The 103,614-nt window shown below is 33.8% G+C and overlaps 9 protein-coding genes, 1 long non-coding RNA gene and 1 pseudogene across 27 annotated transcripts; 7 read left to right on the top strand and 4 right to left on the bottom strand.

Moving 5' to 3' along the window:
• Nucleotides 1–8,560: 8,560 nt before the first annotated feature.
• Nucleotides 8,561–16,370, top strand: LOC140830568 (choline/ethanolaminephosphotransferase 1). The gene is made up of 20 exons (XM_073193948.1): nt 8,561–8,692; nt 8,882–9,082; nt 10,371–10,380; nt 10,486–10,536; nt 11,123–11,200; nt 11,689–11,764; nt 11,874–11,896; nt 11,979–12,079; nt 12,450–12,544; nt 12,667–12,735; nt 12,969–13,038; nt 13,451–13,514; nt 13,593–13,633; nt 13,708–13,792; nt 14,235–14,297; nt 15,176–15,234; nt 15,366–15,418; nt 15,590–15,662; nt 15,975–16,043; nt 16,183–16,370. The coding sequence occupies exons 2-19, from the start codon at nt 8,946–8,948 to the stop codon at nt 15,994–15,996; spliced, it is 1,170 nt and encodes a 389-aa protein (XP_073050049.1). The 5' UTR covers nt 8,561–8,692; nt 8,882–8,945; the 3' UTR covers nt 15,997–16,043; nt 16,183–16,370.
• A 2,834-nt stretch (nt 16,371–19,204) lies between these two features.
• On the top strand, nt 19,205–20,923 carry LOC140830567 (uncharacterized). The gene is made up of 2 exons (XM_073193947.1): nt 19,205–19,655; nt 19,724–20,923. The coding sequence occupies exons 1-2, from the start codon at nt 19,339–19,341 to the stop codon at nt 20,568–20,570; spliced, it is 1,164 nt and encodes a 387-aa protein (XP_073050048.1). The 5' UTR covers nt 19,205–19,338; the 3' UTR covers nt 20,571–20,923.
• A 4,834-nt stretch (nt 20,924–25,757) lies between these two features.
• Nucleotides 25,758–29,405, top strand: LOC140830565 (proline-rich receptor-like protein kinase PERK8). Its single transcript, XM_073193945.1, has 8 exons — nt 25,758–27,361; nt 27,465–27,875; nt 27,954–28,040; nt 28,128–28,198; nt 28,267–28,343; nt 28,453–28,600; nt 28,714–28,875; nt 28,966–29,405. The coding sequence occupies exons 1-8, from the start codon at nt 26,329–26,331 to the stop codon at nt 29,197–29,199; spliced, it is 2,223 nt and encodes a 740-aa protein (XP_073050046.1). The 5' UTR covers nt 25,758–26,328; the 3' UTR covers nt 29,200–29,405.
• A 1,564-nt stretch (nt 29,406–30,969) lies between these two features.
• Nucleotides 30,970–31,674, top strand: LOC140830566 (probable calcium-binding protein CML15). The gene has a single exon (XM_073193946.1). It carries the CDS (start codon nt 31,081–31,083, stop codon nt 31,564–31,566), a length of 486 nt encoding a protein of 161 aa, XP_073050047.1. The 5' UTR covers nt 30,970–31,080; the 3' UTR covers nt 31,567–31,674.
• A 178-nt stretch (nt 31,675–31,852) lies between these two features.
• LOC140830564 (putative phospholipid-transporting ATPase 9) lies at nt 31,853–38,173 on the bottom strand (annotated as a pseudogene).
• A 7,789-nt stretch (nt 38,174–45,962) lies between these two features.
• LOC140830562 (uncharacterized) lies at nt 45,963–52,064 on the top strand. Of its 13 annotated transcripts, XM_073193935.1 has the most exons (11): nt 45,976–46,045; nt 46,262–46,326; nt 47,014–47,148; nt 48,032–48,158; nt 48,664–48,770; nt 49,070–49,137; nt 49,952–50,024; nt 50,397–50,515; nt 50,596–50,694; nt 51,432–51,531; nt 51,772–52,064. In XM_073193935.1, the coding sequence occupies exons 5-11, from the start codon at nt 48,687–48,689 to the stop codon at nt 51,946–51,948; spliced, it is 720 nt and encodes a 239-aa protein (XP_073050036.1). In that variant the 5' UTR covers nt 45,976–46,045; nt 46,262–46,326; nt 47,014–47,148; nt 48,032–48,158; nt 48,664–48,686; the 3' UTR covers nt 51,949–52,064. The 13 variants fall into 13 exon arrangements, with proteins under 13 accessions (XP_073050039.1, XP_073050035.1, XP_073050034.1 ...); XM_073193938.1 differs by lacking the exon at nt 47,014–47,148 and having other exon boundaries at nt 45,963–46,045; nt 48,032–48,114; nt 48,678–48,770; XM_073193934.1 differs by lacking the exon at nt 47,014–47,148 and having other exon boundaries at nt 45,963–46,045; nt 48,678–48,770.
• A 12,183-nt stretch (nt 52,065–64,247) lies between these two features.
• On the top strand, nt 64,248–69,329 carry LOC140830560 (uncharacterized). Its single transcript, XM_073193929.1, has 6 exons — nt 64,248–64,333; nt 64,471–64,729; nt 65,328–65,399; nt 65,611–65,678; nt 67,010–67,097; nt 68,931–69,329. Exons 2-6 carry the CDS (start codon nt 64,482–64,484, stop codon nt 68,986–68,988), a joined length of 534 nt encoding a protein of 177 aa, XP_073050030.1. The 5' UTR covers nt 64,248–64,333; nt 64,471–64,481; the 3' UTR covers nt 68,989–69,329.
• On the bottom strand, nt 67,721–68,911 carry LOC140830561 (uncharacterized). 2 transcript variants are annotated; one of them, XR_012117648.1, is made up of 3 exons: nt 68,645–68,659; nt 68,015–68,582; nt 67,721–67,849 (listed from the first exon to the last, which is right to left on the bottom strand). It is a non-coding gene; the product is annotated as an uncharacterized lncRNA (long non-coding RNA). The 2 variants fall into 2 exon arrangements; XR_012117647.1 differs by having other exon boundaries at nt 68,015–68,911.
• Nucleotides 69,330–70,098: 769 nt separating the features above from the next.
• LOC140829679 (nudix hydrolase 1) lies at nt 70,099–70,897 on the bottom strand. Its single transcript, XM_073192984.1, has 2 exons — nt 70,577–70,897; nt 70,099–70,482 (listed from the first exon to the last, which is right to left on the bottom strand). Exons 1-2 carry the CDS (start codon nt 70,716–70,718, stop codon nt 70,169–70,171), a joined length of 456 nt encoding a protein of 151 aa, XP_073049085.1. The 5' UTR covers nt 70,719–70,897; the 3' UTR covers nt 70,099–70,168.
• Nucleotides 70,898–87,637: 16,740 nt separating this feature from the next.
• Nucleotides 87,638–90,598, top strand: LOC140830559 (transcription factor bHLH30-like). Of its 5 annotated transcripts, none has more exons than XM_073193925.1 (4): nt 87,638–87,762; nt 88,189–88,304; nt 88,419–88,649; nt 89,917–90,596. In XM_073193925.1, the coding sequence occupies exons 2-4, from the start codon at nt 88,191–88,193 to the stop codon at nt 90,400–90,402; spliced, it is 831 nt and encodes a 276-aa protein (XP_073050026.1). In that variant the 5' UTR covers nt 87,638–87,762; nt 88,189–88,190; the 3' UTR covers nt 90,403–90,596. The 5 variants fall into 5 exon arrangements, with proteins under 5 accessions (XP_073050026.1, XP_073050025.1, XP_073050028.1 ...); XM_073193926.1 differs by lacking the exon at nt 87,638–87,762 and adding an exon at nt 87,815–87,834 and having other exon boundaries at nt 89,917–90,598; XM_073193924.1 differs by having other exon boundaries at nt 87,639–87,762; nt 88,197–88,649; nt 89,917–90,589.
• Nucleotides 90,599–95,582: 4,984 nt separating this feature from the next.
• LOC140830557 (transcriptional repressor ILP1-like) lies at nt 95,583–100,976 on the bottom strand. Its single transcript, XM_073193922.1, has 6 exons — nt 99,622–100,976; nt 99,285–99,452; nt 97,289–97,962; nt 96,533–96,827; nt 96,144–96,433; nt 95,583–96,002 (listed from the first exon to the last, which is right to left on the bottom strand). The coding sequence occupies exons 1-6, from the start codon at nt 100,861–100,863 to the stop codon at nt 95,810–95,812; spliced, it is 2,862 nt and encodes a 953-aa protein (XP_073050023.1). The 5' UTR covers nt 100,864–100,976; the 3' UTR covers nt 95,583–95,809.
• Nucleotides 100,977–103,614: the final 2,638 nt, after the last annotated feature.

The raw sequence follows: 103,614 nt of genomic DNA, 5'->3' as shown, positions 1-103,614 counted from the left end.
ATTCTAATGGATGACACCATCAAGTACCAAAAATTCCATCCCCTGTGTAACGCCACTATCATTTTAAGATAGATATTTGTAACGAGTTATAAAATATTATAATGGCCTGCTATAAGATATTATGTTGATTTTTTTATAAAATGAAGAAGATATACAAAATATTTGTTACAGAAATTCGTTGTGCAGTTGTGTTTATTCGACCTGAGTTTTGGGTCCAAGGCATGACACGATAAGTTTATGTCTCGATTTATCCTTAATTATATAAACGGATTAAAGTCCTGCAAAATAATAACTCGGGAGGACAGAAATGAAGCTCTGATTAATCTTCATGCTATACTTAAAAATCTGAACATTTTCGGAGAAAATTTTCAAGAATTTAAGAAAATTATCATGAAATTTGATGTTCTTCACTTGGGAGAAAGGCAGCTGTTGGAATTGTTGATTGAATTTTCTCGCATTAAAACTGGTTCGGATTCCTATTATTGTAGGCCCGTCACTTTAGCAGAAGAACCGAACCATACAGAAGAAGGTGCTTTCATTTCTGTCAATTCCTTATTGCCTTTTGCTTCCACCAAAAACCCTTTCATTCCCCCCATTAGGTTAACTAGGGAAGTTAGTTTAATGGAGTTAAAGATTGTAGATTATTTATTAATTGTTTAATAAATTTAGAAATTGTGGGTGATATTCTTACGGATTTGAATCATCTGTTGTGGCTGAAAACACAGCATACGGTACTGTGCACTTTTTACACGAGATGATCAGCTGATCATCTCGTTTCGTCTGATATTTTTTCAAATTTATCTGATCAATCAGATGATCAACTGATCATCTCATGTAAAAGGTGTACAGCATCAAGTGCATTGTTTTCAGCCTACACTAGAGGATCCAAATCCTATTCTTACCCTGTTTCACTTTTTTTACAAATAATAGGGAAGAAAATATAAATTTACTCGATGTTATGATACATATATGCAAACACGAACATGAAACTCTCGATTTTGATCCCCATGATTTGGGTGAATACATATTTCCTTCTCTTTTCATGGTTATGATCTGGTGAAACTTGTTGTAACATATTGATTGAATGAAAACTGATGATTCCTTCCGGACACAAAGAGAGTCCTTCTATAAGCGCTGTGTTAATCCAAAAATCCTAGATCTGTCCCTAACCACGACTATTCTTATTTCTTTACTGCTTGAATTGAAAAAGAATTACAAATTTCTCTCCAGCATTGGGATCCCAAGGTTTGTTTAACGACTAGATATGAAAGTATATATTTTTTAATTACTTTAATAACTAAAATTAAATTCTTAATATCAATCAATCAAGAAAGTTTCCAGGTGTTGGAGCCAACAAAAGGTAGTCAAAAAAATGGAGGTGGGACAATGCAAGCTAATCCCAATGAAGATTTGTTGTTGGTGAGTGGTGCCCAAATGAGTAGGAAATAATTGTTTCTTTATGCTACATGGTTTGAATTTGAATGAAAAGAAAGTGTACCTACAAATATTAAGCATACTATAATTTATATTTGGATTTAAGTTTTGTCCATAAGAAAAAAAACACATTGAAGGGCAACTATAATCCAATGAATTTGAGAATCCTTTAACCACTATGTATTATAACTAGTCCACAGCTACTGATCAATAAGTTGCCCTTGATATTTTCTCTTAGTTTTAAATAACTAGCTGCCCAATGTAATTGCATAAAATGTTACAATTTTTTTCATGCATGTCTCTTTTGAGTTGGGGAGTCTTGGACCGATACCTCGTTCCAAAATTTAGAATTTTGATGTCAGATTGATTATAAGTTGTTATAGTTAAATGTAGAGTAATTTATTTTTAATTAGTAACTTGTAAAAAAATATATATGTATAAAGATATCCTTGAGTAAATTTCTATCAAATTGGAACCAAATATTCCATATGGTCCTTGTCAAAGTTAATTAGTCATAAATTTTATATAATCGTAATTTTCACAACTTAATTTTTAGTCCCAATATATCATTGTTGGTACTAAAAAATGTTATGATTAGACGTTTATTACTGGATCAAAAGCTATATATGTTAGCCAAAGCGTAACTTTTATTTTCATATATTTGTGACAGCGTAGAGTTCACCTACTTAGGTGCTAATGGATCGGGCTGTAAAAGCATGAGTTCAGGGAGGTACATATCAATATGCTAGTGATATATCATATCTTTTTGAAATCAGTCTTACTTTTTCCTTACCGCAAACACTGTCACCAGTAGAGACAATGTTACCCGTTAAGATTTGACGTCACTATTTTATTGTCCACCTAGATAACCAGATCAAAGGGCGTAATACCAACAGTTTGATTCACGAGAACTTCCTAGGAGATCACTTATCTCAGTACTACTTTCACTCACACACATGCTTAACCCAACATTTCTCCTCCCCAAAAAGTATAGAAATATGCTTCTTGGGAGATTTGAACTCATGACCTGACTCTGATACCAGATGTTAGGATCAAGCACTTACAGCTAGGCCAAAAATTATAGATGTTAGCCAAGACGCAATTTTATTTTATTATACTTGTGACATCGCAGAATGCACCTACTTGACTGGTAATGGATCGGATTATTAGGCTCGTGAGTTCTGAGAGGTGTGTGTCTGTCTGTTAGTACTGTCTCATATCTCTAATAGATCAGTATTAAAATTTCTCTAAAGTCGGTGATGTCTCCAGCAGAGACAATATTATGCGTTATGATTTGGCGTCACTCTTTTACGGCTCACCTATCCTACCAGATCAAGTGGCACAACTTTAGCAACTTGACGCACGATAATTTTCTAGGAAGTCATCTATCTCAATACTACTTTCATTCGTGTATGTTTAACCCCCCAAAAAAAAAAAAAAAACTTGAATTATAAACAATTTTAAATTGTTCACGAATTTTTAGTTATTTTAATAAATAAAGATGCATTGCAGTCGGCATCATTCTGGATGCATGTATTACCATGAGTTTGCGTGGAGAATGAAAAAATTGTAAATTTTAATTTTTACATCTGAAATGAGACATAAAGAATTTATTCCCAATTTTTCTTTTGAAGAATTACCCTTTAAAGCTTTGGATTCCTTCATTTCCTACCCTTCTTTTCGAGCCTTTTTGTGGTGCATAAGTAATATTCCATCCCAAAGAATTCCTAATGCCACAAACAACGTATGTTAGATACTTTTTTATATTTGACAATTCATCATCTATATTATTAATTCAATATAATATATACTAATCATATTAAGTCGTGTTATAAAATTCTACCTACTATGAACATCATACCAGTATGTTAAATCATATATTTTAATAGATGTAACACTATAAACATAAATGAATCGAGTCAGCTCGTGATTTTTTTGAGTTAACAGTTAACACCTAGTATTATTGAAGATTTATACAACAAAGAAAGTGATAAATCGAATAACCTTGCAAATTTCACGATAAGATAAATCAATATTCACTGTGTATGCCGAGCTTGAAAATATGAGAAATATATATAGTTATATTTACATATATAGTTATATAGTTATAGTTACAATCATTGTTCTAAAAATCATTGTTACAACTACCCTTTTTAGAACACTGCTTATGATATTAAACAAAATTAAACATGATATGAGATTTAATCAGATGAATTTTTTTACTACTGTAAAATATTATGAAATTAAATATATATAGATTTAAATATATGAAATGAAAATTTTGAAAATAAGAAAAAAGTTACACCAAAAGTGATTACTATTTAATCTTCTTGTTTTTATCAATAAATATAGACGGGTGCGTTAATTTGGATTAAGCGATTTGGAATCATGATTTAAAATCCATGACTTGATATAAATTATAGTTGCTTGGCTACATCTAATCAATGAATGTTTCAAATCAATCTTCTATCAATTCGAACGTAACTATAATTATGATTTGTCTTATCTCGTTTCACGGATAAAAATTCTTGAGAATATATCACAAAAGACATATTCATAATAAAATCAAATACCGTATCTTCTTCTTTATGGAAAAATGGACCATTAACTCTTAATTTTTTGTGCATTTTTTAATTATTAGATTAGAAGTGAAAAAAGGAATAGAAAACTTATTATAAGATACAAAAATGACGCATTATTGAAGAATAAGGCCATGCTTAGCATGGTTGAATGAAATAATATAGGAATGAAATGGATTTTCAAATATAATGAAAATAAAAATGAAATGTTATTCAATTCATATAATTAACATAAGAAAGAATGGAACGAAATACAATTATTTTTAATAATTAAATCATATTATATATATATAATATTTAAATAATAATTATTTTCATATTACTATCATCATCATTTATTTTTCGCTACTTTTATTTTAATATTACTAATAATAAAAAAATAAAATGATTTTAACTTAATAATAATAATTAAAATAAAAATAATATAGTTATAAACAACGTTAATTTTAAAATAATAGATCATCAATAATTATTATTTTAAAATTAATAATAATATGTTTTGAGCAAGTTATTTTTTAATTAAAAAATATTCGATTATTAAAAGTAATTTCATGTCATTCATTTTCCATTTCTTTTGATATCAATAATTGGAATGAAATATAACTATTGTTTCATTCCAATTTTCATTCCATTCTAGGATTACTAAGATATTTTACCAAAAATTGGATGGGTTTTTAGAATTGGGTTGGGAAATTAGGTATAGAAGGCCCAACTAAGCTGTAAAGCCCAAATGTTTTGAACATGAAATGTAAACAAGGCCCGTCTCAAATTATCCAGTTCTCCTACTAGATTACTCGAGTAAATTAATTAATTAGTAATTTTAAAAAATCTCGGTTATATCAGTTATTTGATTTCTATTATTTTTTATTATTCTCTATTTTAATTTTTTTAAATACTTAGACATGTGAGTAATGAATCACCGGAAGGAAAAAAAATCGACTACTATTGTTAACCAATAAATTAATACAATTTTTAAAAATAAACCATATTTCGGTTCTAATTTATTTACGAGAGAACATTATTTCATATAATGAATAATTTTTCTGAACTAAGTTATATAGTTGGTAGTCATAAATAAATAATAAAATAGTGAACTAAGTAACTAAACCTTACACATAATTTACTAAATAGTCAATAGATTAATTGATACCCTTCATTAATTTTCAAATGATTGAGGGTAAAAACTTTTGTGAAACAGATATCTTATTTGGGTCATCCATGAAAAAAAAAATTATGCTAATAGTATTACTTTTTATTATGAATATCGGTAGAGTTGGTCTGTCTCACAGATAAATATTCGTGAAACCGTCTCAAAAAAGATCTACTCATAATTGAGATGGGTTATTTCAAAATATTTCGAAGTTTTATGAGCAATTTTATTTTCTAGCTCGAATATGGCTTAAAATCCTAGTGTGGTCCATGTATACAAGCAAGAATAATGGAGAATATATATATATATATATATATATATATATATATATATATATATATATATATATATATATATTGTGGTATGACACTTCATTATATATATATATATATTGTGGTATGACACTTCATTAATTTTTATAATTTTATATATATATATATATATATATATATATATATATATATATATATATATTGTGGTATGACACTTCATTAATTTTTATAATTTTATTATAATTTAAAATTACAATATAATATTTTGTTAATTTGTTTAATTATGATATGATATCTATTTATAATTTAAAATTACAATATAATTTTTTGTTAATTTGTTTAATTATGATATGATATCTATTTGAATGTAAATTAAATTAAAAAGTATACAGGTATGCAATAGATTAGTATGCCAATGCGCGTCGCCTATATATATATTTAATAATGATGCGGTTTTAATAAGAAGATATTGCCCATTAATTATTTGATTATTATATTATCACATACAAGTGGCCATATGGGGCACCAAACACGAGAGTCGATTCTGGCGATGGGCAAGAATGAAATATCAGAGGAGATAGAGAAAAAATATTCGTATAATTAACCTAATTGTTGAACCTAAAAATTCATGTGAGACAGTATTACAAATTAATTTTTGGACGAATATTTTATTTGAGTCACTCGTAAAAAAATGTTATTTTTTATGTCAAAAATATTGATACGTCTCACGAATAAAGATACGTTATATCGTTTCACACAAACTTACTTTTAGTTTAAACTTGTGGACTTGTCATAAATAACAAGAAATTCTGATTTTGTGTCCTAATTTAACCCAAATTCTAGTTTGCATGAAGATAATTTTCTTGGCATTATGCCAGCTTTAATTATGGATCGAAATTGTTGGCTGACATGTCAATACTATTGAATTAAATTTAGGGTACAAAAAAGAGGTTTGAAAAGAAAATTTCGACAAATTTTAATGCTAACTTCGAAAAATATCGTTCTTTCTTATAAGTTAGAATCGGTTTTTTCTGATGTGATTAATTTTTAATATTTGGTTCTAAGGCGCATGATTTACACAATCTAATAATACCGAGACATAAAAAAAAACTCAAGATAGAGCACAAATAGACTATCTCATAACAATTTATATATTTGTGTGTTAGTTGTCTCAAATCGGTTGGATAAAATCTCTAAGAGTTGCATATATGGACTTGGACAATCCTCATCTTTTGATATAGCTTTTGGGGTTGAGTTAAGTCAAAATCTCAGTCGTAACATGACATCAGAGTTCTTTTTCTACCGTTGTGTGTTTGACTGCCTATAGTTGTTATATTTGTAAACTTCACGCTCCAGATGTTTATTCATGTGCGTTATAGGTGTATTAGTTGTCTAACATTGGTTGAATAAAATCCATGAGAGTTTCATATATATACTTGAACAATCTTCTCTCTTGAACAGTCTTTTGAAATTAAACTATGTCAAATCTCAATCTTAACGGTAAACAATACCAAATAATTTAATTATCATTTGATTGTGAAATTAAAAAATCAACCCATCAAAAAGCTGTGTGTGAAGCATAAATCCAAACTATCGACCACAAGTCAAAGTATTAAATAATATCTGGTTAATTGACCATTTTCATAAATGATATGTATATTTAAAAAAAAAAATTAAACCTGTCCCACAAACAAAAAAGCTTGCAACTATATTATTGTCGACATACAATATAGAATGTTATTTTATGAAATATAATCTTTACGCCAAACTTTATTTTTATCTGACAAAGTGATAATATTTTTTCTTTAATCTTTTAATTGAATACAACGTGTCTAATTTTCTTTCAACCCTTAAAACTTGTAATTGTTAAGATTAGAAAATAATTCAATAAATTTTAAAATGATACATGTTTTATTTTTATTAAATAGAGAAAACTCAAGCACAAAACTTATTGTAATAAGAAGTTTATTTACTATATATTTTAGCATAGATCGTGGGTTTTTGTTATGAAATTTACATCATTGAACATAACTAGCTGACACAAATTATGATAAAAATCGATTTCAATTTCAATTATATGTTTTGGCGGTAGATATTTTGTGAGATAGTATCACGAATCTTTATCTGTGAGATGGCTCAACACTACCGATATTCACAATAAAAATTAATATTCTTAGTATAAAAATTAATATTTTTTCATGTATAGCCTAAATAAGAGATTTGACCTACGAAATTGATCAATGAGACAGTCTCATATGAATTTTTTTTTTGACAATTCATAACTAAAATATGCACCATCTCTGGTTTCTAACATATATCAATTTTTTTAAATATACTTTTTCATGATATCCCCATTTCTAATTGTTAAATGATAAAACTCACATTTCAAGCAAAAAAAGAAGGGTGACGAGCAAGAAAATTTACACTCGATACATAAAATATTTTTGTAAAAAATTCGATATGCAAAATATTATATGAATATGTGTTTTGTGAGACAGTTTCACATATCTTCATTCATGAAACGAGTTAATCATGGTCATATTTATAATAACAAGTAATATTTTTAACATACAAATTATTGTTTTTTTATGAATAACCCAAATAAAATATATATCTCATAAAATTGATTCATTAGAATTTTTGTGAAACTATATTGGACATGTCAAAAATCACTAATAATGATAACGAACAAAATAAAATCTATATATATTGACTTTTAAAAAATCATCATGGACATTCCAATCATTTTGTTTAATAAATAAATATGAAAATAATTAGAAGTTTATTTTAACACAAAAATATATATGAAACTGTGTCAATTTTTCGATATATATATATATATATATATATATATATATATATATATATATATATATATATATATATATATTTAGAGTGAATCTCGTGTGAGACCGTCTCACGTATCCTAATCTGTGAAACGGGTCAATCACACCCATATTCACAATAAAAAATAATATTCTTAATATAAAAAATAATACTTTTTTATGGATGATCCAAATAAAAGATCCGTCTCACAAATACGACTCGTGAAATCGTCTTATACAATTTTTGTCATTTTTGTATGGGTTGATATGAACATATTTTCTTAAAAAATATAAGAAACTAAACGTGGCGCAATTAAGAAAGTCCTTTGTGTTTAAATGGAAAATTTACGATAGTATTATTTTATTTGCTTTAAAAGCATTTCCTTTTCATTTACCAAAGCTCTCTCGATCTCTCTGCGCGATACATCACTGGTAAGATTCCGTTCTCCTCCCACTTTTGGATCGATCTCTACGTACACGGATGTGAAATTCCTTTTTACGAATCTGTGTGTATTTTCCGAGATTCATCGTTCGATCTGTGACTATCTTCGAATTTCCTACTCGTCTGCTTGAAATTCAATTTTCGATTTGCGTGTTTCGAAGTTATATTTTTTGGTGCAGGTAACATTGGCTGGAGATTCGTGTGATTATTATTTGTTGAAGGCGTGGTTTTGGAGTGATTAGGATGGGATACATAGGAGCACACGGAGTTGCAGCTCTGCATAGATACAAATACAGTGGGGTGGATCACTCGTACTTGGCCAAATATGTTTTGCAGCCCTTCTGGACTCGATGTGTTACTTTCTTTCCTCTTTGGATGCCGTATGTTTCTTTGTTCTTTCTTTTTTTTCTCACTTGGGTTTGTTTTTTCAAATTTGCTGTTGTTTTTTGTGTTCCTGAAGTCCTATTGATGTTTTTGCTCGCATGTTTTGTTTGACGCGTGTTTATGCAATATGTCTTGAGTTGGTTGTGCTGCTAAGCTATACTTTCGAGAGAGAAAAAAATTACGAACTTGTCATGATGCTTAAAGGGTGAAAAGTTACTTGATTTTGCTTGGAAAGTTCTCAAATTATGAAGGGAAGGGCATGTAAAATCGTAAGATCAAATATGATATCTTTTATCTTTTGTCTGGTGAGGTATCTCTCTAAGATTTCTAACTGTTATAAAATTGACGATGTTAGCAATCGATAAATTTCAGTGTGTGGAAAAATTCTGTATAATCAAGTGTTTAGTAGATCCCCTGTTTTATCTCTGTCAAGATAGTTATCTTCTTTGAATCTGGTGGAACTTCCACTCAAGTGAGTGGTAGCACCTACAAAGTAATTTTTGGAATATGATATTTATTTGAAAAATAAACTTGTTAATTTCTTTAGAAGAATTTTTTTTTGTATTTTGTTGTGAATCGGAAAAGAAGTCATTAAGTATTCAAAGTGGTGTCTTAGTGTAACCAACCCTTGGCCCTTGGGGTACCGCGAAGGCTAACTTCATCATTTGCACATTCGTTGAAAAGGCCGACAAAAGAAAGAGGTTTAATTGGTTTAATTTCTAAGCATGATGTAACTTTTATATTAGATTATTAGGACGTTAATTGTTTGGAAATTTTCAGAAACTCGATGGATTGTTCAGTCTTTCTTGTTTGAGGGCTTTATTTGGTGGTCTCGGTCTGTGAAATGATGCAATTTGGAAAGAAATCTTCTGTGCAGGGAATTTATGTATTTGTTAACCAAACACACCAAAAGTTTGCTAGTGTTGCATCTGAGTATCAATTTCTGAAATATTTCCTTCACTGTTGCATCACGATATTTTCTGCAGATCTTTTTTAATCTTGCTACCTCAGTTGATTCTTTTGAGTTTTGAGTGCTAAGCTATATACTGTTCTAGTTATTTAGCTATATACAGTTCCTCAGAGTTGGATATAAGATATTTAGGAGGCTATTATTGACCATTATCCAATATTTAATGATGCATACTGTTTCTTAGAGCAGCGCTTGCGGAGTAGTGTATCCATTAGTCTTATGAATTCATATGTATTCTGATAATAATGATTTTTTTAATGCCTTATACGGTGACTAATAATTTTTTATTTTCTGCCTGGGCTGGACACTTTCAGACCTAATATGGTAAATGTTCTGTAAACTCAATCTTCTCTTTGCATAAATTAATTGTGGTTATGACCTCTTTTCTCATTTGTGATTGGATTAAAATTAATATTTTTTTTTCATCAGATCACACTTACTGGATTCATATTTTTGATGACATCTGCATTTCTTGGATATGTGAGTGAGATTCTCTTTCCATCTCTCTCTCCCTCTCTCCTCCCTTCAATCAGTAAGTGATTTTCCATAGAAAAAACTTACCTTTAGTTTGTATAAGTTTTTGGTTTTCTTTTAACTTAACGAATATGAAATTTATTACACGTGCAGAACATCTTGAGCAGGGTTAAATTTCTTATAAATAGATAATGTTTGACAGTTTTTCCTATCTGTACATACTCTATGCGTAGGTGTAGTTGCAATGGAAAAGAACAAGAATGTGATGCTTTTTAGAAGTTGGTTTGATGAGGATGGCTGGTTGTATGGATTTGTATTTGCAGTATTAACACTATGTTAGTGCATAGCAGTGGCTATAAACTTTGTGTTTAGTTAGATTATAGAGCTTTGAAAGGGCACACGTTCTGCCCGTCATTCTCATCAGTGCCTCCTTTGGATATTTCCTGTAATTCTTCAATCAAGTAGTTCCTAATATTTTGTTCCTTCGGGTGTTTGTCCACCATTAATACATAACTTTGTTTTTTCATTTGTTAATAATTTTCTTGGAGTGTTACTTCATCCTATGTCCTCATTCTAAAAGTCTCTGCTGCAGTTATATTCACCTCAACTGGATTCACCTCCGCCAAGATGGGTTCATTTTGCCCACGGTTTGCTGCTCTTCTTATATCAAGTATGCTTGTGTTTCAACTAGCAGTGTTCAGAATATGTTTGGAGTCATGGTGTCTTCTATTTTTGAAATATCTTGGAGTCTGAACCAATCTGAACTTAATAATGTACACAACATGGGGGTTTGTTTCATTTTTGCGTGCAGTTATTAACTTGTATGATGTTGTTTTTCTTCTTTGTTTTGTATTTTTGTTTTTTTTAGGGTGTGGGTGTCTGGGGGAATCTGGTTTTCCTTACATACACTATTCACTTAGTTGGATTTATGTGTTGGTCCAAATAATGAAAGGGGTTGACTTTAACATGTCATAACACTTGAAATGATGAGGTGGTGATTTGTTAAAATTTTCAAGTTTGTGATACTGATACCTATTACTACAATTTCAGTTTTGCCAAGTCTTCTTTTCATCTCCCAAATTTTGTAGTTGTTTTCAGTTATCTCTTCATTCCAAATTTCTTCTCATATTATTCTTTAATTTTTGAAAAATATGCTAGACTTTTGATGCTGTTGATGGGAAGCAAGCAAGAAGAACAAATTCTTCTAGTCCATTGGGGGAACTTTTTGATCATGGTGACTCTTTCATTCTGTTCATTGTTGAACTCTTGTTGTCTCCATGGCATTTCTAAGTTTTTATTCACTTATTGGGTGCTATAATATTTTTAACTAATTTCTATCCCAGGATGTGATGCTCTTGCGTGTGCGGTATGTCTTTGAATTTTGAGTTGCTCTTTTCTCTAGATGTTGCTGTAGTGATTCTTGAAATTTAAATATAAACTTTTTCCAGTTTGAATCCTTGGCATTTGCAAGCACTGCTATGTGTGGACGGAATGCTTTCTGGTTCTGGTTTATATCAGCTGTCCCTTTTTACTTTGCTACATGGGAACAGTAAGTAAATTGGCTTATTCATGTTTCTGGTTCTTTACAGGAGTTGAAAGCATTATTATAACTGTCTGTTGTGTATGTGTTTGAGTTATGCCCTTCTATGGACCCAAGTTTTGCATATTTACTGCACAAATTTGATTTAAATAATCTCCCTCCCTCTCTCTCTCCCTCTCCCTCTCCCTCATTTCCTCTTGAAAAGGTTGTTGCAGTCCAAATGGGAAAATATCTTTTTTCCCGAACTCTATTTTTTAGGAGTTAATTTTAGCTTTGTAGATATTCGGTGTATACATTTGTATTTATCTTACTGTTTACAATTCCCATATTGCAATTACTTGCTCTTTTACTAACTTATTAGTTTTACTTTTTTTGTCAGTTTTTTCACAAACACACTCATTCTTCCGGTTGTAAATGGACCTACTGAAGGTCTTATGTTGATATATATGGTCCATTTCTTCACAGCTATAGTAGGTATTGCTTCTAGCACTTTACTTCTCTATCACGAGCCTTTATTTTTGTTTTTTTGTATATGTTTGCATACATAAATCTGCAGTGAGACAATGAGGTTTGAATTTCACTTGTTATCTTTTCAGGTGCTGAGTGGTGGGCTCAAGAGCTAGGAAAATCTATGCCCTTTTTGAGTTGGGTTCCATTTATTAATGGTGAGTCTTGTAAAATCGAGGACAACGGAACAATTTTAGTGTTGATTTTGTTAACACAACTACTGAGATTGAAGTGATTTCCATGTTATTGTAGCATCACATCAGGTTCTATATTTTTGTTTTATCCTACTGCGATACTAGTCCTTTTCAGGCTTTGTGCCCCTTCTATTTATTATTTCTTTATTATGTTCTTGATTGGATTTTTATGATTTATTTTCTTTTTTCTCTTTCAGAAATCACAATGTACAAAGTTGTTCTGTTCTTCATGATAATGTTTGCTGTTATACCAACAATTGCATTCAAGTGAGTACAATTAATTTGGAGTTTCCTTTGGAAGAAGCTATTTACCAATTCTTGGTATTATCACAAGTTCACCATAAACAATTTTTAGTTTTCTGCTTCACCACATGGAACTGTTAGTCGGTCTAAACCTTAGTTTGCTGTACAATTTATCATCATGCAATCTATCAGGAACTCGAGAAGTGAAAATATAATTGATTAAATTTACTATATGTTTCTTAGAGGTCATATGTTTGTGTCCAGAGTAAGGTCCAGCTTTAAAATGAATTTTGGTAGTTTACTCGTTACTGATTTCATATCGTATTCACATCAAATTTAATTTGAAGTTTGTTGATTCTCTAGCAGCTGCACCCTTGTTGATACTTAAACTCATTGAGCTTCAATATGCTTTTAATTTTAAAGTTGTTCTGTGCAGTGTGTACAATGTTCATCAGGTTGTCCAGGGAAGAAAAGGAAATATGTTGCTAGCTTTGGCAATGGTGTGTATGTTTGACATGTATAATATCTGACTTTTAATTTTATTCTTTTTTTGAATCTGTTTTCTCGTATTTTCCCAGCTTTATCCTTTTGGTCTGCTGTTAGGTGGAGTTCTTGTGTGGTATGTGTTGATCTTTATCATTCACTGTGTTTTTAGTTTGTTGTTATGTTCTATTATTGACTATGACCCCGCAGGGACTATATATCTCCTATTGATTTAATGAGAAACTATCCACATCTAGTTGTCGTGGGTACTGGGCTTGCGTTCGGGTTTCTTGTGGTAAGATCTTATCGTTGTTGATGCATTTTTAGAAACCACATGATTTTATTACTTGTGTTTTGGCTTTGGAAAATATGTCATAAAACGGGTTGAAATGAGTTTTTTTTAGTTTGCTTTGGGATCGAGTAATGGGTTTAAAATTTATTCCAATAAATGGGTATTTGAAATATCTTGTTTGGCTCGAAAAATTTTGAAGTCCATGGATTTGAGAGTTACCTAAACTATAAAATGAATTTGTATTGAGGGTTTGAAATCCAAATCCACCGAATCTTTCCACCCAAATGCAGTCGAAGTGACTCCATTGTTATGTGTGCTTGATCAGATCGCATGTTATCGATTTCCTGTCTAAGTCATTATACTGGCTCGTGAAATTCTCAAATAATGCTTGCAGCCTTGTGCTTTAAGAAGCTTCTGCTGCTGATTACTGAACATTGTTTTGCAGGGAAGGATGATACTTGCTCACCTATGCGACGAACCCAAGGGTTTGAAAACACACATGTGCATGGTACAAACTCATTTTAGTTACGTTGATGTTTTGCACCGAGTTTTAATCATGAGATGAAGCATTAGCTAAGTGTTATGAAACTCAATCTCACTCTTGTGACCCTTGAGCCCGCACAAGAGGGACTTTAAACTATTGACCTGGTAACAAAATACTTTACCTCCATCCTTGTTTTATGAAATTTATTAAAAGTTGCTAGAAGAATTAATTGTAATAGTCTAGTAAAACTATTCACACCCCATCGCACCAACATATGATTGGGTGATGCAACTGCAATCTGCACATCTGATACCATTCTGTTCAGCCTAGTGACATTCTGCACAATGTTTTCCGCTAGCATCTATTTCTTATTCATGTTAACCCACATTGCTAGAGTAGTATGTTGCATTTTTAAAAAACTGCTCGCACCTTTCCCATATTTTTATGGGAAATGGGTTATGATCTATTTCTTATCCTTTCTTGAGTAGTACATTGCAGTTTTAGGAAAGGGCTCCCTCCTTTTCCACATTTTACGGGAATGGAGTATTACATCAATCATCGGTCTTTATTAATTGGACCTTTACCAAAAGTTGTAGCTGGCGGTAAAGCTGTAACTCAAATATTTTAAACCACACAGCAGCTCGAGCGCCCGTTTCAATTGCTGGTTAATTAGGCTGATTGAATTTTTATGGCGATGTTTGCACAAGTTACATATTATTGCAATTTTCTTACCTGCACCAGTTCTTCATATGTTGTTATTTCTGTCACGAACGTTTTTTTATTAATAACAACCATTCATTCGACGTTACAATCATTCATCTTTTTTCAAGTAAACGGTCGCCAGTCTGTTTTGTCAGAGTCATATTTCTCTGTGAGCCTCACTTAATTGTTTATTTCTGCAGTCTTTGTTTTATCTGCCACTGGCCATTGCAAATGCTCTCACTGCGAGGCTAAATGATGGGTGCGTGGTGATTTTGTTCAGCCAACGACATGTTATTTTTATTTTATTTTTCAGCTGTTGTGTCTCTTTTTCTGAAATTGAATATATGCTTTAATAACATTTGCACTGATGAAATCTTTATATCATAGCAGAGTTCCTTTGGTCGACGAATTGTGGGTTCTTCTTGGCTATTGCACATACACAGGTTTAAGATTTTTTGCATATATGAGTTTTCATGCTGTTCACATCTTCTAATATAATTCAAGATGATTCAATCTAATATACTGAATCAATTGTTGACACCATTACCTTTAACTTTCATATGGGGTCCGCACCCATCATGCACAAGCCCTTAAGTTTTCTTTGCTTTGTGCAGGGGCTCTCTATCTGCACTTTGCCACTTCAGTCATTAATGAAATAACAACAGCCTTGGGAATTTATTGTTTCAGGTAAAGTGTACCATTTTTGTCCAGGAGTTCTTCAACCTGGACGAGTGAGAGTTTTGTTAATTCTTTCTATGTCTGAACGTAGCTGATAACTACATGTTTCTTGTAACTAACAAGCTACCAATACTTAATTTCTTGTTCTGTTTGTGAACTCCTTACGCTTGACTTAGATGAGATCTGTAGTAGATATTTTACTTCTCGAGATTAATTCTCATAAGTTCCTCTAATGTTGAAGATTTCAACATATTATTTTGCATCATCACGTCATATTTGCCAAAAGAACTCAATGCCCTTATGTATATTCACACATTCCAGGATAACAAGGAAAGAAGCTTGAGCTTTGACATCAACTGCCTCTCCCAGCATGCACTTCTGTACCTCCAGGTAATCAAGATTTGGTTCCCTCTTTGAAATTCTTGGGTCTAACCCTGAATTATTTGTGTTGTTTCTGGCAAACACCTTCATGCTGCTTTCGCGCGATACTCTTAAACTTTATTTTTTACGTGGCCTCTCTTTTTTACAGATATAGCAAATTCATCTTCTCACGGTTTCTAGCTCACCAGCTCCAATTTTTGGCTATGATTAGGTTTATATATTCTTATTTAAAGTTTGTACGGTCCATTCCTCCAAATTTGATACATGGGAGATGTCTTATTTATTAAGCAATGTACTGCATTGATGTATTGTAATTTGGTTTACAAGTTGACTGATGATTACAGTGTGTTTTTTATTAGCATTTCAGCTATTTGTTCTTAAACATGCGATACTACGTACTAGCGTAAAACATATGTAAAATATTCTATCTGTTTTACAACAATCCTGGAAACGTTTTGCATAATTTTTAATTTTATGACGTAATCGTCATTCTCATACAATTTTTCAGGCATATAGTGCCTGAGGTAAGCGAGTAAATTTGTGCGACGTAAAAATGGTACCAAATGGTAAATTTTTTATTCCTAATTTTAAATCTTGAAAAAAAGTTCAATAAACAAAATCGATCCCTGGGTGTTTATGGTAATTTGTCCGTATATTTTTAAATTTTTGCCTCATACTATAATAAGACATTTGTCTTTTCCTTTATTTAATTAACTTTTTTAATTATAAATTTCATAATATTTATTTTTTATTTCTTTATCCCATAATTATATTTAATTTGAATTTTTTATTATTGCAGAAAATAATTGAAAATCATTTTACCCTCTTGAATAAGAAAAACTTCAAATGTATTCATCTAAAACAAACACAAAACCAATGTTTTTATGATCAAACGCTTGATCGAACTAATATATCTTATAAAAATAATTCAAACGATCGGACTCTTCAACAAGACGCTCTGATCAAACAAATTTTATATAAAATAATAATATAAAATAGTCGTCGTCGTCGTCACTCGTCATCATATAGTATTTGTGGATTCAAATTATGTATTATTTTTGATAATTAAATATCACAATTTTACTTCACGAATGTCATCATCAATGTCACTCAATATTAACTTCAAACTATATTTTGACATCCCCAAATAATTAGATATGAGTATTTAGATAGTAAAATCAAATATTTGTAGACTCAAATTACTATTTGTATCAATTTAGGTATAACATTTTAACTTCACAAATGACACTATCAAAAGTCATTCAATATTACTTGAAACTATATTTTTTGACTTCCCAAAATAATCAAAATTGAGCTTTAAAAGGATAAAATCAAGTATATGTGATACTGAATTAGGTACTGATTGTACCAATTTAGGTATCATATTTTTAATTCACAAATCTCATCATCAAAGGTCATTATTAACTTCAAACTATATATTTTGACATCACAAATAATCGAATTTGAGCATTTAAAGGGTAAAATCAAGTATTTGTAGACTCAAATAATATCTTATTTAAATTAATTTATGTATCACATTTTTTCTTCATGAATGTCATCATTAGTGCCGCGCAATATTAATTTCAAACTATATTTTGATATTCCCAAATAATTGGATATGAATATTTATGGAGTATAATCAAGTATTTATATTCCGAAATAGATTCTCTTTATACAAATTTAAGTATTATATTTTAACTTCATTAATGATACTATGAAAAGTCACTTAATATTACTTGACACTCAAGTATTTTATTACAAATTTGAATTATTCAAATAGCCAAATCAAATATCTAAAACCCCAAAATAAGTATGTTTATCGGTCAAAATAAATAATTTTTTTTATTCCTTGATGAGTGAGAAACTATGTTTTTTTTTCCTTTCAAAAATCAGATGACATAAATAAGTCATCTTAAGACATTTTCAATTAAAAGACCAACTATGACTGGATTTATGGTGATCGCTCAAAATCCAGTATTTTCTTGCAATTTTGGAGTATTCATAGAGTCAAATCAAACATCTGGAACTACAAAATAGTTACTTTATAGATCAAAATAAGTATTTAATCTTATTTCATGATGAGTGAGAAACTATTTTTTTTAAAAAAAATAAAATGTCACGAATAAGTCATCATAATTCATTTTTCATGAAAAAACCAACAATAACTGAATTTTAATGATTGCTCGAAAATATAGTTTTTTTTTTTATACATTTGAAGTATTCAAAAAGCGAAATCAAGTATCTGAAATCTCGTAATAGATATTAATTTGGTAGATGGAGAAGAGACACTAATTTTGGCAGAGAAAATTATATATTTATTTAAATAATAAAAAAACAAAAATGTAAATTCAGGTTCAGGGAGTTAAGTTAAAACTAAAATTATAGCATTTTCAGGTCATATTTTTAAAAAACCGTGATTAGATACCGAATGTTAATTCAAAAATTGATTGATGAATTTTTCACAAATTTTTGTATTAAAAAATAAATAAACTTTAAACTCATGCATCCTGATTTTTTTGGTCCAGACCACTTGGATTCCTCAATCAATACTTGCATTAAACTATTATGATTCATTTGAAATTGGAACCAAATTTACATGCATTAAACTATTATGATTCATTTGAAATTGGAACCAAATTTGAGCAAAATAATCATTTCTTGAAGCTCCAAACGGTAAAAAAAGAATTTCAACTTGGAACTCGAATCTAAAAACTAATTAGTATCATGCTCGATTCCTAGTTTGTGCACAAATAATATCATTTATTTTAAAACCAGTTTTTTTTATTTGAAGTTTTTAGACAAACTTTATCAAAGAAAGTTTTAAGTCATAATCATTTCGAGCTGCCACTTGTACGTTCTTGTCAAATCGCCATCTAATATTATATTTTGATTAATGGACAAACTTCTTAAATTCCAACGACTTTACGTACCACCTACTCAACTTAAACGCCCCATTCTTCACCACATCGTGTAAATGAGTGAGTCTAATGTGAGATTATTTCACGGATCTTAAGTTGTGAGATTCGTGAGACGGGTCAATCTTACGGATATTCACAATAAAAAGTAATACTTTTACGATAAAAAATAATATTTTTTCATGGATGACTCAAATAAGAGATCCGTCTCACAAATACGACCCGTGAAACTATCTCACACAAGTTTTTACCCATGTAAATTCTCTTTCGGACTCGGTCATAATTGCCAAAACTCCAATCGAAATCAAACACTCTCACTGATTATATTCCAAATCTGTTCGAGCCAATCATAAATACCCATTAACGTTCCGCATCAAAGACTAGCAAAAATGTATGTCACGCGGCCTCTTTCTCAATTGCGAAGATATCCAGAATTGGTGTCGGAACGTCCGGATGGTCCGAATTCTGGGTACCTAGTAGTACAAGATGAAGAAGCTGAAACCTATTGTTGTTTCGGATTGTGCAAGACTCATACACTGAAAGAACTTCCATTCCCTCAGAACAAGGAGTTGACTGTTCGTTATACAACTGGCGCGGGCGAAAACCAGAGTACTTCTTTGGATCCAGTTTTCTTGATTCCGATTCTGAACCAGCCTTTGTATCTTAACCGGTATCACGCCATCGTTCCGCACGGGAAGCGTAAAGGGTATGTCTTGTTTTGCATAGTTTTGATTTTGCATTTCTTCATGTGACTTGTTTTAGTTGAACATCTAGGGAAGTATTCACTTGTTCAACGGAGGAAGACAAGGTCAACTGTTGTTTTTGTCGCTGCGTCAAGGATGTGAAACCAAGACCATTTGACCCACAAAACATTTATCAACAAATTGAGATAGTTCCGTATGAATCACTTTGCAGCACAAAGGGCCAATTCAGGGCCAATTCAACTGCATCAGATGGTTTCCCTCCTTCATTCTTCCGACGGAAGGGATGGACAATGAGAGCTACCACTCCTAAACATTTCGAATTAGGCGAAGCGCAAGGCCTTGACGGCACGCTTCGTGCTCGCCTCCCACAACTTAGTTTATCTAGATCTGAACCTGTTGTTGTTGGGAAATGGTATTGCCCCTTCATATTTGTCAAGGAAGGGAGCCTAAGGAATCAGGTGGAAACATCGATGTACTATGAAATGGCACTGGAGCAACGGTGGGAGCGGATCTTCAGCCATCAAAACGACGGTGGAAACTCAGTGATAATCGACGTTTCACTTGAGAAAGCAGAGGTTTTTGTTAATGGGAACAAAGGTGTTATGGATGAGGGACATGCAGTTGATGGGGTTGTCTGGTTTACAAGTTCTGGTAATTTAGGAGGCGAAATGAGTTTCGGGCTGAGAGTTGAGATCTTGCAAAGAATGAAATGGGAACAAGAGAGGGGCGGATGGATAGGTGGGGATGAAAAGGAGGCAAAGATCAAGAAAACAGAGGAATTTAAGGGAGGTGAGGAATGGAAGGAGTTTGGGTGCTATGTTTTGGTTGAGAGGTTTAGATTGAAGAGAATGGATGGGAGTTTGGCTATGGAATATGATTTCAAGCACTTTCATCAGATTAAGACTTTGTGGGAATAGGTTCGTGCTTTTTTCCACTGGTGTTGTTTGGTATATCTTTTGTGATTTCGAACTAGTTTTCATGTTGTCACTATTAGAATCCAGTTCGATAGATCTTCTTATCAATCCAAAGATAATTTGGATTCTATTGAACTAAATGATAAAGAATAAAAGGGGACTTGGATCTCAAGTGAGGGAGCATGGCTAGCTTTCCTAGACAAATGGAGCTTCTTGGGTTCGCCTTCAGTTTGAAGTTCGCGGTATGTTTGATGAGAAATATCCTTTGTTGTTTGTATAAAAATACATTTATTATGGTTTGGTGTTTCTGTATAAACGAATAAATTTACTAAAGATTGATTCTTTTTATTTTGTTTTATTTTATTGTATATATCTTCTTTTATCATAAAATTAAATAACATGAGTCACACGGGTCACTTTTAAATGTAATTAACTTCTTTTCTTTTGCAAGTGTTTTGCCACCTCAGTTGAGATTACAAGAACAAAATGAGTACGTAATCCGTTCTTGGTTGAAGTTGAAACAGTTAAACGTATGCTGGATAGATATTTGAAGCATGGTCAACAATCATTTCGTTTAACTAATCACAAGAACTGAGAACTTGGTTCTAATTATATCTATCTAATCATGACAGGAGCGTTTATTAACATCTTCTCATGATTTCTAAGGTATCATTGATAATGCTTGTAAGAATTAATTGGTTATGTCTCTTCAACTCATATATTTCGATCAAATCTATAATCATTGGTATATCGTGAGTTGTATATGATTTCAATAATTATGTGATATATCTTTGAGTAATTATAATAGCATCGTGTGTCCAACTAGGAAAACATTTTTTTTTCCTAAAGCATGACTAATACTATGATAAGAGATTGCTTGCACTATTAACTCATCATATGACTAGGATATTCACACTCGTGAGTGAGAGGTGAATACCCGACAACAAAGTATAAGCTCCTATGCATGTCGAAAGTAAACTGAATCCCTCCACCTAATGAGCCTCACAGAGTTGGTAAACGAGTCAAAATGCAACACTAGTATGTAGAGCCTCTTTGTCGTCCTGGGTCAAAGGAATAATGATGTACAACTATGATTGCAAACTAATCCACTCGATAAGTGATAATTACTTGGAAAGTTCAAAGGATGGTTGTTCATTGACTCATCATTTGATCACCCATCTATATGATTAAACATGTTCATGTCCTTACTAATGAAACATGAAATTAAACATCACGGATGCTAGTCTCGAACTCGAGTGACATCGATCCTTATTTTAGGCGGTTTAATCGGCTAGAACGAGTTTAGCATATACAATAACTTTTTAAAATGTGTTTCATGATTGACGTGATATGTATGACCTCATTGTACCATAACGTATTCAATGACTTTATCTATGCATCTTGCATGGACATACAAATAAATTTAATGCCATAATTTGTTAAAACATAAAATATTATTTAAATAAAAATTATTTATTACATAAGAGTCAAACTCAAGTCACAATTCGGCTTGTTGGACACCTAATTTAATAATATATCACTTGCCTTATAGCCAAATACTCATAAATCTTGAACTCGTGCTTCACGATGCTTTTCAAAATATGGCCCTGCCAGTGGCTTCACAAGCAGATCAACAATATTATCTGCAGAAGCGACTCTCTCTACCAATATGTCTAATCTCTCCACAATCTCTCGGATGATACTGAAATTTCTCAGTATATCTTTGGATCGCTGATGAGACATTGTCTCTTTTGCTTACGCAACGATATCAGTGTTTCGTAGTACACAGGGATTGACCTCATCCATTAGGAATAACGCCCAAATTTTGTAAAAAAAAAAAAATCATCATCCAAACAACCTCTTTTGTTTCAGCTGATGCGACTATATATTCGGGTTCTGTGGTTAAATCTGTTGTGGTTATTGACTTCAAATTTCAAATACCTCATATTCTACAATATGAGGTATATGTGTTCTCTGCGTTGTCGTTGGTATAAATAAATAAAATTGTGTCTTGATTTTAGCATAGAGGTAAGAGCTTGATCCTAACAATGTCGATTTGAGATATAAGAAAAAAAAAAATTAATGAGATAACTGGGGAAGTTCAAATCCTTTATTTTAATTTTTAAGTTTAATGGATACAATAAATTTGAGATTTATCCTTTCAATGTTACATTTGGATCGATTGATTTTAAATTATATTTTTATAATTTTAGAGAAACAATATCATAAAATTCAAATTTATTGACTTCAAATTCATCTATTTCAAATAAATTTTGTAATTTTAGATAAACAATATCGTAACTTCACTTTTTTTTTACATATTTATATAACATTTCATGTTAATATTAATGAATTTTGAGTTCATCTAACAATGAAAACATTTAAAATATATTAATATAACTAATATGTATCTATTGTTAAAACTATAATCCAAATTTATGTAAAATTCATTCATGAAATTGAACTTTTCACATTTCACTCTATTGGTTAATTGATTTTGATCATTTTAATGAATAAACAAAACTATTCTTTCTTCAGTAAATAAAAATTATTATAAGAACATATTTTAATAAATTTGAAAAATAACTGAATAATTTGTTAATCATAATCAATAACGTAAATATTTAAAAATAATTATTAATTTAAAAATCTATCCACTCGAATTATCGTGTACGTGAATTGCTAATTATTACAAAGGTCGAGACCCAGATATCAACAACCATTTTTGGTTTCCAACGTCGCACCAAATTTTCTTTCCAAAAATATTTCTCCGGGATAACACTATTTGTATTAGACAAAAACTTATGTGAGATGATCTCACGGAATTTTATGAGACAGATCTCTTATTTTGGTCATCAATAAAAAAGTATTACTTTTTATATTAAAAGTATTATTTTTTATTGTGAAAATCAGTTGGGTTGACCCGTGTCACAGATAAAGATTCGTGAGATCGCCTTACAAGAGACATACTCATTTTATTAAATAAAAACATAAAAATAATAAAATATAAAATCAAGAATATTGAATAGAAAAACTAGTCTAACATAACTATATAACAAAAGCAAAAAAAAAAATCATACATAAAAATATTAAATTCAAAACCTATATTTTATTGAAGACTTTATGCTTATTTATTAGTAAACCACGACTCCGAGCGATGGTGATTTGCGGACTGAGTCGTGGATTTTCGAGATTTACTGGCTTTTTTTTAGTCAATAAATTGTTATTTTCAAAATGGAATAAAATAACAGCCATGCATGATAATTATAGTATTTCTTTAAAAATAATTTATTGAACATATATAAATTTTAAGAAAGCGACGTCCTTTTAATTTCTTCATATTTAAAATCTTCAGAGAGAATTTATGATTTGTAATAATTTGCATACATGCACATGATTAATTCATTTACATGTCTCGATACCATTAAATCACACGAATCTCTCGTATTTTAATAAAACTTATAAATAATTATCCGACAGTCAAAATCTCGTCAAATCATGACGGAGAAACACTCCGGTGATATAATTTGATTTATTGAAGAAATCTGAAAAACTTGATTGAGAATATAATGTAGATGGAAAGATATTTTATTTTTTGACGGAAAGACGAATTTGGTATGAAGAGTTGTATTTCTAGTAAATGTACTTATTATTAATTTTTTAAAGAGCGCAAATTAAAGAGCCGAAATTATGTTTTTTTAGTAAATATATTTTTAGATTTTATAAACTTGTAAAGATTTTAAAAAGGAATTTTCCTTTCATACCAAATAATTTCATTATCATCCATTGGTAAATTAGGAAACGTAATTCTAGGACAGCTCATTTTCATTTAATTTTCCAAGGAATGAGACAGCGGCTTATTCAATTACATTTACACGTCATGGGCGGACTCAAATACATGGGTAGAAAATTTTATGATTTTACATATTTGATGGCCAGTTCTTAATTCAAAATAATTTTAATTTTGGATCAATTTGGAATTCCTTGTGGAGAAAATTTAAAAAATTAAGTTAATTTTATCGAATATATAAGATTTCAAAATTAATTAAAAGTTTTTTTCCGACACGTTTCGATTAAATCTGCTTTAGTTTTCACAACAATTTAGAGAATACAAATTGATCAAATTCAAATAGTTCGATTGAAAAGTCAAATAATGAAAAATCAGGACATGACAAGTAGATGGCAACAATAAGACAAACTAAAACGTAGGTAAACCAAAGATTCAATAAAAGAAAAAAGAAACAATTTTTTTATATCTATTTTAGACTGAGTCTCATGTGAGATCGTCTCACGGATCTTAATATGTGAGACGGATAAACCCTATCTATATTCACAAGAAAAAGTAATACTCTTAGCATAAAAAATAATACTTTTTCATAGATGACCGAGATAATAGATCCGTCTCACAAATACGACCCGTGAGACTGTCTCACATAAATTTTTGCATCTATTTTATAATGCAAACTCTAGCTTAATTAATTATTTTTTCCTAAAAAATGAATATGAAGAAAGATCCGATCTTAATATTTATCATCACTCTTAAATAATTTTAAATATTCACAGCAGCTGAATTACGTTTTTTTAAATTCAGTTATGTTCAATATACATGAAATTGTATAATAATCTCTTTAAGATAATTTTGGGTTGAGTTACGTATAAATCTCGATGTTATTAATTATGAGTATGTCTCTTGTGAAACAGTCTCACGAAAATTTATCTGTGAGACGGGTCAACTCTACCGATATTCACAATAAAAAAGTAATATTCTGAGCATAAAAAGTAATATTTTTTCATGGATTACTCAAATAAAAAGTCTGTCTCACAAAATAGACTCATGAGACTGTCTCACATAAATTTTTTCGTTAATTATTATACAGCTAAGAGTTTATTTACTTCAACCCTGGAACTTTTCCTAAAAATATTGCCAAAAAACACCAGAAGAAATGGTAAATGGATCCAAAAAAAGAGCATATATAATATAATATATAAACCAGAAAAAAGTCAAAATAATGGTTAAATACGAAGGCGCTGACCCTCTATGCAACACCTGCAGCGTTGCGTAACTTTGGTTCCCACTGGGACATGATAACTTCTTGATTTCGACGTTTAACGTAAGCAAGCAAGCATGATAATCTCCACGAGGCATACAATCATATTTTTATTAATAATATGAATTACGATGATAACGACAAATTCACACTCAAACAGCTGGAAAATTAAATTCCTTCTACTTGTTTTGTATTGAATGCTGCTGATTTTGTATCATTTATTTTCTGTTTTGACACACGGTTTAACGTTCAAAGAATTAGAGGAAGCTTCCTAATTTATGTGAAATAATCAAAAGTGGCTGCATCAGACATCAGAAATCTCTAATTTTGCTGATGAGAGCTGTGTTAAAAGTTTGACAGTGGGGGAAATTTAAAATCTTGTTTTTACATGAGAAAGAAGAATCTTCTGCACGTGAAATTATTATATATAGTTTCGTTTGGATTGTAGAGATTTGATGATCTGGGTTTTGCGTGTTTGTGTGTTTAAAAGCTGGAATTCGAGTTACTGATTGAAGGTTTTGTGCTTTTGGATTTGAAATTTTGATCAAGATTTGGCTTGTGGCGTGAAAGATTGATTCTTTTGTATTTGAATTTGTAGTTTGAAGTGATTTTGATTGGGTAAGAAGGGACTGTGTTTCTCAATAATTTGATCGCCTGGAATGTGAATTTGAGATAATGCAATTGAAATGGTGAGAATTGGTTGATTGGGGGCGATGTCATCTTCATCTCCGTCACCAAATTCTACGATTCCCGGTGCTCCGCCGGACGCACCGCCACCGCAGAATGATTCACCTGCACCACCTGCAGTTACTGATCCGCCGCCGCCGGGATCCCCTCCTTCGGTGAGTCCACCTCCGCCAGATATTTCTAGTGCACCGCCGCCTCAGTTGAACTCATCTCCGCCACCTACCACCATTTCACCACCGAGTCCCCCTCCGCCGACATTGATATCGCCTCCCACGGCTTCTCCACCACCCGCAGCATCTCCGCCGCCTCCAACTTTGAGTCCTCCACCTACTCTACCTCCTCCAACAGCATCTCCACTGCCCAGCTCGCCACCACCTCCTACACCCTCTGATCCTCCCATTTCACCACCTCCTCCGGTTAAAAACCCACCTCCAGTCCATGAAAGCCCACCGCCTGAGCCACCTAAAAATGCTCCACCCCCGCCAACTTCAACCCCACCAGAAAGTTCACCTCCCCCACCATCAACCACACCACCCCAAAATTCACCTCCACCGCCAGCACCTATAACTCCTGGAAATTCACCTCCACCGCCAGCACCTAGACCTCCTGATAGTTCACCTCCACCACCTGCACGCCGACCTCCTGAAAGTTCACCCCCTCCACCACCACCTATCTCTGAGCCACCTCCCAGTCCGCCAGCATCTACACCATCTCCAAATCCTCCTCTAGTTTTATCTCCGCCACCTGTATTGTCAGCATCACCACCACCTCCATCCACCGTTCCCCCACCGTCCTTTTCTCCTCCTCCATTTCCCCTTGAGCCACCAGCTAACCCAAACACGAACAATTCAACCGGTAACACGCCGAACAACTTACAATCCCCAAGTAGTGGAGGAATCGGTACCGGAGGCACTGTGGCAATTGCTCTGGTTCTCATTATCCTCTTTCTTGGTGTTTTTGGAACTGCAGCATGCTGTGTGTGGAAGCGCAAGAAAAAGGCGACCGGGCAAAATGGTGGTCATATTTTGCCTACCACCATTGATACTTCTCCAGAATCGGGTTAGTTTGTTTTGCATTTATGTACAAGAATCACTCGGAAAAGTTGACCTTTTAATTGTCGAAACTTGAGAATGATTAAAGAAATATTCTGATTTATGACCAGGTTCCAGCGTGTTGAAGGTGCAGACATCAGCATCCAGCAACGGAACTGGCTTGGGTATCGGCATTGTCCATTCACCCAATGAGTCAGGTGGGTTTGGAAATTCAAGATCCTGGTTCACCTATGAGGAACTAGTCGAGGCCACGAATGGATTTTCAGCCCAAAATCTTTTGGGGGAAGGTGGATTTGGTTCTGTTTACAAAGGACGACTAGCAGATGGCCGAGAGGTAGCTGTCAAGCAGTTAAAGATCGGTGGACGACAGGGAGAGCGAGAATTCAAATCAGAAGTAGAGATTATAGGTCGTATACACCATCGCCATTTGGTTTCGCTAGTTGGTTATTGCATTTCTGAAGACAGAAGGCTTCTTGTGTACGAATACGTCCCCAATAATACTCTCCATTTCCAACTCCGCGGTAAAATTTAGTTCTTGGTATTGGGGCTGGATCATTAATGAAATGGTTATTGATTTTTTGCCACATATTCATTTGCAGGTCGAGGTAGGCCTGTTATGAATTGGGCTACTCGTGTGAAGATCGCCGTTGGTGCAGCTCGCGGAATTGCTTACCTTCATGAAGATTGTAAGCCTGTTCATGCATATTGTCTCGCTTTTTATCAGTCATAAAGGAAAAAGTATATAGTTTTCTTAGTGTCTTACTAATGATCAGGTCACCCTCGTATAATCCATAGAGATATCAAATCATCAAATATCCTTCTCGACGACAATTTCGATGCTCGGGTATGCACAATTTCCATATAACTCTGATCTTCTTCTTTCAGAACATCTGTATAACATCTATATTCCAGGTTTCCGATTTTGGACTTGCTAAATTAGCCATGGACGCTAATACACACATCACCACACGCGTAATGGGGACATTTGGGTAAGTGGTAATCCAGAAGTCTTCATTCTAAATGGAAGCTAAACGGTTGCAATAGATTGCATGTGTTACCTTGTTCTTGTCCCAACACTCGGTGGTTGCTTTGTTTCAGATATATGGCTCCTGAGTACGCATCGAGTGGGAAGTTGACTGAAAAATCCGATGTGTATTCCTTTGGTGTCGTGCTTTTGGAGTTGATTTCTGGGCGCAAGCCGGTAGATACGTCTCAGCCTCTAGGAGAGGAGAGCCTAGTCGAGTGGGTAAGTCCACAAAAGTTATAATCGTATATGGAAATGGTTATGATATTAGGAACTAAATATAATGTCGGATCAAATGTGCATTCCTTTGTAATAACCATTTATTCCTGTTTTAGGCACGACCTCTGCTTAGTCACGCACTGGAGACGCAAGAATTTGATGGGCTGGTGGATCCCAGGCTCGAAGAAAACTACGTTGACAGCGAAATGTTCCGTATGATTGAAGCTGCAGCGGCTTGTGTGCGCCATTCAGCTGCCAAAAGACCCAAGATGGGACAGGTATGAAACAATCGCATTTACATCAAACATGTCAATTTAACCCAAATGTAGACTCTTAACAAACTTTCTCGAAACGTTAATCGTTTTCAGATCGTGAGAGCTTTCGACAGCGTGGACTTGTCTAATGGCATGAAGGTTGGAGATAGGGAAGTTTTTAACTCAGCACGAGAGTCCGAAGAAATCAGATTGTTCCAGAGAATGGCATTTGGCAGTCGAGATTATAGCACAGATTTCTTCAGTCAAAATAGCTGGAGCAGCGAAGCGAACAAAGTAAATAGCTCGTACGAATCGACGTTCCAAAGTTTTTCCAACCAAGAAAGCTGAATATTTCTTGCCTCAAATGTAACTGGTGGTATTCTCGGATTATCTGATATTCATATATATATGAATTAAGTTTTTCAAGTAGGTAGGTTTAGTCATATATATCATTTGTTCATTTTTTTCCCTGTAAATAAGAGCACATTTTTGTCTTGAGCAGTATCCATACCATTTATTTCTAATAAAGTCGATCCAGTTTTCCTCTCCAGTTTCATTGATTTGTATAATTTTGCATTGTGTACTAATATATTGAGTGTAAACAGGTTATGCATTATTAAAACATATAATTTGCTTGCCTTCTATGATTTTTCTTAAGTTCTGTAAAGTTCTTCTAGTTTCTCACTTGCCAAAATAATTCTTGAACGAACTTAAAATCTTATTGCATGTAACATTGGAAGGGGATTCAAGTCATGTCTGAATACATTCTAAGTATCTACATGAAAATTTGACTGCAAGTTATCATGCTGGGAGCAGCTGCTCCTTTCCTTGCAAAACAATGCTTCACAACCTAGCACACATCCTCATCTTCTTACTGCTCAAACTCCCTCAAAAACTTCCGAGGAAAGCTAAACAATACGCCAAGAAACTGCGAATCCGAAAGAGAGGAACCAAGATTACGCAGATCGGAGTAATGGGATATGATGAAGATAGCTTGAGAAGCCAAGGGTACTGTTCCTTCAGGATTGAAGTGGAAGAATTCTTTACATATGGAACATTACGGTTAGGTGCTTGTTGTATGGACGAGGTCGATCGGGTTTTGGTTGATCTTTCGAACAAGGGTGAATTTTGTTTTGGGGTGGGGAGCAGGGCTTGAGGAGATTGATCACGGTGATTTTAGGTCTCATTTGATTGAAGTTTTCGGCTCTTCAACTTCCCTTGGCATCAATACACTGTAATAATTATATTGATTCTTTGTCATGAAAAACCTGCAGTTCCTCCTATCAAACATATCATTTGGATTTCATTGTTCATATGAATCTAGATTAGTGACATATTTTATATTCACTGGAAATATATATAAGATGCCTATCGGGTAACGTAAAAAAACAAATTCATGAGAGTTTACGTCTAAATTGGACAATATCATATCATCGTGAAGTATGTAACTTCTATTATATAATAATTAATAACTCGTGAGATTAAGAATATCTATATATATAATATAGTTAAAAAAAAGAATATATATATAATAAAATTCTAAATAGATAAATTGAATGGTACTTAAAATATAAAGAAATAAAATAGATAAAAAAAAAGAAAAGAAAAGAAAGTCTACATATAATAACGATATGGATCGAGAATAATGGGATTAGCCTGCCATAACCGACCAAGCTACATTTATCCTAGCGGCGGCTGGAGGAGCTAAATAGACAAAACTAAGTCTTTTGTGATACGGACTTACGAATCTTTATCTGTTAGATGGGTCAATCTTACCGATATTCACAATAAAAATTAATACTCTTAGCATAAAAGAGTAATATTTTTTCATGGATGACCCAAATAAGATATCTGTCTCACAAAATACGACCCGTGAGACCGTCTCACACAAGTTTTTGTCAATAAACAATGAAAGATTTGCAGTGTGTCATAGGAGATTAGAATAAATCTTACAACTAAAAATTATAACATGATCGATGTAAGTGTTTTAAGAAGATTGTGACATACGGTCCGAATAAATTATTCAAAATTATATAGTTTGTAGAAGAGGAATATGATTTTGGGAAGAAAAAAAAAACTATGTAAGAATTTAGTATTAAAAGTTCTTTTTGAACCATTCGTCCACCCGATGTTGAAATAAAGCACAACCCCACAAACATTGATCTCCGAAAACCAACCGAAGCCAACAAAACAAAAACATCCTCCTCATCCCACAACACCAACGCCAAAATGATGGCCAAAATCCAATCCGAGCAACTCAAACAACTCAAAGACATCTTTGACCGGTTCGACATGGACCGGGACGGTAGCCTCACGCAGCTCGAGCTAGCGGCGCTCCTCAGGTCCCTTGGCCTCAAACCAACCGGCGACCAACTCCATGCCATGTTAGCCAACATGGATGCCAATGGCAATGGCTCCATCGAATTCGACGAATTGGTGGGTGCCATTTTACCTGACTTAAACGAACAAGTCTTGATCAATCAGGATCAACTCTTGGAGGTGTTTAGGTCGTTTGATCGTGACGGAAATGGTTACATAACAGCAGCAGAGCTGGCGGGGCAGATGGCCAAAATGGGACAGCCCTTGACTTATCGCGAGCTAAGCGACATGATGCAAGAGGCCGATACAAACGGTGATGGTGTCATAAGCTTCAATGAGTTTGCTATCATTTTGGGACGATCCGGGGTTGAGTACCTCGGACTCACGGTCTCCTAGCTTACCGAATTTGTTATTATTTGGTATGTATGATAACTTCTTTTGTTTCTTTGGTTTTTGGCTTTCATGAGTCTCATCTGGAGAAATGAAATGGCTGGTGATGATGGATATGACATGGTGAATTGGTCTAATTGAATGTTGTTTATAAATGGGTTTTTTCTTTTGTATAGTTAGGCTTTTGGTGCTCATGATTAAGGATAAACTGCAAATTATGTTAAAGCTACTGCCAATAGTGTTCCAAAAAGTGTGCATTTAGTAATACCTAAATATATAGTACAAAAGTTGCTTATTTTCTCTAACTAAATGTATGACAAAACCATCCATTTTTTACTTGGAAAAGTTGAATGGATTCTAGTGTCCAAATTTACAAAGTAATGGAGCCAGTATGTAGCTGATTGGTACAACATATGATACATTGAAACCATACAATTCTATACATGATCATATTTTCACAAGTAATCGCTATCTACGGCGGCATATCTCGCAAAGGGCTCGTTCTTGCCACTGAACGAGCAGTCAAACCGATAGATGTAGGTCTTGTTGATATTTGTCTCACCATATCACTATACTCAGCGTCACCTAAACGACGCTTGTAACTGATCCACTGTATCGTATCATGGTACATGGGGAAGAATCTCATTTGTATTGCTCTATACACATAGTATGGTAAGAGGGCCGAGATGACCACAAAGAGCGTTAAAATATAAAAATAAGGAGTTGAAGCAAGAGACTCAACAAAAACCTTGTAGGCTGTTGTTGAAAAACTGGGAGGCATAGCTCCATATGCCAGTAAAAAGATGTACCATATGGCGATTTCGCCCCATATTAAGATATGTTGTATTAGTGTGAAGTAATTTATGGAGATCGCCATTTGGCAATTTACGACCCAGACGACACAATTGTACATGGTCGCTCCAAGAATTTGGTATTCGGCTATTTTACCGTTCTTTTTGAACGACTGGAGACTTAGGGCCTCTTTGCAGAAGAAGAAGATGATAATGGCACTGCAAACTCCATTGAACATCCACCCGATTATACGGCACCAGCTGAAGAGGACGTTCTGCACGCCTTCTTGGTATAGCGAAGGAAACTGCCACATGATTCAAGCAATGAAAGAAAACCGTTTCACATTGATTCAGAATCTAGATTATTTTCTTAGTTTCTTGTTCCTAAAAAACTGTCTGATACTGTAATGAAATGTTGAACGTGTGTCAAAAGTTCTATAGCGTGTAGTACTATTTCAAATCATATAGCAACCCAGTTATTTGTGGTTCTCTGGCTTGAGGGTGATTGTTGATATTTTTAATTAGACAAGATATTCCACATAAACTCTAAAATATCTTACCTTCAGACAAAATCTAGCAGATACATCCTGATCAAAGACTCCTAGTGCAATAACGGGCAACGACGTGAAGAATACGTTGTAAAGGGACATAAACCAGTCGTTGTATGCCGGTTGTGCAGAGAATGATGCATAAGCCTCGTATAAGAAGACAGTGAAACCAAACGTAACATTCTTATAGAAAAAGTAGCATATCTGCACCCACAGAAGAAAATGGAAGGCGCAAGAATGATGATATCTTTAAACTGATGCTGAAGTTTGATAAACTTTACCATCGAAGAAATCCTTCGGTAACACCAATGTCCATGCACCAAAAGTAAGCGTTCGAGAAATCTGAACTGAGCAATTGCAATATCACTTGCCATGACCGCCTATTGATGTATGGAAGAAATATACAAGAGAAAAAGGTGAAACTAATCAATTTATCGAGCAATCAGGATAGTGAACACAATATAGTAACGTTCTCCACCTGCATTCCTTCAAATCCACTGATTCCAATTCCGATATCTGCTTCTTGAAGCATTCCCACATCGTTCGCTCCATCACCGATGGCCAAAGTCGTCTTCTTTGTTCCTTCTTTGACTAACCTCGTTACCTTTAAAGCTCAAATAAAGAAAAACTACTTCAAAGTTCCAAATATTTTATCAAGGAGGGGTGAAATTTGTTCAGGAAACAACTCACCAGTGCTTTCTGTTTCGGAGATGATCTGCAGCATATTACAGAAGCACAACTAATGGCAAGTTCAAGAAATGGTTTTTTGATATCATCTTCTAATGCATATGTCAGAGATTTCCCATCAATGATTAACGCAAACACCCCAGAGCTTGATGCATCAATCTGAGCCATCCCTTCAGTAATCTGCCGGCGCACGTTTTGCTTCAAAGCCTAATAAAAAGATGAAATGCAGTCCATTACGTCAGAGTAGATGCCCTGCAAGTCAATAGTTGGCTAGAAAATTTATTGACTCAATCTTTATTTTAATATAATTTAACTTTTTTGTGTTTTCATTTTGTTTTATTTGTATACTCATGCAATCAGAATACATAAAGTCCTAGATCATACTTTAATACGAATGAATCGTAATTCGATCATGCAGCTCATGATTTGTAAACACTGTGTATTCTAAATTCGCTCCTAGTCGATTCAGCCGCCTATAAATAATGTTTATTCTATTTAAATCATATGAGTTTCCAAATATTTTGATTGTCGAAATAAAATTTTAAAACTTCCGCTGCGATTTGGACACGAGAAAAACGATAACCCAACAAATTAATCATATTAACTTTTTGTTTCCAAGTCGTTTCTCCATTTCACAGTTAAATGACGGCAATCTTAAAAATATTTTAAACTTGATTTTACCTCAGCAATTGCATCCTTCTCACCGATTTTCTCCAGAGCAGTGATCTCTGGAGTCTCCAAGGTGATAGTGATTTGTTTCATTCCTTGTCTGAGCAAGCTACAAGAATAGCTGCAAAGTTGATTTTTACAATGAGACATGCACCTAAAAGTACTGTTGCCTAGATATAATTTACAAGAACCCTGATGAGAATATACCCTATATTAATGGCAGTTTCCATCTTGTCCCCTGTCAAAACCCATATTTTTATTCCACCTTGTGCAAGCTTGTCGATACATTCAGGAACCTGCAATGGCAAAAAAAATCTTGGAAAAATCTCATGACAAGATTTAACTTATGAGAATTCGGCATGAATGTCTCGAAACCGACCCCATGTTGAAGTTTGTCCTCAACGGCTGTCGCACCAAGAAGTATCAAATCTTTTTCTATCCTCGCAGTCACCTCATCGATCATTGCCTCACGCTCTGTACTGACCGAGTTCTTGGCCTCCGAAAACTTCTCTTCAAATGTTTTATATTCTTCTTCACTAAGCTCCCGATGAGCAAGTATCAACGTCCTTAAACCTGCTTCAGCATACTCATTCACATGTTTTCTGGTTTCCTCTTCAAACTCCCTTCCATTTTCACCGAGTCTCTCGAACATGACGCTGCAATGGTTCCGAACAGAACAGAGAGCTCAGACACGAAAAAGGTTAACTATGACAAAAAAGTAATAGCATATAATAACTTCAGCGTCGAAAAAGAGCACCAAGTCAAAAGATTAACCAACCTGTCAGCCCCTTTGGAGAGTAACGATATCTTCCCCTCCTCATCCCTTACTATAACAGACATTCTCTTCCTGGAACTGTTAAATTCTAAAACGTTTAACAGCTTGTACGATCTGCATCATCATAATTTTCTTTACGAATATACACCATTGTAGCTCAATCAGACAGAATCACAGAGTACAATACTACAAGGCATGCTAAATAAACGGACCTTTCAACTATAATTCCAGAAACTGAATTCAATTCATTTACAGATACACTTGTTTGTGTTCTTTTGCAAAATTCAAAGCCCAATTCTCTAGCTGCAACAACAAAAGCTGCTTCGTCTGGTGATTCAGCTTCATATGTGACATTTCCTGTCTTGTCATCAACATCAGGTATGGTCATTTGACAGATTGCCAGCACCCGGAAAAATTTCTGAATAATATCAAAGTTTGGCTCGTTTACCCAATTCCCATTCATGATTCTCTCGTCATCGAAATTAAAACCTTTGAGAACCGATTTTTTAGGACTATCAACCAGAATCTCGGAGTCATCTTCTCCATTTACTGTTCTTTTAGGACTATCAATCGGAATGCCGGTGTAATCTTCTCCATTTATTGTCAATGCAGACACTTTCCTTTTCGCCAATGCTTTTCAACTTCCGTCACACCACGTCCATATGCAGTACCAGCAACAGAACATTTAACAAACTCCATCAAATTACAAGTCAATGTGCCGGTTTTGTCCGAAAGTACTGTATGAACTTGGCCTAATTCCTCGTTTAAATTAGAGGTGCGGGCATGAGCAGGTTTGTGAGCTTCATCGTAATACATATGAAGATCTTGATTGATAAAAATGCTTTGAAGGACCTTAACAATTTCTATTGACACATATAAAGAAATCGGAATCAAGTAACTGTACAGCAACAAGGCAGTCAAGAAGTGATATATAGCAGCTTTTGGAGCTCTCTTTGGATCGAAGAAAACATTAGAATTATCGGGTCTAAGATACCACCTTTTGTGTCCCTTTTTCAAGTCTTCTTTAGTTATTACACCAAAGCAAACCGATCCTATAAAAGCCATCGAGAACAAAACACTAAATAAAAAGTAGACAATATGGTCCATTTTCTTCTCAATTCGGCTTCTCTTAGAAGGAGGGCCAGTTGAGTTCTGAATAACCTTTGTGTCGTGTCCGGTGAAAATAACAGCTCCATATACATGACCGGTGTTCCGTAATTTTGAGCCTCTGAGAAGTAATTGTTGAGGAGAAAGAGCAAAATGTAGGTTCTCGAATTCCATACTTCCAACAAAACTGTACAAGTTAGCATTCGGATCCTCACATTTAACGACTGCCCGGAAATCGCTGAATTCATGATCCTCGTTTAAAGAGGAGGTAACTTCTAATGCTTGTTTGAGTTTTAAATTTGTCTCCCCATCAAGATTCATAGTCTCAACATAGCAGACAGCATCTTCGTAACTTGATGAGAGCAACGATAAATCTGCCGGAAAAAATTCATCTTTCTCCACCTTAACTACATTTCCAACTTTCAGTTTTTTCCATTCGGTGGGCTTAAAAACTCCATCACCTTGATGTACCTTCACATTTCTATTGTTCACCTCAATATCCTAGTTATTCAGATCAACAATTTTTTTCAATCTGAGCATACAATTAATATACCTTAAAATCTAACTACCTTAAATCATTTCAATAAACATAAGCATATAATCTCCATTTGCTTCCAAAAAGTATAATAATTACACTAAATAACAATAACACCATCAAACTTTATAAAGCTAAAAAAAGGACAAAATGTGAAGGAACAAAACACACAAGATTCAAAATACCTGTTGCTTTCTCCTCCAATCTTCAATTCCTTCCTTGACCATGGTTACTCCAATAACTATGATTAAAGGAATAATAGCACTGACTGCAGAATAAGGTGCTAGAGAAGTGAAGGACAAAGAACCAGTTACAAGAAAGTAAAAATTAGCCACTCTCCTGAACTGTTCAAAAAGAGACTTAGGCAAGAACGTTGCAGTTGTATACTTGGTCGTCCTAACATAATTTGTCGCATAGTTTCTGAGATTGGCTTCTAAACTATCTGATTCATTGCAGTACACAACTCTGGAAAAACCTGGCCCACCAATCTTTGAATGGTCATCTTTAGGTGATCCCTTCTCACGTTTGAACGAGTAGATATCGCGGAAATGTAGCCTCTTTTTTCTACCTTTTCTCGTCATACTGTACTAACATCAAATTTTTGAACTTCCACTGCTAAATATCAGATTTTCTGAACTAGAAATAGAGTTTTATAGGGCAGGCCTTTCACGGGAAGGTGATTTTATTAAGTTCCCAGGATTTTAGTAGTAGTCAAAAGTAAGAACTTCTCCCCCAACAACCAAAATCTTAGGAAAAAAATTCCAGGAAATACAAAACAGCCCCAAAAGGATGTTTCAAGTCCAATACCTCAAAAACCCAGTTGTCAGAAAGGCCAAAAAATATATTATAATATGAGAAAAAGGGCAATAAAGTTTGATCCGAGCTTCCGATGTATAAGTTAAACTATAGCTAAAAGAAAGAAGGGACTCAAAAGTAAGCAAGAGTACTATGAGATTACACGAAAGAGATTCAAAGAAAACCAAACGACATGCAAAACCCACAAATTTCAGTTGTTACGCTCCGCTTTCAAATCTCACAAAGCTGCAATCTTTGCACTAAACAAAGTGTCTCAGTGACTAAAAATCAGAAATTTCACAACAAAATTGGAAGATGGACCATAATATTTTATATTATATGTTATACTATATTACATATATACTTAAAATATGGGAGGAAGAATTGACTATTTCTGGGGCAAAATAGCTTTGAGCAATTGACTTGTATCTCTCTCGTTTCCTCCATTCTCTCTCACTTTCTTATAACTTGACACTTTCACAGTTGTTGGATTTCAGTCTTCGGAGACGAGCAATGGTTTCAAAGAAACTTCCACACTCAAACAATATTCTCCGTTAAATAAATATAAGAAAAATCAGAGTACTTCTCGAGAATTTTGCAGTAAAAACTGAATCGAAAAAAGAGTGTTGGGTTGTTTTATTTTACAGTTAAAAGCTGTAATTTTCGCGGGAAATCAAATGGTTTTTCCCAAGAATATGCGTGCGTGATTTTTCATGGTTAATCTGGAGTTGCTCTAGTATATCCGTGTGTTAAAAGAGTGTGATTTGTTAGAAGGGTGTAAAAAATTATCATATTAGATTGTCCAGAAGAATAACCCGATTCAGTAAAGCTTTATTACTGTCTAACTGAAATTCTTAGTTTAACTTATTTAAACAACACTGAACAGAACACTAACTGTCAGTTTGCAAATATTACGAAATGAAAATATTAAGCAAAAATTGATTTTATGATGTGTGCTAAGAAATCTTGAAAGCAGTTGGACTATTGAAAGTTTGAATACTTGAACTTATGTGATGATTCCAGATATCTTAACTAATTTACAAGTTTCTCTACTTATAAACTTGTATTCGACTATCAGTAAAATCAAATATTATATGGCAAAAACTTGTGTGAGACGGTCTCACGGGTCGTATTTTGTGAGACGGATCTTTATTTGGATAATCCATGGAAAAGTATTACTTTTTATACTAAGAGTATTACTTTTTATTGTGAATATGGGTAGGGTTGACCCGTCTCACAGATTGTGATCCGTGAGACGGTCTCACATGAGACCTGCTCATATTATATATATTTCAAATATAATAGTCGTTAATCCTTTTTTTTCACGTCACTAACCTTTCTAATCATTCGTACATCATAGGTAGTGCTCGCAGATGGCTAACAATTCAAAGACTATTGGTACGCAAGACTTTATCCAATAATTCAACTTTGTAAATTTGAGTAGTTTAACTGATTCTTCAGATAATGTTTCTTCATTTACTCCAGACCTTTATATAAGTTGAGTTTCAAACATATTTTGTCTTATGAAACTTTTGGTTTAGATCATGTTCAGTTCAGTTTGATTCAATTTATTTTTTTTTTTTTTTGAAATCATTCAATTTGTTAAATTATCAAAAAAACTTAATTGATTCAACACTGTATTTGAAACTGCTTCATATGATAAAAGCCTACAAATATATAAAAATATCAAAAAATAGCTGTCTTTTCACCTTATTGTTTAATTGATCTCTTTTTGAAAATTGCTTGAAATGGATTAATTTTAGGGAATTTGAATTCTTTTGGTTTATACAAATTCAGAAAAAAAAAAATAATGTTGCAAACATTTGATCCAAAGATAAAATATATGTTATTTTGAATATCGACAGAGGAGACTATTTGTCACTTCGAATGAAATTTATCATCCAAAACCAAATTATTTTACTTGATCGTTACTATATTAAATGTTATCGTTACTTTATCTAATACAAGTATTAAATGCATCATTAATACTGAACAAAATCATTTAATACGTCTTACCAATTTTGGTATGAAACAAGACTGATTGTTTTGAAGATTTTTGCAGGAATCTTTTTCGGTATTAAAGCTGACTCTATCATAAATCAAAAAAGCTGTTTTGTTTATAGAAGTTGGAATCAAGACCTCTATAAATACATAGGATCAAAGACGTTTATATGTTACCCAACAACGATTACATTCTCTATCATACGAATGTCAATTTGAGCACTCAGAACTACTTATCATCTTCAAGCTCAATATACAGAAAAGCAGCACACACTTCATAATAGTTATCTGATATTTTGGGATCATATTGTGCTGACTGTTTCTTACTCTCTCTACAAGATATTCACGTTACTATATATTTGAGAAGAGTTTGTAAACGGGAAAAGAGTCTTTTCCAGAATGTAAACTGGAAAATAGTCTTATCCAAAACTTTGCTGTATTTATTTTATCGTGTTGAGAAACTAAGAGTTTCAGTAGTCAAAGAATAAGTCCTGCCGAAATGGGTGTGTACAAGTGTTGTACTGTAAATTCCAAAGTCTTTTAGTGATACTTTCTGGAAACAGAAGAAGGGGAGACGTAGAAGATTTCATCTTCGAGCTTCCATAAACAACCAATGTTTTATTGTCTACTATTTTATTGTGTTTTACCGTACTCCATCGGATCGTTTTCATACTTATTATTGTGATCTGCTGGATTTACTATTGAACAAGATAAGCTATAATCTCTAACAGAATTCTATCATCATTTGCAAAAACCACGGACTAAAGAACAAGTTTATACACCTCTCTAAACTCTATATCGATGTCCAACAGATAAATTTAAAATATGAAGTTGTAAGTAAATGATATTGTTTGAAGTATAATTTTTTTTTATCGACACATATATGTCAGTTACTCTAAATAATTTTACTTTAATCAGTAGTAAACAATTATAAATATTAATATATGTTATAAAAACATCAACTTCTGTTAATCCTCTGGATAAAATTTCGATTAACTAAAGAAAATTATAATTGTCTAAATATTTTATAGTATAATTTCACCTCTAGGTCTCCTCTTTTCACTTTTAGCTGTAAATATTTCAATTTCAAAAGCAAAAAAGTCCTAAACCTAGTTAGGAATTTCGTGAAATTGCTGCATAAGTTATGCAATATTATATAATATTAGATATTATAGGTGTGATTATCAAATTAACTAAAAGTTGACTTTTAATAAAATTTTGTATTGTTCATTTAAATCAGTAACAATGACTTGTATCAGTGCTAAGTGGTTGAGTACAATTAATTCAACAGTGAAAATGAAAGCTTTTTTCCCTTCGATTTTTTTCTTTTTTTTATTACAATGGTTAATAGGGATTGTCCCTTACTTTAGAATTTTGAAAATGGAATTAGAAGATTTTGGAGTTTGGAGGCCATTGCAATGCCCACTTGCAATGGAAGTAGTTGGCTTCCATATAGAATTTTAATACTACATAAAATTTTAGAAGCTAGAGGATTAATTTTTGGGCAAAAATACATCATTAGGCCATTTATTATTCCCAACCATATTTATTGACTTCTTGTTGGAACCGATTGGTTTTTCATTTTTTTTTCTGGTAAATTTAGGCTTCACATTAATTTGTTTCAAACTATTTATTATTTCCATACGATATGTTATAAATATGGAAAAGATAGTATTACATTATTTATTTGATCTTGATGTTTGTGGAATAATATAAGTATTCGACCCTCTTTTTATCTTGAGAATTACCTTAAAGGATTAAACAGATAATTGATAATTCCAAGGGTAAAAAAATTAAATTACCAAAAATTAATAAATACAAGACAACAAAAATTACCTCATGAGTTAGGGAGAAGTTGTTTTCCATTTCAATTTTTCCCAGAAAATTGTAAAGACAAAAACTTGTGTGAGACAGTCTCAAGGGTCATATTTGTGAGATGGATCTCTTATTTGAGTCATCCATGAAAAAATATTACTTTTTATGCTAAGAGTATTATTTTTTATTGTGAATATCAATAGGATCGACCCGTCTTACAGATTAAAATCCGTGAAACGATCTCACATGATACTCACTTAATTGTGAAAAGGTTGTCCTAATTCTCGTACTTGCTCCACTGGTATTCCCCCATGACCTCCGAAGATCAACCTTTATGACATACCGGTGGTACCACGTAACCTGTCAGATAGGAGGAAATGCACTTTTTATGGCTAAATCAAGAAACAAATGACATAACCAAAACCTTCGATCAAATCCACAATTACGTCGTGGGCTTAATTTCTTTTTAAAAGCTAATTATGTGATTAACACTTGTTTTTGGGGCTTAATTAAAAGGAAAACGACACCCCAAAGCGTCTAAAATCTTAGTAGACAAAACCCAAAAGGCAGTTGCACTTTTTTCCTACGGGAAATGACAAAATGGTTTATTCAATTATTCGGTCACTTTCATTTCCTTAATCCTGGTATGAATATTTTAATTGATTCCTTTAATTTGATTAATTCAAAATTTTGGGTTAGTTGATTTGGTGTATATCAGATAAGAAAGGGGACATTGTCCAATAAAAGAGTGCACTCGAACTTTAACAAAATTTATCGACTCTTAAGCTATATTACTTTTTTTTTAAATGTATTGCACAAATCTACACACACCAACGTTTGATACAAAATGCACGAATCAAACGGTCGATGAATTCATTTCACACAATGCATGTCTTTGAATTTAAAGACCTAACTGAACTATATGGCTCCGTTTGGTACGTTTGATAGGATAAGTAAATGATTAATAATTAGAGTGATTAAAAAATGAGATATATGGATTAATAGTATGGTGGGATAAATAACATGGTCTTTAGTATGATTTTAAAATGATTGATTGATTTTGTAAATTTTATTGTAATTACCAAAATGTCCCAAATACTAATTAAATATATATTCTTAAAATAATTACATAGACAATTAAATATTTATAATTATAATTTACATTTATTAAAATTAATTTAAATCATTAAAAAATTAGAATTGAAAAAATATTTATTTTCATAAAAAAATTAATTAACAAGATTACATTTATAAAATTTTAATTTAAGATAGATTTGCATTACAATTTATTTTCTCTAAAATGATTGAAAATAAATAAAATATATGAAATTAATTTATAAAAAATATAATAAAAACTTAAATATTATATTAATTATTAAATTTTCACTAATTTTAATTTTCATATTATATTGAAGAAAAGAATTCAAGGATATTATGGTCAATATAAAATCTTATCATGATCATTATTCAAAAATTATTAATTATCACACCCTTTGAGGAGGGATATTTAATCACACAAATAACATGAATAGTGTGAGCTTTCAATCATAATCAAGGGCCTATAGATTAATAAAAAACGAACCAAACGTGAGATAAGGGAATGATAATCATTCCCTTATCATGACTACCAAACATAATCTATATATGACATTTTTAAAATACGTGATGCTCCGGAAAGAGCCCAAGTCACCCTTGGACTCAAACTGAGTATGAAAGATTGGGAAACCAAGGGAGGCCATATATGGCGAGAATCAGCCCGGATGAAGAAAGTTCTCTTGTATAAATCATCCATTAGTATACAATAACTAAGGAGATGATTATGTGAGCACATACTCAATCAAACCCAGGTTCTTAGCTTAGCTCGGGCGGTAAAAGAAGAGTATGATAAATGATCAGAGATCCTTTCTGTGTCTTCGTATTATGATCACTGTCCGAACATCTCGAGACATATATCAATTCTGGGCCAACAAATATTGAACAACATGCTTCGAAATCATTAATATGTCAATCAGTGCACGTAAGGATGATATAACAATACTGAAGATATTATGAGTTGTCACTTGTCAGTAGTGATAGTGTCAGGTGAGCAAGACATGTGCAGTCGTTTGATCACTCACTATTTCTTTTGAATAAATGATCGATTGACTTGAGCGTCGGAATGACTACGTCATAAATATTTTTGACACCCCACTAAATTTTTATTTATTTTCGAGTGTGCAGACCACTCAGTCCGATATCCTTTGCATGTTTACTAATATTCTAAAAAAAAAACGATGATCTGACTCAATAAATTGTTCACTCAATTATTTCAATTTACCCGAAAGCATCAATACGCAACACAACACTAGTAATCCATAGATGTCTCAGGTCCCGCTTAGCATTATCGAGGTTGCGTATTTGAAATTTTTAGAGTACACTGTTTAAGAATAGACACAAATAAGTCACGTCATTACTTCTATCATTTGACCTCAACTGTGGAGTGTAATGATGAATTTAACGCAATTTTATGAATAATGATATAGTCAGGGTACGTAGTCAGAAAATATTTTAATCCTGAATTGTGGAAGAATATTTTTTGGAAGAGTATTGAGATGAGAACAAACCTGACCTCTGAGCCAACGAAAGTTGTGGGGGGAACAACAGGTTTCACGTGAAATTTCCAATTAGTAGGAAACTAGCAGCTCTCATCCTCTTGTTTTTATTTTGGGAGGACGCCTGTGAAAAAAAAACCATCTGGAAATGGGCTAAAAATTGAAAATGCAAGGCTAATTTTATTTTAAAAAAACTCAATCCATATTCCTCACTAGGCCCAAAAAATGTAGATTGGGCTGGAGCCCACCCCAGCGTTGGGGTGGCTCCGTCCCTGGATGTAGCTAAAAATTGTGATTATCCGATTTACTGTTGGTTTGTAAATGGGTTCAAGTAGCTGGTGGAGAGAAATCTTTGTGGATTATCACTTGCGTCACAAACAAACATCAGAGACATCGGGATTTGCCCGGCGTAGACACTCCGACGCTCAAGTCAGAAAATAAATTAAAAGATGTTAATTGAGAGCTAAAAGGTTTAAGCATAAAATCATCCTCTCTTGAATAATGAGAATCCTCTCCTATTTATAAAATTTTTTTAGAGTATATAGTGGACTTAAACTTTTATAATTAATTTGGACCTCAATAATAAATTGAATAATTAAATTAAATCATTACCCATCAAATAAAGTTAGTTTATTTCATGTCTAATCATGTTGAAATTAAATAATGATGAAATGATGTGTCGTTTACAATTAATTATTTGGCTGAAAAATAATCTACAACATGTAGAGCATGCAAGAATTCAATCAAACCGAATTGAATTGGTAATTCCGTTTTGAAGTAACAAAAAATCTGTTAATTTGATTCGATTTCCCTTTTCGTTAATTCGGTTCAGTTAATTCGATTTTAATGAAAAATCGGTTCTCTTAACCAGTTAACCTCCAACAAATTCGGTTAAATCGATTTTCGCTTCATTTGATTCGGTTTCTGACCCTCCCTACCAACATCGTGTCACAATCTATTGGCCTTGTAATAACAAGAGTTTAATTAAAATTTTGAAAATGATTCTATCTTTCGAACCAACTACATGTTATAATAACAAAATTAGCCCGAAATCTGTCCAAGGTTAAAGTCAAACCTAACTAGTGCCATATACTAGCTAGTTACTAAAATTACTTTTTATAATAAATTAATGAGATTAAATACAACATTTTTTTAGTTGGATGAGATGTTTTATTATAATTAGATATCTAATTCGATATATCGTCACAAACTTGAAAATATTGGTGTCGAATAAACCACTTATAAATCATCGACAATAAGTCATTTCGTAACTTTCATAAAATAGGTAATAATATCATTATTATGTTCTTGATCACACGAAAAGTATTCAGCTCGAACTTCTCCTAATTTATCTGTAATTATTGATGTGTTTGGTCTCTTTTAGGATATGAAATTATTTTCTCCATTTGTTGATCATATGCTAAGACGTAATAAATACACCCATTTTGTTCATATACTAATATTTCAACACATAGAAAAAATTGGATAAAAACCCAAACTAATTGTATTATACATTTTTTAAATAAAAATTAGGAAAAAATTGGTACCACCTACTTGTGTTTAATGACTGGTACATAACATTCAACAGATATTCGATAAATTCACACACTATTACAACGTAGACAAATGTCGGGTAGATTTTAATTTAGAACTATATATAATTAAATGACAATTATTTTCATGTAGAAAAATAAAGCAAATAATTATTGCTTGATAGTTGATTTATTGAAGAAAAAAAACTGACTTAGCGACGGTATTTGGCAATTAGCGACGGTTTGTTAACAACTGTCGCTATTTAAATATATGCGACGGTTTTAGGTACAGTCGCTACTTTGGCGACGGTTAAACATCGTCGCACATAAGCGACAGTTATACAATCCGATGCTAATTAGCGACCGTTACTTTTACTGTCGCTGATTAGCTAGTGACAGTTTTATTAATCCGTCGCTAATTAGCGACCGTTTTATAAATCCGTTTCTACTGAGCGACAGTTGTACTAATCTGTCGCAAAAAGCAGATCGGCGACGGTTGTTAAACTGTTGCAAAAAGCGACTGCTTTGTTAAATACCGTCGCTAATTGTTATAAATTCACCACTTCTGGCTATTTATTTCGCGAACTCTCTCCACTTCTGTCGTAGTTTTTTCTCGGGAGATTTTAGTCTCGACTTGAGGTAAGTTTTTTAGATTTATTTTTTTAGTTATGATAATGAATTTTGTTGCAACTCCCTACGGTATTTGCATTTTTTGGTGATAATTCTGTGAAAAACGATCTGAAACCTCAAGGGTGGGATGCCAGTAGTTGCTTGGATTGAGTATGATTCGAGGACGTATCAATGTAGCTCTTTCGCCATAGGTACAAACCTAAGCTTCCTCTTTTTTCTTCTCAGTTGGATCTGTCTCCAGTTCTTGAAGAATAAATGTATGTCCGGAGACACGGCGCTTCGCGCTAAAGGTGACATTTTTTTATGAGTTTGCAGAAAGTTTTTGTTGTGATGTATATTATTTTTGTTGACAAATTGTGGTAATTTTCACGCGCCTTTGCTAGAACTCGTTGGATTATAGTTAATGTGGATGCAACTGTGTAAATGAAGATATGGATGGTTGTGATTGGAGAAGTTGATGGGAAATTTCAGTTATATTTTTTATGAAAATGTGGGGTTTTAGTTTTCTGATTGCGATATCCAAGTTCTGCAGGGAGCCTATTTATGGAGTGCAATTAAGCATAATGTAGCAGTTGGATGTTTTTTGAAAGTTTCTTTTTTTTTTTTATATTCCATTTTCGGATAGCAATTATTTAGGTTTTCTTTAATAGCTTTTAGTATAAAGAAGGAACAATGGGATACTATGTCCGAGTTGACTAGATTGAAACCAGTAGAAAAGTTGAGGCTGTGTGCAAAAAGTAAGAGAAAGTTGTTTGGTCTACTAGGCTGACAAAGACCAAGCATACGGGAAGAATTTTATGAATTTCAGTGGTGCAATTCTTGGTTTAGGGTCACCGAGTAAAAAAGATGGATCTATTTGCTTTTACCATTCTCTTATTTGTTTGTTTTCACTGTAGTTTTCTTTTAAGCATTTCAAAACTTTTAGAAGACCCGAAATAATTCAAACATGATAACAAGTATTTTGGGGATTGTAGCAGAAAGCTAAGCTCTAAAGAGGGAACGACTTTATAGCAAGTGTGATTTGTGAACCGTTAAGCATTTCAAATTCCAGGTCTCGCCTCCACCTCTTCCCTTCCAAAATCACTTCATCTGCCCACGACTGCCACCCTACGGTGATTTCCATTTTTTTCCTCTTTAAATACTTTAATTTTGATAGAATTAACTGGTCTTGTCGGCCTTAAACCTGAAATTATTGAAGATATATGGGTAAATGTTGGATTTATGTTTCCAAACTAAGCTTAAACCTGAAAAATATTGTCGTACTCTGTAGCTGTAGGAACATAGCATATTGGGTCTTTTTTCATGTTACTGCAACTTATGGGTAAATGTTTGATTTGATGCCAATTTTTAACATGATTTGGTTGAAATTTGAAAGAGATATTCTCATATTATTGAAACTTTTTCTACATGAGAATCAGGCTTGCGGTAGTGCAAAGTGCTTACTGTATTTTAAATTCTAGGCATTGTGCTCTAGAAAATTGCAAATATGATTCCAATGAAATTTGTAGAGAATTGTCTTATCTTCGAAATCGAAATGACACCGAAATCACGTAATTTGGTTTAGTGATGAATGAGATACACCCAATTACCCAGAGAATATGCATGCTCAAAGAAATATGGCATACGAGAGTCAAAGCGTGACACAAATTTAGGCCAGTTATATGATTATATTTGACATAACTCTGTGATGATGAACTGTTGGACTTTGAGATGGCCTTGCACTTCCAATTGGAATAACTCGATTTTGATCAAGCATGAAAATGTTATCAACCTGCAGATGAAGATTGTTATTCAATTAATTTCACTAAGCATTGAACAACTGAAATGTGTTAGGAAGAATGAAAATTTGGTGAGTTTTGGTCAACTTATGGGAAGAATTCAGAAGCCATATAAACTGAAATTTTATGAGTTCTTATAGACTAAGCAATTGGGCAAAAGTTTGATATTGTTTAGGTATTTGAATGAATTTATGATATTATTGTGAATGTATCTCAGATATAAAAGCTTGATGTGAGGATCGTCGAGACGGGCTGGTGTATGACTCCATTTTGTGGATCTCTGGATACAATTTTCCTTAGGTCATCACTAAAGCTCAACAAATTGATTTATTTATTCATATCAGGTTTGCATATTGCCGGGCAATCTCATTATTAAATTCTCCTTTATGTACTAATGATTTACTTTTATCTTCCTTTGTCAATCCATAATAAATTACACAGTAACACATAAATTCTTTTGGATTTTTTTATGTAATTTTTGTTCATTCATAGGTGAAGCTGAAAGAGATCAACTTCAGATTTTATTATGAGTTCTTTCATTATAAAATAATATCATAAAATCCTCATTATTTAAGTTGATCCCTATGGAATAGTGACCATAATGTCATATGATATTTTTTAAAATGATATATAAAAACTACTATTACATCTTTTATATCTTTTACTATTTATTAAAGTTGGACACAACACTGCAAAAAGGGGTTTTTTTCCCACTCTTCTCATTTATTTGTGTAACCAAAACACTATAATTGAATAGCCCTTGTTGACAGATTGACTGATCTTATTGTTCTCTGATTGGTGCGTTTGTTTAATTTTTTTTTTCTCTATTCATGTTGATTGTTATTTTAGTTTGTGGTTTTTAGAATTCTTTGATGGGTCTGTGCAAAACCGAAGTGAATTTAAGAAGGTTACTTGCAGCCACTCCACAACAACAAAATCAAGCAAAGCTGTTGCATGTAAGGTCTCATTCCTCTCAATCCATTACTATATAGGTCATCATAGCCCGATAGTTTGCACTTCTATCAATTGAGTTTCAAATATTTATGCTTAAATCATTTAATATTAGCATTGATTCCTCTTGAAAATTTAGTTGTTATAACATTATAATCTGCCTTAATCTACTGAGCGATGTGTGGTGTTTGAGTTTCTAACCACCTTTGATATACTGTCCTAGTGCTCAAATTTCAGTTTTGTTTTCGTTTTCATTCTAACATGGAAGCAATTAAAGTTTTTAAGCACCATTTTCTTTCTGTAGTATGTAGCCACTCTAAGAGAGCAATTGGAACAATTGGGAGAAGAAAGGGGTCCTGAAGGATTGCCAAGGTTGTTTGTTTTTTCTCTTGGGATATATCTTATTACGCATCACATTTTCTTGATGTCATTGTGTATGCAAAGGATTTGTCTAATTATGTGAGTTAGATTGTACTCTTATATTGGACTTATTTCATGTGTTGATCAGATTTTTTTACTCCTTTGTATAACTGGTTCATAATTCTTGATTATGTATAACTTATCTTCATGGATATGTCAATTTACGTCCGAAATAACAGTTTGAGAGGTGGTGAATTTTAAAACAAATTATTTTAAGGGGTACCTGGAAGAATTGATCTGTCGTGGCTATTGAAATGAATTACTACCAACGTCCGCATGTCTAAGAATTACTGTAGGATGATGGGATACATCATACATAGTTGGAATCCGGCATGAGTTATATAAGAACTGCCATTATGTCATTGTTTGTGCTGTGGCTCATGTTCACATTACATGCTAAAGTGAAATATATGCGCCAAATACTAAGAGGTGAGTGAAACACCCTCCATGCTGGGCTTCCTTAGGTGCTTGCTTCCGAAGAGGTGGGCAAAGTCGTGATCCCACATCTGCTCCCCAAGCAATTCGAAGAGACTAATAAACTTTAGGTGCTCTTTCACCAGTTTATGTTCTTAGATTTATGGCCTAACAGTTTAATTGGTGTAGACTTTGTCAACAAAAATCATTCATGCTCTTCATTCAGAAAAATTAGATTCTGTTGACATGCTCCATTGCTTCTTCCTTGATGTTAAACTTAAATTTGAATGCTTGCATTCCTTTGATTTTATTGTGACTTCAATTCTAACTCTTCTTCCACACTATTTTACAGAGTTTCAAAAGGTCAATTAAGAGAATATTCAGAGAAAGTTGAAGCTATAGCAGCAAAGTTAGCTGAACCTGAGGTATATTTAGTGTGAGTCGGTTCCTTGTATTTATTCCCCTTCAATAGCTCTATGAAACATTGTGTAGGTATTTGAAATCTCGGATGAAGCTTGAAAATGCATGTTCTCAAATATGATGATATCTTAAGATTTGTTAAAATTTTAAATCCACAGCTGTTAGTTACACAATCAATATACTGATAAATATTGACTATGATTCTTTAATTTTGATGCATATTCCGACTAATAAACATAGTTTTATAATATGATTACTCTCTTTTTACAATATTGACATATAAAGTCACTGCACACTGAAACCAATTGTGTTTTATAAAGTTTGAACTCTTCCTGTTTATGTTAATAATTTCTAACTACTCTTCTTTACTTGGCAAGTCTGAGTCCAGTGTAGAGGTTCCTCAACTGCCTTCTCTGAAGACTGATACTCGTGAATCCCCTTCTAAATCAGAGGAAGAGAGTGTTTACACTCCCAGAGGACTGAGGAAGAGATTTGTGTGAGTGAAATGGGACATCTATGATTCTATGGTCATTGTTATATGTTTAATATTTCTGAAGTCGATGTTAACTGATGCAGGCCCCTGTCAGAGCATAGGTCTCATGATACTGTTGAAGATAATAATTCAAGGTCGGTCAAATTGGATGCTGCAGCACAGAGTCATATTGAGAAACACAGGTATCTTTTCATTTTAGTATTTTTTGGTGATAAAGTGCCGCATATTTATGCAATTTACTTAACTAATATCTGAACTGTTAACATTTGTTTGAGAACTTGTATCAAATATCAACGATTTAGCTACTACACATCACCAATCATTGCAGAGTTATGCTGAGTATGTTTTCAGATATTGTCCCACCCAACATTAAAAATTCACAATTACTCTAGGTTTTTTTTATATCCAGTAATTTGATTATGATAATTTTTTAAAATAAACCTTGACTGACTATTCCAGTATTTGTTTGTGTGAACACTTTCTATTTTGTTGTGACTATTGTTCGGTTTGTAAATATGCCTAGGCACTTAGGAATTCGAAGGTCATTCTTGTGTTCAGAATGCAAACAAATTTTACAAGCACAACAATATCTAGAAAACATATTGTTGATCAAAATGACAAAATCAATTGAGAGGAACACTAGGCCGGATTTATATTTTTGACTGGGTATTCTGGATGTGGTGGAAAATTATGCAATGGTGAGAAATGTTTTATTTAGGTAATCTGAGTCACAAATTTCAGTCTTCTCTGATCTTGATTAATGGTTTGCCAGTGTCCGGCCTCCATCCATGTTGTACCTTTTTCTTGGCCTACTTTATCTGCTAGTTTTTAAAGTTCTAATAATTGTATCCATTTGACAGCATTGTCCTTGATGCAGATGTTTACCTGTAACTTATCATCTTATTGTTTTTCCATACAGAATACTTCAAGAAAATTTGACCGATGAAATGGTTCTTTTGGCAAGGCAACTTAAAGAGAGTGGTCTTGTGATGAGTCAATCCATCCAAAACACGGAGAAGGTGAGTTTGAAAAGTTACTTGCTTGTCGTTCTTTTCACCATTGGGCCATTGGCCTTTGCAGAAAGCAATCTATTCTCTTTCACCCATGTACCGAAATTGTTATTAAGAGCTGTTGCATTTGATCCCCCCATGGATTTGTTTATAGCCGCCCCTGGACAGACCACAGTCGGCCTGTGATTCACCATTTGTAAAATTCACATCCACTTGGATCGACGGATTCATTTATATATTTGTCTGTAGATACTAGACTCAACAGAGAAAGCTGTTGAACACAGCCTAGCAAGCACTGGACATGCAAATATTCGGGCTATGGAGGTATACTCTCAGAGTTTGAAAACATCATGCTTCACGTGGCTACTGATTTTCGCAATGACATGTATTTTCGTTATGGTTGTGTTACTTATTCGTATTACTTGAATCCTGTTCAACTTTATTTTGGTGAGTTTTCATAATCGTTTACGTTTTTAGATTTGATATATTGTCTTGTTGTTTTACATTTATTTGTGGAAAATTAAATATCCAAAATAATATCATTCTTGGTTGAGGACACAATGGACCGAGAAAAAAGTTGTATCTTGGAATACTTCATGCACACCAGGAGGGAAATGGAATAATATTCCTTCAATTTCCATCCTATATATCATAGTTTTTGTATAAATATGAAAGACATAAAAAATTATATATATTAATGCAATTGTATTATTATGTTGATTGATCATGAATGCAATTGATTCTTAAAACAGAAATACTTATATATATATTTTATAATTTTCAACAATATAGTTATGAAATGTTTACTTCAAATATGGAATGAAAAAAAAAATAGCACACTTGCGGAGACATTTGTTGTTGATTTGCAACGTTATTCTGTATAGAAAATGTGTTATTGACATTGTTGTATGGTCTATTTTATCTCGAACTCGTGGCTTCCATTTTTCAATATTTAGATATCTACAAGAGAAATATATTATCATTCCATCAAACTCAACCTAAAACATAACCTAACATACTGAAATAAAGATGTGAAAGACATGCAATGCAGAATCATGAAAAATGGTCCAAATTTCGGGTCCAAATGTTAGAAGATGGTATCGAGTTTTGGTTCACATTTGAATGCACCGAGAAACAGAAAAAGGTAGATAGTTAAAATGCATTATAAATTGATTAGAAATTGAACTTTTTGTTCATCGAAGCTTGGTGAAAATGTTATATTTTGAAGTTGCTAATTGATTTTTATGGAAGATAGAAAGAGATGATGTATGTCAAGGAAGTGGAAAAAATATTTTGCAAGCATGACCAAAGTTTCTTGTTAAAAATATACTTTAATTAAAGAATTGATAGTTATGTTGTGAAAAAGTAAAAATTTATGGTAAAAAGTAAAAATCTCAAACACTCAAAATTTACCAAACTACACACTTTATAATATTTTTCTCTCTACTCAATTGTGATTTTCTTCACAAATGAGAGATCTATTTATAGGAAATCTTTACACATAATCCAAAAATAAAATACATCATTACCTACATCATCACACACTAATTTTCAATATTCAACACCTATTTTTCAACATTCAACATTCACATTTTCAACACAAATATTTTTCACATTTTAAATAATATTTCAACACTCCCCTTGTGATGATGATCATGATACGATGATGTCTTCATTACGTGTTTTGTACTGCCTCGTTAAAAACCTTACTTGGAAAAACCCATTGGGATAAAAACCATAGTAAGGGAAAAAGAGTGCAGTCACGTAAATTCCCCCTGATGTTGACATGAACAATTCTTCACAAATTTCGTAGATTGCGCATCCCAATATTATATATGTGCTTTCTGAATATTGACGTAGGAAGTGCCTTTGTGAAGAAATCTGATGAGTTTTCACTTGATTGAATGTGACGAACATCAATACATTTATTCTTCTCAAGCTCCTTGGTGAATGCGAAGAACTTAGGAGGAATATGTTTAGTTCTGTCGCTTTTTATGTATCCTTCTTTCATTTGAGCAACACATGCAGCATTATCTTCATATAGTATCACAGGTTTCTCATCGAATGATAATCCGCATGAGATTTGGATATGTTGGGTCATTGATTTTAACCACACACATTCACGACTTGCTTCATGTAGTGCAATAATCTCAGCATGATTTGATGAAGTAGTTACGAGCGTTTGTTTCTGTGAACGCCAAGAAATTGCAGTGCCTCCACGAGTAAATACATATCCAGTTTGGGAACGTGCCTTGTGTGGATCAGATAAGTATCCAGCATCAGCATAACCAATCATACTTGAATTATCATCTTTTGAATACAAAAGTCCCAAGTCTGTCGTTCCTCGTAGATAACGGAATATATGTTTAATTCCGTTCCAGTGTCTCTTTGTTGGATATGTGCTAAATCTTGCCAACAGATTCACGGCAAAAGATATATCAGGCCTTGTACAATTTGTAAGGTACATAAGGGCACCGATAGCACTTAGATATGGTACTTCTGGACCAAGAATATCTTCATCATCTTCACATGGACGGAATGGATCCTTTTCTATGTTTAATGATCTAACAACCATTGGAGTACTTAAAGGATTTGCTTTATCCATATTAAAACGTTTAAGGATCTTTTCTGTATAATTTGTCTGGTGAACAAACATTCCACATTCTTTTTGTTCAATTTGTAAACCCAGACAATACTTGGTTTTTCCAATATCCTTCATTTCAAATTCTTCCTTCAAGTATGACACAACTTCTTGAATTTCCTTATTCGTTCCAATGATGTTTAAATCATCAACATATACAGCAATAATTACGCATCCGGATGTTGTTTTCTTAATGAAAACACAAGGGCTTATTGAATTATTTACATATCCCTTTTTCATCAAGTGATCACTTAGTCGATTATACCACATTCGACCTGATTGCTTTAACCCATATAATGATCTTTGTAATTTCACAGAATAACATTCCCTGGATTTTGAACTTTGTGTTTCAGGCATCTTAAATCCTTCAGGGATTTTCATATATATATTACTATCAAGTGATCCATATAAGTAAGCTGTAACAACATCCATAAGACGCATTTCTAAATTTTCAGATACCGCCAAGCTAATCAAATACCGAAACGTAATTGCATCCATCACGGGAGAATACGTTTCTTCATAATCAATTCCAGGCCTTTGAGAAAAACCTTGTGCAACAAGTCGAGCTTTATATCTTACTATTTCATTTTTCTCATTTCGCTTTCGAATAAAAACCCATTTGTATCCAACAGGTTTTACACCTTCAGGTGTAAGGACTATAGGTCCAAAAACATTACGTTTATTTAGCGAATCCAATTCAACCTGGATATCATCTTTCCATTTTACCCAATCCTGTCGATTTTTACATTCACCAAAAGATTTTGGTTCATGATCTTCATTATCATTTATGATGTCGATTGCCACATTATAAGAAAATATATCATCAATTTCTTCTATATCTTTTCGGTTCCATATTTTTCCAGTATTAATGTAATTGATAGATATTTCACGATTCTCGTCAGTTTGTGGTTCTGACAGAACATTTTCATCATCATGTGTTTCTTCAAGAACATCATTATCTATTTTGTGATCATCATGTGTTTCTTCAGGAACATCATTCTCTATTTTGTGATCATCGTGTTTCTCTATGAATTTTCTTTTTCGAGGATTTTTATCCTTGGAACCGACTGGCCTTCCACGCTTCAGGCGTTTAATGACATCATGAGTATTTTCAATTTGTTTCTTTGGAATTTCAATTCGAGCAGGGGCATTTGCAGCATGTATATATGATTTAGTTACCCCTTTTGTGTCTGCAAATGCATCTGGTATTTGATTTGCTATTCTTTGCAAGTGTACAATTTGTTGTACATCATTTTCACATTGTTTTGTTCTTGGATCCATATGTAACAATGATGATACATACCACGTAATTTCCTTTTCGGTATGTTTCTGTTCTCCCCCTAACATTGGGAAGATTTCCTCATTAAAATGACAATCAGCAAAACGTTCTGTGAACACGTCGCCTGTCTGAGGTTCAAGATATCGAATGATTGATGGACTATCATAACCGATATAAATTCCAACCTTTCTCTGAGGTCCCATTTTCTTTCGTTGTGGTGGTGCAATAGGCACATACACCATACATCCAAAAATTCTCAGATGAGAAATGTCTGGTTCTTTACCAAATGCAAGCTGCAATGGGGAGTATTTATGATATGCACATGGTCCGATACGAATTAATGCAGCAGCATGTAAAATTGCATGTCCCCATATAGAAATAGGGAGCTTTGTTTTCATAATCATTGGTCTAGCAATCATTTGCAGACGTTTAATCAATGATTCAGCCAATCCATTCTGTGTATGTACATGAGCAACAGGATGCTCAACAATGATTCCCATAGACATACAATAATCATTGAAAGTCTGGGAAGTAAATTCACCAGCATTATCAAGTCTAATTTTCTTGATTGTATAATCGGGAAATTGATTCCTCAATTTTATTATTTGAGCAAGTAATCTTGCAAATGCAACATTTCGAGTTGACAATAAACATACATGTGACCATCTGCTGGAGGCATCAATCAATACCATAAAGTATCTGAATGGTCCACATGGTGGATGGATTGGTCCACAAATATCACCCTGAATACGTTCAAGAAACATTGGTGATTCAGTTTGGATTTTGGTTGGTGATGGTCTTATAATAAGTTTTCCGAGAGAACATGCTTTACATTGAAACTTATTATTCTGAAAGATCTTCTGGTCTTTCAATGGATGACCATGTGTATTTTCTATAATTCTTCGCATCATTGTTGAACCAGGATGTCCTAATCGATCATGCAAATTGATCAGTATTGAAGAATTATCAACTACCATGTTTGATTCAATTGGACTTATATATATATAATGCAATCCAGTAGGTAGCATCGGTAGTTTTTCAACTACATATTTCTTTCCTGATTTATATGTGGTAAGACACATATATTTCTCATTCCCTTCATTCATTGTTTGAGTATCATACACATGGGAATATATATCATTAAAACTCAACAAATTTCTTTTCGATTGTGGTGAATATAAAGCATCATTGATCAAAAATTTTGTACCATTAGGTAACAAAAATTGTGCTTTACCACAACTTTAATCAAGTCTACAGGACTTGATATTGTATTCACCATTGTTTTTGTTGGTTTTAGTTCCAAGAAATATCTTTTATCTCGGAGGATAGTGTGCGTTGTACCACTATCAGGTATGCAAACTTCATCTTTGTTCATAGTATTTTCCATATTTGAACTTCAAAAAAATATGCAATGAAATAAAATTACTGACAATACATTTATAAAAATACAATACAATACATATGCCAAAATATAACACACGATAAAATATTATCATACAATTACATGAAAAATAAAATGTTTTACATATTTATTCCACCCGCAAATTGATCATTGTCTGAGAAATCAATCAGAAAATCTCCAGCATCAAAATGAGTTGAATTACTCAAAGGTTCACTGTTTTCAGCGAAGTTGGTCTCCTTTTCTTTCCCCTTTATTGATTCTTTATAAAGTTTGCAAAGGTGCTCAGGGGCTCGACAAATACGGGACCAATGTCCTGGAGTACCACATCTGAAACAAGAACTTTCAAATCTTTTTGAGTGATTTTCATTTACACTCATGTTCTCTTGATGCCTTTTCGGTGGATGATTTGGGACGTTCCTTTGAGATGAGTTATTGAAGTAACTATCTCGATTATTTTCAAAACCACGGCCGCGTCCACGACCACGACTATTTCCACGTCCCCGACCACGTCCACGACCACGACCTCGATTTCGTCCTCGACCAAAATCTTGTCTATAACTTTGATTTTGGTTGCCAGATTTAAATTCATTTTTGCTTACGACATTTGCTTCAGGAAATGCCGTTGAACCAGTAGGTCGTGCCTGATGATTTCTCATTAATAGCTCGTTATTCTTTTCCGCCACAAGGAGACAGGCGATAAGTTCAGAATATCTCAAAAATCCACGCACTCTATATTGTTGTTGTAGAGTTACATTCGATGCGTGAAAAGTGGAAAATGTTTTCTCAAGATTTTCCAATTCTGTAATCTCGTGCCCACAAAATTTCAACTGCGAGATTATTCTATACATCGCCGAGTTGTAATCGCTGACTTTTTTAAAGTCTTGGAATCTTAACGTATTCCATTCATCCCTAGCGATCGGAAGTATAACTTCCCTTATATGTTCGAATCTTTCTTTTAATCCCTTCCATAAAGCCATGGGATCTTTTTCAGTCATATATTCACATTTTAATCCATCGTCGAGATGTCGACGCAAAAATATCATGGCTCTTGCCTTTTCTTGTGATGTGCATATGCCATTTTCTTTTATGGTCTCATTTAGACCTAATGACTCAAGATGCATTTCTACATCGAGAGTCCATGGCATATAATTTTTCCCAGTAATGTCAAGAGCGATGAATTCGAGCTTTGTCAAGTTTGCCATGGTGGTACTAAAAATCACGATGCATTTTATTAGTTAATGAATATTGCAATACAAAGTAATGGATAAACAACAAGTACAAGTATTCGTAAAAATAAAGAAAACACACGAGGAGGATATTCTCCGATAAATACAAGACTCGTGAGTATGATAACTAAAATAATTAAAAATAACCTTGCGAAAGCCATCTTCTTTTTTCTCCGAAAATTTGATGAAGAATAATTTTTAGAGAAGAAGAGAAAGTTGGGGTGATTGAATGAGTTTGAGAGATCATATTTATAGGGCAAAAACTAGCCGTTTTGTTACCGTTTATGACCGTTGGTGAATAAAAGAATAAATGTATGTATTTGTATAATTTTATGGTAATAATATGGTATATATAATATTAGACATGTTTAAATAATTATATATATCATATCATAATATTATAACGACTGTCATAATTTATTTTGTTTAAAAACCTTATAGGCTTTTATACTTGTCGTATCTCTTGCCGGGAGTGTGAGATGTCGTCTTAACATCCTCCCAGGATTTATAACAAGTTTATGAAAAATTTATTTTTATTATTTCTAATAATAACATTATATTGTATATTAAATAAATACACAATAAACAAATAACAGTAAAATATATATAATTACTTTTGTTACCTTTTTCTTCTGTTTGGAGCTTGGAAAAATATGTAGGACTTTTAGAGCTTCGTGCTGATAACGTGTTGTGAAAAAGTAAAAATTTATGGTAAAAAGTAAAAATCTCAAACACTCAAAATTTACCAAACTACACACTTTATAATATTTTTCTCTCTACTCAATTGTGATTTTCTTCACAAATGAGAGATCTATTTATAGGAAATCTTTACACATAATCCAAAAATAAAATACATCATTACCTACATCATCACACACTAATTTTCAATATTCAACACCTATTTTTCAACATTCAACATTCACATTTTCAACACAAATATTTTTCACATTTTAAATAATATTTCAACAAGTTAGATATAGTTAAACAATAAATAAAGAAAATTGAAGTAATGCTAAACATTTTCCACTTATTTTTTTTTTATCATCAAAGGTGTGTTTTGACAATTGATAGTTAGATCCACTTATTTTTTTTAATCATCAAAGGTGTGTTTTGACAATTGATAGTCAGATATAGTTAAACAAATAAAAAAATGGAAAACAATCATAATGGGAAAAAATCATAACAAAACAGATAAAAAGATACATAAACATGTACGTTGTTAATAATAATATTAACGGCGTGCTTTTAGTGTGCACTGCGAAAAGTCATTTTTGTTGTAGTACTTGCTGAATTTTTTTTTTTTAAAGACAAACATATGTACAAAACCGTGTTCCTCTCAATGGGTGGTAGCAATTAAATATCCAAACACATGCTACCAAGCGAGGGCTTGCATTTCTTTGTATAAAGTAAACAAACAACACAATTTTTAAAAAAATTACCATGTGGTGAGAAAGGGGCCAATGAACCGCTGTTTCTACGGCTTCAATCCTTCATAGACGATGAAAATAAAAAAGTCGAAAAACACGAAAAATGAAACAAACGTATTGAAATGAACAAAGAATTAATATGATTTGCCAAGAAGGAAAAAAAACATCATGCTTCACGTGGCATGCCTAAGGGTACCGAGTAAATTAACTCTGTGTTATTTTTTAAAATAGAGTGATTTAATTTTCACAAAAAACTATCGTGACACCGAAATATTTTGTGTTTGAATCATGAAAGACAATGGATTCTAAAGCTTAAATAAATCTGTCAAACTCAATTTGTTACCTTACATGAAATGATATTGCGGGCTTCAAAAGAATATTATTTTTTCTGATCAAACCCTAAAAACCTCAAATTTGTATCCTAAATTCAGCTAATAAATGAAAAAAAATAATATTGAAACTGTATTTATCTTTATGCATTGTATGCATAAGTTAAACCTTCTTTGTTCTAACCAGAGACGGATGTATTCTAGGCCTGTACTGGGCTGTAGCCCAGCCCACTTTTTTTTTTAATTTTTTAATAATTTAGCGACGGTTTTTCAACAACCGTCGTTTTGATTACACCGTCGCTAGTAGCGACGGTTTATTCAAACAATCGCTAATAACAGTCGCTATTAGTACAGCTAATAACAGTCACTATCATTACCACTTTGATGTTTTTAATGCAGCAATAGATTTCATTTTGATGGAGTTAAATACTCGGTTCAATGAGTCATCGGTGGAACTTCTTTCTCTTAGTACAGCTTTAGATCCTAAAAATTCATTTGACTCATTTAACAGTGATGATATTTGCAAGCTTGCGAAGAAGTTTTATCCTGGAGATTTCACAGATCAAGAAATTGTTGCTTTGGAGTATGAATTGATACATTATAAACTTGATGTGATGTAGAATTTAAAGGTTTCTACACTTGTTGAGTTGTGTCAGCAATTGACCGAGAGTGGACGGTCAAGTGTTTATGTTATGTTGACTAGATTGATTCATCTTGTTTTGACATTACCTGTGTCTACTGCCACTACTGAGCGGGCTTTTTCAGCAATGAAGCATGTGAAGACGACACTTCGCAATAAAATGGAGGATGACTTTCTTACCGATTGTTTGACACTCTATATTGAACGAGATTTAACTAAACATATTGATGTAAATTCTATTATTGATGAATTTTATGTTTTAAAATCTCGTAGGGCACAACTTCGTTGAACGCTATAATGTAAATTTTTTTTAATAATATATAACTTATCATATTGAGTTCAAGCCCCCCAACTTTTATTCCTGGATCCGTCCCTGGTTCTAACGTAATAATAAATATTAATTTTATCGAATCATACACAACTTCAACGTAAATATACAAAAGAAATTGAATAAGAAATAGAGCAATCTATTAAAAAGTGTTATAAAAAATTGACATGACATAACAAAATGTAAACTGCTGCAAAGATTTCGCTAAATACATAAAAAATAAAGTAGAAATTGACAAACTCCTTTTATTTACCAAAAAACCGAAATATTGTAAATTGATTAATTCACAAAGATGAACAATACAAATTCTTGCAATATGGTACGAAATTCAAGTCCAAATATTAAAAAATATGGTGAGTTTTGGTTAGGTTATGAGAAAAATTCCGAAGGGGTAAAAAAATTATTAAAAAGAGAAAGGGATAAAAATCAAACTTGTAAAAAGATCGTGGAGTGAGACCGTTTAGTTACTCTATTATACCCAACTTTAATAAATAGTAAAAGCTATAAAAGATGTAATAGTAGTTTTTTATATATCATTTAAAAAATATCATATGATATTATGGTCACTATTCCATAGGGATCAAATTAAATAATGAGGATTTATGATATTATTTTATGATGAAAGAACTCATAATAAATCTGAAGTTGATCTCTTTCAGCTTCACCAATGAATGAAAAAAAAATCCATAAAAAAATCCAAAAGAATTTATGTGTTACTGTGTAATTTAATATGAATTGACAAAGGAAGGTAAAAGTAAAATCATTAGTACATAAAAGAGAATTTAATAATGAGATTGTTCGGCAATATGCAAACCTGATATGAATAAATAAATCAATTTGTTCAGTTTTAGTGATGAAGAGATCCACAAAATGGAGTCATGCACCAAGATAGCCCGTCTGACAATACTCACATCAATCTTTTATCAGTGAGATACATCCACAATAATATCATAAATTCATTCAGATACCTAAACAATATCAATTTTTTGCCTAATTGCTTAGTCTATAACAACTCCTAATTGCTTAGTCTATAACAACTCATAAAATTTCAGTTTACATGGCTTCAAAATTTTTCCCATAACTTGACCAAAACTCACCAAATTTTCATTCTTCCTAGCACATTTTAGTTGTTCAACGCTTAGTGAAATTAATTGAATAACAATCTTCATCTGCAGGTTGATAACATTCTCATGCTTGATCAAAATCGAATTATTCCACTTGGAAGTGCAAGCCATCTCGAAGTCCAACAATTCATCATCACATAGTTATGTCAAATATAATCATATAATTGGCCTAAATTTGTGTCACACTTGGAATCTCGTATGCCATATTTCTTTGAGCATGCATATTCTCTGGGTAATTGGGTGTATCTCATTCATCTCTAAACCAAATTACGTGACTTCGGTGTCATTTCGATTTCGAAGATAAGACAAACTCTACAAATTTCATTGGAATCATATTTGCAATTTTCCAGAGTACAATACCCTAGAATTTTAAAAATCCGTTGCTAATTAGCGACAATTTTATCCGGAAACCGTTGCTAATTAGCGATGTTGGTTTCTTAAAACCGTCTCTAATTAGCGACATGTTGTCTATTAAACCCGTCTTAGCGACGGATTTTGTAGCGTGAATAGTTACCACGGAAATTTTCAGGTTTTTTCCTCATAAATTTAATATTTTTACTAAATTTATGAAAAGTCAATAACAAATTAAATTACTATTTATTTTATTACGAAGGGGGCCAAAAGGTAATTAAATCACGTCCTTATCAAATAAATTAGAGTGGAATCCATCCCATTTTGACAGTTCAATTATTGGAAATTTAGACATCATTTTAACATTCCAAATAGTTAAAAAAAAAAAAAGAAGAAGAAGAAGAAGAAGATTTGGCCGTCTAATAAATAATAAATAAACATTTTTTCAGATATACAACAAAATAAAAAAAATGGCATCTTATAAAATTATAATAATTAAATCATACCTATACGAGGCTACAATAATTTGTTTCATGTTAGAATTAAATTATAGCTTTTCCTTGTCGGGGCGAATTGGGTGACTTATTCCTACTTGGAAAATTTATTATTTTTCATATTTAAGGAAACTTGTTATGGTAGATTAAAGTCATCTATGCAATTTTCCCCTTTCTTTTTCTTATTTTTGGGGCTAATAATACATTCTGTTGGTAAAAAATGAAGTGGGGTTGATTGGTAAGTTTTAGAATTTGATTACATAATTAGAATTATAAACAATAAAATAAGACAGCTAAATTAGAGTACTGCCATTTGAATCAGACAAGTTTTTTAAGAAATTCTTTTTCCAACGTTATATTTTTTTCATAAAACAAAGAGTGCTGCATGAGACTAACTACAGTTTTAGCGTTTAAAAATATAAAAAAAAAAATAAAGGGGCCAAAATTATATCATACCCCATGGATGGACTCACTATCCTTGGCTCAAAGAGAAAACAGGCCCAAGTTTGAGTGTTTAATTCATTTACTATATTGTTTTTCAGCAGCACCCTTAGCTGCTCTCCATTTATATCATCAGTCTCTGACTTGAGCGTCGGAGAGCTACGCTAGGACACCCTCCTGACCCTCTTTTAACGGTCTTATTCGTGATTTCAGGCTCGGGACAATTTTGAAACCTGCGTTTGGACTGGTGAAACTTGCTGGAATCGGACCTTAAATTTCCCGTGCATCACACGGGTTAAATACTAGTTATATATAAAAAAAACTTTCGTGAGACACTTTCACGGATCAATTTTGAGATACGGATCTCCAATCCAACACGATTCATAAAAAAATATAATTTTTTGTCAAAATCATAAATTTTCATTACAATTATGGTTCTGAGTCAATCCATTTTCATTAAAATTATAGAAACCAGAATGTACACTTGGTTTTGACAAAATACCGACTGAAACTTTGATGTGTTTTGGGCTTCTACGTGTTTATAAGTCCAGATTACACAGATTTTCAATAAGAAGGCCCAGTTTAGTTTCCGGCAAAAAGATTTCAATTTGAGAACAATTTCCATGGGCTTCACAATCATAAAGGTGAAATGGGGCTTTTCTTCTATATCTTACAATAATATTTTTCAAGCAAAAAATAAATAAATTTATATTAATCAAGAACACTTCAAAAATAGCTTATACTTATATCTTGAATATTTATTTCACAAAAATAGCATTGTCGATTTATTCGACCCTAACCCTTTGGGTAATGAGTAGGTCTCTTGTGAGACAATCTTACGAATCTTTATCTGTGAGACTGGACAACTCTTAAGATATTATATTACATTTTGGAGGATCAGCTTATTTTTTTTTTAAAAAAAGAAAAATTAATGCCAAATAGCAAGGTCATACGTGTCAAAAAGTGTATCGGACCCAACATTCCCTTTAAGTCCTGCAATCAACGAAGCCAGCAGCTAAAGCTAAAGCATGGGAGTGACCACACAGAAATGTTCAAGATTTCCACACAATCTTTGAAACTAAATTTCCTTCTAGGCCAAATTCCCTCGTCATAAATCTGAACGAACTTGGTAGATTCCTGCTTACTCCATTCGATCCAAGTGAAAAGATTCAGTATTACCAGAGATGGTAGATATGCTTCATGTATATAATCCCACCACCTCTCACTCATCATCATCATCATCATCTTCTTCTTTACCTTTTTCAGCATTAGCCCCGATGCTGATCAAATCAGAAGGGATGATCAGGGAACAGAGACAAGAGTTTTCGAGAACTTCGAGTTACACCAACGCGGACGCGAATTCGGATTCGTATCAGCAGCGGAGGCCGAGGCGCGTGGCGAGTGAGGTATCCCTTTTCACCCTGTCTGCTGGCGGCCGGCGGTCTTCCAGTCAGGACGCGAGTAGAGATGATTCTGATACTTACGTGACATCTCAACTATGCTTCAACATGTGGCGATATCTTGGGTGAATATGTTTGCATTTTTTCTAGTTTTGTGTGGAGATCTTACATTTCCAGTAAAGAAGTGTTTAGATGGTCGGATCTGGTAGGCTTTGCTTTAGAGAAGATGAATTGCTATTTGGGTTCAAAGTTATTTAATCGAGGCATTTAGCTACTGTGTAATCATTTAAAACAATACTTGTTTTGGGGGTAAAGGTGAATTTTTTAACTTTTAAGTTCAAACAAGATGATGGGATGTCAAATGGGAAGCTAACAGATACTTCCCTACCTGTGTTTGTCATTTAGTCTTGTTCTTCTTATACTCTGTATGAAGCTACGTGCAAAAGCAGAAAGCAAAAGTTTGGCAATGGTGCTTATTGATGCAATCACTAGAACTGCTTAAATTGAACGTTGAAGCTGTGTCTAATTTGAAGTAAGATAGAAGCAGAACAAAATTCCATAATCACTAGTTTGTAAAACTGAAAAATTGTAGCCTAATATGCCCTCGTCTTTGTGGTGTCTTCAACTGTGTATTTCCATATTTCAAGCGCAACTTACAGCTTCACATATTTTTTTCTCGTCTTCTTTTCACTTTCTAATCATTTTTATCTTTATTCAGGGTAGGTTACAGATGGATCATCCGGTTTCTTGCCCTTGGGTGTTATGCTTTCCTTCTTTTTCCTGGTTTTGTTCAAGGTTTGCCATCTGGACATGTATTAATCGTGCATTTATGTTGAAGTAACCATTTTTTCTTGACAAGACCTTCTGACTTCGGATGTTGATTTTATATGTAGTATATGTTCTATGTTTCTTGATTCTTGGATTTCAATGTACTTTCTTTTACCAATGTTTGTGGAAGCTAAATATGACAAATTCATTATCTAACACAATATAACTTTTTGTGCAGTTGCTTTCATTACGTCCACTCTAGTCGAATACGTAGAGGTATAGGCTATGGAGACCACCAAGAAACAGGTAAGATTCTAATCAACTGCATTTATTATGATAACTGAACAACAGACATGTCCGGCTTCTTAGAGTGTGTTTTTATTTGATATTGTATTTTCTGTATGACGGGATACACGACTAAGATTTTCTACAGCAGGCTTAATATTTATTTGCCTAAAAACAGTGATGGACCAAAGCCGGTTGTTGCATTTGTAACTGGTGGAGCTTGGATTATTGAGTATGCTTTCTCTTTTGGTTTCTGTTAATATAGTATACATCAACTCTTACATGTCTCTTTATCTCACAAAGCTTGACAAGTATGCTCCTTTTTCCTTAGCACTTGAGAGTACATAATACACCATGTGATATAAGTTCCAAGACCATTGACACATATATTAGAATAGTTTTATTTGAACAAGCAGCATTAGACTTAAGAACTGAACTTGGTGTCGTTAAGAAGTACTCAAGAAGATAATGGAACTCAGAAAGTAGAATTATGTTGCAAAGTATTATTTGAGAAAGAATCTGACATTTAATCCGTAAGTTTAAGTAGTAATGTTTTCATATTTTTTTACTGTACTTGTAATTTGTAAACCATAAGTTTTAATACAATCAGTTAAACCATCATTTCTGTCCAGCACAGTTATAAAGCGTGGGGTTCTCTTTTAGGAGTACAGCTATCAGAAAGAGATGTTATAGTGGCTTGCATAGATTACAGTTAACCTGAATTTATTATTATTATTACTATTAAATTCAAAGTGGATTCCACATATTGGAAATTGACATCTACATAGGTTTTGATACGATCATAAAAATCACACCCAATAAAATTACGAAACTAGCGTAAATGATTGTACATGAAAGCGTACATTGATTAGGGTTAGGAGCCCTTTATCTGTAGGTGTAGAGTATTTGGTGATATGGAATTTTGTAATATATGGCAACTAGATTTGTGCATATCCATGTAATATTTTGTAATATCCCTGAAATATAATTGATGGTATGATAGGATTTTTACCATACCATCAATAGTACCCCACAAAAAAGTGACGACGAGTGAAATGATGGAGGAACGTTTAAGTGAATGAAATTATATTTTATAGTTTGTAACCTCTGATTCCAGGTATCAAAAGTAATAAGTTCTGAACTATATATTATGTGGCTAACATCTTATTTATTGTTGTAAAGGAATACATAAAGCGATTAGATGGATTTAGATAAACTACAAGTACTCAAAATAAAAATTCTTGAATCTTGGATTAGAGCGAGAGAGAAATCGTGTACATAGTTCTTTCCGAATGCAAGTCGTCTCTAAGCAAGTTTTATATCAGTTTTGACATGCTCAAAGTTGGTTGCAGTAAAAGTTCTGCTGAGAGGCTTCAAAGCTTGGGAGTACAAGCTCAGTGTATCCTGTATGAAGGGAAGACTACAGATTTGTTTGTTCAGGTTGGAAAAACGACTTCACATTCTTAGTAGCCAAGATTGTGAAGTTTTTGTGTAGCTATGTGGATTTGATTCTTGGATTTTTGAAAGCATTATAAAAAATATACTTCTGTGCAAAAGCCTATTTAATCCTATTTAATCTGAATGAGATTCAGGATCCAATGAGGGGTGGCTATGTGGATTTTCCGATTTAATCTGAATGAGATTCAGGATCCAATGAGGGGTTGGCAGAGACATGATGTTCGAATGGTTGCGATTATTCAATCAGGCCGAATCTGCCCGTTCTCATGGTGGCCTATCAGCCTGAACATAGGTTTAAATGAAAAATTTCCAAATGCTATTCACAATATTTTTAAATTACAAGTTTCATTAATTTCTATAGGTCTGGTCATGTTCATCAATTCATCCAATATTTTAGAACTTGTTCGGGTCCCAGAAAGGAAAGAATCAAACGATTGCACGATCTCTTAGGATTCAACTTGCTCTCGAAAGTAAACTTCAGGAGTTCTATAACGGTAGATTGTGCACTCATATCAGATAAATCGCGCCAGGATGGATTTTCTTAAAAAAATTGGCGATTTCGTGTTCAAATGATATTGCAAGAATTTCAACAGCAATAGAATTGATTAGTGCTTCAACTATATAACATGATTTTATTAAGTGAAACAAAAGGTTACATAAGTCCAAGCCAACATTTCATTTTAGTCCTCCAATCCTTCTTCTCACTTCTTTGCGACTGGTTTGGTGCCGGATCCCTACGAGCAATCCAAATAATAATCAGCAAGAACAGATCTAGCACAAGTTGATAGCGCACCCTCTTTGATTAACTTTTTTACAATTAAATGATTACACTTCTTATATGTCTATTTAAGAAATCAAACTATATTTTTTTAACCATGAGCCATTTTGAGGGTTCTCACCTTCTTCCTAGGCTCCCGAGGCTTCTGCTCGTTCTTGGGAGGAGCCGCTTTGGAGACCGGAGCTTTCTTGACCGAACCAGCTGATTGAGATCCAACTGGTTTTTCGACTTTAACTGATGACATCTTTATGCTGTTTTATTGGCAGATAAAGTTTAATTGTTCACCTAATTGATCTGAGTTTTAGTTACATTTTTATGCGTGTTGTAGGTATTTATAATTTTTTTGAAAGGTGTGGATGGAATAAAAATTCCACCACTGGCTCTAAATTTCAGAAGAAAGTGGAATATTTTAGCTGTGAACCTCTTTTCGAAAGATGCTGGCTGCATCAGATGCCTGGTATAGCACCTATGCAAATACAATTTTTTGGAACATAATCTTTACTGATTTCGACGTGAGATAACAGGACGTGAGAAGTTTTAAGAAGCAAAGGGGAGAATAAATTACAGATGAAAGTGCTATGTAGAGATACAGTCGTAGAAAAGAAATTTAAAATCGCGGTAATGCGTGACAAGTTTTCAACAAAAGTAGTCCATCAAAGTATTAGTACCAAAACTAACCATTCATCTACCTATATACCGTGTTTATTCCAAGGCCCTACAGCCTAACTTTGTAATATCCAACCAAGCAAACTCAAAAACCGCAACGTCATCAATGATTTCAGATTTTCATAGCTGCCGATAATTCATCAACCGGCGTTCCTCATACCAGCAGCAATACCATTTACCGTTACTAGAAGTGTATCTCGTAGTTTGTGGTTATCCTCATCTCGTCTCAGCCTCTTCAATATCTCCACCTGAAACATATTCATAGGATCTAGTCTGTAGATACGGGAGCCGACTCTCAATCAGCTTTCTAAGTGTTCTGTTGTTTTCAGATAAATTTTCACGTCCTGTAACTTTAAGCACAAACTTTTCAGCTGTCAGAAGCTGCCTCCTCAGCTCTGCTCCAAGTTCCTGTCTACTCTCAGACACTAAAACTTCGTCATAATGCTTGGCTATGGGAATATCAGCTTTTCCAAGAACCATTTCTATAAGGTCGATAGTGCTTTGAAAGAACAGCCAATCTTTGTATATTGCTCATAGATCTTCGGCATGACCGTTTTCGCAGACATCCAAGCGATGAAGAGCACCAACCCCGAGCAATGAAGGGAGAACAAATCTTGCTTGACTAGTCCAAGCGAATATCCATGGAATAGCCCTCAGGTGCCCAATTCCAACCGAATTCTTCTTCCAATGTTGAGAAGCCAAGTGTGGCTTGAGGGGTCGCCTCGTGGAAGTGATCTAGAAATTCCGGGTTTTCATGGACTGTGTTCCTATATGAAAGCACACGTAAAACTCTATCCGCTCATGAAAAAATATTATTTTTTGTATCAAAATTATTAGTTTTTACTATTCAAATCAACTCGTCTCACAAATATAAATTTATAAGATCATCTCATCATATATTTATTCTATTTTTAATATGACTTCGAATTTATATTTTCTTATGATACGAAAAAATATCTTTTTTTACCATATCTTAAAGACCATGAAAAAAAAACCAAATAAACTTCTTTTCAAAATACTTGATTGTATTTTTCGTATGGGCGTGTTTGGATTAAGAAATATGAGGTCATATATTTAAAATTCATTGGAATTTTTGCATAAATTTATGTTGAGTTAATTTCAAATTTACCCATTAATTAATTAATTAAAGTAAATGTAACCATAATCGAGACAAATTTGAAATAGACTCAGATTAGTTTAATTTCAAATCTATTTTTCAAATATTTTCGTCTAAGAGAAACCAAAAAATTTATTACTACATTCATTATTTAATTTTGGCAGTAACGAGTGAGCCATCAACAGTGTCACGTTTACGTGAGAAAGAAAATTGAACTCTGAATCCAAAATTTTAAAACAATATTTGACCAACTTAACCGTTTCGAGACATTCCCAAAAAATGGCCGCAGAGCTCTTCAAATACTGCATCAACGAGTCATTCAATCGGCTTGTCTAATAATTTATCCATACAAATGTCATCGTACATAAACAAATATTAGATTCAATTGGTTCCAAAATTGTGAATTGATGAAAACAAGTAAATAACATTTTAAAGTTTGTAGTAATTGCATTTGAGCTTCTAGGCAAGAAAATTCCCAGATTAAAAAAGTCCTCAATCATTTTCATGGTCAGCAGGAAATGGATTGAACCCATTATCCGCCATAGCTTGTAATGGTCCAAAGAGCGGTCGCGGGAGATTTTTCCAGTCATACCAATCCCAACTCTGGCATTTCTCCGGCTCCAGATTTTGAGCAACTTGAGTCGGTTCAGCCTGGATTGCACGCATGAATACGGCGACGATATGCAGTGGATTTGACGGGTTTTTCGAGTAGACGTTGTTGGTGACGGTTAAGTACTCGATTTTACTGATGTCTAGCCCCGTCTCCTCCTTCACTTCCCTGGCCGCACACTCCTCGAAACTTTCCCCTGAAAAGAATGCAGATTTTTGAGTTTTGATGAAGCAGATATATCGAAGTCACTTCAGGGACGGAAATGAAGAAATATCAGGAGACTCACTGACCGAATTCGAGGTGGCCCCCGGGAAGCGCGAAGGTGTCGCGGCCAACAGGGGAGAGGCGCCGCCCCAACAACACCTTGTTTCCCTTGAGCAGAAACACCACCACCGCTACTCTTGGCCTTGGCACCACCCCGGTACTCTCCATTTCTTTACAGATTTGAAGAATATTAAAGTACGCATTGCAACACCTCGTGAATTTAGTTGATAGATAGTTGGGTAACTTGCTGTTGTACGAGGAAGGTGTTTGATTCCCGCCAAATGGCTGGCTTGGGTTCCCGCTGTCGTATGTAGACTTTTTGTTCTTGGACTTCGCGTTTCGGGCTTGGGGCTTACTTCTGCTACAGTAGAGGTATCCATTGTATTTGGGGGGTATAATAACCGTATAAATAAGGGGTGAGTATTCGGTTAATAATTCGGTTACAAACCGAACCAAATTAAACCGAAAACCGAGTTTAATATTCCGAAATTTTTTTGACTAACCGAAACCGAACCGAATTTTCACAAAAACCGAATTAACCGAACCCGAATTAAAATCGGTTATTTCGGTCGGTAACCGAATTAACCGATTTTTTTTAACAAAAATTAAAATTTTAAAAATTATATATATAATTAATAATTAATAATTCTAAAAAAAGTAAAATTTTAAAAATATATATGTATAATTAATAATTAATATTCTATTGTAATCATAAGAAAACACTTTATTCATCAAAAAATTAATAATAATATAACAATATTAAAGTATAAAAATAGTATAAAATTATCATGTAAAACATAATAAAATAAAATTAAAATTATTTATTTAATAATTCGGTTAAATCCGATATTTTTTTACAAAAACCGAAACCGAACCGAAATTAACCGAATTAACCGATATTTGAAAATTTCGAAACCCGAATTAACCGATTTAAACCGAACCGAATTTCTCGAATTAAATTCGGTTCGGTCGGTTAATCGGTTTAACCGAATTTTTGCTTCACCCCGACGTATAAAGGGCCCGAATCCCGAGTGGGAATATATTATTTAATTATATGATTCTTCGCGATTAACGGGAAAGAAGTTACGGGATACTGATAGATAAAATGGTAACACATTGTTTCACTAAAAAACTTTCTCCGGTAATAAATAAAAATAAAGAGCAAAGTCATCGTATGTTGGGTCGTAATGTTCTTACGAAAAGGGTAATTATGATTTATATTGTGAATATATAACTCATTGTTTCTTCATACATGTAGTTAAGAAATAAATCAATTTTGAACCAAAAAATTTATGACAACATAATAGATGAAAAAAACATGTTAAAAAAAAATAATATTGCGTATTATGATATAATTCAAACACATTTTTTTAGATATTTTAAATTAGGTCTAACTAAGTGACATGAAACATATACATATACATTTGAAGGCGTATTTAAAGTAAAATATTAAGATCAAGAATCATTCATATTTAAATTTCAACGCAACACAATGAAGAAGAAATTGGAAAATTGTATGTGTAAACCTTTAAGTGTTATATAGTGATTATGTTGCTACTTCATGGTTTGCAATATATTGATACCATATAAAATATCAATATTTCTCAAAGAATAAATAAAAAGAAAAAATTCTCCATTCAGAAAAAGAAATACATGGAAAAAAAATTGTGTATAGTTCTCATTCTATTTTAATGGTGTGAGAACAATTCTAAAGCTTTGTAGACACAATAGATAAATTTTGTGCATTTTTAGTAAATTGGGACATTGAGCCGATTGCAGTTTATTTGTTATAATATTATCTCGATAGATTCCGAGGTGGCTAAGAGGTTGTTTTTGTCTATTTTTTTAGTTAACCTGGCTAACAAACTAATACATGAGATATATGATGGTAACATAGAGAACTACTATCCAAATAAATTCACTTAACCGAGTAGTGAAATTCAAATTGAATTATACAATATTTCATCAAATTAATTTTGTCTATTATAAGATGCTTATGAAATTTAAACAGTTGTATTATTAGATGTTAAAGAATGATATTTCAGGAATTTTGGTGTATGACAAATTAGAAATCAACCGCTGCTGGAAATTCTCAACCGCTAATTTTCAACCGCTTATTCTTTAGATTTCAGCCGCTTCATTTAAGAGACTTACTTATTGCTAAACGACATTCTCTGACCGGTTGAATGCATTCAAATTCTCGAAGTCAACGATCTCACATCAATTCCAAGGAGGATGTGCATTTATATCTCTTTCCCAGAAAGGACGTTCAGAGACAGTCTTCATAACCCATTGATGTATGCACAGTCGCCCAAAGGAGTAAACATCAAGTAAAGAGCTTCAAAATTATGATAAGCAAAAGGAAGTTTAAATGCGAGCATTTATTGCTCATAAATGAGAAAGTGACTCATCTGATTCAGAAGCTCAGGTTTACGATAACTGTACTTTTTGACCGTTACATCGTTCGGCTATATCATCTAAGAAGAATGCAAGCTATCAACGGGCAAGCTACACAACTCTAACACTGATTGAAAGAAGTCTTTCAGCTTGCCTTCACAGAGATTTTAGAGCGCCTTCACAGTTTACATTTTCATTATCGCTCTTCTGCACGCAGCTCCACAGTCACATATTTGATCATTAAGGATATTTTCGTGCTGCCAAAACAAACTATTGTTCTATCAATAACCTACGGTTATTTGATTAAAAGTTTGGAAATCTGGTGAACTGAGAGTTCTTAAATCCAGAAGTGTAAAGTGATCACTAGGAGTTCCAATTCAGGCAATGGAATAAGTCCTGATTGGATTGGGCTGTTACAAACGAATTGTAAAGTCAAAGTCTTTTAGTGGAATCCTTCCTACCAAAGGAAGAAGGAGTGACGTAGGAGTATTCAATCTCCGAACATCCATAAAAATACTGTGTCTCTTGTCTTGTGCAAAATGCTATCTGTTATTCAAATCCTTGTTGTTTAGACTGTCAAATCTTTAAGGAATATATGTCAAAAGAAAGTGAACCGTCTTCCGCACACCTTAGTAATTCACCTCTTTCGACCGTTTGAGAAAGGAATTTTTCGGACTGCCTAAAAACGGTTCAAAATACATTTTAAAGAAGAAATTGCGAAAGAGTTCATTCACTCCCCCCCCCTCTTAACTCTTTCTCGATCCTAACAATTGGTATCAGAGCGGGTTCTTCTCAAACATTGATATCTCTTGAATAATATGGCATCTTTCAACAAAATCCCTATGTTTTCCAAAGAAGATTATGATGATTGGAAAATTCGTATGCAGGCACATCTGGTGGCTCAGGATGACGATATGTGGTTTGTAATTACTGATGGACCAATGAAGATAATGAAAGCAAACACAGCTGTTGGTATAACTGAAGGTGCTCCTCAAATGATAGAGAAACACAGATCTGAATGGACCGCTGAAGATAAGAAGAAAGCAAACTTAGACAACGTTGCAAAAGATATTCTCTATAAAACTCTGGATAAGAACATGTTCGCCAAAATCAAGACTTGCACCACTGCAAAAAAAATATGGGAAAAACTCACTCAACTGTGCGAAGGAAATGATCAGACCAAAGAGAACAAACTGACAGTGGCTATTCAAAAATTCGACAATGCAAAGATGAAGCCAGGAGAAACTCTTGCAGAATTTGATGAGCGATTCAGCAGCATTATCATCGAACTCACCTCACTTGGAAAAGAGTACTCCAACAGAGAAATTGCTTTAAAAGTCATGAGAGCTCTTCCCAGAGAATGGGATGTGAAAACTATAGCCATGCGAGAATCCAAAGATCTAAACAAACTGGAACTACATGATCTATTTGCTGATCTCAAAGCATATGAATTTGAGCTAGGGATACGAACCGAAGAAGAGCCGTCTACAACCCAACAAACAAAGGCCCTGGCAGCGGCTACAGTGACTCTTCCGGTCGAAGAGTCCACAAGTAAGAAATCGGCTGAGCAACTAAGCAATGAAGCCATGTCTCTATTTGTTAAAAAATTTGGTAAATTTATGCGCAAAAATCAGTCTCAAATGAATAAACCTTATTTTAAAAAGGACCATACTGAGGATGGTCAAGGTTGTTTTAACTGTGGAAAGAAGGGACATTTTATTGCAGAATGCAATAAGCCAAAGAAGGATGAAAAGAAACAGGAGAATAGAAGACGGTTCAAAAACGACAAGAAATTCATCAAGAAAAAGAATCAGAAAGTTTTGGTTGCAGAAGAAGACAAAGGCAAATGGGCTGACACAGAGTCAGAAAAGTCTTCCTCTGAAGAATCTTCGAGTGAAAGTGAAGACGAAAGAGTTGAATGTCTTATGGCCAAGGAAGATCAAGAAGCTACTGATGAAATGGTATTTGATTTTAATTCTGAAGAATTTACACGAGAAGATCTTGTTACAGCACTTAACGACATGGTAAATGAGTTCAAAGGACTATATATGAAATTCAATGAAGCTGATGCAGAAAAGAAAGACTTGAAAAACAAATTAACCCTCTCCAGCTGTTCGCAACACAAAGAGGTTGAAAGTTTGAAAGTCAAGCTAAGTCTGATAGCAGCTGAGAATGATGATTTACGAAGATTGTTCCATGCTACATTAAAAGAAAACAAACGGTTATTAAGTACTATCAACATGTGGAACAAGTCCTCTGCTTCTCTTGATAAGATACATGAAATGCAGAAACCAGCCGGAGACAGAACTTGGCTAGGTTACGGCATAAATGATTGTAATACTTCAGAAGCTTCAACTCAACCGTTGCTAGAAAAAGACAGTTTAAGATCAATTAAATTTGTCAGATCTAGTTCGGTATATGAACATGATGAGCCTAAAGTTCAAGGCATTCAAAATATAAATCTTGAGAATAATGGGAGGCGATGTGGTTTGGGTTATGTTCAGAGTGATAAATCCAAACAATATTGGCGCAAACCCAGGCCAAATCCAACCCGTTACGAAGGGTCAACCAGATATCACTCAAGAATCAGACCTAACAATTACTACAATTGCCGACCAGTTCAAAAGAGGTATAGATTGAATGATGATAATCAAAGGCCCAAACAACATATACTGCATTCACCAGAGTATGCTTTCGATCATGATTACCCTGGAACACATCACGAAAAATCCGCAAGGATAATTCAAGTGTGGGTTCCTAAGGGTCTAATTAACCCTGGACCCAAATAAAAGGGGTATCAATCTTTCATTGTCAGGAACTAAAGAAGAAAAACATAGAAAAGTCATCATGGTTCCTAGACAGTGGATGCTCAAGACATATGACAGGAAATAAAGATCTTTTGTCAGAAATTGTAGATCTCAAAGGACCAACAATCACTTTCGGTTACAACTCCAAAGGTAAAGCTATGGGATAAGGGTAAGATTACTCATGGCAAAATCATCATCAAAGATGTTCTTTTAGTAGAAAACTTATGCTACAATCTGATCAGTATAAGTCAACTTTGTGACAATGGGTACACGGTTGAATTTCATAAAGAAAAATGCATGGTTAAAACTAATGCAGGTTTTACAGTGTTGACTGGTTATCATAGTCAAAATACCTATAGAGTAGAATGGAATGATCAAAATTTAAATGCATCTACCTGTTTCGTCGCTTTAAATGGAAATAAAAATTGGCTATGGCATAAAAGGCTAAATCATCTAAATTTCAAATCCATTGCTACCATTAGTAAGCTTAAGCTAGTATCTGGATTACATAATGTTGATTTTGCCAAAGATAAAGTATGCAATGCTTGTCAGCTTGGAAAACAGGTTCGATCAACTTTCAAAAGTAAGGGAAGAAACTCTTCAACTAGATGTCTAAACCTTCTTCATATGGATCTATTTGGACCAATCCCGATAATGAGATTAGGGGGAAAGAAATACACTCTGGTCGTCATTGATGACTATTCTAGATTTACCTGGGTACTATTTCTTGGCTCCAAAGATCAAACTGCTGATCATTTAATCAAGCTGCTCAAGAGACTTCACAATGAGAAAAGGGAAAACATCAACAGAATCAGAAGTAATAGAGGAACTGAATTTCTGAACAAATATCTAGCATCCTATCTTGAAAATCATGGGATTAAACACGAGCTATCAGCTGCAAGATCGCCTCAACAAAATGGAGTAGCAGAAAGAAGAAACCGCACACTGAAAGAAGCAGCTAGAACCATGCTGGCTGAATCCGGTATCTCGCAAAGATTTTGGGCTGAAGCCATTAACACAGCTTGCTTTACTCAGAATCGATCTATGATTAATAAAAATCATGAAAAGACTCCATATGAAATATGGACCGGCAAAGTGCCAGAAGTGGGGTATTTTCGCATCTTTGGCTGTAAGTGTTTTATTCACATAAATGGCAAAATACATCTTACTGCATTTGATGTAAAGGCTGAAAACGGCATCTTTCTGGGATACTCAGCAGTAAGTAAAGCATATAGAGTATATAATCAAAAATCTCTCACTGTCGAAGAATCCATACATATTGTTTTTGATGAATCATCTATATGTCATGACAATAGCAATAGCAACAAGCATAATCTGTCAAATATTTTGAAGCTGCTAACCTTGAAGCTAGCAATGATGATGATGAAATAGACATACGAAGAACATGTGAAACAATCTCTAAAGAGAATCCAACCGGTCAAGAAAACTGTACAACAAACAAATGATCCAGAGAACAACTATCAACCGCAGAATACACCACTGGCAGAAGAGGGTACAGAACAAGAAAATGACATCATTCAACCAACCGAGGAAGATCAATATGGGCCATGTCTCCGGTGGAAAAAGGATCACCCACTCGAACTGGTCATTGGTAACCCTACTGCTCCTCTTAGAACTAGAAATCAAATGATAAGTGAATTTTTGCAGGCTGCTTTCGTTTCTCAAATTGAACCTAAGAAAATTGATGATGCTCTTCTAGATACAAACTGGATAGAGGCCATGCAAGAAGAACTTAATCAGTTTGAAAGAAACAAAGTATGGCACTTAGTATCTCGACCTAATGATGCTAATATAATTGGAACTAGATGGGTTTATAGAAACAAAATGAATGAAAGTGGTTTAATCATAAGAAATAGGGCCCGTCTAGTGGCTCAAGGATATAGACAGGAGGAAGGAATAGACTTTGATGAATCTTTTGCCTCTGTTGCTAGATTAGAAGCCATTAGAATATTTCTAGCGTTTGCAGCATTTAAAAACTTCAAAGTATATCAAATGGATGTTAAATCTGCCTTTCTGAATGGTATGTTAAATGAGGAAGTTTATGTAGAACAACCACCCGGTTTTGTTAATCACATATTTCCTGATTATGTTTACAAATTAGATAAAGCTTTATATGGACTGAAACAAGCCCCAAGAGCATGGTATGATACACTAACCAAATTTCTGCTCGATCATGGATTTTCTATTGGTACAATCGATAAAACCTTATTTACATTCTCCAAAAATGATCATTTACTGTTTGTTCAAATATATGTAGATGATATTATTTTCGAATCAACTAATACTAAGCTGTGTGAAAGATTTTAAAAGATGATGCAGGAACAATTTGAAATGAGTATGATGGGCGAATTAAACTATTTTTTAGGACTGCAAGTCAAGCAGTCTGAAAATGGTATCTTCATTAATCAAGCCAAATATACTCGAGATATGTTAAAGAAATTCGGGATGGAAAATTGTTCTCCGGCCAGCACTCCAATGAGTTCATCAATTAAATTGGATAAAGACGAAGGGGGAATTTCGGTGGATACAAAAATGTATAGAGGACTAATTGGGTCTCTACTATATCTAACCGCAAGTCGACCGGACATTATGTTTGCTGTATGCCTATGTGCACGGTTTCAAGCCAATCCTATGCAATCTCATTTTATTGCCTCTAAATGTATACTCAAATATTTGAAAGGAACTGCAAATGTGGGTCTTTGGTATCCCAAAGATTCAAGCTTTAACCTTGTAGGTTACTCAGATGCAGATTATGCTGGATGCAAAATTGATCGAAAAAGCACAAGCGGTTCATGCCAATTTTTAGGGGAAAGACTTATTTCTTGGGCAAGCAAGAAGCAAACGTCTATCGCTACATCAACCGCTGAAGCAGAATATTTAGCAGCTGGGAGTTGTTGCGCTCAAATGTTATGGATTCAGCAACAGTTAAAGGATTATGGAATTCAAGCGGCTGAATCTCCTATATTTTGCGACAACACCAGTGCAATAGCTATAACATACAATCCTGTCATGCATTCTCGGACAAAACATATCGATATTCGACACCATTTCATTCGAGAGCATGTAATGAAGAAAGATATACGGCTTGAGTATGTTCATACTGATCAACAGACGGCTGATATTTTTACAAAACCATTACCCGAGGCTAAGTTCTCCCATTTTCGCAATATGCTTGGCTTGACTGATTTATCATGACGTGTTTATTTATTGTGAATTTTCAGGTTAAGTTTGCAGAAAATAAAAAGAACAAGACAAGCATCTGGAAGTAAAATAAAATAGTATTTCATTAGAAAGGAAAGTTCAGTACATCAACAGAGGCGGAGACGAACACTCCTAATCTCTTTATTTACGTACAACCTCCAAAGGTCTAACCATCCAGTCAACCCTCCTACGGCAATACGTGAGAACTCCTCTGAGATGGCTACCTTATTCAGAGCTTTCCTCTCCTTAAGCAGCATGAGAAGATAAACGCCGTCATCAGAAAAGACTCCAGCATTATCAGCGACGTGAAGCCGTCGCCGATATCTTCTCAATGCCGCCTTATTTCTGGAAGAGAGAACCTCTCCGCTCTCAAGGATGGACTGTAGTACTTGAACTTTTTCCCAAATGGCCAGAGACTTTTCATGCACTCTGTCCATAATAGTCTTCTTTCTTGAAGCCAAGACATCCCTTTCAAACTCCTCCGCCAAATCTGGACTGCTATCTCTATTCATTTTTTTTTACTTAAAGTATAATACTCACATCTTTGCTGATACTTATAGATGAAGATCAAGCGTTAAGGGCTTATGTCATCATGACTCCGATGGGAAATGTGAAAAGTTCTACCATACGCAACCGTCGGTTTTACTCCCATTCATGCACGTGTTTAGGGGGAACATGGTTGAGAATGACTGTCATTATCTGTAACCGGTTCCACCTAATAACATTAATGATCCGGTTCATATTATGTGGACATAATTAATCCACGTCATTTTCGTAAACCACACTCTAGACCTTTTTCGACTGCCCCTATCTGTAGTGACGGTTATCCCCTTGAAATTTGAAAAAACACTCATTTTGCCGCCGTCCAAAATTTTTCAAATATTTTTTTTAAAAAAAAAAAAAAATTTACTCACAGTCCTCCACGTGGATATGTTAGTACACCCTTGAACCGGACATACATACACTCACTCAAATTTCATTGCTCTTCTTGCCACTTCATCGCAGCTTACAATACAGGAACAAAGTTACAGAATCCTTTCAAGAATTATCAAAATGGCTGCCTCCATCTCACAGAATACAGTGGCTATCAACTTTTCATCTATTTTCTCTATGCCCAACAAATCAATGAAGACCATGTTTCGTACACTTGAAGAATCGGGGCTTCGAACTTTTCTGAGATGTCGGCACTCATACTCTGAAATATTGCTGAAAGAATTCTTTGAAACTGCTCACATGAAGAATGGAGAAATTCTCTGCTCTGTTCAGGACAAACATTTTACTTTCACCCAGAAGGTGTTTGCTGAATTGTTTAAATTACCTACGACGGGTGTCACTGACTTCTCCACACTACCTGATGGAAATATTGATATCTGGCGTCAAACTTTCTCACTCACTGCCTCTCCTATCTCTCATCCGACTTGCCAAAAGAGAGATCTAAAGATTGAATATCGACTGTTAGCTGATATTGTGGCTAAAGGAATTCTTGCTAAAGCTGGTGCTTATGATAAGATTACTCTGGAAAAATTTCTTGTTATGGCAACCATCTCCTCTCAATTAGGAGTCAACTGGTCTGACATCCTCTTCAACATTCTGGTGGCCATGGTAAAGAAAGGCAACCAATCTCAAGGATATGCGGTTCAAATTTGCCACATGTTAATTTCTGTCGGTGCTCAACCAGTTGAGATGATTGAAGTTGGTAAAACCAAGCTGTTTTCATGGGTATCGGTCGACAAATTTATCTCGAAAAACAAACCGACAGATGAAGAATTCGTCCAAATCAAAACGGAAACTGGGGTTGAATTTGTGAAACAAAAGAAAGCAATTGCCTCCACTCCCAAGGAAACTAAGAGAAAGCTGGTTCTGAAATCCAGTTCTGATGAAGAAACTAAGGATGACATTCCGGTTTCACAGGTGTTCAAAAAGAAACGAACCGCTCCTGCCAAAGTAACGAAGATTAAGCTGATCAAGCATATCTCTGCACCACTTATTCCTGCACCTATCCCATCCGCTTCGATTTCAAAGTTAAAAGGTATTCAGATTACAGAAAAAGATATCCAATCATCTTATTCAGGAGTTCCGATCATTCTGTCATCAGACAAAGGCAAACAGGTTATGAGTACCAATCCTCCGCAAAACCATGCAGTTCATACGGCGATCGTTCTCACAAGTCAGCGTGTTTGTGAAGCTGTTGAGTCCAAAATCAAGAAGTTTGATAAATGGGTAAAGTATCGCACTGCTGTCTCTTTTGAGTCACTCATCGAAACGGGGAAGATAAAGACTGCTGCAAAGCTTGAACGGTCCATTTTGGAATGGGCAGAAACAAGAGACATTCCAACCGCTCTTCAAAGACGGGGTTTCATAGAAATTCAAATGAAAGAGAGCACTCTTCGACTTATCATCCAGTTGAAGAGGAAAAATTTTGATCCATCCAGTCCTACAGCTCAAGATGACTCTGCAGTCATCTCTCAACTTGAAATGGATGCTCTGTCTCTTGCTACATCAGTCGCTTTCATGCGAAATTCGCTCAATCTTCCAGACAGTGCCGAACAGAATAAATTTGATTCTTTGATGGACATTCATGATGACTTTAGCACAGAACCAGTTCCAACAACTGCTTCTCAGAAGGCTTCCTCGTCACAACCTTGCACTAGTTCCAAACTCACTACACCAGGCATTTCGACCACAGCTCAGCTGGAGCTAAAACTCATTCAGGACACTCAACCGTCAGATCAACAGGTAGCCTCTTCCACTTGTCAAGATGTTTTATCTACTCCACATGATAAATCTGCAGGACCTAAGGTTATCGTTGAACCAAATCAATCAACTCATGAAGACACGGTTCCTACACCATCTGACCCAGTTCTGAACGAAGACTCTTCCTTTCCCGTACAACAATGTGGTCCAGATATTTCAATTGTCCCAGTTGTTTCGTCACCGCATTCCGATGCTGGCATCATTGCCTTTCAGCCCGTCATTGAGTCAGTCAAAGCTTCAGTTCTTTCAGTCGATGAAGCAGAACGATTTCTCTCTGACTTTGATGCTGCTCAACCATATCAGGACTCTATTGTATCTTCACTAGATCCTCTCCCGGTTGTTGCTCCCATGAAATTTCAAAAGCAGCCCTCAGCTTCTTTGACAGACATTCAGCCAGACGAGATAACCATCTCCTCAAAACCTTCTTCTGCTGATGACCAAATTGACAAACCAGAAGAATCCAAGCTCATTAGGTCAGCATCTTTTGTATCAAATGACGACATTGATAAATTTATTGAGAGTATCGCAGATGACCCCATTGCTATTGACCCCTCGCCATCTTCTGCCAAAGCAACTTCGTCCAAATTAATTGCTTTCAAGGGAAAACTTCTTGATGATCCCAAAGCACCTGAAGACAAAGACACTTTTGCACCTGAAGAAGAAGAAGTTGTCGAAGCAAACTTCCATCAGAATCTGCTTAACCGACTTCTCAATATGGATCAGTCTATCCTCGCTCTAAACCGCAAACAGTTTGATCTTAAAGAGGATCTACAGACTATCAAAAGCAGTATATCTAAGGATTTTGCTGCCATCACTTCAAAGGCCTCCACCATTCAGTCGTCTACTGTCAATATGTGCCTTGGTCTTTCATCTCAAATCACTCGTATTGAACAAAGGATGGATGCTCAAGGAGCTCAACTTACAGAAATTATGGACTTTCTAGTACATGGTGATGTCAAAAAGGGGGAAAGAGAGCAACAAAAGCTTATTCAAAAGGAACTGGCCGCTCTAAAGAAAAAGGAAACCAAACGATCAGAATCTAAGAAATAGCAATATTGTCTCTGAATTTGGCTAACAGAATTTCGGCTCAGTTTTATCATCACCAAAAAGGGGGAAATTGTTAAAGAATGATATTTCAGGAATTTTGGTGTATGACAAATTAGAAATCAACCGCTGCTGGAAATTCTCAACCGCTAATTTTCAACCGCTTATTCTTTAGATTTCAGCCGCTTCATTTAAGAGACTTACTTATTGCTAAACGACATTCTCTGACCGGTTGAATGCATTCAAATTCTCGAAGTCAACGATCTCAAATCAATTCCAAGGAAGATGTGCATTTATATCTCTTTCCCAGAAAGGACGTTCAGAGACAGTCTTCATAACCCATTGATGTATGCACAGTCGTCCAAAGGAGTAAACCTCAAGTAAAGAGCTTCAAAATTATGATAAGCAAAAGGAAGTTTAAATGCGAGCATTTATTGCTCATAAATGAGAAAGTGACTCATCTGATTCAGAAGCTCAGGTTTACGATAACTGTACTTTTTGACCGTTACATCATTCGGCTATATCATCTAAGAAGAATGCAAGCTATCAACGGGCAAGCTACACAACTCTAACACTGATTGAAAGAAGTCTTTCAGCTTGCCTTCACAGAGATTTTAGAGCGCCTTCACAGTTTACATTTTCATTATCGCTCTTCTGCACGCAGCTCCACAGTCACATATTTGATCATTAAGGATCTTTTCGTGCTACCAAAACAAACTACTGTTCTATCAATAACCTACGGTTATTTGATTAAAAGTTTGGAAATCTGGTGAACTGAGAGTTCTTAAATCCAGAAGTGTAAAGTGATCACTAGGAGTTCCAATTCAGGCAATGGAATAAGTCCTGATTGGATTGGGCTGTTACAAACGAATTGTAAAGTCAAAGTCTTTTAGTGGAATCCTTCCTACCAAAGGAAGAAGGGGTGACGTAGGAGTATTCAATCTCCGAACATCCATAAAAATACTGTGTCTCTTGTCTTGTGCAAAATGCTATCTGTTATTCAAATCCTTGTTGTTTAGACTGTCAAATCTTTAAGGAATATCTGTCAAAAGAAAGTGAACCGTCTTCCGCAAACCTTAGTGGTTCACCTCTTTCGACCGTTTGAGAAAGGAATTTTTCGGACTGCCTAAAAACGGTTCAAAATACATTTTAAAGAAGAAATTGCGAAAGAGTTCATTCACCCCCCCCCCCCCCTCTTAACTCTTTCTCGATCCTAACATTAGATGAGATATTGAATAAGACAAATACTTTGACATATATATTTGAATGATATCTCATATACATATTTTAATTACATTATTCATGTCCTTCTCAAGATTTTAAAATATAATAATTAATTTTGTATGTCGTTCTACAATAAATAAAATATTATAAAACAAAATGTAAACTTGATAGAATAAAATTTGTTTTGTTTATGAGATTGAAACTATATCATCCTCATATATGATGTGATACACACAATTATTGTTCCAAATTTTATAACAAATGACGAACGAAACGACTTTCCTAAATTGCGTCAAATTAAACGATGACATAGTTCTAAGATATAGTCATTTGAAAAGATTTTCAAGTTTTTTTCTCACACTGATTGAGAAATAATTGTTAAAAATTTATTAAGCTTATAACTATATGTTGATAATATTGATACTAAATATATAAAAATGATATTACAAATATCACGATGTTTGAATAAATTACAGCATCATTCATTGGTTATATTGTTAAAGAATATATAGGTTATACATACTTTTAGTCAAATGAAAACCAATCACGACTAAAAACAACATTTATTCTTATGAGTTATAGTTGATAATTGTCAAAAACTGAAAAATCATTCAACAATAAAATAAATATTTGGAAAATAAGATTATTGGATAAAAACAATGTAGAAAACCAAAAAAACATCCTGATAGGGAAGTAAACTACGAGCATGTCAGATCTCAGATGAGGATTTTAAATAACATAATAGATGTTAAAGACGATCATATACTTGATGAGTATACCAAAATGGTTATATGTATATCATAACAAACTACGACAAAGAGTTGTTGAATTATCAAAATCAACCAAGAAGTATATTGAAAAGTGTGTCATGTGGATAAGATAACTTCTCCAATTCATATACCGTCTATGGTCGTGATTTTTGACTTTGTGGTTTGATTTGTTTCAATTAGTAAATGCTATTAGCCATATTTTAATTCATTTAAATATTATCAAAATTTCGTACTCATATTTTCAGCAATTTAGTTGCTCACGTGCAACGCACGCGCATAGTCCTAGCGAGAAGGAATGAAAATTAACCAAGCTTCTTGGGATTCAGCTCAATATCACCTGTTTTTTTAACCTCAGTCCTATAAGCATGACAAAACCATGCTTGAAGATATATGATAATGAAACTTCGAATCTTGACGCACAAGTCGCCCACTAAAATGAACAGTGAAACCAAGCGCAAACTGTTTCAATCAATCTTCAAGTTGACTTTGCTGATGGAGCCTCATTTTGTCGTGCGATATTTCTTGTAGTCAAAGACAAGCAATTCCTAGTAAAAAAAAAGGAGAGGCATTTCTTTTTGTTCTATTAAGTCTGAAGCTTATAACTGTAATTAATCATGCAAGCTAAGAACATATATTGCCTCGAGTTATTAATTTAAACCTTATAGTACTCTTGAAACCAAGAGATCAATGTGGAATTAGATTGTTGGGATTGGCCTATATCACTCATTATCAGAAGTTTCCCAGTTTCAAATGGTAAGAGCACCATGTTGACTCTTTGCGGAGTATATCTATTCTGTTTCTTGATACCGTATTGTTTATGACAACGAGGCAGATCTCTTTCAGGAGGACGCAGGTTTTGAAATTTCTAATATTGTTAAGTATAGATGCATTAATTGTTTAGCTAAAAAAAAGGCCGAATGTGCACTGTGCGTTGAACCTGTGTAGCACGGTTGAGTGTTTAACATTGGTTCTTCGTTGCAGTGGTCCGTCTAGATTCGACTGGGATCAACATTCTCGAGCATGGATTTATAGCCGGCGAACTAGACAAGACTTAATCAAAGTGATGGAAACTGAGTTGGTTTCCCTTGATTGCAAAGAGACCTGAAGAAAATTACTACTATATTTCTGTTTAGTGACTCAACAAGCAGAAATGGGGCAGGACACAGCCACATTACTTCATCCACTAAGCATAAACCCTTGTGATTTAAGAATGTAATAACACCAAAATGTCTCCCTCACTGTGCAATCTCGAAAATACGTCATGACAGCGTGATATTGATGTCATCATGAACACATATTACCTCGGAAATGTGTGATAATTTAAATAACAAAATCAATAGTGCATAAAGAAAATGGGGACCAAAAGGGTTTGTCTTCTTTTTTTATCAGCCAATATGGAGTGCATTATATATGATGAGTTCGTCTCAATTGGAATGACTTCACACTCCAAAAACATAATAATAGTGTTGTGGTCATTGTCATTGGATTGGAACTAGGGGTGTGAAACCCGTTCCAACCGAAAAAATCGAAATCGAACAAATCAAATTTTATTCGATCAACCAAACCACCGATCAATGTTAGTCATTATAATCGATTAAACCGAACCGTATTTTTCTTAAAAAAAATAGGCTTTTATCTAAAAAAATTACACTATTTGTCTAGTTTTAATAATTTCAAACACTAGAATAAAACAATAAATATTGAATAACTATAATGGTATAATAATAAAATTAGATTTTGATCAAAGCCCGATTTTTTCTTATATTTTTAAAGCCCACTAAAAAATAAAACAGTATAAAATCCGGTTCAATAATAATTATATAGACAAATTATCGATTTAATTGGTTTAACAGATTTTTTACATTTAAAATCGAAACAGAACCTACTAACGGAAATTATTATTATTATTAAATATTTTTCCAAACCAATCGAACCAAAATTTTGATTTTGATCTGTTAAGTTAGTTTTCTTGATTGAACCTAGAATTTGTAAACCCCTAATTGAAACACATCACATGCATTAATCTCTGCGTCAGACAGATTTTGTCTCGTTTGTTTCCCATCTGACTTAATATTTTCTTTCTTAAAAACTAAAAGTATTGATAATAATTATAATAATAATAATATTCCATAAAAAAAACTGTACATATAGCTATTGCATGTGTACGTAGAGACAAAAACGGTAAGCAAAGCACAAAGCGAAGCTTGCGATGAGTGGAATTTAAATGTAGGGCAGTAGGGTAAGAGTGTGTTTCAACTTTCAAGACAATTATTCCATTGGGTTGGAGTGGAAATACCAATAGGTAATGGTAAAAGTTATAAAAAGTATATATAAATTTTTGAAAAAAATTATAGATTTCATTAAGTGATGAGGGATTCTAGATGTAATGAAATATATTGTATGTCATATCATTTTTTATATAAAACAAACTTAGCGTTAATTTGACTCTTATACAAACTAGCTTATAATTAAACTGCTAAAACCATTTTTACTTTCATCATCACAGACATAATTACGATTTTCTACTTTTTAATTCGGTTTCCATAATCTTTGTGTTGCTTGTTCTATTGTGTTCGTACAGGGGGGACTGAGAGAATTTATCCTCACCCAGAAGCTAAGAATCAAGAGTAGGTCTCTTGTGAGACGGTCTTATAGATTTTTAATCGTGAGACGAGTCAACCTTATTGCTCATATTTTACTATAAAAGTAATAATTTTGACGTAAAAATTAATATTTTTCAATAAATGACCCAAATAGAATTTATGTCTCACAAAATTGACATGTAAGACCGTCTCACAAGAGACCTGTTCGTAATTGATGAACATGTTTCTAAAATTTTGAAGTTCATAAGTGATGAACCCACCAAAGGAAAAGGTTGCATTCATGAGTGAGGACAGAGAAGGGAGAAAGAAAAAGGGCTCGAGGAGAAACGAGAAAAAAGTTTTAACTTAAGAGAGGAAAACAATCTTCCTCAGCTTGCATCACAAAACAAAGGTATGTCTATATTAGTACATCCCTTTCTTTATTTACTTCCTTTTGCTCCCCCCATGCCAAAGTAGATCCCAAGTAATTTCTTGATCCTTTCCCTTCGCATATTCTCTCTTTTTATCTTTGTTTATGTGAAAGAAAGATGGTGCGATCATGAGTCAACCCTAAAGTTGGTTTGAGTTGTGACCTAAATTGTAACTTTTGACAACAAAAGAATTAGATAATATATCTAAATCCAATTTACACAGTACTATAGCACATTTATAAACCGAGCTAAGGGTGTTCAATTTTTGAGGGGTTTGATATATTATGAATGACAAGAAGAAGAAAGACGAAAATCAAGAAAATATTAATTTATCTCAAGGGATGTATATTGTGTCTAATAACGTTTCTGAGGGTTTCAAAACTCAAGATCTATAATTTTTTTTCTAGAAATGCAGCAAGAAAATGGAACGGATGCATATACTGGAGTCGGAGGATCAACCCTAGCTTTTGCTAAGCTATCACAAGTCATGCCATGTATTTCTCCGGTTCACATTTTCAACCAGGTTGATGACTTTTCGGGCTCTGATATCGACCCGTTTCATCTCCACCCACCACCATCATTTGGCGGTTTTTTAAACGGGAGAGGTTCCAGCTTACAATTTGGATACTGTGGAGAGGTTTCGGACCGTCGAATGAGGCTTATTTCCGAATCTGTAACCCAAATGGTGCACCCCAACTCGGCCCCTTTTGGGCTGCAAGCCGATCTACAGAAAATGAATACTCGAGAAATCATGGATGCAAAGGCTCTTGCAGCCTCTAAAAGCCACAGTGAAGCTGAGAGGAGACGTAGAGAAAGGATCAATAATCATCTCGCTAAGCTCAGAAGCTTACTTCCTAACACCATCAAAGTAAGCATTTAAATCCCACATTTCGTTAACTCTTTCTATCTTTATTTATCGGATTTCATACAAATCTTGGAGCTTGATTCTATGTCATCTTTTGTGGGTTCAAAAAATTTTCAGACTATATATAACATGTCGCAAGATTCTAGTTAAAATACTTTGAGACACAGGTTTAGTTGGGGATATTTAATGTGACACAAAAAATGGAAGAATCTAGACAAAAAATGACACTTTTTTAGTACAGAAATCAGCATGATGAGTGGATGTAGTTTATGAGCATTAGCAATGCAGATATTTATATTTAGTGTAACTTCGTTCGGCATTCTGAATAGATGGTTAACATATGTCATATTAAATTATACATGTCCATTATCCGATCAATACATATACGAAGAACATGATTAATGAATATTACTGCAGAAGAAGACATTAAAAGAATGCAATAAATAAGTTTTTTTCTTTATGCGACACAAACTCGGTGTAGCAAGCAACTTGAACTAGTTTATGGCTTTGTGCTGCTTATGAATTCCCCGACGGAGTACTTCAATTTATCTTGGTTCAAATGCTACATTAATGGGTGATTTTAAAATTTATTTAATTCATCTTTTATATTGATGTAATTGATTCCCAATGGTAGTTCCAAGGGAAGGGAATATGGGGCGAGGAGAGGGAACAGGCGTCACATCTCTCAGTTTTATACGATAAAGAGAATCCTTGAACCAGTCCAAAAGCTTTGTCTGAAATTTCCTGCCGGATTTAATTTGCAGTCAAAAATTCTATGCAATGGATCTTAAAAGAAACGAAATTTAAAATAAAAATAAATCGGACAGACAAAGAAACATTCTTGTCAGTAATTCGGCTCATTCTCACACTTTATTATACCTACTATGCCTAGTTTCCCAACTCCAGCATCAACATTTACTTAGAAAAATGGAGAATCTCATTTTTAGTTTGTAATATAAAAGTTTTTTATCCATCAATTCACATATGTAGTCCATTATTTTTCAATTTTAATCATTTTTCATTAGATATTGACGTGACTCGACAATATCTAACATGAGGTCAGCAATTTGATTCTAATGAAAAATATGTGATATGGGATTTTCATTTTATCCGCTACATGCTAGTGTAAAATTTTTTAGCCGATACATATTCTGCTTCACTCATTGGATTCTTGTAACAGATTCTATAATAACAAAAGGTGGTACAAAGGTTACATGACAAACATCTATTCTGTAACTTTTATTTCAATATAATGTGTTGTGCTTTTTAGACAGACAAAGCTTCATTGTTAGCAGAAGTGGTCGAACAAGTGAAGGAGCTAAAACGCCAAACTTCCCTAATACAAGGAGCAACTCCAGTTCCATCCGAAACCGATGAAATAATAATTCATAATGCACCAGATAAAGATGGTAAACTAGTGATCAAAGCTTCGATCTGCTGCGAAGACCGGTCTGACCTCTTACCTGACCTAATCAAGACTCTAAAATCTTTGAGGTTAAGAACAGTAAAAGCCGAAATCACTACACTCGGAGGTCGAGTTAAGAATGTTCTATACATAACTTGTGAGGAAGATCATCAAGATTCAAAAAATGACAGCAGTGGTTTTGAGCAGCACCGTCAGCCATTATGCGTTAGCTCAATTCAAGAAGCACTTCAAGCAGTAATGAAGTGTAACGGCAATGGGTATGGTACTTCAGGGAGTACTGTTAAAGGGCAAAGAACAAATTTGAATATCCTTGAACACAGGTCCCTCTAAAAAATTTACTCTAAAAATTAACCTTTTTTTATTTTCCTTTTGTGTGTTTTTTGGGTTTTGAATAGTTTCCTTGATAGTTGTTCTATGAGGTATTTATGTAATATTATTGGAATGTGGATTCGAACTGGAGCGGGTTGAGTTTATACCGCACCCAAGTACATCATTATGGGAAATTGGCTAGCATAGTGGGCTTTATTTATTGGGCTTATAACTTTGTTGGACATGATTTATTTAATGATACTAACGATGGGCTTCAATAAATTAGTAATGAAATCTCAAGCCCAAATTTTAAACATATACTAAAAATGGCTATGGGTTAGGACGGTTAAACGATGACAATGAGTATATTGAGGCTCCGTTTGGTACGTGTGATAGGATAAATAAATTATTAATAATTAGAGTGATCAAAAAATGAAATATATGGATTAATAGTATGGTGATTTTAATGTTAAATAAAGTTTAGTGATATTATAATATTATTGTTTTTTTAAATAATTATAAATATTCTTAAAATAATTAAATAGATAATTAAATATTTATAATTATAATTTATGTTTATTAAAATTAATTTAAATATAATTATTAGAAATATATTTGAAAATATTACGGTACTCATTAAAAATAATAAATTAGATATTAATAAATATTTATTTTCATAAGAGATAAGAGGATAAAAATGTAATTTGTGGTGTGTTGATAATTTATCCCACTTAATTTGTTAGATTAATAATCAAATAATTAATCATAAAATTAGGTTTTAAACCGGGTCAAAATGATTATTAATATATCTTAAAATTTTAACCAAACATTAGATAAGTATGTGATTATTCATCTATCCTTATTTAATCACATCAACCAAACACACCCTGATAGTATTGTCGGGAAAATTCAATGGGCTTCCGTACAGTCAATGAGAGTTCTTTTTGCTACCTTATTGTCATTGGATTGCAATAGCTGACCAGAAGTAGTTTGAGAGTCATGTTGGACATATTTATCAGATGATATTTTCTACGGACAACGTAACTTGTTGAAACACCGAGGTAAACACCAAGTATCAATGTGATTTTTTTTACATTTTTATATTATTTTTAATGTTATTACTTCTTTTACAGAATTGCAATTAAACGATGATGAAATTAGAAATTATGCATTAGTGGAGATCGAGAAGATTTTGCGAAGTTCACGAAAGAATGTACATGATTTTTGTCAGTGTCATTTCCCAACAATCAGTATTTTTAGTCTTCACGAAACAAGTTACTACATGATGAGTTGCGGTTTGATAGAAGAATGGCTACAGTTAAATCAAACCAAGGTAGAGTGTCTTTGTATATGGTTACTGAGGTACTGGAAAAACATTCGTATGGAAGACTTTATCCATCATCCTTGAGATCGAAGAGAAAAATTATATTAAACGTGGCGTCTAGTGATATTGCATCTATTCTTCTGCTTGCTGCTCATTCTCGCTTTACAATTCCTTTCAATCCTAATGAATAGTAAACGTGCAATATCAAATAAGGGAGTCATCTTGTAGAACTTATTGTGAAATCCAAATTGATCATATAGGATAAGGCTCCAATGATGAACAAGTTTTTTTTTTTTGAATCATTATACAGAAGCATGCGTGACATAATCAGATTTGCAAATCCTTCAAGCTTTCACTTCTCTTTTGGACGAAAAACAGTTGTGTTCGGAGGAGATTTTTTGATAGATTAAGGACATTATACAAGATATTTTTCATGCCACTATTAATTCGATATTTGTGGAGGCACTACACAGTTATAAGATTGACTAATACTATGTGTCTTTATAATTTGGCTTCTGATGAAAGAGATGATGAAATTAAGAGATTTTTCATATTGGATTGCAAATACAAGAGACATAAGAATAAAGAATCAAAAGAAAGATATATGATTATTGGTATTCCAAATGAATTGTTGATTAAAGATTTCAAAGACCCTATCACAAAAATCGTAGAGAATACATATCCATTGATCGGTAGCACAGTAAGTGGTTCATCATTCTTTCAACTGAGAGCTATATTGGCAACGATTCCAGATGTTGTTCAGTCCATAAATTAATACATGATATTAATGAAAAATTTAGACGGAAGGTTGTATTAAGTTTTGATTCGGCGTGTTATTCAGACAGAAATGTTGATATGTTGAACTATGTCTATATTCCAGAATTCTTAAATTAAATTAGATGTTTTGGAGTTCCGAACCACAAGTTAAATTTGAAGGTTGGAACTCATGTTATGTTGTTGCAGGACATATATCATTATCTTGGATTATGCAACAGTATTAGATTGATTGTCACGAGGCTCGGAAACTATGTTTTTGAGGAAAAAAATATTTATGGGAGTAACGAGGGTCAAGAAATGCTTATTCCAAGAATGTCATTAACTCATCTGATCCAAGACTTCATTTCCAGTTCAAATCAAAACAATTTCCCTTAATTGTTTCAGATGCAATGACAATTAATAAAAGTCGGGGGCAATTATTATCACATTTGGGGCTTTATTTTGAGGAAACGCGTCTTCAGTAATGGTAAATTGTACATTGTTGTATCCAGAGTTACAAATCATAGGGTCTTAAAATTTCAATATGTGATAATAACAGCAACCAAAGAAACTCAACGACAAATTTTGTAATTACAAAAGTTTTTCAAAATTTTAATAATATTTTTTCACATTTGTTTTTGTTTTAATCAATATCAAGTTAGATTTTGTTTTATGTTTTAATTACAAACTCAAAATTTAATACTCTCAAACTTTTTATCATTATATTATACACCAAATATAATATGTGTAACGCATGAATGCAAAACTATTATATTAAAGATTGAGAGATTAGTTCACATGGCAGAGTTGTTGGCCGTTCAAGAAGGCCTTAAAGTATGTTCAATGGTGCGAAAAAGTTGGTAAAATGAAGTTGGTAACTTCATCTTATTCTAATATTAATATTGATAACTTCATTATATATTTCTACAATGGTGAAATTATATTGCAGAGATTATATTGTTATATTAATTTTGTATCATATTTAATAACTTTTTTTATCAATTTAATAATTTACTATTAAAAACAGAAAAATTGAAGCATAATTAAAGTTATAAAAGTATACATGTTAGAAAAAAATGCATGATTAATAATTAAAAATTACACATGATTAGAAAAATACACATAATCTAAAAACTTACACGCAATTTAAAAAATTACAAATAATTAAATAGAACAAACTATGAATTAAATAAATTACTAATTGAATCGTTTAAGAAATGATCAAATTTTCTTGTTCTATCTTCTGTCTTACTTGCTCCCTCAACCTCATTTCTCACTTCATTTTCTTATTTTTCTCAGCTTTTGTAAAATGTTTTTATGCTAGAGCAATCTTCACATATTCCTTTTCATAGTATTGTGTTTCTCCTTGTTTTATTTCTTGGAAAAAATCCACAATCTTTGGAGTTTTCGATCATTCTCTTTTCATGGTCTTTTTTAATGTCTTCCTTCCCATTGGTCTAACAGTTTTTGCCCAATTGTTGCACGACGTCTCCTTCATCGGCGGTGGATGTATCGGAAGCTGTGGAGAAAAGAGGTGGAAAAGATTCACCATCGTCGAAACATTCGTATTAAATTTTGCCCAATTTCTTAATAACATTCGTCGAAACTCCTTTAAATTTTTTGCAAGAGCATATCTTCTATTTTGGTTCCTCTCTCAACATTAACCAAGCTTTCTCTTCGGAGGAGATTCCCCATACTTGCTCGATAACTGTTTGAGCGTAGGCATAAAGTGAAATTTAGCAAATTTCACTTTAGTTGGATGTTATTAGTTCATTTATTTTATTTTGGAAAGGAGACACTTGTTTCGCAACATTAACATCTGTGAAATGTTGCTCAAGTTGTCTCGTGTACGTACTTTCCATCCATTTGACAACTCATTGTTATATTCCTTCCAAACCAATTCCTAAAAACTAGTGTTGCTTTGATCATTACCAAATGTCAAGCGTTGCACCATGCCTTTGCGGGCGTTCATCTTTGGTCTTCATCCAATGTTTTCTTGTGACGCTTTCACCCAATCGTCTACAACAACTTCTACCCTTTCTTTTTTGGTTTGGAGGAGAAACTTCATTGAGATTTTGGGAGAATTGAGATTAGTTGAACATAAAGTTTAACATTTGGTTGTCGGAGTATTGAGAATTGAAATGAGAAGAATTAGTGAAGGAATATTAATATCATCATTTCTCCGTTGATTCATTTCGTATTTGGATGGAAAATGAAATAAAAGTTGAAGAAACTTTGATTTTTAAAATAAAAATAGAAAAAATTTGTGATTTTTTAAAAGTGTAAATGATGTCAATTTATAGGATTATGATCGGATTTTCAAAATATGGTTGTTAGTTATTTTTCATAATTTAAAAAAATAATTTTTTCCTAATTTTTTTGATTTTTAAATATATTTTTTGAAAAAAAAAAAAAACTTAAAGGTTGGGTAAGATCCGGTAATTGATCTTTAAACTATTCATTTTTATTTTTTAAATTTATTTTCAAATTTCTGATGGTAGGCATTGATTTCATTATATAAAAATAATAATAAAAAGCACACATCACTGCACGGAGAGTCTCCATGCAAAGCACGCTATATCCATCGCACTCAGATCTTTCCGCGTGCTTTTTCCTCGTCCCTTAGAGGGGCGAGTAACCCACGCAAGCACGGAAGACATGCTTCATTGCACATCTTCCGCGTCCATTGAATATGGAAAGGGATGCATCTAATGCAGTGGTGTCCAATACTAGCCCATCTCAATTTGCTATGGAAGCTCTGTTGTTGTTCGTATCCACCACTACTGTAGCCAGGTATCTTCTTTTGTTGTACGACACTGTATTTGCTATGGCAGCTTCTATTGTTGCTCGTATCCAGCACTACAGTAGTTGGGCCTATTCTTTTGTCGTACACAACATTTTATGTGCTCCACTAATCGAGTCATCGTGTCCTAACATCTTTTGACGAAGTCCTAACATCTTTTGATTTATCTCCGCTACTCGAATGTGTAGATTTTTGCCCTACGTTTTTAGGTCCTTCCGTAAATTCTGACATTCTAGGATTACAACATTATGATCTTGAATATTTTTAAAAGAAAATAAGATGTAACATTTTTTCTTAACCACCCCTTCTTGGGCAATAGAGCACCAAAACCAAATCAAATAAAATCATGAAACTGCTTCCAAACAAGAACACAGCTGCTTATCAGATTGATTAATTCAAGAAAAAACATTAATACACTCGTGTCAACGAACTCGTCGAGGATGCTTGCTAGCTACTACAAGCATATGTTTAGAATCACCAATAGAGGAAGAAGCCATAATTATAATTCTACTATTGTCAAAATTGTATAGGTCTCGATGATAAGATCAGAGTGCCTCTTTGAGATTAAACGTTCTTGATAAAGCTCTTGCATGGTCGTATTCATTCAGCTCCACCAGCATCTTCTTCAACCGTCTAACGAGTTTACCAGTTTCTGTTTCCATGTTGCCAGAGCCAACCTTTTTCTCCAGTGTCTTCCCAATCAACAGCAAATAGTCCACCAAAGCCTGCAACTTTCGGCTACGAGACCAAAAACAAAAAAACAAAAGGAGAAAGAAAAAAAAGATGCTATTATAAAATCGAACGATCCTGACAAGTTATCCAGTCTTAACAATTCGGAAAAAGACTTCAAGCAAATCTGAATAACAATATTTATCATACCTCCGATCCCCAGTAACACTAGGACCCGCCCAAACTCCATTCATTGAAGAAATGACTCTCTCCGATCGGAAGATTGCATCATGAATATTAGAATGTATGATGTGAAGATGTGGAAGAATCTTGCCACACAAAAGTTCGTCAAGAGCAATCTTCTCCAGCACATGCACAGAAAGAATTTTATTCCACAAGCACATGTTTCTCATCAATCGAAGCGCTGTGCCAAACCTATATGCCGCTACTCGAGCTGCATTTGGTACGGTGTTCATTTCGACTGGGCTCCATGTTGGGACCTACAATATAGAAGTTGGAGAAAAATAAATCGTCTCAAAAAGAAATTAAGTCTCTCATGATACAAATACAATGATTTAATTCAAACTAAGTAATGTCACCATCAAATCAGCTACAGCATTAGTAAGACGATCATGAAGCACTGCTACCAAGTCCCCAAGAGCCGAACTGGAGTGATCTACGTATCTGATGACCAAGTTCATAGCAGATACAGCATTTTTTGTTTCGACGGTACTATGTGTGTCCCAACAAGAACTTAACTGATGGTACAGAATAGGGATTGCAAGTTTTTCAACCAATACAGGAATAAGATTTGCATCAGCATCAGCCTCTAAATCATCCCTGCCGTTTCTAATCCCGCTTCCAGGTACACCATAATCAAATAGAAAAGAATGCCTGCAATACATAGAAATTACATTCATATACATGGGGTGGAAAAATATGAAACGTTGTCAACTTGCATAAATAGGATTCAGCACTGGCACCAGTTGATTCTATAAAGAGGACTTTTTGGGAAAATATTGTATAATCGATGAAAAAAAGAATTATCAAGCAGCATAATAGTATGGCAAACAATCTTTGTGAAGTCAACAGACTATTTCAGAAGAGAGAAGGAAGAAATTTATGAATAAAAATTACAGATTAATTCTCTACGATACTAAAATGCGTTGAATCAAGTAGCAGTTAGCGCATATGTAGGCAAAGCGATTGGTCAAAATTGATATCCAACCAAATTAGGTAAAAATGATCAAGATGCCGCATTTGTCAGCCTGTTACTGTCGGTTACAAAGCTATGCGCTCTTATAATGATCTTTCCACGCCAAAATATTACATCAATTGTTTATGAAGGTACTTACCATGCCATATCTATGAAATCTGTATCTTCATGTAGTGGATCCCACTTCAGAAGTTCCAGTCTCACATAAGGAGAGAATAAAGAAGGTATACTCAATGACATATAAGCATCAGAATAGCTTGATGCATAAACTTTCTTCCATCCATCGAATCTTTCTACCACTGTTGAAAATTGAGAATATTCCTCGTCTGCATCACTTAAAATTTTATCCGCAACCTGAAGCAATTGATTACGGGTTGAGTCATATGCTGTACTCTCACCATCACTTTCATCAGTGCTCGATTCTCCTTCCATTTGTGAATAAAAACGATCATTTTCCATGGTTAACTTTCTTTTAGAGTCAGATTTAGCTCTTCGTCTTTGTCGAGCTTCAGCCCTTCTTGTCATATCCATTCGCTTTTGAAGATTCATATCTCTACCAAGTTCATCCAGCTCTACTGGTGCAATCTTAAATGCTCTAGAATTAGCAGATGCAGCCACTGCTGCTGCTGCTGCTGCTTTTGCTGCGTTGCTTCCTCCTTTACGGAATTCTGCACGTACCGCAATAATAGCCTGTTCTATTTCAGGGATTTCGTCATCGTTATCAGCTGCCCTTCTTTCTGCAATGGCTCTTGCCCGTTCTTCATGAAGTTTTTGCATTTGTTCTTCAAGTTCTTCAATGAAAGGAGCTTTATGCTATAACATGAAAACAAAAAATTGACATTAATAAAGCCAACCTTATTAGTCACCATGCAAGAAATAGGTTAGATAAAAAATGCCAACTTGCAACAACATTATTCACAGCACAAGCATCATACAACAGAATGCAACGTTCAGTAAACCCAAAAGGTGTGAAAAGTGTGTGCTACGTCAACTGACCTGCCCAGTAATTGAACACCAGTAAGTTATATATGAGTAGAAGGAGAATCAGTCAACTAACAAAACGTTGCTGATATTTTTTTAATCCACAAAAAGTCTTGCAAGAATAAATTCATGAATGTTCACAAAATTCATGAATGTTCACACACGATCGCTTTGCTCAGCTAATGTAAGGATTTGATTCGGATATCGGAGAGATATGCCCTCAAATATAAAAGAAACCTCCAAGTGAAATGCAAAAGCTCAAAATTAATAAGCAGCTTGATTAAACCAATATCTCCCTCACTAGTATCCATGAACTTTCACCTTTTTCTAACATCATTTAGATTCCAAAATGATACTTTTGACGTTTAAAAAGATAAAAAAGTGAAAGTTTGATGGGAGCTATGTGATAGACAAGAGGGCAGGCAAAATTACTGCGAGGCAGCAAAAATGTAACTGCATTTCCTTCCGCTCCCCCGCCCAACTCTATCTCCAAATGCAGAAAAATTCAAGGAAACAAAAAATCTGAGGAAGAACAATCGAGGTGAAGGCAGAAATTTCAAAAGCTATGAGGGAAAAAATTAACAGAGGTCAACTTAAATAAACCAAACATTCACTGATCCAGATATCCATTATTCAGTAAGTACGGTAGCAATTTCAAGGTTGCGTTAAGCAACATAGTTTCTCAACTGTTAAACTAAGCCGAAAAACCAAGGCATACTATATGTCCACCCCACTGTCAAGAATTGGCTTTAAGATTGATGGTTAAATACTCTATCATTTCAACAACATGTTCTTGCAATTTACGAAGGCTACCATCATTTTGCAGCAGTTTTCTCTTAGACAGTTATCATGCCAGCAGGGCATTCTACTTCATCCACAACTCATGCAGTGGAAAAACAGAGCAATTTCAGAGTAGGTATAACATGATCCCTCAAACTAAAAATGAAAAGAACAGAATCAGCATAACATATTCCCTCGTATTAAATTTAGTCATGTTTGAGAATTTAAAGGGTAGTATGTCATTGTAATGATTAATGAAGCGAACACTCATATTTCACGACATACGAAACAACAACAATAATACATTGACACAAAATCTAAGGTGTTTGTTATAACAAAAACTAAACAAAATCCATAATTAAAATAATTCATACCTGCAAAAACTCACATAAAACAGAAACAAAGTCACGAAGCTTTTGCATAAAGAGGAACTTCTCACCGGCGGCAGAAAAAGAATCCTCCAAGTTAGTGACATTAAGCAATGAGGAAGATAAATTTTCTTCATTCTTTGCCAATGACACCATAGTTCGACCATGAGATTCCTGAAAAGAGAAGATATGATACCTTGAATTGGATATATAAAAGTTCATATAATCATACAATTGAAATGACATATTATATAAAAAATAAAAGAATATGACCTCAATGTGTGATACAACTCAGATTAAAAACAGAAAATCAGAGAAGCATATACAATCAAAAGGTTTATACCTTAACTCTCCTCAAGTTCTCGTTCAAAGCTTTCTTGGCAAGGTCAGCCTGAATGGATATAGACATTATATCCGGACCAAACAAACCTACAACTGCTCCTCCAATACTACTATAACTACTATCGCCCACATTTTGCATTACAGGGTACATCCCACCAGGTCTAATACCGGAGTATCCAAAACTTGGTTGCGAATCAACAGCACTATGGTGCATGCTACCAATACCACTAACGCTAGCGCCCACTCCTTGATTCACAACACCGTCATCCAGCCTCTTTCCCAACCCTTTCCTTACCTGTTCTTCCTCCCACATCTTATCCTCCTCATCCTCCTCATCACTAATCCTTTCAACAACCCTCTCTTTTGGCATTGCCCTATCCTCAAAGTCTTCAAACACGCCTTTCATATCACCGCCAACTTTCTCCCCAAAGAATCCAATCCTCCCCTTAAATTCTGGTTCCTCATCACTCAAACCATCAGCTGCACCATGATTACTCCCTCCATCCAATGAAATATAATCTGGTGCTGCGGCCCTAGCTTTCCTTAGCCTCTCCCTCTTTGCCCTGATTGCCTCTATTGTGGCTTGATCAGGAATCACTTCTTTATCATCTCGCATACCTTTCCCTAAACCGAGTTTTCCCAGCCGAGCCAAATCGGAAGCACCATCTCTCTCCACGGTTAAAATTTCACTCTTCTCGTTCAAACTCACTTCATCATCTTCAAAATCTTGATTTTTTCCTGCAGTTTCAGAACCAAAATCGTTTGCAATCAAGGGTTTCACCAAGCCTTTCAGAACTATCACAGGTTCAGGTTCGGGTTTGGTTTTATTACGGGCTGGCGCGGCGAGGGTTTTAGTATTCTTCTGGAGCTCTAAAAGGGCTTCTTTTGTATAACTTCCAGCCTGTGGTTGAACATTAGAGAGGAGAGAAGAGGATGGAAGGTGAGGGGCACTTCGGTCTTTCGAGGAGCTAAGCTTATGAGCTGATTTGCCAGAAAAGCGCGAGGATGAAGAGGAGGGTTTGGAAGAGGGCCGAGAGAATGGAGATTCCGAAGATTCTTCGTCGTCGGCGAAGGAAAGGAGGCTCTTAGCCGTTGGTGTGGATGTTTTCTTTGGTTTACTCGCGGCCGAACGAGGCCTGCTCGCTGTGGAAGAAGTGCCCTTATTTTTTGCGGTGGCGGAGTCTTCTTCTTCATCATCATCTCCGCCACGGCGGCGGAAGTTTCGGGATTTGGCGCTACTCATGGCGGCGGAGATGTATGAACAATGGCCGCTCCGGTCTCGGATAGGTTCGCGTGGGGATAGGTATTTCGGTACTTGGACCGCTTCGAATCGGTGACCGAGTGTCTGCTCTCCGGGTCGGGTTTGGTTCTGCAAACAAAATGTTGAATCGTAGGTTATCCTGGCCCATTACTCCTGAATAAACAGCCCAAGACCAAAACTCTATGCCCACGAAGCCCATTTTCAGCAGGAAAAGTTCTCCAAAGTCCAAACGTATAGAAATAAACAACTCAATATCCAGTATAATGGATGCATATAACACGTTTGAGATGTATGTTAATTTAGAACAAAATCATGTAATATTTTTTTACAGAAAAAAATATTAATAAAATATTTCTTAATATTATATTAGTTTCTTGGGTTAAATGCATTCTATACTTTTATTTCTCGAATTTTCTTATTTATGAAAAAGATTTATAAGTAATGGTCTAGTTAGAGAGAAAAAATGACAAATACATATATATGGATCATAATGATTTAATAAATCTGACAAGAATTTGAGACAAACATTTCTATATGAAGACAAAAATTTGTGTGAGACGGTTTCACAGGTCGTTTTTGTGAGACGGATCTCTTATTTGGGTCCTCCATGAAAAAATATTATTTTTTATTGTGAATATCGGTAGGGTTGACCCGTCTCACAGATAAAGATTCGTGAAACCGTCTCACAAAAGATATACTCTTCTATGAGATAATAATTTGTAATCAATTAATATCACATCTTTGACATCAAACAGCGAGACAAAGAGGAACAGTATGAGTCACTAGGGTTAAATAAGAAAAATCAAAATATCATAAAGCTTGTCTATATACGTAGAAAATGAGCATTGATGATTCTCAAGATTCTTTTTTTGCCATCTATGCATGTTTCATCCATTTTTCTCCCAACTGTATTTATTTAGTTTCTTGCATGATTAATATATGTAGCATTTTATATGATTATTACAAGAGGGATCCCCCATTATAATGTTTTGTCCAAAACAACCACAATGAGAAGAAGCAATATGGGTAAGTGCATGAACCTGAGGAGTCTTACAGGTCATCGAGGCTAGCTGTTTTTCAACTCAAACATGAAAATATAGAGATTAATGGACCTACTTAATTATATCTGTCGATCGCGGATTCGTGCAGCCGGTGTTCGAATCAATTCTAGTGATCAAAATAAGATGAGAATACTATAAACTAGAGAATATATAGGTCGTAGGGCTATAGCATATCGATAAGAACTTGAGTTTGATTTCAATATGATAATATAAGAGTTTTAATGTCATTTTCGATGTCGAGTTGTTGAAACTCCTGATTTCGAATGAAACATCTCTTCTATTGAAGTATAAAGCCATTGTAGTCACCCTGTGTCTTAAAGTGTTTTAATATATAAATATTTATTTTATGTTTTCCCATTTTTTAACATTTGTTGTGGCACCTAAAGATTTTTAATGACAATTTCACAATGGATGGCCACCATTGTTTTCCATCAACAATTGCATGCATGCAAGCACATACACATTTATCCGAGATTTAGTTCGGGTGGCTCATTTTTTTTACTATATAAATTTTGTATAATTTTGGAATAATATAATATTAGTCCGAGTAAATCAATTTAAAATATTAAAAAATTTTAGAGTTTAAATTTCTAGTCTGGACAGAGCTATATTTCTGGCTCCGTCACTGGAATGTATGCATGTATGTGATGGATATTTAAGTAAAAATGGGGTTGTTTATTTTTGCCCACAGATTCTCAAGTGCGCGCTTCAACTACTGAAACCAGCCAACGGAAAGAGCGTCATTTGCTTTGTAAAATTCACTCAGGTTTCAACTATTTTGGTCCACTCGTTAAACCCAACACGCACCAATGTCTTGTCAATTGATGCCACCTTCCCAAGCAGAAAAATTGGTAATATGTCTGAAAAATCATTCATGTGCGTATAAAAATGTCTTATCTTAAAAATTGGAAATTAAATTTAGATAAATTTATTAGCATGTATATACAGAAACACAGAGATACAATGATAAGACACTACAAGAAAAAATCTTATAGTGACATTCATAAATATCATCATATTCAATATTTAGTGGCATTTAAGTTTTAGTGACACATTCAACAAATGTCATCTATTCCAATGTCGTCTTAAACTTACTGACATTTTTTAATGTCATTATAAGATGTTAATGACAACTTCATACGTGTTACTAGTAATTCATATAATGACAATTTGAAATGTCAGGAAAACTCATATTTAAATACATTTATAGATGCCTTGTTATTATAGTAACAATGATAAATTTATATGTCAGTTAAAATCATTTATAATGACAACTAAAAGTGTCGTGTATGTTATTTATAGTGACAATAACAAATTTGAGAATATTTGGGTTGGATAAATATAGGAGGAGGGAAATTAGATAAAATAAATGTGAGAATAAAAAAACATATTAGATTAGTTATCCTGACATTTTTAATTGATGTCATTTTTTATATGGAGGGAGACAATTATTTTCCCTCCTCCAATATTTATCTAACTCAAATATTCTCACACTTATTTATAGTGAAATTTTTTAGTTTTTAACGATTTTTTACGATGTGGGAAAAGTAATTGTTTTCTTCCATATAAAAGATGATATCAATTAAAAATATCATGATAACTAATCTAATATGTTTTTTTATTTTACACATTATTAATTTTTTACAAGTGTCATTATTAAGTATTTGTAACA

Source organism: Primulina eburnea, chromosome 4, assembly GCF_022965805.1.
Source record: "Primulina eburnea isolate SZY01 chromosome 4, ASM2296580v1, whole genome shotgun sequence".
Classification (NCBI taxonomy): domain Eukaryota; kingdom Viridiplantae; phylum Streptophyta; class Magnoliopsida; order Lamiales; family Gesneriaceae; genus Primulina; species Primulina eburnea.
The sequence above is the reverse complement of the archived record's forward strand: the minus strand, read 5'-3'. Positions and strand labels throughout refer to the sequence as shown.

Coding starts and splice junctions, on each gene's coding strand:
- LOC140830557 (XM_073193922.1), bottom strand. CDS start 100,863: ATGAGTAGCGCCAAATCCCGAAACTTCCGCCGCCGTGGCGGAGATGAT. Junction 99,453..99,621: donor AGAACTTGAGGAGAGTTAAG/GTATAAACCTTT, acceptor TTCTCTTTTCAG/GAATCTCATGGTCGAACTAT. Junction 96,434..96,532: donor ATGCTGTAGCTGATTTGATG/GTGACATTACTT, acceptor TCTATATTGTAG/GTCCCAACATGGAGCCCAGT.
- LOC140830559 (XM_073193927.1), top strand. CDS start 88,191: ATGCAGCAAGAAAATGGAACGGATGCATATACTGGAGTCGGAGGATCA. Junction 88,650..89,916: donor TACTTCCTAACACCATCAAA/GTAAGCATTTAA, acceptor TGTGCTTTTTAG/ACAGACAAAGCTTCATTGTT.
- LOC140830560 (XM_073193929.1), top strand. CDS start 64,482: ATGCTGATCAAATCAGAAGGGATGATCAGGGAACAGAGACAAGAGTTT. Junction 64,730..65,327: donor AACATGTGGCGATATCTTGG/GTGAATATGTTT, acceptor TATTCAGGGTAG/GTTACAGATGGATCATCCGG. Junction 67,098..68,930: donor CTACAGATTTGTTTGTTCAG/GTTGGAAAAACG, acceptor CAAACTTTTCAG/CTGTCAGAAGCTGCCTCCTC.
- LOC140829679 (XM_073192984.1), bottom strand. CDS start 70,718: ATGGAGAGTACCGGGGTGGTGCCAAGGCCAAGAGTAGCGGTGGTGGTG. Junction 70,483..70,576: donor CGGGGGCCACCTCGAATTCG/GTCAGTGAGTCT, acceptor CATTCTTTTCAG/GGGAAAGTTTCGAGGAGTGT.
- LOC140830562 (XM_073193938.1), top strand. CDS start 48,687: ATGGGTCTGTGCAAAACCGAAGTGAATTTAAGAAGGTTACTTGCAGCC. Junction 48,771..49,069: donor ATCAAGCAAAGCTGTTGCAT/GTAAGGTCTCAT, acceptor TTCTTTCTGTAG/TATGTAGCCACTCTAAGAGA. Junction 50,516..50,595: donor GGACTGAGGAAGAGATTTGT/GTGAGTGAAATG, acceptor TAACTGATGCAG/GCCCCTGTCAGAGCATAGGT.
- LOC140830565 (XM_073193945.1), top strand. CDS start 26,329: ATGTCATCTTCATCTCCGTCACCAAATTCTACGATTCCCGGTGCTCCG. Junction 28,344..28,452: donor CGCGTAATGGGGACATTTGG/GTAAGTGGTAAT, acceptor GCTTTGTTTCAG/ATATATGGCTCCTGAGTACG. Junction 28,876..28,965: donor AAAGACCCAAGATGGGACAG/GTATGAAACAAT, acceptor AATCGTTTTCAG/ATCGTGAGAGCTTTCGACAG.
- LOC140830567 (XM_073193947.1), top strand. CDS start 19,339: ATGTATGTCACGCGGCCTCTTTCTCAATTGCGAAGATATCCAGAATTG. Junction 19,656..19,723: donor CCGCACGGGAAGCGTAAAGG/GTATGTCTTGTT, acceptor TTGAACATCTAG/GGAAGTATTCACTTGTTCAA.
- LOC140830566 (XM_073193946.1), top strand. CDS start 31,081: ATGATGGCCAAAATCCAATCCGAGCAACTCAAACAACTCAAAGACATC.
- LOC140830568 (XM_073193948.1), top strand. CDS start 8,946: ATGGGATACATAGGAGCACACGGAGTTGCAGCTCTGCATAGATACAAA. Junction 12,545..12,666: donor TTTCTTCACAGCTATAGTAG/GTATTGCTTCTA, acceptor TTATCTTTTCAG/GTGCTGAGTGGTGGGCTCAA. Junction 12,736..12,968: donor TTGGGTTCCATTTATTAATG/GTGAGTCTTGTA, acceptor TTTCTCTTTCAG/AAATCACAATGTACAAAGTT.